The 114,707-nt window shown below is 42.5% G+C and overlaps 4 protein-coding genes across 6 annotated transcripts; 1 reads left to right on the top strand and 3 right to left on the bottom strand.

Annotated features, from left to right (window-relative positions):
* Positions 1-361: 361 nt before the first annotated feature.
* On the bottom strand, positions 362-64,742 carry VMP1 (vacuole membrane protein 1). Of its 2 annotated transcripts, none has more exons than XM_032200684.1 (12): positions 64,607-64,742; positions 58,259-58,361; positions 55,907-56,042; positions 53,399-53,489; positions 51,246-51,356; positions 38,974-39,141; positions 34,111-34,242; positions 20,085-20,165; positions 16,287-16,403; positions 13,742-13,803; positions 2,500-2,602; positions 362-1,163 (listed from the first exon to the last, which is right to left on the bottom strand). In XM_032200684.1, exons 2-12 carry the CDS (start codon positions 58,332-58,334, stop codon positions 1,020-1,022), a joined length of 1,221 nt encoding a protein of 406 aa, XP_032056575.1. In that variant the 5' UTR covers positions 58,335-58,361; positions 64,607-64,742; the 3' UTR covers positions 362-1,019. The 2 variants fall into 2 exon arrangements, with proteins under 2 accessions (XP_032056575.1, XP_032056576.1); XM_032200685.1 differs by lacking the exon at positions 64,607-64,742 and adding an exon at positions 59,937-59,987.
* Positions 64,743-64,792: 50 nt separating this feature from the next.
* On the top strand, positions 64,793-65,637 carry PTRH2 (peptidyl-tRNA hydrolase 2). The gene is made up of 2 exons (XM_032200686.1): positions 64,793-64,835; positions 64,913-65,637. The coding sequence occupies exon 2, from the start codon at positions 64,972-64,974 to the stop codon at positions 65,497-65,499; it is 528 nt and encodes a 175-aa protein (XP_032056577.1). The 5' UTR covers positions 64,793-64,835; positions 64,913-64,971; the 3' UTR covers positions 65,500-65,637.
* Positions 65,638-66,893: 1,256 nt separating this feature from the next.
* On the bottom strand, positions 66,894-96,792 carry CLTC (clathrin heavy chain). Of its 2 annotated transcripts, XM_032200681.1 has the most exons (33): positions 96,525-96,792; positions 89,724-89,931; positions 87,304-87,572; positions 86,840-87,001; positions 86,010-86,123; positions 85,410-85,583; positions 84,737-84,934; positions 83,840-84,040; positions 83,288-83,440; positions 82,878-83,000; positions 82,488-82,625; positions 81,971-82,135; positions 81,673-81,853; positions 80,846-81,009; positions 79,439-79,564; positions 78,704-78,846; positions 78,095-78,329; positions 77,630-77,752; positions 77,388-77,533; positions 77,037-77,220; positions 76,600-76,792; positions 75,996-76,153; positions 75,618-75,782; positions 75,418-75,525; positions 75,124-75,291; positions 74,818-74,967; positions 74,416-74,547; positions 74,142-74,252; positions 73,276-73,446; positions 72,745-72,966; positions 71,623-71,643; positions 68,586-68,661; positions 66,894-68,298 (listed from the first exon to the last, which is right to left on the bottom strand). In XM_032200681.1, the coding sequence occupies exons 1-33, from the start codon at positions 96,564-96,566 to the stop codon at positions 68,174-68,176; spliced, it is 5,049 nt and encodes a 1,682-aa protein (XP_032056572.1). In that variant the 5' UTR covers positions 96,567-96,792; the 3' UTR covers positions 66,894-68,173. The 2 variants fall into 2 exon arrangements, with proteins under 2 accessions (XP_032056572.1, XP_032056573.1); XM_032200682.1 differs by lacking the exon at positions 71,623-71,643.
* A 1,096-nt stretch (positions 96,793-97,888) lies between these two features.
* On the bottom strand, positions 97,889-112,973 carry DHX40 (DEAH-box helicase 40). Its single transcript, XM_032201013.1, has 17 exons — positions 112,816-112,973; positions 112,241-112,386; positions 111,664-111,783; positions 109,924-110,154; positions 109,659-109,725; positions 108,944-109,075; positions 107,405-107,504; positions 106,867-106,953; positions 106,158-106,340; positions 105,534-105,614; positions 104,691-104,848; positions 102,770-102,884; positions 102,372-102,480; positions 101,948-102,042; positions 101,339-101,408; positions 100,499-100,727; positions 97,889-98,825 (listed from the first exon to the last, which is right to left on the bottom strand). Exons 1-17 carry the CDS (start codon positions 112,952-112,954, stop codon positions 98,686-98,688), a joined length of 2,202 nt encoding a protein of 733 aa, XP_032056904.1. The 5' UTR covers positions 112,955-112,973; the 3' UTR covers positions 97,889-98,685.
* Positions 112,974-114,707: the final 1,734 nt, after the last annotated feature.

Here is a 114,707-nt window from a genome sequence, read left to right as displayed (position 1 = left end):
AATTCTGTTCTCAGATGGAATCTTTGCTCTTCATTACTCGTGGTGCTGTGATCAGTGGCAAATGTCTACAAAGGCTTTGTGCTAACAAACACAGCTAACTAGCTAATTTGCCTGCGTGAGACATACTTCAAGTTATTACCAGTGAGCCATACATCAAGTTATTTGCTTTCTATTTTCTTCTGCTAAGTAAGAAGTTCTTAAAGAAAAAAAACAACCAAGAATAAAGGGCAGTTTCAGCACCATTTGTGCAGGAAGGATGAGTAAAGCATGCACTTCATGGGATTAAGGCTTAATAAAGAAACTGAGTATACAAAAGTGGAGAGGAAAAGGAACAGTTTAAAAAGACTGACACAAGAAATTCTGGAATGATCAAAGATGACTTTATAAAGTTTTATCTTAACTTCATTCTAAATATACAGAATAAAAAATGCCAGCTTCAGCATTTTGACATCAATCATCTGTTAACATCATGAAGATTAAAGGGTGGCTTTTCCAACCGAGAGCACGTGCAATGCAATGGGACACTGGAGAACTGAGATGGAATAACCTTACCATGAGGGACATGCAACAGTTTTTACCCAATCTGTATTCATTTATATACATTTTGATGGTCTTGAAAGTTAAGGAAAAAGCAAAACAGCCACCCATCAAAATAAAAAGTTACCCTCAGGTCAGTCTGAAGTTAAATCAGGAAATATTAAATTGATTTTCGAAGTAGTTTGGATGGACAACATCTGTGTTAAACATTTCACATCACATTGTCCATTCCATGTGTCCATAACACAACCCAGACATGTAAAGCATTTATACCTTACCTTAATATCTTTAAGTTTGTCAATGAAACGTCTGCTCTAATAGTCAAATTACTTTCAAAATAAAATAAAAACCTGTTATAGTTGAAAATTGATGTTAAAAAGTTTTTCCCCATTTTGAATAATGCTGATTTTTAAATATATGGAAAGATGTGTCATTTTTCATGTCTGTTAAAACCCAGCCCAGGTTTTTTTTTTTTTCCAAGCTCATTTGGTTTTTTCTTCAGAGTACATCTTCTGTTGCAGTCGTTTGGCATAGCTTTGGGCCATGGAGTTGATTATAGATAAGATAAAATAACAAACCATAACAATCACCAATTTTTCAAACATCCACGATAGCCAGTTTTCCCCCTGAAGAGACAAAGACAAAACAGAAAAAGGAGGAAAATGAAGATTAGTGGACAGCACAAAGGCAAATTCTCCATTTTATGGGTGAAAGGGAAAAGCCCAAACATTTTTTTGGATTATGTAATTTATCAAATTAAAAACAGGAACCAAGTGCAAGCTGACAGGATTCCTGCAGGTCCCTCTCTAGAGCTGACTTTAGTCCCTTGAAAGACAATGCAGGAGGGGTTGCCAAATACACCGCAGGGCAGACGATGAATCCTTGATCATTACTCGTGTGCTAATGAAGTGATTTATTATTCCTAGCATTGTTTGGACTTCGCTAACAATTCATAGAGTTTAGAATTAGTAACCCCTGACTGTCATTCCCTGTCATGTTCAGTGCAAGGAAAACAATAAGGTCATTGGTTAACAATGTTTTTTTTCCTAAACTGCACACACTGTGCTATCTTCCAATTCGGAGCCAATTCTTCTTCCAGGAGTTACCGCGATGACCTCTGCAGTCCCACTTTGAGCGTTTCCACAGCTACTCGGAACTGTGGGCTTTTGTCAAAGGAGGGCAGCACCGCACCGCACAAAAGTCACTTCAATGCTCATATAAGGCGGCTGAGTATTTAGTTCTTCCTGACTGAGCCTCCCTAATTTCATCTTTCTATTAAGAAACAGGCAAAGAAACATTTACAAGGACAGCTACGGGTATTAAATGTGAAGTGTGAGATTAATGGACGCTACCTCACTCTGCCTTCGCACCCTAAGGGAACTCTCGTTGAAGTTACAACATTCCTCTGTCCCCACTGAAAATTATGGGGGGAATTGGACTTAGAAATTGAATTGAAATTTTACTTTTTAAGTACTTTGTGTAAAAGGAGACTTCTGCCCCTTTGTACCAACTCAAAGTACCGTATTTTCCTTTTCCTTTTGAACACTACCACTTGGGGATTTTGTTCCTTTACTTGGCCCTTAAAGCTGCAGAAGCCACCGGCTCCTGGAGCATTGCTGCTGCCGCATTTCACTATCACTTCACACGTAAATGAGACTTTTTTTTTTTTTTTTTTTTTTACTTAAGTTTCTCTTCCAAAATAGGCACACTAATACAGAGGCACAACGAGCCCCTGATGTTGTTTTAATGCTTTTTGTATTCTCTAAGAGGTTTCAATTCAGTTACATAAAGTTACGGTATTGTTTTTAATTCCCAGGTTCCTTTTAAAATTAAAATTTACTAATCCCCTGGGCCACTGCAAATCTTTGAAAGCAGAATAAAGAGTTACATCAGTAAAACTGACCAGCCAAAGACAGAGCTAAACGAAAAGTTAACTGGGGAGGGAGGCAGAGAGGCTCTTACCTGTGGCACGCCACTGTCAGATTTGTGGTGAAGTTTTATCCTCTGAGCTTCCAAATATTCTTGAAATGGCTTCTGAAGAGAAGGACCTATACTTGGAATAGCACTGATGCAAAGTTCATCCCAGAGAACAAGACAAAATAGGGGAAGAAAAAAAAAAAAAAAAAAAAAGAAAAAAGAGATATATGTATATATATATTTTTTTATAACTTACCACTTGACCCAAACAGAACAAAGTTCAGACTGAGCTACAGCTCGGAAGGGTACTGCTACTTGGGAAATCATAACCACAAAAATAAAGTGAATTTTATCTTTTAGCTGGTATTTCAGAAAGGGACGTATTTCCCCAGATCCTCAAAAAGCGTTTAAAAAGAAAAATATTTCAGAGCAAATCAGCGGTAATACACTGTTGGTAAGACAGAAAGAAGCCGTGAGCTAGAGCATTTCCTTAAAGCCCGGGAGAAGCCAGCTGAGGCTGTGCACTGATGCAGTGCTGAGAATAAAATGAATGACTTCTCAGAAGTCCCACATTTATCACCAGCAGTTCCTGTAAGAACTGGTTTGAACCGATTAATAAGGAAATGACTTGTGCTTGTGTCATCCCTCAGTTAAAAAAGAAACTGCTCGCCCTATGACTTGCCCCTATCTTCTCAAAGAAGACGGCCCCTTTCTCAAACTAAGTCCTTATTAGGACAATCTGTGCGTCATCCTTACCCAAAAAGAATGCATTAGCAAATTCTGCAGGCACCTCCCACAAGTCAGTGATTAACAAAGGAACAAAGAAAGAACTATGAACCCTGTTCTGAATCATTTCATGGTTTATGGCAGATGACTTGCACAAAAGCTACAATACGTTACCAAACACCTTGTTCTTACACTAACGTATAAAGATCACCGATAGGCTTGTGGCACTAGGAGCACTCCCGGACCTCCAAAGCAAAGGTGTTAACGCGGGACAGGCAGAGCAGCCACCACGTTCCAGCCTGTGAACACTGCAGCCGATCCAGACCCCAACCAAAACCAACGCAGGTGATTTTTCTTTTGATCTTCACACCACACTATTTAGCAGGAGGCGCAAGGAGCTTTAGAAATTGCCCCAGCACACAAAAAAGCTGAGGTACTACATAGAAGAAATTAAATTACCCCCAGCAGCAACGGGTGGTGTTGATGCAAGCGCTATCTGAGAGCACAGTCCCAAAGTTTAATCCACATTTATACACCCAGCGCTCCTAACAAGAACTAGGGGAGATTCCCCATCGTTGACAAACACCATCTGATTTTCCAAGAGAACTGGTTTGTTGTTTTTTTTTTTTTTTTTTTTTTTTTTTTTTTTTTTAATATTATTTTAAAGAAATTAGTATGATATTCTACATTTAAAAGTCTCCTTCAATTTCATTGCTACAGTTCTCATTCTATTATTTCAGGGAGGATTTAGGATTCAGTCACCAAGACATACACAGACAGGATTACAAACCCATCGCCTCCTCTCTGAATGGCTGCTATTGCTACGTGGGGCTACATCTCAAATTATTTTCCTCAGACTCCTGTTCTGACATGATCTTAGCTGTTCCATCCTATAGCCCAATTCAAAAGTAATGGCTTCCTAATCTTAAAAACTTATGAAAACGCACAGATTCAAGAAACAAAACAGCTCACTCTGAAATTTATTTCCTTTACTACAGTCGGGGCAAATAATTTTTTGAAAATATTTACTAGAAAAAGAGCGTGTCCCTCATGATTCACCAGAGCGATGATACAAATGGGTGAGTAAATTTTGTGCCCGGAGTGGTAGATTTTCAGCCAAAAGAAGTGTTGAGACTAAAGCACGTCTAGTACACATTTTACATAAAAACACGTCAACTTTTTACAAACAATTTCCAGTTTTGCAAAACCCACCCTTAAGAATCCCACCTTTTTTGTGGTAAAACACTCTCCTGGTGACTCGCTGATCAGAACGAGTCACGGCGTTAAAGAATTCTGGTCTGGGCTTTCTGTTCTTTTTTCAAATGGCACTTGGAAGCAGGAAAAGCTACTGGAGGTAATACTTCACTTCTAAAATTTTACATGGGTACAAAGTGAGGAATATTTAAATTATGAGAATAGTGATTAACAGAATACTTATTCAAAATCCTCCTTTTTTTCTCTTTCTTTTTCTGAAAACTGAACCAAGTCAGTGCCCAGTGAGCATTAAACAACAGAACAAAAACAAGAAAACCAAGTTCAGATGGCTTGAAAGGATTTGGGTGTATCAATGCTCTACTTCATTTTTTTCCCCACTAAAAGCATTCAGCATCTTCTCTTTGTGAGCATGATTAAAATTAAGTGTATGACATCCATTTTATTATAGCTGTTTTGAAGAACTGTAAAATCCTGAACGTAAGGACCTTCATTTCTAAAAATCTGCATCACTTTGCACATTCACAGACATCTAATACTGAAAAAAAATGCAGAGGTTTAACTAAGTAAAATTAAGCACAGCAGCGTCTAGAAAATAATCTCCTCTGTGCACCCACAGTATTAGATATAAAATTCTCAAACTCCCAGCTCAGTGGGTTAGTTCTGGTTACTTGTACCCTTTCAACAACATTCTGTGATTTACTGAACCAGCCAACCTATTTGTCACCTAATATCGAAGCATAAAAATGATTTTATGATTTGCAAATTAAAAAATAAATCCCCCAGTTTTCATTTAGTTAGTTAGAACTGAGTGAGAGGTTCCCCTCAGAAATACGAAGTTCAGCTCAGCAAGGCATCAAAGGGGAAAGGGGGAGGCTTCAGCCTGGATCTTTAGGTGCTACACTTCAGCCCAGAGGCAGGTAAAATGCAAAAATGCAAAAGGAAGAGATTTGCATCACAATTCTGCGCCACTTAGCACTGACTTTAAGATCAGACTTTAAAAAAAAAAGTCTTCAAAAGGCTACCGCAGTTTCAGGAGCCTCGATGCAAACCACAGGCACCTTTACACATCCGACTTGAAGGAAGATGCTGGAAGATAACCCCGTTGTAGGACAGCCTGAAACTAATTCCTGGCATTTTCCTTTGAAAATAAAGCCTCTTGTCTTTCAAATAAGGAGTAGGAGAGGATGACAAAAGAAAAGAAACTTGACACACCACAGAACTGAGCTCAGCCACGCTTTGTAGTCTCTATCTGCCAAAACACAACACCCCCAAAAAAAGACCCGCACCATCCCTGTAAAAACGTAGGTCATAGCGAGCTGCTGGGGGACTTCACCTTGAAGCAAAAAAAGTCATTCACTAGAAGAAGTTATTCAGCCAGAGGTTGTCTGTCAAGCAATGAACACGTTTCCCGAGCTGCTCTCTGGTTGTCACGCAATTTGCAGTTAGCAGCGAGGTGGCTGCACTGCTGCTGTGCTCCAGCCCCTCAGCACAATTCAGCTGCAGAACAAAGGCTGGCGACAGCTTTACCAAAAGATTCTGATTTTTTTTTTTTTTTTTTTTTTTGAGAAAAAACTTTGCAGATATTTGGATTCATTAGTAACTTTAGAAAAAGTTAAGCACTCAGCTCACAATTTGTTTTAACTCACGTTCATTTTCTGCTAAAATTAAATGCTTCACAAGGAATTGGAAGTTCAAACAGACTTCAAAAATTGCACTAGTCTTTGTTAGAGCTTAAATATATGAAAAACACAACATTTTAGTAAAAAAGATTATTTGCAATGTAATACACACAAGCACCCATCAAGAATTTTGTTTTCACTGCTGAAGCCTGTTTTCAGATGCATTACCTGGTGCTTGCAACTGAACGGATGCATCTGCTCCTCCTCTCCCCTTGTTATTGTTAATTAAGAGCCGTGATTTCTATCTAAATGAGAATGTCATAATAGTTTTCCACAGATAGAACAAAATTTCACAACTATCTGAAGCACCACACTACACAGCCAGCAGAGAAGTTCCAGGATTTGTTTAAAAACACACCAAGGGTGTACATATTCTGACAGTATTAGCCCTAAAACTTATCCCACTAACAGTGAAGCTGTTTTCTATAGCACTCTGTGCAATTCAGTAATTTGCTTTCAGATTTAAAAGAATGACTGACAATATTTGAACCGCAAAGGCATGAAGTGGCAGGAAAGATTTTTAGGAAACTGCTTTTTGTAACAGTCTTTTGAAGCACAGGAAGGAATTTTCTCAAACACGTGGACTAAGCACCAAGTCCAGAGGAAAAAAATATTTTTCCTATGCTAAATTAACAAAAATTATCAAGTTCTTCAGTACTCCAGTCAACTCTGCTTTGCTAATATGAAAACTAAACCAATTTGATCATTGTATTTGCACTTTTGAAAGGCAAATCTATCATCTTAATAGATCATAAAGGCTAGAGGTTATCCCCAACTAACAAATTTCACAACCCATACCTTCAGTCTGCGAAGGTACAAGTAATTGCAAGCTGCACTAAATACTGAAGCACAGGTCTGTATCTAAACGCCCCATTTGTGAATCACTAACCACTGCTAACATTTCACAAAATAATCAATTTACAGTTGAGGATACACAGTTTCCATCTCCAAAAACCCCCGCACATGTGCGTGTTTGCCCACTTTTCCAGAGACAAATGTTAGAATTAGCAAGTGTTTTAAGAAAACTACCAAGTTGCCATGGGTGACCCCCATTTTTAGAAGATGAATATGGTGGCTTGTGCTGCTTTTTTAAAATGTTATTAAAAGTTTCATTTGTAAGAGACAGCAAGTGCTGTCTCTTAAAAATTAAGCAGCTGATTAATTTTAAGCAGTTCTTAAACTCCATTTCCTTTGATTGAAATTAAAGATGTCAATAAGACCTCCAGTGGCATCCAGTTCTCAAATTTTTACTCTGTTCAGCAGCTCACGGGAGCAACTGGGATCAGTCCCTCAGTTGTGATGACCAAGACACGTTAAGCTCTGCTCTGTGAAATCCTGGAAATCCCTTTTTATCATGGCAATGACCTGAAGGGAAATCGGAACCGTAAGCAGTGAATCAATGGCACACACACGAGCCATCAGGCTCCCAGGCCGAAGCACATCGCCGCCCTGCTTGGGAAGGTGATGTGGCATTGAATCACAGCCCCAGCCCCGTCTCGTAGACGATCTCCCTAATATCCACAGCTTAATTTGGAAAAAATGTTTAACTTCACACGGGGATTGATTTTGTCAGGCTCTCTGGCTGTCAAGTGTGGCCCAGACTGCCAGGGTCTGGGGGACACGATGTCACTCCCCTTTTGCTAAAGTTTGGCTATTTGGGCTCGGCCAGCTACAGCAAAACATCCTCTTAGGAAATGCCGGCACTCCAATTCAGAATGAAGACAACAGGGAAGAATTTTTAAATAACAGCAAACCAAACAAAGAGGAAAATTTCATTGTGTGTTTTGTCAGCACAGCCCCGCGCACATTCACCATCTCATCCTGCTGTCCGGGAGCGAGCATGGCCTGAGGCCAGAGATTATCTCCTGCTACAAAAAGGGAGTTCAGTGGCGCTGAAGAATGTGATGAACTGAAGGAGGGAGTGTGCTGGGATGAAGTCGTCCTTTCCAGAACCTCCAACTTTGTTTTTTTAAGAAGTATTTCAATTTAAATTGGAGCAGCTATTGACAGCCAGGCCAGGGGACCAAGCACAGGCTCTCACCTTTGAGCAGCTAACAACAGCTGCATGCAAAACAGCAACAACCATCGCACCCAGCACCCATTCCTCCCACACTTTGGGGTCTGCGTTTGATTCACATTTCTGTGTTCTCCGTAAGAACACGGCTAAACTCCATCCTGCAAGCATCATGGCATTAGTATGAGGCCTTGTGTTTGGTTATCTCAACTCTCCGTCCCCCAAGAGAAACTCAAAGCTTTGCTCCAGCACCACCAACTTCTTAAAAGTTTTATAAAGCCTTGAAAAAGAGATTCCAGTGGAAACGTTTCTGTGCCACCAGACAAGTACAAAGCTGTTTAGTTTGCATACTGCTCGCTCTCTGAATAGAGCACCTTTCTTCCTGCAAGTTATCTGAACCTGCAATGGTTAATTTTTTTCCAGACAGTGATCTAAACAGGCTTAACGGTTAGTATTTTAATGAGCTGTCATTTCCTGTGCTGATAAAGATTCTCACAGTATTTAAACCATCCATTTCCCTGAGGCTCAGCCAATACCAGGACCCTGCTGCCGTGACTCAGAACGGACCTCAGCCTCCCGGCCTGACTCAGCCGTGACAGATTACGCTGCAGCGAGTCTGGCTGGGCTCCCAAGGTGCCCGTGGCTCAAAGAGAGCATTCACAGCAAACCTGTGCTCCAAAACCAGAGGGAGTAAGCACAGCTCCGGCATCCCCCACTGCTGCTTCGGCTTCAGAGCATTTGGCGACAGCTCGGTGCGAGCTGCGTGCAGCACCCTGCAGCCGCAGCAAGTCCATCGCCTTTATGGCCAGGATCAGCAGAGACACTGAGGGTTAAGCCTGGCAGATTCACTTGGTTTTACGAGATGAGGAAAGAAAATATCTGACTTGGAGATTACTAAGCTAAAATTGTTGCCCGTTTGACGTCATTCCTACCTGGCGCTGTGCTCCAATACCCACGTTAACCAAGCCGCCTGCAAAGCATTTTCCTTGGGACATTCTGTTACGCTAAGGCCAATGCTCTCAGAAGTAGGAATTGCAACATCTCTGACCTGCTGGTTCTTAACTCTGCTCCACATTGCTCTTTGTAAGGAAACTTCTCTGCATTTTAAAGATATAGCACGATTTTGGGACACACAATTTATATATATATAAAAAAAGCTTGCTTGTTTAAACCCTACAAGCCTTTTGCAAATAAACTTTTTATAATTCTGCTGTGATCCACTGGAAGGTTTTCAACACCAAAGCTACTCAAATTTCATTCACATCTGTGTCCCTTTCAAGACGCTGACGCCTTTGTTGTGCAGAGCTGATCTATTGTGCAGGGGGTGTAGTACCAGGGCACGGTCCCACAGGTTTCCGATATACCTGTGGGAGGGGAGCCAGTGATTTATGGTACCGAAGTGTCAGGTGTGTTGCAATAAACTTCCAAAAGCACTTATCTCAGGAGATTTTAAAGTCACTGCTCGCTTATCCACATGCTCAGCCATTTCAGGGTATTTTCAATTGATTTCTGCTACAGAGGTCTTAGTTCAAATGCTGATTGGAAACTCTATTTCAAAATACCCTGTAACAAAAACAGGATACGGCCACCGGATACGGACTTTAGGGCACATATGCAAAACAAAGGTCCCCGAAGCAGAAGGTGTGGCTGGCAGAGCAGGCCTGGCCCCTGTGCTGCTGGTGGAAAGCAGAGGGGTGTGAGGCCGTGGAGGTCACCTGGCGGGGCCGTGCTCTGCGGTCATCCCCTGCTGAAGGCCCCCAGAAGGCAGAGGAATTGCAGGGCACGCTCTGAATCAGGAACAGGACTTGTTCCACTCGAGGACATTTTATTTCTGGTGCAGCCCTTTATGACTGTAGCTTCTTGACTTGCTTATATTCTAAAGAAATAACCTAAACTGATATTTTTTTTTTTCCTTCAAGAATTGTGTACATCTTGAAGCAAAGTTTCCAGTTACGTCAGTCGCCATAATTCCACTTGTACTCCTTTCCTACAGGGAACATCGTGCTCCTTGCAAGAATCAGCTGAGATTAAGCCGTGAAGCAAAGAACTACGGCACACCAAATAGCAGCAAACTGTTTTGTAAAGGCAAGGGTTCAAGTGCCTGTTACCAAAAAACTGTTTTGCTTTAAGACATGCAATTATTCAAACTGGCAGGCGTAACTGGTAAGCATTAAAATTTGTTCCAGAAAAACACCAGATTAAGAAGCCTTTCAGTACCTCTGATATTCTGGGCAGCTTTTCAGGTGCGAGCTTGTTGAATGCGAGCTCCCAGCGTTAACAGGGCTTACATGTCTCACACCTACAGCACGGCACTAAAATTAACTTTTAAATCCGTGGAAGTTCACAATTTTATTATTTTTTTTTTTTACATGCGTTTCACTGCCTTGTGCTAAACTTCAAATTACTGTGACGACTCAGTTCATTAACTCATTGACTAAATTAATTTCTACTTCTCTTAAAATTAGCAGAACATCATTTGTTACGGGCAGCAGCTCCCTTCTTTTGCTCCAAGACTTGCCTGCTGCAGCCCAGGATCACTTATCACACCTGAGGAGCTGCTCCAGGCACTATCAGGGTGCTCAGCAGGGACGCTGTGCCCGCAGGGTGTGACTGTCCCGAGGAGATGCACCCACACCACTTGCCACTGAAGTTCAGCTGCTTCTGAGGTGGAGGCCACTGGGTGCCTACTGCTATATAAAACACATTTCTGAATTTTTTAGATTTTTTTTCCCAAGTTCCAAAATGATGAGCTCGTTTCCACCAAATACAAACAGACCACGTTGAATTTAAAAGATTAAATTTTTCTCATTCTAACATTTACCCCAAATTGATGGCAGACGGCGGTGTGGATGGTATGCGTGGTGTGAGCTTTGAGTACTGCTTCTTTAGGGAGAGTACTGCTTCTTTTCTGGGAATTCTTCATGTGCATTTGAAACTACCACTTCAAAGAAAATATGTTCGTGCTTAAAAGCAACGTGCTTGGTGTGCCTTCATAAACAACCCCGCAGTTGTAGGTAAAGAACAAATTAAGTGAAAAGCTTTAAGAGACAGAAGAAAACCCACAACACATATGATAATTAAACATTTTAAATGAGCTCAGCATCCAAGTATTTTACACGGATGATCAATAAGTGACGAGAATGCAAGGCAGAGCTCTTACATGCCACCCTTCCTCACAAAGAGCTCATGAAAGTAATACCACTTGGGAGAAAACACGATCCTCTTTGAGCATTTTTGACAGCAATAACACAACTTTAAACTATTAACTGGTAGAACAGGTTGATAATTACCGGCCTCGGGTAGACAACCAGGATCTTTGGCTCAGCTTTGATTGCAGGACTCCTGCAAGCTTCGGTTTCTGAACCCCTTCCATGCCCCCTTCCCCTCAGCTAGCACTGACCCCGCTCTATACCATGGCTTGCTGCAGCACAGCTGCTGCTTGCCTTGCTGCTGCCACCACCCATCCTTCCTATCTCTTTTTTATACTGGATAATGCCAATATTTTCTTTTTTTTTTTTTTTTTTTTTAAACAGCTTCTCAAATTCACACCCCTTTATTTCCCTTTTCTCTCTACATTTAATTAATAGAAAGAATATTTTGTGATCCTTTTGTATGAAGGCCTAGAGAGACGTAAAATCAAATCACCCTGAATTAAAGCACAGCATCCAGTAACAAACGCAGACAACTACTGAGCTACAGGCAAGCTCTACAGGTAAATCATTTTTGCTTTTTGACTAGGAATCACATAGTTAGAGACATTCCCACTGGCTTATAAAATCAGATATTCTCAGAATCCACCTCATATCTCAGCTTAATCTCCTGTCTAGATGCTAGCTGTCCCACACATGAATATAGTTGTTATTTTGAAGTATCATGCTCAGACATTTCCTATTGTGTAAAAGCAATATCTCAGACAAAGGTCTTAAGGCATATTGTTGGATAGAATTTGATTAAAATTAAGTTACTAACCATTAAATAGATCTATATTTTAATTAAGTTTAATGCAAGCTATTGTTTAACATATTCTATACTTCACTCTAGAAAGAAATTGATGAGGTAATGCTAGCAGACAGATTGGGAGAAGTCAAGGATACCGGGACATTCCAAAAATCTTACTGTCTCTCGAGAACATTTTTTAACTCTGACATCAACCATCTAATAAAATCTGAATCCAGCAGAGGTCTTGTGAATGCATTCTATGTAATTGGAGGCAAAATTATCTCCAAGACAGATGAAGTAGGAAAAAACTACTAGTTTTGGCTCAAAGATCTGCAGGATAAGAGATCTTTGGAAATATACCTAGCTTAGTAGCAGTGTTGATTAAAAACTAGTAGTAAATTGTCTGGTGTGATTAATACTACAAAAATCTAACTAATGATTGTTGAAATTAGCCACATTTCTCATTTTCTTCTTTAAAATATTGAAAGCAACAAATTGATTTGGATGTTGGTTACAAAGCAGACGCCCAGTCAGAAGATCAGGAAGTAATAAGGTCAGGATTTGTTTCATTAGTAAACAACCCTAGAACGTTTCTTTTAACGATCCTTTTTCTTTGTATAGCATTACTACTTCAAGTCTACATATTTTAAAAGCAATTATTTCCAGACACTCCTCTCCTGAAAGTGTTCTTGAGGAGTATGGCTTTATTATTATTATTATTATTTTTAATTTGAACTCAGCTATTAAAGTTTGGGTAGCAAAATATCAATCAGTTTGCCCCACATGACAAGTGAAAGACCTTGGAAAAGGAAAAACTCCTTTAGGATTTATTTGTGATACCCATATTAGGTTAAAAAATATTATTGAGATCTAATTTGTTGGATTACCAGGCTTTCACTGTTAACATCAACACTGGATTTGTAAGAAGTGCACAGAATGTGATGACTGAACAGGTAGGTGAGGCAGAAGTCTGGCACTTCAGTCTTCAATAATCAGTCAAGCCCATGAAGGCAACATCTCATATATTGTTTTTATATATATATAAGCAAAAACGCAGCTAATATCAGCTTAATCTTGTTTTAAACCAAGATTTTCACTTAAAAAATAAAAAACAGTAATCAATTACTAAAGAACTCCAGGGAAAAAAAAGACAAGCTTTCTCAAAATTGGCACAGTTTACCCATGAAAATGCTCATTTCTCCTACAAAAAATGAAGTTTAACAGACTGGAGATATAATATTACATAAAAAAAACTTTTCAGCCTGACATTTTATGACAAATTTAGTATTTTATATAAGGCAACTCTCATTATGTAAGATGTTTATCATCATTTTGAGACACTACAAACATCACAACAGTCCTTTCAGTTTTTGTCATAGGATCCCAACACAACACTGAAAAAAGTCAACAAAAACCAGTGCATTTGCACTCAGCAAGTGTAGCAAGCTATAATTAATTGCTGTATCGTATTTTGGGGTGAAAGTTAAATGTAGATATCAGATATTCAGGCCATCTGACCTTCAATGCTATTATGTTTCTCGAAGCACTTGAAGCCTTTCAGGTGAGGAATGAAGTTGCAAAGAAGACCTGAGCTAGCAGTTTGCCAAAGGTGGCACTTACAAGCAAAGCACAGTTTTCAGCACATCTGATTTAGCTCCTCCAGTATTTTTCCACTTAATGAGTGAAGGTATTAGTGTGTTAAAGAATTACTCACCCAATTAGGGACACCATCTGCTCCACTATATGTTTGCTGAATGTTATAATAACGAAAAGTTTCTGTAGGAAGGAAAACGTCAGTTAGAGAAATGTTTGATCAAAGGGGAAGCAAAGACAATGGTGTACAACAAATTATGTTCCTTTCCAATCCAACTGCTTCTCCAGCACTTAGTTTTCCCTTCACTTTTCTGTTTTTCAGTACTCTTTTCAAAACTAGGCAGAAGAGAGCAAAGCTATTTACTTTATTATTCTATTTCCTCATAGATCTCGTTTCTTGCAATGTTTTTGTAGCCTGTGTTACTAACCATTCGCATCCTCCCCAAACTTAAATTCCCAGAAGCTCAAGGTCATTTTACTCCGTCAACAATGTTTTAATGGAAAAACAGTCAGCACTGTGCAGAAAAATTCACATCCCATTACACAAACAGACGGACTTACAGATCACAGAGATGAAAAAATGATAGCCCCCTTGTTCACGTGCTTCAGAGAGAAGCAAAACAAAGAAACACCTAGTGAAGAACAAGTAAGAGCCATTGGGTACCTTCAGAGAAGACCAACTTCAGGGAAGATAGATAATCCATTGCATTAGAGAATGATAATTTGAAACAGAATAATTTCAGTAGAAGACAATTCTATAACACATGGCTTATTTTCCACAAAAAACAAGTGTCTGTAATTTTACCTCTCCCTTCTCTTCTGTCATGTTAATTTTTTTAAAAATAGCTTTTGCTAATTCCTTGTGTCACATTCAATAGCTTGTTTGTTTGCAAAGAGTGAGCAAGACTACGTCTAGATGTACCTATACACACAAACAGTTCCCACGGTCTCCTTAAATGAATTTAAACATGATCTAATGAGAAGCGCATTCACTAGTATGGAAATAAGGGATGTGATAACAACTACACAAAATGATTTTGTGGTCTAGAGGAAGAGACCAGTTAAAAGCAGCTCCAGGATGGTCACTGCAGAGTCTGTTACTTCCTGTCTAGAGAGAGGTTTCATTAAAAACTTGTTCTGTGACTGTTACATTTCCTAAATTCCAAATTGCAGCAAGATCACTGAAAAAAAAATAATCAAGGCTATTGCACAAGAGTACACTTGAAATACAACATCACAGAAAACAGAATTCTAATAGCTAAACATATTACAAAATACGATGATTTACCAACAGTGCAAGAGACCGGATTTTTTTTTTTTTTAATCTTAAATTTTATCTGGGTGTAGAACATTACGTTCCATAGCAAACAGTCTCCTATCTATACAAGGCAAATAAAATTAAAGGAATATTATACAAATACTAGTTCACTTTTTCTATGTTGCCAGAACAAATGCTAACAGCACACAAGTTTTAAAGCAGAAAAAATCAGGGAACACTAAACTAAGCATAGAGGAAGTGCTGCTTTCATAGTAAGTGAAAGAATATTCAGATTTATTTGTTACCTTCTGTTTGAAGACTACACAAATAAAACAACCATTTACCAAAAAAATGGGAACAAAGAAAGGGTGGGGATTGAAGTCTTGTTCAGGGCAAAAGAAAGATTTTTAAGCAGCTTGATGAGGGTAGTAAGCAAATAATTTTATACTACTAAGCTTCTGCTTTTTTAAAAAGAGTGACAGCAAAGATTTCCAAGCAACAAACCTACAGGCACTGCAGAGTCCTATGGAGATATTTTAAGCTGAAAAGCTCAGCCTCTAACCATTAGACACATCTAGCATCTCTAACCTACAGCTGAAAGCTCAGTCTCTAACCATAACTGTATCATCAATTATATCACTCTACTTGTACTAACCACGCTGCCAGCAATTAACAATTGTCAGGGAATCAATACTTCATTTTTTATTTGACAAAATGGTGACACATCTTAAAATCAAGACTCAACAGTTTTTAAAGCTACTTGAGATTCTGATTGCCAAATTCAGAACATCCGGTAAGACTGAGTTAGCAAGAAAAATCAAACAAGCCTCTCTGAAATCAGGCCCTTTCATAATAACATGCATCGAACAGACCAAAAATCACTAACCACGCCTGAAAATTGCAGATGACACTCCCAAAAACATACCCTTGGAGTGCCTTCTGCAGGGAGCAGGGCCTGGAAGGAGCACTGCTCTCTCTATACATTCAGCTGAGGGAGCATTTAAAAAGTGCCGCTTAACTGGTAAAGGCTAGTTGCAGTGCTCTTTGAAACGAGTATTTGTTACCAAAAAGGCAAGTTCATTATGAGTACGAAGTCCTTTCAGTCTGGTAAAAACCGTAGGTAAATAACTTGGCTAACCACCAATTTCCTGAGTGGTGTAGGCAGCGAGCTCATTAGTTTGTAGCTATAAATTATTCAGTTGCCTCAGTTTTAAGTGAAGGAGCCTAGCAGATTCTTTATTGTAAATCCTCCGCACCAAATTAATTTCCATTACTTCAGGTCAGGAAAGGAGACTCCAGAATTCATTACGGAGTTACACAGTGTAACAGGCAAAAAAAAAAAAAAAAAAAGAAAAAAAAAGAGAAGTCTTCAGCCCAGAGCCCTAAGGGACCTGTAGCATCTACTTGCCTGGATGTGCATTTTAATTACTGCTTTCCCAATCAGGGTGGCACCAAAGAAGGTCCAGAAGGGAACCAGAAAGTGTCCACATGTTATCCCGGCCAGGTCAAACAGAGGGTTTGGAATCTGTAAAGTACAAGGGAAAAAAGCTCATGAATTGCAGTATTTAACTTAGAAGAACAGGAATACTACAGACTCTGAAAAATGTACATTTTCCCCTTCTTCAACTTAATTCAAAACTCTTGTGTTTTAATACTTACAGAAGTATTAAAGTTACACCACATAACTTAAGTCTCGGAGACTTAATGAGACAATGTCCCAGACAACTCCACTGACAGTCCCTCCTCGCCCCTTGACTTTAAAAGAGCTAGCAAAGTTTTCCATGTGAAACGGACAGAAACCACAGTAAAGCCATTTTGAGTGATTTATCAAATTTTCTCACTGACAAGCACATCACTCCTGGAAGCCAGTGTTCAAAATTATCTCCAGTGATTTCCATCTGAGAAAGTACATTAAAAACTGGCATTTATGGTCATATGTATCCAGTTTAAAAGCACTGATTAAATTTTATTAAGCATATGCATTTCATTTAAAATTAGAAGTTGTTTTTTTTATTGTTAAATCCTTGGCTTGACATTGGGTATTGTGATACTATCTGTAAAATATTTTTGAAGTTAAACCAAGAAAGAATCCAAATTCCAACCTTTCGCACTCAGCACGAGGGCTCTCGGTCTGAATAAAGGGAACATACCCCGTGTGTTTACAGTAGCAGTGCATCACTAATATCCTGCAGCACTTGGGTTGTTTTGTTACACAAACAAACAGGGAGTGTAGATATTTAAGCCTATAAAGAATAATAACTTTGACTGACTGAAATCTGTGAGAAAGCTTACGAGGGTTATACTCAGCTGTTATAGACTAGCAATTCAAATTTATGAGCACCCACAACACCACCTGCATAGGAAGAAATCTGAAACGGTCTCTAACCATGCCCCGAAACGGTCTCTAACCATGCCCCACTGCAGCTAAAGTGATCCTGTACCTCTGACAGCTGTCTTCAGCATAGGAGGAGGCTGGTAAATTATTTACTTATGCCAGAGCCAGATAATTTTGCTCTCCTGAGCCAAGTCTGGTCTAGGTCTCCAGTAAGTTCTTTGTTGGTCGGTTTAGTTTTTTTTTTTTCCTCTGGTAAGTTCACAGCACATTTTAATGACTGCATTACTCTCACCGCAGAGGGAGCAGCATGCTTTAGGTACAGGTAACTGTGGGTATCACCAACACATTAAACAGCGCAATAAAAAAAGTTACTCGAGTCCACATTGGGGTGTATCAGCAGGTCAGTGAGGTTTTCTCTTTGTTTGCTTTAAAAAAAACACAAGAACACCACACGTGTGCAGCACTGAGAGCTGCCCGAAATGCCCAGAGATGGGAGGGCAAAGTCTCCCAAAACACAGCAAGGATCTCAATCTCTGCCTCGCTCTGCTCCTTCCCCACAGCTGCCTTTACACAGGAATTAGGCTCAAGACAATAACACAGTTTTCTTATTGCCACTAAACATTACATTCAGGTGATTTCACTGGATAAATTCACAAAGCTTTAAGTTCAATCTGAGTTTTCATGTAGCATTTAGAAGCCATCCCTTGACATGCAGCTAGGGCAGCCATTACATTGCCACTTCACAAGCAAGTTCTCTTCCCTTTCACTAGTCACAGAAATACTTTCAGCTAAGATACTGTTTAAAATCCAGAAGTAAGAGGGCAACAATAATGTGGGCAGGAAAGGAGACACCTTCTAGCACGAGGAGAAGCAGCAATGAGCAAGAAGAGCCCTGAAAAAGTCCAGAAGCTGGTGGGGAAATGCACAAGGGCAAGCAGCACACATGGGGGGTGCCTTCCTCCTCTACAGGTACAACAGAAAGGGACAGCTTCGAATCCCTCTGCTTGTTTCAGAGCCTCTCCCACACTTCACCTCACCCTTTTTGCTGCTACTCTGCATTTATTCTGTAACCACATTTACAAATCCTCAGGTGCGCTGCAGTGGATCTGTGATTCCCCATCCCTCCCAACCCATGGCAACCTGTGTAAGCAAAAGGAAGCTGGAGCTCAGAGCTCACTGAAGAACAGGGCACCAGAAGTAGGGAAGAAGTTAAGCAAATACTTAAATATTACTAAGCAGGAACTCTGAAGAGCTTACACATCTCCTCTCACATCTAGCAACTCCTTTCTCACGTTCCCTACTAGCCCACATGTCACCTTGTCCAGCTACCCCAGTAACTCATCCCTGCCGTCCCGGAGCTGTTCTCATTACACAAGACAGACCAAACAGCCCGTGCCGCGAGCGATGTCTCACAAGATGGTGACTAGAGAACAGTGAGTCAGAGCCAGCCAAGGAGCAGTCTCAGAGCTTACTGGACGGAAAGATTTAAAGAACAGCTTGTAACCTACGTGCCCACTCTAAACAATAAGACAGTTCAAAAGATTCGTAAACAGAGGTTGTGTGCCAGCAACTGCAATCAGCTTAATTCTTTCCAGCTAACACAGGTTACTTGCATTTGAGCAAATAGTTAACATTGTAATCTCTACAATTTAGGAAACTAAGAGGGACTCTAGACAAGTGTGGAATTAATACCTCATCAGCTGAGCAGCTGGCTAATGGTTGTGGTTATTCCAGAAGAATGGGATCATAGAGGACCTGCAATCCCCCCTTTACTGTAATCACATCTCTGCATTTGTGTGTGGGAGGGAAGAGCAAGGCACGTCATTCCTACCGGTTTTCATCAAGCTTCCAGGGAGAGGTTTAAACCTCAAACAGTTCGGTATTTTCACACTCCAAAAGAACAGTACTAGCCTACTTAAAACACTAAAATAGCATCAGTGGAGATGCTCACACATCTGTCTTAGAAAAAAAAAAACACTATAAGTAGTCTGCAGTTCAGATAGCCACAACTGAAATGCTCTCCTGCATTCTGCTCTCCCTAGTTCTTAGTAACCCAAAGTCACCTCCTAAACAGATTTAGGACTACTATGGACAAATATCCTGGTCAGGCTTTGTACAGGAAGTTTTTCCACTCTTTTAATCCATGTGTATCTTTGAATCTGAACATGTCAAGCACTGTAAGATACAGGACACATGCATCTAAAGAAGTAATACAGCTCCAGCAGAAACTAGAGGTTAACAGCCTAGCTCTTGCTGTACCCTGCCAGGTAACAATCGGGGCTGGGAAAGTCACAAGAGGATAGCTGACAGGGGAGCTAGGGCATACAAGCTGATCTGCCAAACACCCACTAACAGAGCAGTGAGCATTTGCCTCTGTTAGAGAAGACATGGCCTCAAACTAACGGCAGGAGCATGCCTTGTCTGAAGCAGAAACATTAGAAACTTCTTCAGTTTTAGGAATTGCTTTATCTTTCAAAAAAAAAAAAAAAAAAAAAAGCCACCCAAGAACTCAAGGGATCCCTCTTGCACAGTAGCACAAGTAGTACTATTCTAAATTCACTGTTTGTCAAGGAGAATGAGTGTCAAGAAGCCCAACGGTAAAGCTGATGAAAGGGATAACAACTGTTAGCTGTGCATTTATGCAGAATTCCCTAGGTTTTGTACTAATCTAGGACTGGAGTTTCTCCATGCTATTGTACTCGCCAGTACCACAACCATCCCACATCCCTAAGCACCACAGAAAACACAGAAATAACAAACAAGATGTGAAGATTCATATGGACTCAAATAAAGCAACCCACAGTTCACAGCATTAACTTTGCTGCAGTACCATCTGTGACTACAAACCCCCTGTTAGTGAAATGAACTTACTGAAGCGCAGGCCAAAATGCCGAAGAACCCAACTTTCTGCACCAGGTTCTGGACAGCCAGTTTAGCCCGGGAAGCAAAATCCTGCCAACAAGAAAACAAAGGCATTAATGAGGCAAAACCCCAAATGAACGCACCTCAGAGTGTATGTGCTTGCAACATCCTCCATGCTTTGGGATTTTCTGCTTTGCAGTTGGATGAATTTTTGCAACAAAAACAAAGTCAGTTTGAAGTTCTGGGCTTAGAGGGAAGAAAGAGAAATTGACGATGCTTGGTGTGAAAATCTGACCACCCACATGTAGCGAGTTTTTAGTTTTCCTTACAGATTTGGTTCGTCAAAACTCTGCAAGTGGCACTAAGTTCACTTTACTATGGAAACAGGTTTCTAGTACTTCTTCCCACCTATCTCTGAATTGCCAGTGCCACTATTCCACTATTACCTTATTCCTTAACCAAAGAGAGGGAATTAATTCCTTCAATACCATCTACAATGATAAAAAGGTACTTTCTCAAAACACAAAGACAGAATACAATATCCCATTATCTGTTTGCAAACCCAGGTTCTTTTTCAGAACAGCTAACTCTAGGTTCTCTCTAAAGCAGGTCTGTAAAGTTCATTAAATCTGTGGAGTTAAACCTAGAGTACTCGAAAAGAAACAAAGGTGGCTGACCATGTAACATCTGAGCTATTCTTTATGAAGTCAGACTATGAACATGTTGCCTACTTTAATTTTGTGATCACAAATTTCAAGCATATTCATGGCAAACTCAAGAGTCTCAAAGTTTACCACAAATAGTAAACATTTTTGAAAAGCAAAAATAAGGATTTCTCACAAGCAGCTTAAATTAATTTGAATGTGAGAAGTGATTTCAGGAGAATAAAATTCTTGCAAAGTAAAACTGTCCAAGAAGTTAAAAACAGGGTCAATGTTATCTGCTCAGGCTTGGCAACAATAGTTACACAAGGCTGAATATCTTTGGAAACAGCTAGCTTTAAAAAGAAATTATTAAAAAAGATTAAAAATCTACCAATATGTAATGAATATCTAATATGTAATGATTTTCCAGGAACAATATTCAATGATTTGCATGTTGTACAAAACTGTTAAGATAAATTTAACAAGGAAGTACCACATCAGTAATTAATGCAAGATAACTACAAGATAATCCAGAAGAATTCAATTTATGCAATTTTAACTTTGTTACAATTCTGTTGAAACCATCATTACTCCATACCAGTGCAAGTAAATTACAATTACTTCACATTCCTATTAAATTCTGATCTACAGAACTGACATAACTTTTAATGCCAGATTTAAAAAATCTGTGATAAGGCCATTTGGTATGATTTTACACTGTTTTCAAGTGATAACTGTTCACCATTTCAAAGCTTTAAAAATAGGTAAATTCTTAAATTAAAAACAATTATTATTAATATCAGAATAATTATTTATAGCTCATACTTAAACAAAAAAATAAATACTGTAGCTTAAAGAAAAAAGCCAAATAAACGAGACTTCCTACATCTTCCACTGGGACATTTTTAACCTCAGGAGAATACAAAAGGCTTTTGGAATATCCTCCAAAGGGCAAATTTGCTATCTTCAACCCGGAGTAACAATTCAGGATTACATGATCCAGCCCATGAATGTCTTATTGCAAAATGGAACACAATGAAATATTTACACTGTGTCAAAAAGCAGTTCCTGATGTTATTCTTTTAACTTCTAGGATACGTGCAGTATGCACGAATAACCAAAACCTGCTCCTGGGGGGGCTGATACCAACCTCTTGAGCTTATGTTAGTACAAACAGGTCTAGGGGACGCCTGCCTGAGACAGAAAGTACAGTTTTAATGCTTTTCAGTTAAGAGTGCATTTTTCCAAAAATTGTCATTTGTAACAAAAAATGATAGCTTAGCAGTGAACTACATCCAGAGATCTTGCAACATCAAGGGCAGTTCCTACCCAAACTAAAATTCCCTCATCATTATTTTCTAGTTAGTAAATAAAACCACAGCAAGCTAACATATGAGCACAGATAACGGGTCAGCAGCAATGTCCTAAATCCCACTGAGGATTTAGGACATGAACCGAAAAGGATGCGAGACTCTCGAGTGTGATCACAGAGCTCTCAATAAAGGCAATTAAACGTGGCAGACGAAGGGGATAACAGGGATTCTAACTCCTGACCAAGTGCAAAAGCAGAAATACATTTTTAGTTTCTCTATTATTTAGTTTAAAAAGTTATGCTTCAGTGTACTTCTTCAGTACCACTGTCCTTTCAATGGCAGATTTTTTTTTATTTTTTGCAAAGATGAACTGAAAAAGCAGTGCCATCTCTGTAGGGATTTCATAAGATGTCTCCTCCGTACTAACAGGGCTGAATGTGACCATGAGAGTTTCAGTTCCTACTTTTTTCACCATTTCACAATGCTCATGGGGTTACAACAACATTTGCACTTCGATAAGCCAATCTAAAAGTTTTCACAGCTCTATAAATCTAATAAAGTATATTTAAAACAATACATTATTAATACAAATTATTCAGATACACCCATGATATACTTCAAGGCAATAGTTTCTAGTCTAATTTTAACATATTTACCCATTATCCTAAGGACTGTATTGCTAGGACACTGTTGTATTAATGCTCACAGGCTGGAACTGGAAAGAAACTCTTACAAGTTAACACTGGCTGTGCAGATGGTTTAATAAACTATTTATTATTACAATTACAAATAGATTGTATTAACCTAGTGTAAGCACAACACATTTTTCATCACATTTCTTAAAAATAAACAGCTTCCCTCATGAGATGTCTAGACTAGTGCAAAATGAAGGCTGCCTTAAAACTTTATCTCCAGCAAGACATTTTTTGCTTTGAAAACACTAATGAAAGTGCTGAAAAAATTTGTCTCAAACACTACAAACATTTTTCTTACCTTATTAATAATTTTTTTTTTATTATTTAAGTTTTTACCCAGATTGTTTCTTCAAGTTCTTATTATTTTATTTTACATTCATTATCTATTATGAAGTACTCCATGGAAAGCACAGCTACTGCACTTAAAATTTCAGTGAGGAACTTGCAATTTGCCTTCCTTTTTCAAACTTTCCAAATAAGCCAAGAGAGATAACCTTAGGATTTTTTTTCTTATTTCCCATGATCTAATGTAATCACAGATACAAATAATTTGCATGGCAACATACACATCAGGGTTACAACAGATATATATTTGCAGTCTTTACCCTTACTTTAATGTAAACGAGTTAAGAAATAGTTCTGTTTGGTTGCTTCCTTAAATTTCATTTGTCAAATCTTTGCAACATCTGCAATAATAAAAACCCTTAAAAGTTTCATTTCTCAGAGAATACAATCATCAGTTTCACAACTTTTACCTATTTCACAATATATTTTTTTCTGTTTTAAATCCTGCATAGGGAATAATCTTTAATTTTTTTTAGAAATTAAAGCAAAGCAACTTTCATAACTTACTGCTTTAAAAAAAAATATTAAAAAGACATAAAAGTTCAGCTACTTACAGGCAAAACATATTCCCCCAAAATTAAAGTATCTAGACTGGACTCGACTCTCAGCTAATATGATTCATTCGCTACAACATTTCAGGATACTTTTGCTCACTATGTTCCTTTCAAAGATGATTTGTTCTTTTTTTTTTTTTGGTTTGGAAATAGATTTCCTGTGACTGCTGCAATACAGGCAGAGGAAGGTTAAATGATTAAACATTACTTCATTGGGTTAATCATCAGATCTCAAGAACTGGAATGGAAATAAGAGGCATAAAAAGGTCAGTGCTGAAATACTGATTCACAAGTCTCAGCTGGCGGCTTGAGGAAGCTTGCTTCATATCTGCCTTTAGTAAAATGGCACATTTTATTGATAACAGCATTTCATTACTGTGTTCAAGAAGCAAAAAAAAAAACTCTCCTAAACCTCCAAACCTAAAGGGATCTAGTAAAGAGAAATTACATGGTTTGCTGCTAAGTAAGGCATACCACAATGTTCCTCCTCTAAATATGCATTGTGATACAGCTTCAAGTAGAGCCATAGTCCTCAAGTATGGACCATTTACCCCCAGAAAACAGTCCTGCTTCTGGAAAGAGTGAATGGACACACTCATCTTAGCTACAAGGCTTCACCTTGTTCTTCTACTTTATCTTGCTTCCATTTATAATTTAAATCTCTAGTTCTTCTTTCTGCATTCATTGTAAAATAAAATGCACAAGCTTTTCTGCATTTGATGATTGTAAATAATCAAATTAATTTCTGTAAATGATGATTGTTTCACTGGATTTAGTTAACAAGCTCTAGCAGAAAAAAATAATATTGATCCTTTTCCTTTCATAACACTGATACAGTATCAGAACACAGAATGGTCACAATTTGCTGTTCACAGAAGTTACTCCCTTGAAAGACTGCGCAGAGGGGTGTAGAACAATTGTGCAATATAACAGCTTATTTTCTAACAAAGTTGCAATCAGTTGTTAGGAGCATCAAGAAAGCTGTGAGTCCAACCAACCTTCCTTGATGACAGCTGTCAGCCTCTGAAAGAGGCAATCCAGAGAGAGTTTGATTTGTGGTCCACAAGAACATTTCTCTACCCATTTTTTTCCTGCTATAAATACATTAAATACTTTACAAATACATTGTAAACATGCTATAGCCACCAATATACCAATAAGGAGGAGGCCAGTAAGGATGGGGAGGTAGTATTGTAAGAACGACACTAAAATCAATCACAATTTCATAGTGCATGTATTCTCTACTAATAAGAGCAATGCCATAACACAGGACTGGGGAAAATCAGTGATGCCAGTGTGAATGCAGTTACTGAAGTAGGATATTAATTACCTTGCCTTAAATGGCAGCCTTTAGAAGTCCAAAACAGATTTCTGGAAGGCTTGGGATGGGTTATGCCAGATTTGCTACTCTAACAAAAAAATAAAATCATGAATTAACATCAAAATGATACCATGACAGAGAAACAGGGATCTGAAGTGAATGTGTTGCACCTCGATGGAACAGGTCCACTACAAACAATAAGAACAGCAAAGCTGCTGTAAAGAAGGGCATTTATCCTGGTGCCAGCAGGCTCCCTTGATGCAAAAGCACAACTTGCACATGAGGAAGAAGCAGATAATCCCCCAGCATTTGAGCCTAATACATGTTATGGATACAGTATTTTTCTTAGCAGAAACGAAGTTTAATTATACAAATAATAATCTTCAGAGGAGAACATTTTTCTCCGAAGACAGAAGACAACATGTGCAGCTACCGTCTCAGATTATTAAAATTATAAATTCCTTAACATTTAAAAAGCTGCCTACAAAGACAGTGCTCCTTTTCATGTAAAAATCTGAGTTATGTTAAAAATGAGCTGCACAATATTTTGTTTCTTCTGGCTTTCTATTACAACACAATGGAATCAAACACAACTTATGGGAGAATGACCATTTGTGGTTAGGCAATGAATTCTAGAATTTCAGAGGACTGGGAAGAATTATTAACTCATTGAAATAACATATTAACTGCAGAAGAGCAGTTTTCAAGAAGGCAGATAGCTACCTATGGGCTGAGAGGTTACACCACACATCCCTGCTAAGAAAGCAGCAGCTCAGCAGCTATGTTTAATGATCAACGCAGGAACCTGGAGTTAAGACGAAGGGAACAGAGACCAAGATACAGTTGATAGCCAGTGCCTATCGCTGCAAATAGCTCATTACTCAGCGACCAGAGAACCCATTCCATACGTCTCCTGCAAGACATCAAAGGTGACAGGTCTGAGTAAGGCTCCAGTAAGCTGCCAAGAGGAATATTCTGACAGCGGTGCGCGGCGGTACTGATCTCCCGCTCCCTCAGCTGCAGTGACTCTCAGTGTCTGAATGTGTCTGGGAATGGCTGTGGTCCTGAGCCTCTGCTCTAGCTTTCCCCAAAAATACTTCCAGGTTAATGCAAGTAAGGGGCAAACTGAAAAGGGGCTATTTCCATCTCGATACCTGGAGAGAAGAGGGTGTGAGAGGTAAGGTTTAAACTTACTTATCGCTAGAAACTCTGGGGAAGAAAGGACCTATACATTGGAAAATGAGCTGCCAAAACACAAAGTTAAAAAAGGTTTTCAAGAATTATGGAAAGCAGCAAAGGGAAGGTGGCAGAGCAAGCACTGAAGTTTGACAAAAGGTATTTGTATGTGACAAGCACAGGACAGACATCCTGTGGTAGGAGGAAGGGCTTGAATTCTAAGCCTGAGAAAATAAATAAAAATAAACTGTACTTCACAAGAGGACTTCTTTTTTCTGAGACACTGAATCTGGACAAGGAATAGTGTAATCATACGGGTAAATTACAAGAGAAATACATGTCCAAGTTGAAGATGAAAACACCGTTTCAGATATTACAATATGAAGTAGGATGAACAGCAATGAAATGGGGACCTCGCCTTTGTAGGCTTTACTGAAGCACTATGGAAAGACAAAGAGAGCAGTACCTACAAAACTTCTTCAAATCTTTGACAGAGGCACTTTAATGACGTGAAGTTAATGAGATTTCAAAGCATTATTCAGAATATTTGTACGCAAGGATGAGTAGGTGCTATATACAAATCGCAAGGGAAACAAACACACAGGTGAATTCCTCTACTAGCCTTTGCTAGGACAAGGACACTGAACACACACTGTTGAGGGAAATACAGATCTACTTCCACATGTTTGTATTCAAATTCTTGAGGATGTTTGGATGTTAAGAAGGTGATGTTGCCATCAGTGGCAGTTTGAAGGAAGAGGAAGAAAGTTGTTCCTGTCTTATCATGTGTCCCATAGAGCAGTACCTTTTACCACATCCACTGCCACCTCTCTGCTCCAATCCTCATGCCAGGTCTGTGCAGTGGCATGAAGCTACACATGCCCTGGGACACTTCAGTTTTGTAGTGGTGCATGAAGGCATGAAATAAAAATCTGCCAGGGAGGCGGCAAAGCCATTAGGACAGTCCAGCTTCAGAACACAACACCCAGACAGGTGATGCCATCTCCAGCCATGGAGGTTTTCAAGACCAGACTTGGTAATACCCGAGGAACCTGACCTTATCTCATAGCTGACCCTGCTTGGAGCAAAATTTGGACAAAGACTGCCTAAGGTCCCTTTCAGGATGAATTCTTCCGTGATTCCAGAACAAGATAGGAGCAGCCACCTCCAGAGAGAAGAATGAAGCAGCAGAACATCCTATCACTCCGGTTCCCACACATCACACGTTGACCTCTGCAGCCTTTGCTTCTACAGTTGAAAGTGTGTGCTGGCAGTGCCTCCACCAACGTACTGGCTGCCTAAAATACCACTGCAGCTGCACAGCGAGTGCTCGTTTATCTCAGGGCTGCAACTGCAATTAGCTATTATGGCCACAGGTCTGCCAAGCTAGTTACAGTGACATGATGTGTACAGCGCCATGCCAGGATGTTGTCAACTTTTTTTTTTTTATTATTTATTTAAGTTATAAAGTCCTAGTTTGGGGGGTTTAAAATTCAGGCATTGCAAAAAAAAAAAAAAAAAAAAAAAAAAAAAAAAAAAAAAAGAGGATACAAGATGGCTAGAATTAAGCAAGTCACTTTACTTCAGCCATCACCATCAGGAAAGGAAGCAACTTTTGATAACCAGACAAACAGATTGACCTTTCCAATCCCTTACAAAGCAAAGCTGAAGTCACCAAAGACACTCAAAAAGAACACTATATTCTTGCCCCATAGGGAATTTAGAAATAAGTTAAGGAAGAAAGCCCATATACAGAAAAAACACTTGTGTAATAAAAGTGAGCACTTCTAGACACAGTTGACAAATCCTTTTGCACTTGCAAGTCTTCCTACTCAGCAGATGTGCAGCGCTAAGCATACCTCTCGCTCGTTCACCCTGGGAAGTAGCTGAGGTTCCCAGACAGCTCAGAGAAGTGGTCTGCATACCAGACTCTTGTACAACACAGATATTTAAACAGTGTCTGAAGCAGGAAAAAAAAACTTGCTGTTTTCTTATGATACCATAATTAATTTGTATCAGTTATTGAAGGCTCTCTCGGAAAAAATATTTTTGAAGCAGCTCATCTGACCCCAACTTCTGATTGAAAATCAGAAAATTAAGAACCCGATCTTTAACTTCTTCTTTGAAATATTTCTGGGTCAACTGCATTTTAGAAGCTACTTTTCCAGCACTGTAATGCAGCCACTTATCTGTCCATATAAAGTTTTTTTTTTTTTTTTTTTTTTTTTTTAAAAACAAACTATATATAACCATGAAATTGAGACTAACTTGAATGTTTCAGAAGAGCCCTATGCAGCGATGTGACAGGAACACCCCAACTTTACTCCCTAGAAAACATGTAGACAACTAATTTTATTTTTCCCCCCTCAGATCCAAATCTCCCATAAAGCCTCACTGAAGCTGTAGAGGTTTATTGAGTAGCTGCTGCTTCTTTTGTACAGATCACAAAGCTGAGAAAAGCCCATATGACTCTGAAAGAGTGAAACAATTGTCCAGGACCAGTTTGTTCCCTTAGAAAGTTGTATCAACCATTGCCAACCCGGGTGAACAGGGCATGCAAACCCAATGGCAGATCCCTTCTCCATACTCCGCAGCTGCAGTACAAAAGCAGCATGCAAGACTTCCAATAAACTTGGTGATAATCTTTATTAAAATGTTAATTTCTACTGCAAAGTGAGGTATTTGTTGCTGTAGAAATTCCTCTGAGCTAACAGCCTCAAACCAAGTGAAAATACTACAAAGTAATCCAGATTTCTTCAGTGGTTTGACTGTTACTGATTTATGTACTTTCACACTAATTATTAAGAAGACAGAGGGCCCTGTAAATGAGTTTTAGCTAACGGAGGTATCACAAAGAACAGCTCAAAGAAGAACATGGAAAAAAATCATCTCTAGATTACCATTAGCAAACCCTCGTTGCTGTTTTTTCCTTATCTGTAAGCAGGTGTGCAAATGAATAGAACAATGCAGGCACAAGACTGCCCTATTTTCTTGCCAGTGTCCAAAGAAATCCAGCAAGGAGGTGGCTTACACATTTGTTACTCATAGCTCCTATTGTCTACCCTGTGCCTATCTTAACTCTTTGCTACCCCTTTTCTGAGGAAGTTCCTGGTAACAACAGTTCCCTTACTTAAAGCTTTCACTGACCCATTCCAAAGGTTATCTCAACTCACTAATTTTGGTGAACTATTTAAAATAAAGCTAATGCTTGATATGCTCACAGTTTATTACATTTTCTGTGAAAAACATCACATTATGCTATTAGCTTACTACTACCAGTCTGCTGTCTCACTCTCAAGCTATAGCATTTGTACGAAGTTTCTGGAGAGAAGCTTCAAGCTTGGATTAGTTTTGAGTTTACATTTAATTACAGGCCAAGATAAAAGCGGGGAGAGACCTCCCGTACGTGCATTAACAAAAGCACCCAGCGAACAGCAGGAACGCCCGGTGTGCAGACAAGCCTCCTGGTGGCCACCCATCAGGCAGCCTAGACCAAACACCAACCTCATCCTTGTACGGCACAATTAATAAAGAGAGGAAGCTGATGAGGAAAGGGGGCGACTGGAAGAATTAGCAAGGAAAATTATGAACGGAATTTGATGTTGGGTTTAAACAAGTTATTTCTGGGAAAGAAAAAAAAGAAGTCAATGTTTTCCAGTTATTGTACGCGACTTTACCACTTCCATTTTTATCATAACTACTTTATAAAAGCCTGCTTGTGGTCTGCTCGAACTTCTTTTTTCTTCTAAAGAATACCCTTAAAGCCTTTTGATTAAACCAGCCAGCAGCCAGGGAATCCTTTACAGGCAGGAACTTATCAGATACTAATTGTTAGTTTAATCGTGGGAGAGATCCATTTTTAATTTGGCGATCTCACTTTACGCTGCTAATTAAGTAACATTTTGCTTATTAGACGAACCTAATCATTCCATTTCAGTGAAGTCACAGTGTCGTGTCAGAACACAGTGCTGGGTTCTCCCAGTAACCATGGCTGGGTGTGGTAGCCTACTTTGTTCTGCTTCTGCAAAGAGAAACCCCGCATTAGGACGTGGAAAAGCAATCCAGCTCAAGGCACAAGACCTTTCAGAAATGCTGGAAAGATGGGTTTAGCATGTGTCTAACTGTCACTATCGCAAAGTTCATCAGTTTAACTCCTTGCAGACAAGAAGCCGGCTCTCCGAGCAGGAAGTTGTTCGGTGGAACTCCTGACGCAATGCAAACCGAAGCAGTTGCAGCTTAGTTTAATACAAACCCTCTTGAGTCCACGTTGACAAATTCTTTAACAAGCCCTGTGGTTACAGGGAAGCTGGTTTCAGTCTGAGTCACTCCTGTTCAAACAGTTTACTGGAAATGGAGGGGAGGGGGAATTTTCAGAGAAGTCATGTGATGGCCAGACAAACCACAACCAGTAAAGGTTCAGTGGAGTCAAAAACAGGTCCCAGCAACAACCGGCATTCAGTGTGCAGATGGCACTCAATCATTTACAACGAGCCCTGCTGCATCCCAGCAATTCTATGGATTTAACCCTTTTTCACATTTGTATTCCTTCAAGGGCAAGATGCAGTTTGGGAAGTAAACAAACAGCAGCGACTGATAGTAACACAGGCAACTAGAAAATATTTTTACATGGAGATTTGGCTGCAGGGATACTGCACAGAAGCAAAGCCTAATGTGCAAATCATTAGTTCTTCAAAATATGCTACTTAATGAACCCAAACACTTACAGTCATTAAGGCTTAGATTTACAGCAGAGATAGTGGCGCATTTCTCCTCTTAGCAAAGCACACCGTGACACTGCACGGGCACATGCATTACGCATTACCGCTAAGTACCTCGAGGGAAGCTGGCATCAAGCTTCATTTTCACCAGAAACCTCCGTCAGCTTTAAGTGCTTCAGCATGACAGAGAAAAGAGGAGAGCACTTCACAAGCAGCAACTCTTAAACGGTCAAAAAGCAAAAGCCCTGCACGTGTGTGTGGAGACATGGAGCTGTGCTAGCACTGTGTTATTACCAATGTGCTGCCCCAGCACTAAGGAGCAGATTCACTTCCCCTAATTGCGAGGTTGGTTTGAACAGCTGCGCTGGAGATACTCCTCCTGCTCCAAGGGCAGCTTTGATGCAAGTCACCATTGCTCTGGAGTTTGACTGGAAGAGAATTAAGAGCAAGCAAATGCCATTTTAAACATGTATAATTCATAAATACTGTTTCAAGTATTAACAAACTGGGCCAAGTTGTTCTGTGTCTATAGCATGCTGGGCTCTGCATTGTGTGCAGCTTGGAGAAAAAAAAAAAAAAAGAGCCCTGCTTGTAAACCGCACTCCTTCTCCAGGGCAAAGTCACCCGATTTTAAAAAGAGCAGCCACAAGGCAAGAGCAGCTCTGGAGCTCACTTTATGTAACCAGGATGGGTTGGTCAGCATGCACAGAGACACACAGAAAGGAGAAGTGAGTGTTCCTTTAAAATGAGGGGCTTTCTCTGAAGTATGCTAATGGAAAGTCCGAGGCAGCCTTACACATCATCTGCAGGCTAATGAGTTTTCTCCAAACCTCGCTCAAGGAGACAGGTCACTTAGATTTGCAATTTATGACACAAAATCCATCACTAGACTCTTTAAAGTAAATAATATTTTACTCTGTGCAATTTTGAATGGCGCACTAAAACTTTAAACTGTTTAATACTTTTAAGTTCCTTTTCTTCCCTATTGTTTTTTAAACTGCCAAGCTAGCAAGCGCATTCCCCCCTGTCAGATCATTCAGGCTGGATGTTAAATTCATAGTCTATTCTCACCATGGAAGATTCTCATCTGTTTCTCAAAATTACCATTGTTTTTGAGAAACAGCAGCAACAAGCTTTCTAAACAAAACACACGCACGCAAAAACGTCAAGCCATTTGGCTTTGCCTTGTAGGCATAGAGCAGCTCAGCAGAAGTAGAAGGGGAAGCTATTCTTTAAAATCTAACACACCCGATTTCATGCCTTTCAAAAAAGGCTGGATGAAGGGAGACCTTTCTACTGAAAGAAGGCTTCTGTCATTTGATGTCAAGCATTTGCGGTAGTCTCCATGGCATGAGACACTTGTCACATCCCCCATTTTCCTAAGCATAAGGCTTAAACTTGGGGAATGGGAGAGGCTGATGTAGGTAGTAACAACTGGTATTAAGCGATTTAAAAGCAGACTTCGTAACAGTTCATGAAGTTGCAATTACAGGACAAACAGCGATAAACTATGCTTAAAATTGGGATTTACTCAAGGTCATAGGAAAAGGCAGGCCTGTCTCCCACAGACATCTAGCAAAAACACGATTTAAGCCAAAAGCAGAAAGGAAGTCATATTAGCAAGTGGAAAAAACAGAGCTGTCAGTTTTATGAGTGCAATACAATTTAATCAGATTGTCAAAGCCTCATGTTAAGAGAATTTTATAGAAACCAAACCACAAGTGTAGTTTTAAAAGAATTTTTTTCTGGCTATTCATCCACAAAACAACATATTTCGATCCAAATTCATTTGCCAAGAAAATAAAATCAAAAGTACTGGTAAATAACACCATCATTTTCCTTAACTCATTACACAATGCCATTCATTTACTAAGGGCAGTCAATGCAGCTAGCTATATTTTGGCCTGTCCTGACAAAATGCTCTCTAGCAAAAAATTTTCTTTTTCTGCCCAAGAATCTTAATCTTACTGCGCGTTCTGGAAAGCAGCTCTGGCTGCTCTCAGAACTTTACATGCATATAATTTGCTGGGAGAGTTTCAGTAAACAGAGATAGCATTTCAGCTCTTGAGCCATGTGTTTGACTTTTTTTTTTTTTTTTGCAGCCAGGGATTACTTTGCAAAGCAAAGACTGACAGTCGGGTAAAGACTAAAGCAGTTTCTTTTTTTTTGCCACTGAATCTTTAAAGAAAAAGAAGCATTTACTACTTAGAATAACAGAAAAAAAAAACACTTTGGCTTTTTAGCAGAGGGAGGCTCTCGTAAAATACAGGGATTCCTGTTTGTATTACTAACTCGGCATTTCCAAAAGCTTCACCCATGATTTGAGGGAGCATGGGGGTAGCAGGAAGTATTTGTTTGTATCAAGGAAGTACCCCAGCAGAACAGTTAAAAGACAACCGTGAGTAGTAAATAGCTTCTGCTGTTTGTGTAACAACAGGCTCATGACCCGTTTCTACCTAGTGCTTTTGATTGACAAAATACCAGGATAAGGAGGAATAATACAGCAAAGAAAATTAGTGGCAAGAAGCTTGAAAAACAAACAAACAAAAAAAAACAACAACAACAACAACAAAAAACAATACATTAGATTTCATTTAAGTCATTATGAGTAGCTTCTGGAGAAGATGCAAACTCCTTACCTGAATGAAAAATTATCACCTGTAACATCTGACTCAGGTACAGCATCAGTTGCAAACTATGCTGTAACACAAGCAGTATTTAATCTATCAAGAAAGTAAGTCACAAGAGTAACAAAAAGGGATTCAGAGCAGTTTGGCTGCATTTTCACACCAGTAAAAATATGCTCCCTTAGGCTGATGAATGGGTCATGCACTGGCCCCTGAGGCTGTTACTGGCAAGGCAGACAAGTATCATCCTGGGGGGATAAACTGACTGAAAATCATCTGGCCCAGGGAGGTTTTAAATGCAGCCATTCCACAATCATAGTTGTTATAGCACCCACTCTGTCACTGATCTGTTAGCATACTTTTTCCCTACCTTTATTGTGCTGTTTTAGAAACTCTAAATAGAAATAGTATTTGCAGCAAATACTTTGACTGCACCACTGAATGTGCTTCAACAAGCTCCGTTCTCATCCTCCTGCTGCCAGAGGTATCTCTACCTGGTGGAGAATCTTCTTCCACCCTGGGAAGTCCCTTGTGAACTTGCACCAACGGATTTTTGGCCCATTCCCATTTAATTGGAATGGTTATTTACTCCATCTAGTTGTTCTGTGTTTTATTAATTCTGTTGTTTTGCAGTGTTCTTACTTGTGCAGTCTCTGCATGTTCCAGCATCTCCTCAAATTCCTGGTACTCTTCATCATCAGGTTCAGCACCAGAGAGTCGGGCCGCCCTCGCCATAAAATATGGAGGTAGCTCTCCGATTGCTGTGCCAGCACCCTGGGAAAAGAATAATCCCGATTTATTTTTTTGTTTGCTCTTAAATAGGAAACATGTGATACACACAGGCCCTTAGACATTTCAAAAGATTAAAAGCCAGAGATATCTGCTGTGTTATTCCAGAAGAATTGCAGAGACCAGCTGCCTTGAGATGGTTGTTTTTATCCACCAAGACAGATTCCTTCTGATTTCACATACAAAGGCATTGCTTTGAGACCCCACTCTCCTCCTTCTCTAGCTTAGGGAAATTCAGCTTCTCCCAAAGCAGACTACCACGCGGCAGGCCAGCGGTTCCCAAGCTGTGGCCTCCAAGGTCAAACTACGAGCTCTGTGCATCCCTGGGGCCCCGTGAAGTGGCGTGCTGCCCAGCGGCAGCGCAGCTCTGCAGCCTGGGCCGTGCAGCGGGGAGGCTGCAGCCCCGTCACCGTGCTGCAGCCAGAGCCAGGCAGGCCACAGCCTGCTGCCTGCCCCGGTCCCTGACTCAGCACAGCGCTGCCATCTCACCCCGCCGCACGATGCCAGACACATTTGCCGGCATGTGACAGCCCTTGCTCCTGCAATGGCCCTTGGAATAATCTGGGAGCTCCTCCCCTGTGCCGTCATGCAGTTTACTTACAGTTTACAAAGTCATGAGACTTTGGGCGAATGTTTATTAGAAAACAGGCTCGAGTTTTACTGCCGCTACGAGCAAGGAAAATAAGGTTAAGCAAAGCTTGAGCTCGAGTTTCCTCTCTCCTTAAGATGGAATAAAGAAAGCCAAGAGAAGCGGAGATGAAAGCATGGCTCCTTTCTCACCACATGAGAATTATATTTGTTTTCTCAGGACATCAAATGACTCATTTCAGTCTTGTGGGTCAATGCATCATTAACCAAAGAAAAAAAGAATAGGAAAGAGACAACTAAGATTGAACATATGGATAAACATAGGCTGATGAAACAGGAACTTGGATTAAAGTCAGAATAGTTTAAATATAGGACAGGTAACAGCACAATAGTTGGGCAGCTCATTGGAAAAGTGCTAAAACTTAGCAGCATGCAGATGGCTTTTCTTTCTTAGGGTCAGTAGTAACAAATGCTTTTCTATTCCTTTGAAGCTATGTAAAACCTTTTCAATTTCCTTTGTTCTCGCTCTAGATGCAGCTGCATGCAAGGGAGAATTCCAGCTGCTGTGGATATTCCAAGTCAACAGGTTGTGGTTTTAAATACCGCTGTTCTCTGCAGTTACCCAAACTGTTAAAGTCGCAGTTTGAGCATATAAAGTACACAGCCTCACATGTTTACGCCTTGTTTTCCACTGAAGAAAAAAATCTAAACGAGCGCAACAAGCTGAACTTCATTAATCTGCCGGTTTCTGGCACGAGGGAAGATAAGCCTGCAAACAGTAGCAACAGCGTTTCAGAAAAATTAACTTGAGGTTATGTTCTCAGGGTGATGCAAGAACAAAAAGTCACATTGCTTCTCCAGGCTCTGCCAATTTGCCTTGGCTTCATTTTGTTAACCGAGGAAGAGGTTCGCATGCGTGTACTGGACATGAACTTTCTTTAAATTGGTTAAGTCACATGCTCATTACAAAACATTTCAGAAGTGCAACAAAATCATATGATTTCATGTCTGCCTGAGACAGGTTCCTTAAGTGCATTTAAAAAAAAAAAAAAAAGCAAGCAATTAAGGGATACAAACCAGTAACTATTTCACTTCTTTTTGTAACATTACTTCTCTATTTTCACAATTTAACATTGAATGCAGTTTTACTAACATACCAAAAAGGTAAACGCTCATCAAAATTCTTTTATACAAGTATATTCAGAAAAGGAAACCGGGAAATTACTCCAGTAGAAAGAGTCTTTTAAACAGATTTTTATCCTGGCCAGGACACAGACTGCCTGTTCTGCTAATCCTGAGCAATTAAACAATTTTATTCTTCCCCCTCATTTCTTGTAAAAAAAAAAGAAAAAGAAAGAAAAAAAGCTGCAACACATTAAAAATGTAGGGCGCTATTGAATTCCTTGTCCCTGTGGGATGGAAGGCTGTGAAAACTGGCATACACCTAGCAGATTGTTTTTGAGAGTCCTTCTGCAGGCCAGGACTTGTGGAGCCAATTTTTATAGCGATTTAAAAAAGCATCATTTTCATTTCACCTAATAATTCCTTAGATACGGTGATATTTAATCCCAGTAACACTTATTATCAGCAGAAATGGCTATCACTGACATGCAGGGGACTAGTAATGATTTTAATCTCTGGAAAAAGCTGTACCTGGTTTAAGTTGGCTGAAACAGCTGCTGATGTTTTTGTGATCTGAATCAAATCCCTTGTGCAGATAAATCCCTGCACTCAGGCCTTGCAGGATATCTAGCCTGGACAGCTTTATAGTCAGAGGCCTGCAGAGTCCCCAGTGGGACCGTCCTGCTTTCAACATTTTACATGAAAACTTGTATTCCTACCACCCTCCTGTCTCCCTCCAAACAATCAAGCAGATTGGCCAGGTTTTACTTTGGAGCCTTTCAACATCATTTCACTTTACAAGTCTAAAAGAAACAGGCTCTTGGTGCAAGCACATCTGTACACATCCAGTAATTCCTTTTCTTTCCAATTACCCAGCATTTATCAGAAGTTGAGATTTTAGATCCTACTAGAAGCTGCAGTTTTCATTAAAAAAACGTTGCGAGTTCATTCAATCATACCCAGATCTGGAGTTATACTTACTATTCCTGATTTCACATTAAAAGGTGAAAAGCTATTCAATTCAAAAATTTTTAGTAAGGTTCTGAGTTGCAAAAAAAAATTAGCTTGCTTTGTTTTCTGGAAGTCACTGTTACTTTCCAGTTAAGTAGAATTTGTTTTTAAAAGAGACAGAATTGAGAGTAATTTTCTTCAACAGCTTCCATAAAATGTGAACTGGAATTAGGACAAAAGAAACATATTGGAAGAAGCAGCAGCAGTTGCCAACTTGATTTGGCTTACAGGAAATTAGCAAGCAATGTTTATGTACTCATGAAACATTCCAAGAAAGCATAACATTACACTAGACACCACTGGTAGACAGAGGATGCTCCCAAGGGAAAATCTCATGGAGACAGAGTTCAGTGGAAAGGTAGCTGACAGTGAATTTGAAGGCGAGAAGAAAGAAAGGCAGGGAAGAGGGGGATACAAAACGTTCTGGCATGGTCCTATTTCCTTGTCCTTTCCCTAGCCTGAATCAAGAAATGCTGCTCACATGAGACTGAAGATACCATTTGTTCTCCAGCCTGGCTGCTCAGAAGGACACAAGATTTCAGTGTTTGCAGCTCTATTCACCCATTTCTAAACTAGTTAATTCTCCTCGTAGTTCAGTTATTTTAAATGCTGAAGATTAAGCAATGCATGTTTACCCCAAGTTACATTTTTATTTTGCAACCCTAGAAACGTAATTGTAAATGCCATTTTTATTACTCTAGTCTTCATTAAACAAACTTAAGCAGAGGGGAACCAGCAGCAAAATAAAAAAGGAAAAAAAACTTGTATTTATGGTCTTATAAGTACTTGTACTTCCAGCCACTTATCAAGCATTCAGGCAAATCTGTCCTCTCATTCGAGAGACTGAAATTTAAAACATACTTTGCTTCTTGAGAGGGCTGTAAGTCCACTTTCCCCGTTATTTTGACATTGGTACTGTTGTATGCTACTTTAGTCTATAATGTGTACAACCTAAATGTAACTTTTTTAGGTAGCAAAACTGCTGATAATTTTAAAAGTTGTTAATGACTGAAGTTGCCTTAAGATATCTTTTTGTATCATTGGAAGGTATCTGGGAATACCAGGGCAGACATCAGATACTGTGTATTTTCAGAGTTTCCTCTCTGTACATGTGAACTGGAAAACCAAATATTTAATAATTAAATCAGTCAGAACAGGAAGCCAGTAGTAAAATAGAGTTAATTTGGCTTGCAGTTCACAGCAGATACATCTGTATAAACTACAATTCCAAATCACCTAGCCATAATGAAAAAAACTGACCAAAATCCTCCAAAAATCAAACTATTAAAAAAAAAAAAAGCTGCAAAAGGAATGAAAGGAAAACAGAAAGGAAGTTCTGATGACAGCATTTCCTAAGACCTTGATTCAGTTAAAAACTAACCTGCTTTTCCTGTTTGAAGCAAAGAGTTTGCCATGATGGGAACAGGCAGAGAAACAAAAATAATATACAAAATTTTACAACATAGCACTATATTTAATCTATTTTATTGATTCAACCCAAAAAAAGTCTCAACTATAAGATTAGGGTCTGAGTCCTTCATAGAAGTAACTGCAAATTCACTCAAGTTATAGGCTCAAAATTAGTGAAATTTATTGCTTAACTGCATTCAGTGTATGACCTGACAGCTGTAAGACCACTTCTAATGCAGATACCCTCTCTAAAACTTACCTTTTGCATCAACAGCTTTGAAGCACACAAATATTTTCTGCTATACTGTAGAAAAATAGTCAACACCACAGTTGACAAAAGACAATCCTGTAATAACCTACTACTTTGTTTTAATAGGAGATTAATACTACAGGGGATTAATACCATACAGCTAGCACAGAGAAGGCAGGTCAGAAGGAAAGTAACTATTTATATTGCAGATATGTTATTGTTGGCAGTACACTGCCATCATTATTTTGCTCCATTCAGCCATTTTTGCGTATTGCTGAACACAGAAATTAAGTGCATAAATTAAAATTCCTTAAGTTTTATAAAGCAAAGCTTACCCACATGCAGGCCTCCAGCCTGACTTTTGAGATGATAGCCCAGAGAGAGATGGATCCGTCAGTTGCCTCCTCATCGGGGCAGATAATTTGATCCGGGTAAGGAGGCTCAGGAAAATTAACTGAGTTACATTCATATGCAGCAAGAGTAACCGATGCTATGTGTGGACCCTGAAAAAAAAACAAAGGTAATTTCAAATGCAATTTCTGTGTGTTTATTTTAATTTTTATTACTACTAACTTGTCCCTGACATAAAGAAACAAGGCTAAAACTTACTGTTTCTCACTTTAGCCGTTAATGATATTATATGCATAAACTAGTTTTTCGAGACCACCTGAAGTGTAATTTTAGTTATTAATACTCTTTTTAAAAATTCCCTCTTTTCAACAGTTAACATTAAGAAGTCTTTCAGTTCTTGCCATGCAATTGTGCACTAGTGTGACGTTGCTAAGACAAAATAAGAATTCTTACTTCTTAAAACTGGAAAATTTTCAAAACTTCAAAATGGTCTCTTCAAGGTATTCATGGCCTGCAACTTTATTAGAGCAGGTGTTTTGCCTACTGTTGGTTTTAGAGGATGATTTAAATTCCATGTTAATTTTTTTTTTTTTTTTTTGGAACACCTGGACCTTATCACATCTTTGGCCTGAGCAATAGATGTTGTAGCTAAAAGAAATCACTTAGCAAACACTTAGCAAAAGGTTGGGGACAGAGTGTTGGGGGGAGGAGGGGGGAAGAAAGATAAAAGAAGCTCTTTGCATAAAATCAGAGATATAAATCTAAAGTTTTCTTTACATGCTGAATGTATTACACAAACTAACTTCTGCTATTAACTGATGGCTTTTGACATCGTTTTAGGGACAAAAAACGTCAAAAATTTTCTTCTACATTTCTTCCTTTAAATGAGTCGTGTGCATTTGATTAGATCAATAAGGAAGCCTGATAACTCTCCCCCACGCTAGATTTATTACAGAATAACGAAGGAAAGAGAAAGTACGATTGACCTAAACACTGCCTAAAATCCTGCAAACGGCTCCCAAAGCTCACTTTGAAATGCAGGAGCAAGAGAGATTCAGAGGATCCTGCAGGCTTCATTTGCACATTAAAGGGTGAAATTCTACAGCGCCATGCCTCACACAAAAAGTGAAGCAGCTTCATTGCCTTCCCTAGACTTACTTGGAAGAAGGTTTCTGTTGCCTTCATTCATGCCAACATTTCAGGTCTCACTGTACAGACCAGAGCACAAGACTTCGATAATTACATTAACGCTACAGTTTATTTAAGGGCAGTGAAGAATGGTGAAAAAAAATACCAGTTATCTATTTCTGTATGACAGCTCTGACTACTGTTGTCACATGTACACAATTCAAAATAAAACCAGTCATCTGGCATGCAATTAGTAAAAGACATGCTGCTCTAATACCAAGCACATTCTTTTATTTATTCCTTGTTGCTGTACAGGATACTAATTCAAGAAGTGCTTTTAGGCCTACTTTGGGTTCTGGGAATGATCACTATCTATCGAGCTGAAAACTGAGGCACAGTCTATCCCAAGTAAAAATAATCAAAGGTTCATTAAAGTAAAATTGAAAAAGAAAAGACCCAGAACTTGATACACAAAAAGCGATGTTGATATAGAAGGAGGAATGAACAATGAGAGGTAACACGTGCTACAGCCATTTCGCTAGGCCGCAACGGCAATGGCCTCCTTTTTGGTAACAGCTGCAAGGCACTCCCTGTTCCCCCCCAGTTTCAGATCTAAAAAGATAATGTATCTCTGTCTTACTCATGGAGGACAGAGGCAAACAGAGAATTGAAACTTCCCTGAAATTACAAAGTACGTTTCTAGTGAGCCTGGGAACCTTTCTCCACCGCACAAACTCAGGGAATTCCATTCCATCCCATTCCCCTCCCCGATCTGACAGCTAACTTGGGACAAAAAGGTCTCTCAAGCCTTCTTCCCTAAGTCATGGTTTTCACCTGCATAAATTTGCAATAAAAACCTCTTGAATATGAAATTTGCATGGAGGAAATCCCCATGTACTTGACTTGTAAATGACCATTTCCTACGTTCCCTTGTGAGTAAGGGTAAGCTTGCTGCCAAGGCAGTGAGGTACGACGTGTGAATCAAGAAGTACAATTTTCAGTTCTACAAAATTTGGAAGATCAACCACACTACAGCGTAACTACAGCCAGCTGTGATGGGAGACTGTTAGTTTCAGTTTTATAATAGTAAGATACAAATATAATCAGTACTGTCGCGAGGCCTCCACCCTCTCTGCCAGGTTTCACTGACAGAGTTACGAGCTCTTCTCAAACTGCACACAGGCAGTGCAGGGAAGCCACTGCACTCCCAGGAGACTGCAAAGACAAAATGCCTACTAGGAGACTGCTGCTGCATGACCAGCATGCTTTTGCAGGAGCTCCTTGCCATGAGCAGCTCCCCCCAATAGCGTTGCCAGCCCTGGATGGCTTCAGAGCCTCCAAGTGTCACCTCCTGTTAGGAGAGCTCTCCCAGTCCTCAACGAACATCTGCAAAAGGAAAAACTGTACAAGGAGCAGCCAACGGGAAAAAAAAGGCATTTCACAAAGCTGCTGTAAATGGCCAGCGAGCCACCTGAAGACTACGCCAACTGAACATAATTCTTCCACTGCAATGTAAACAGTTCTATAATGGAAAAAAGTTGGAGTTATGGAACCCACAGAAGCCACATTTTAACTGGAATAAGAAATAAAGCATAAACAGTTCATTGAGAGTGATGAAGTGTGGAGTATTAGAATTCAGAGAGAGCCAAAGGAGAGCAGAACAATCCCGTGTCCTCCTCACAGCGGAGCCCAGCTGTCCTGCTAGTCGAACGGACAGCATCGTGCAGCTTGGCAGGCTGCATGCAACATCTCTGACATCTGCTTTTGTTCTAGCTCTGCTCTGAAAGCTCACATCGAGCATCATGCTTTCACAAAGCTGGTTACCAAGCACCTCACAAAACAATGGCTGGCTAAACAGGACCATGGGTGCAGGGAGGGGGGAAGAGTGGGAGGGTCACTGGGTGTTTCATAAGAGAGGTGCCATTTTGCTTTATATTTAGCAATAGCTATGGTTTAAACTCTGAAAGAAACAGGGAACCAACTTCAAGCAGGATCCAGGTGCCATCTTTGCAAAAATCCCACTCAAAATTCACTCAGAAGTTTTCTTTATACTCCTCCCTGGGCTGGAAGGATTCATTCTCATAAAATTTTTTGACCCTCTTCAAACAATACCTCCCCACCCTCTCTGCTTCCTCCTCCACGTGGAGGTGCAGGCAACGGTCTGTGTGTTACCTCTTTGCAATAACTCAGTTTATTTCAAAACTTCAGGGAAACCTTTAAGATATCTCCTCTTGGACTCCAACTCCACCTCTACCATTAAAAATAGCTTTGTGAAACTACTTCAAACCCTCTCATACCAGACAACAAATATAAAACCAGCCGATTTAGTAGACATGCTGCTTGCCAAACCAGGAAGAGTCGCTGAAATTCAAGGCATGTAAGATCCTTGAACACCAACTGTCTTTTCGTCACCCTCTTCCAATGATTTTTTTTTTTAATTGCAGGAGGCACCACCAAGGGCTAACACAGAAGAAATTGAGAAACATTCTGCTGACTCGGGCGAGAAACATTTGCTTGCCACTACTGACGACCAGAAGGAGCCTGTGGTTAGGCTGGAATGCGATTTGTTAGAAATGGCTGTACAATTTACAAATCAAACGAGACAAGAGTTGGTCATCGAGATCAACTCAACATAAATCTATATTTTAACAATAGTAATTTAGGGGAGTTTGGAAATCCCTATCTACACAACTGTAATGTCTTCGAGAAGGCAACCTCGAACTCTTGAACTCAAAGGCCTTCAGAGAATTTTCAGTTTCGTGATTGAAGTCACCCAAGTTAGAACAGACACTGCTAATCCTTAGAAACAAGTTACTTTAAATGCCATGTTATGACATGTCTAGAAAGCATAATCTTTTATTTATAAATCACACTTGGAAATTCATCACTGCAAGCTGAAGTTAAAATCCTTACAAACATGTTGATGTGCATTATATTTATAGCACTGAAGTCCTCACCATAAGGAAAAACGACTGAATATCCAATTAGAAGTGAATCACATTTCACATTATTAATCATTCTGTGCATCTAGACTGTGAACAAAACCATAGCTTCAAACTCCTTATCAAATTTTCTTCTCTCACGTGCCCTTCACAGAACAGCCATCCTGCCCAAGTGATATGAGCACAACAACAACGACATCTAATTTTAACCTTTTTTTATTTGGGGAAAGGTAATTTTAGGCTGCTTCTAATTTAGAAATATTTCACAAAGAAAAGTGATACGTCTGCCAGCAAGAAAAACACTACTCTGAACTCATTGCTGAACTTAATGTACTAAAAATCTGTTTTCCTCCATGGATACAGAGCTTTTCATACCAGGCTCAAGACTCAGCCCTTCCACAGGGGGGAAAACATGTCATTCAATATTTGATTAAGATAAATTAGAAAAGCAAAAGCTTGCTTCTCATGGGAAACATCCTGCAAGCGTTGCCCCAGTCTGCGACTCATCTCATACTTATCCACGAAGTCATTACACCTCTCTAGAAAGTAACACCAAGTTACAGCATCTTTTCATCTCCAGGAGCAGTGGACAACTACCCACCAAGAAAACCGCCCTGCAATTACAAAAGACTGGACCTAGAGGCGGCTAGAAAATACATCAATCTAGTCTGTCTGCCTGTGTTACAAGATTAAAGTGTCTCGTGATTTTATATATTGCCTGGTACACAGTACAGGATGTCAAAAGGGTCTCAGAACGAAGAAGGATCCCAGAACTAGAGCATCCTCAAGTGACATAACCATCCTCAGGCGGTCAGGGCTAGCTTTAGCACACCGCCACAGTATTTCAAGCAACGTATTCATTTTACAGTCATGTGTCCATTCGCAAGTTTCCATTCCCACTTCAGTCGAGCCTTGCCCCGGTGCAGAGCTGATGGAAATTCCAAATGATGAGCCACAGGCTCCAAATACAAGTGAAGAAGAACCACCAGGGGAGCAGGCATGTGGTACCACTGAACGCATAACAGGGCCACGTTGCTGCTTTGAGGAGTAACATGAAAAGCAGATGCTTCATAAGGCTATGGTCATGCTACTTTCTATAGGAGCCATCAAACGGAGTGATGTCAGGAAGAGGCACAGTTGGAAGAACCCAAGTTCATACTCTGGTGCTGACAGAAGACAAAAATAATCTGTCAGCATTTTCTTCTCGCCCTTCCCTAGCCACCCACTCGTTATTACTGAAGAATAAATCACAGAACCTATTCAAATTGACACTAGGAGCGATGATTGGCTTTAACGGCTCCAATTAGAGATCGCCTTGCACTGTTATCATTTTTTCCACCCTGGCTCAAGGAAGCAGAGACAAGAAAAGCACAAAGTTCAGGCCGTGGATTAAAACACAACAAAAAAAACCAGCAGCGACTCCAAGAGAGAGAGTGAGAGGAAAGCAGAACGTGACCTCCCAGCAGAGTTATCAGGCGGGATCGGTGACAAGGAAATCAAGAGCAAATAATGAAAATAAGGTGTCAGCAGCCGAAAGGTGAAGTCCATCAGCCTTCGAAAGGAAGAGCAGGGCACACAATCACCTCACTAACCCCTTGGTGCAAGTTCAGCTTGCTCGATACAGCTTAAACGTTAATATGACATCAGTGGTGTGCAGACTTCTGAAAAGCCACAGTAAGGTAGCTAATCCTGCACAGATGGAGGAGCTTCACATTAGCTGTTTATTACCACAGTTCCAGCTTTAGATAAACTGTCCAAATCCTGACGTGCACCGCTTCCAGCAGCGCTGGGGGCCATATAAGGAACTTGCAGCCCCACCGCTTCGGGTTCTGACTCACACGGCCGGCAGCTCACGGTGGGGCAGTGCGGGAGGTTATTGCTTCCAGCTGCTCCACCGGCCCCTGCCACCCTCAGAGATGAGCAGGGGACAGGCAGGGGCTGCTCCTGAGTCACCAGGAAAATGCCATTTTTCATCTCAGATGTTTTAAACGCGGGGAAGCCACCAGATTTAAGAAACTCCCACGTTGCTCAACTAATCTGGAGCAGCGTCCTGGTTAACACCTTGGGCTCTTCCAGTTCATCAGTGCATCATTAATGTAAGCGCAGTGCGAGCAGAACAGAGCCCGTGTGAACTGAAAGCAGGAGCTCCCATCAAGGGATGGTGAGCAAAAGTGATTTTTAAGTGGTGTTGATGCAAGTAGTCCAGGATGTTTCAGCTCATTGTAAAAAGCTTGGGGCAGCTGGAGGAAGTTGGTTTAAAGAGATGGAGGAAACAAATGAACGAGTAAGAGTCACATGCGATCCTCACACCAACAGGCTCCGTTTCAGCTTCACAACAAATTCCTGTCTTCTGCACCCACCACGTATTTTGCTTTCAACTGCCTTAACTCAATAGCAGTAATCTGATCACAGATTTTAAACAAAACCATTTTTTTATTTCATTTGCTATAGGCTTGCAGGTTGACATGTGAATCGAAGAACAGCACGGACTGGAAATGAACACCTCACTTAGCAAAAATAATTCAACACTGGCAAGGGGAGTGCTGCTGCGCCTGCCCACCTGGCTGGGGCAGCTCAGCTTTTGTTTCTCCCTTTTTCCTTTACATGCAGACCCCATAATTTTATGAATTATTCACAGTTGTTTTGAATGATCCACATGAAAAGAGCAAAATTTCTCCTGAGGTTGACAATCACTAAGAAAACACTCCTGTATTAAAGTAGCAAATAAATGGGGGATGGGAGTGAATGAGAGCAATTTCTGTAGATTTTGAAATTACATCTACATCACAGAACTGAGTAAGCCCTGTTTTGTGAGTTTTCCTTTTTAGAACTGCTTTTACAGTTTTATCAGGAGTCTCCTTACGAGCTTAGCTCCTGGAACTGGATAGCTAAAAAAATCAAGTTTAATTTTAAAAAGCTTTCAGTAGTCCTGGCAAGAAAGAAAGGGGGTGTATTTTTTTGTTTGTTTGCATTTAAGAAAAACAATTATCACCAACAACAGGTTGGTTGTTTTTTTTTTGGAAAAGCTAATGAGCTCATTATTGCACGAGCTGTCTGGATTTTAAATGCTCAGTTTGGGTTAGAAACTCAGTTCGGACACGGCCAAAATGCGACTCATTTCAGCTACAAACTACCGTGCTTTTGGGAGGCCAGAATGTGACCTCTCACCAAAGCCAAACCCTGGAACCAATTCAGGACAAAAGCAAGACATTGAACCCTCAAGCCCAGATAAACCCAAACTGGCTCTCTAAAGCCAGGCCCGTCAATGAAGGCACTGTCTTTGCAATTCCCTTCTTTTTAAGGGCAGTTTTCTGTTCTTTTTTTGGCCTGAAATCATTGTCGTGCTCTTTCACTCCGCTACAGGACACCCCAGGAGGAATTAAGTGACAAAGCCACACATTGCAGTGTTGAAAAAATCCCAACTCTTTTCCGACCTCCACGCAGAAAGCATTCCTATTGTACCTCACATTTCCTGTTTGTGCTAGTCCGCAATCCGGCTACCAACGAAAGCCTCCCCAGCAGTTGCTCCACTTGGCTCTACCAGCAAGCAAGCAGAGATTCACGCTTAAAAAACAAAAACACAAACAACTGCAGACAGCCAAAACCCGCTCTGCACTTTTGACCTGTAAGGAATTTGCTTCCATTCATCCCCCGCCACTCTGGGTTTTAACAGACCGTATGCAGAAAGGCCGTTTATCGGCCAGTTTTCACACGAGGCGTTTTGATAGGCATTAATTCTAAGCTGATTTTCTGCGCCTCGGTCGCATCTTTTGCAATCCGTTTGGTGAAGCGAAAGCAGATCACACGGAGATGGCAAGGGCAGCGTGGCTCCAGCCGAGCGCTCCACCTAGTGTCGCTGCTGCCAGCTCGTTCACGTCGCTCTGCAGCAGCAGATGGACCTCTCCAAGATGCACAAACAAGAAATTCCTGACAAGTTACCCGCAGTCATCTTCTTCTGGCAGTTGGGTGATTCGTGCCATTTGTATTTTAACGTAGGAACAGCATTAAAGAAAACATAAGGCTAAAAAAAACCCAACCATGTGCTGCTAAAACCAGTATCTGGGGTCGTTAATCATAATAGTTTTATTTCCTACAGAACCACATGGTGATTACTATTTTTAAAGTGGTGTTTTTAAAGAATTGTGAAAAACCTTTAATGGACTTTGGGAAAAAAAGCCAGCAGACTTGTTTTGAAAGTGTCAGAATAAAAAGGATTCTTGGAAGAGTGGCCTGCTTCCACATTTCTGTGCTGGAGACCTGCTCTGTGCCAGCCCTTAGCTCACTGCCAATTTGCAGACAGAGGATTGTTTCCCAAAAAGCCATGTCAAGTCTTACATTTACTGCTTGCGACATCCAAGGGGACAGAATTAAACTAAGAGCCAATGCAGCAGATAACGTTAGCTCCTTTATAATCTATATAGGAAGTTCTCGAATCACAGAAATAGCAATAAAAACCTACGAGCAAACTAACAAAATTGACCTTTTCCTCCTAGACCACAATGTTTTCAGCGGGAATGTTCTGACAATGAACATTCTGGTGACCCACAAAATCCAAATCAGATGTGAACGGATATAAAGCAGGGGCAGTAATGTGCCCCCAAAGGCAGACTGCTTTGGATTGTAACCTCCGCTTCAAACACAACTGCTAGTTCCAACTCCTGTCTTCTCAGCTAACCCCAAGATCTCTCCTGGAACTTGAATCCACCTCACTCCACATTGTGGCTGGCGTGAGATGCTCTGAAGAATCCAGACAAATGACAGTTTTCAACCCTGGAAAAACAGCCACCCAGGCCAGAGTCATTCCTATCCTGCAGCTATTGCATAACTATTTCTGCGAGCGATTTGCCCAGCTAACAGGCTGCACTTATGAGCAGCTTGATACGAAATAGCTGTGTGCAATATGCAGAGGGCTATATTTAAGAAAGATGCACCTGTGTCACAGCTGAAGCAGTTCAGGCACTGCGTGAACAGGTGCCTACATGCCATCAATTCCTGCCCGTTGGCCCTTGATGGCAGAGACAATGCTGCAAGCATCAACAAGAGCTCCGCAGCACATGGGTGGGCCTGGGAGCATTGTTCTCTAAGCATGTAATTGCATTCCCAGCAATCTCACTGTACATACACATTTAAAACAAGCAATTAATTACGAACAATTTTAAAATACTTACTGAGTCTACTTTCTACTGCCTGCAAATCCAGGCACTAAAGCAGAAGAGGATTTTTTTTGTTTTTTTAAAACTTTTAATTTCTTTGAATCAACATAATCAAGAGATGTAATTAAAGTGCACAGAACATGTAAAGTAGGTATACATTACTGTAAAATTCAATAGTGATTTTACCACCTGAACTATATTTTACTTTTAGAGGAAGATGCTGCACAATTAAAATAGCAAATTATTTAAAACTTCTCCTTCTGAAAGCCAGAGCTCCTAATTGCTTTGTTTCCAAACGGATTAAATACAGAACACTATTCTGAACCAATTTACCTTAAAGTTACACCATCTTAAGTTTGCAACCCCTGTTCCCTTTCACACCACATGCAGCCCTAAAATCAGCAGATATTAAAGACTGTAGTACACCGTTGATAGTATGTCCCGTATTCATATTGCTGGCAGAGCTGTATTGACAAGAAAATTAACACTTCTGCTGCTTAAAATGGCAACACGGCCTCAGGGCAATAAGCTTGTGTTCTTACACTCCCACTGCCATCTAGTGGCACAAATCCCGTACGTTCCACCAAGTTATGAACTGTTCAATGTTCGGGCACATTTAGTGCCAAGGAAGTGTATTTTTTCTGAATTTACAGTCCTTGCTAGTCACTAAATCTTGCACAGGAGAAAAAAATAAAATGCGTCCTTGCTTCTCTTCCTGCACTCACCGCCTTTATGCAATTCCCTCAACAGAAAAATGCTCATCTCTATTACATATTTAAAGCAAACAAACAAGTATTTCTCCTGTATTGATACACATTAGAAGTTGATGGTATGACTACATCTTACTCTATAACCACCTTATAATTGAGTGCAGTCTGTTTTTCCCCCCAAAATTGTGAAATCTTACCTCTTACATTCCAAATAAATAACTTCACTACACCTGCAATAAATACCTCTGCTAACAATATTAAACTGATTTGTTTTTCTAGGTGATACTTCTTACTGGAATCTCTAAAAGGCTGCTCACTTACGTCTACTACAGACATAACGAAAATTATACTGACTATTAAGCCAGAGAAGTAATATTTTGTCTACGTGACTTAAATGTCAGGCCAGGTCATGACCTAAATGTACTGACTAAGTTCACACACCCCACAGGAAAAGTTCAGTGATATGCTATGAAATTTGTTTTTTATTAAAGTAACTTAGAACCAATAAAAAATAATAAAATAGAGTAAAAGACAGGTTATTTCATTCCACCTTCTATAAGACGGCACTGCAGTTCTGAAAAAGACTTTTCTTTATAGGACAAAATTATCTTGGATACAAAGATGATTTGTCCTGGATACAAGATGACAGCACTTGCTATTCTGCACCAGATCAATGTACAACAAAGAAATAACCCACTTCCAAATGCGGTTTACAAATAGTGGAAAATATTTCTTATTTACTAGATTTCTGTCAACACGTGTAAAAATTAAGAATAGAACTGTACAGAAAGCACGCTAAACTGCTTCAAAGACTGGCTAGATAACACAACATCTTTGGTTTGAAGAAATCAGACTATCAACCAGTGAGAGTCAACTTAAGAAAAAAAAAAAGCAAAAAAAAAAAAAAAAAAAAAAAGACAAATCTATCATTTAAAAGTCTTACTTGCTGATTTAAATCATGATCTACTGATTTTCACAGCAAACTTGGAATTTGCTTTCTCTTCCTTTCTCTGGCCTGATGAGTAGCCAATGATCCTTCCTGCTAAATTTTCACTCCCACCCGAGGCTGGTGGAGCACCCAGGCTGAGCTGAATTTGGGAGCTTTAGTCCACCTCAGGCACCACTCAGTGCTGAGTTGCCTCTCCAGCGAGGTGGGCACCTTGGTTCATGACTGATGATTTTGATTGATTCTCCATCTGCAGAGCCCATGTGTTTTGGTGTCCCTAAGCTATTGTCATCACCTCTGCCAGTCAGGAGGATTCCTACACTGTCAAGTCACCGCTGTCCAAGCACTCTCCAGCATTGCATGCAAAACATTCAGATTCTGTTCATCGGCTCTACCGAGTTTCTATTTCCAATCGTTTAGGTTGACAGCAATATTTTTGCCTAAAAGGCTGTGTATGCAGAAACTTGTTTCTGTTTAACAATAGTTCTCTTTCTCCCATGCCTTCTACCTCCAGAATCTTTAGGAGAGAAGCTCCACCAACAGATTGACACGACTGCGAACGATGCCTACACAGATGTCACTAGACCTAACACGCATTGCTTTGCTGTGTGGAAAAACACGAGTTTCTTGTTTCCTGTAGTGCTTTCTGTGTTAATGATTAAAGCAGTTCTGAAAGTAAACATCTGTAATTGTCCCAAATACAAGATGACATTTGTTGCATAAACTGGTTTTAATTATTTTGTGGCCATGAATCCTTTTCTTAAATCCAGGACAGTGGTTTCATAAACAAGGAACTAATCCAATGGCCAAAAGCAAAACACACCCAAACATTTCCCTAACTTTCCTAGCTAAGTCGAGATAAACAACATCATACAAATTTTCAGAACAACAGAGACTATTTTATTATTGTAGCCAAACATTTTTCTTGCTGTTATTTTCAAAGCAAAATTAATACAGACTGAACTACAAAACAGTTGCCTATTTCAGCGGTTTCAGCTAAAAGAATGATCATTTTAAGCTACTGAGAGCACGCAGAAATTTTTAAAATGGAAACATTTGAGCTGCACACACTAGAAAATGTTTTTATTTAAATTAGTAAATGAGAGCATAGCGCACTGCAGATTTTGACTCATTGTTTCGAAATGAAGGATAACAGTAGACTAATATCTACAGTTCACCATGAGCAAACAGCATAAGCTATACAATATAGAGTAACAACATTCAACACAGCTTTGTAGCATTACACTAAGTATTTTTTTTCCTTCAGAAGTACTTAAGATTTAGGACTTAGGGAAGATTCTTTATTCACAGATCTTAAAAATATGCAAAAATTAAAATAAATGATTCAGAAAGAATGTGGAATAAAAATATCCTTACCAAATAGAGCAGAAAGGTGTGAAGACCTGTTCCAAGTCCAACAGAGGACAGAATGCCTAATCCTACCCAATAGGCACACCAGAAGAACTTTTTCTCCATATACCGCACATACTGAAAGAGAAAAGTCACAAAACAAACATGGTGATGTCCCTTGGAGGAGAAAGTTAAAGCTACAGACAACTATTTGGATTAGTTTGTATTAGAACAATGGAAACAGAGTCCTAAATTCCTCTATTTGCAACTTACTACAATTACAGCACAGGTATATGTACAGAGAACAACGCGTTTTCAAAACAAAAGCCCCCACACCTTATAATCAGCAAGGTTCTGAGGATACAGATGAAAAATTCAGTTTCAATAGTGAGGACCTGAAAATCCAGAATAGACAAACAAAGTTCACACAGGTAAGCAATAAGCACCAGACAACATCTACTGGAAGCCAAGCAGCAAGCAGACAGATTGGGGAATTTCCTCAACGGGTAAGTGTACAGCCAGGTACACTGCAGGGACGGGAGGCTGTATCTCACTCTCACTGCCATGAGAGCAGTAACATAAAAGGACGAGCAAGGTCATTAACTTGGCTATACCACAGCCCTGAGAAGAGGTGCCCTTTAATACCATGCATGGATCAACAGCACGGATGTGAAGTTTACCGACCTTAACCAGGCTCCAGCCTGCCAGAGTGTAAAAAAAGTCCTGAAAACGACCACTGGAACTGCAAGTATACTTAGCTATTTTGAATTAAATGTTTTGGAAGAAAGTGGCATACATATTCAATTATATGTTGATGGTACACAGAGATGGGTAGAGAGAGGGTTTAGCAGGACAAGAAGCTCTGGAGGAAGGTAAGAAGCTCTGGAGGAAGGGGGGTGGACAGATAGCTGCTGGAGCACACCACTGAGACAACACAGAAGAGAGCTCCAAGCACTACTGGACACTGCAGGCACGCTCCCCTTGCCCATCCCAGAGGTACAGGCTTCTTCCCACCAGGCTCAAGGAAAGCTCTGGAGGCACTGCCAAGCCTCACTGCACTGCAGCCCCAGCCAGCTCAGGGGGCACGTGCCTCAACACCAGTTTGTAAGAGCCATCTAGTGGCAAATGTTGAGTGCATCAAGCTCTGGCCTCGATGCTGACAAAGCCACCAACCAGGGCAGTTTTTAAATGAAGGAGGTATTTGTCCATCAGGAACAGGAATGGACCACTGATCTACCAGCTGCCAACCTGTCTGGTGTGTAACTGCTTAGGTCTCAGGCATGGGACTGAGCAAGCAAGGATGCAGTGAGCTGAAGAATCTCATTTCACTGCATTAAGTGACCCAGCCCTGGGAAGCCAGGACTCGTGTTCCAGACCTGCATGTTCCTCAAGCAGACAGTGACAGAGCTCAGCAGTGTAGATGTAAACAAGTTCTCTGAGACTGGGAATCTGGTGATTTGCAGAGTGGTAAGGTGAGTCAGCTGCACAAGGAAATGCTCTGCTGGGTTAAAAAGGGCTGCCCCAGAGAAAACCTGAAACTCAGGGAGAAATGGCAAGGGGAAAAGCGTAGACAACACCATCATGTTACGCTTAGAGCAAGCACCTACACTTCAAGTGATGTAAAAGCATCAGTCTTCACATAACCCAAGACAACTACGTTTTTAAAACAGCCATTGTAAGACAATGGGAGTATAAGAAGCATCACAGAACCAGATTTGAGCCATGAAACCATTTTATGCCTACATGTATGCCTGAGTGGGTCAGGATACCCTTCCATAGCAATAGAAACGTTTCTTGGAAACCAATCAAGTTCTCTCATGACTCAGTTTAACATTTTCTCAAGAGTTCCTACTACTATTTAAAGCTTGTTAACAACAGATGTGAAAGAATGCTGCAGCATCAGAGGTGTGCTTATTTAGGAGCAGATGAGAAGTAGAACACCTACATATGCAACAAAATAGATGAAATGATACAGCTGATCTTCTCCCATCCTTAAAACGCAACTCATCCACACATGACTCAAGGGAAGTCACGACATGATAAACAGATAACCTTAGCAAGTAGGGGTTCAAAAGATGTGCTACAATCTCATTAAGACCCTATTCAATTTCCCAGGATGTCTATTTTAGCACAGAGACAGGAAGTATTAACCCCAGGAAAGTAACCTGAAAGCCTCATACCTGTTGATGTCTTCCTTCAACATAATACGTAGCTGTAAGCACTGCAAGCATCAGTAAAAAAGCCACCAGGATACTTCGTCGATGCCACAATCTTAAAAGACAAATGGTGATTAGTGTTTTTCATAATTTAGCATGCATTTCAAAGTAACTTAAGTTATCCCTGTAGAGTGGGTGTGTGGATGTAGTCAGTAGGCAAAATGACAGCTGAGAAGTTCACTGTTATAAAAATGTAAACCTCCCAAGAAATAGCTGGGGAGCCTTTAATCTTTACAGAAAAATCTCTAGTTCACTGTCAGATGAGAACCAAGTTCAAGAAAAAAAGGCAAGTAAAAGGTAGTAACTTGCTGAAAGCAAACAATCTAAAAGCCAACATTCAGCTTCTGCAGCTAAGAGAGTTCCAAATACAGGACCACCAAGAACATTCGTGGTTAAGCCAAGTGCAAAGCAGGCACCGGCCCTGTGCAGGGGATGATCTGTGGGTGGGTAACAGAAGTGCTGATTCCAAACTGTGCTGGTGGGTAGAGCCACAGTGACAGTAAAATGAGCAAACCTCAACATTATTTTGGTTCTCTTAATCTGCTGAAGTTAGTACCTCTTGTTACAGCTCAAACTTGAATACATACATTTTTACTAATTATGAAGCATTAGGAGGCTACTACGGGTAAACAGAAAAAAAGCATTTTTATGATATCCAGTTACTCTTGCACCTGCCTAATTCTGTAAGGTTACAATAATACTGCTTCACACATACGTGGCCACACACAGCTGATTAAAGAATATATTTATTATTTTCTGGGAAACACTATTACACTGTCATCTAATGCTATAAAGAAAAGGAAGTGCTAGCATCACTTAAAAATCACTGACATGAAATAGTGAAATAAGTGTAATTTATCTATTTAAATAAGCAGAAGGAAAGATTGAAATACGGGAAGTGTAATAGAGCAAAACAGTAGCAAATGTTTCATATTAAGCAGGCTGAAAAAAAGTTCCTTTAATCTTCTTGTAATTGTAAAACATTTGTGCTGCTGCTTGTATCAGTACAAGAATTGGATTTCCAAGCAACTGTCATTTAAATCCCAGTTTACTCAAGTGGAACACAGGAAACCATTAAGTGTCAACCTGAGGTCATCTTCATCGCTTAGAATCTAGTCATTATTTTCTATAAAGACATTGTCAATTTACACAGCTGTGGTGGTTTTACCATAGCTGTGGCTGTGAAGTTCTGTGTTGTACAGTGGCACACAACATAGACGTGCTGCTGATGCACAACTGAAGATGCAAATGCTATCTGTAACAAACTTTTGTATCTAAGAAGCCAAGCAGTAGATTAAAATAACACCTCAAATGTTATTTCTGCTGTGCTTAAGTAAGTAGTTGTTTCTGACAATCTCCAAGCAATGTTAAAATCTGAAAAGGCAGTTCTCAAAGAATATTTCCAATGATAGCTGAAAGCATGTACATAAAACAACTAAACTTTGGGGTTAGATTATTTTGGGTGAGAGAAGCACAGAGGGATTAAGACTACACTATCTAAATCTGCTACTACTCATTCCAGAACGTCAAAAAGGAAAACAGAAGCTTGTCTCAACATATCTTGTGTGTCAGCACCTCAAACCTAGCCCAGAAGAGTCAGTGGACATAGCCCGTTATCACCAATCTCAGCTCACTCCCGAAAGGAGCAGCCCAACAGCTAGAACCAGTGAAGGTGCTATTAGATCCTGTCTTCTGACTGGGAAGTGATTGTAAAAACAATCTCAAACATAAAGATTCCAGTTACCAGCACAAGCACTAGGTGGTTCCTACTCCTGGCTTTTTTGGTTGCCAATTTTATTCATGTTTGCCTTTTGATACTCCAGACCCTCCCAAGGCTAGAGCATTAATAGCTATGCGTTTCAGCATTAGTAGATGTTAGGCAATTGCAAGTAGCAGTCCTAACTAGAATAAAAGCCCATTTTATCCAGGGTGTAAATGATGCTTAGGGCAAGTGCTTCAATAAATAATTTCCTGCTGTGAAAGGGACCACTATCTTAGAAGCAGTTCTCTAATAGGGTGTCATAAACATCACTGTAAATCCCACGTAACCCTGAACCCTGCCCTAGCTGAGTTATTTGAAGATCATTAAGTGATACTAACACATATATTAAAAGATCAGTACTTAACACTGCAGTCTTAAGTACAATATCTCTTGCCTTCAGGATCCCTAAACACTGTCCCATTCTTTCAAATTGGCATATTCAACTCTTCAGGAAGGAAGTTCGCAATTCTCTTCCATCGAGACCTTACTGTATTTACACTTATGCAATTTAGGCAGAAGGTCTGGGTACACAGCTGGAAGCGTGGTATGTTCCAGTAGCCACCTTTAAGGGACAAAAATAAATATGTTTTCTAGAAGAAGAATTTTAAAGTAGTGAATCATCAGGAAAAGTGAGATGTCAGAATGACCTACTGAATCAGAGCATGGGTTTCCCCAGAATGCTTAGTAGAAGTTAAAGAAAGTATCTTTACTTTATGGTCCATTCCTTCAAGTTTATTAGTGTTTCCAGGAAAAAATACTGCAAGGTAACAAGCGGTTGTCTCCATAGGACAATATTCAACCTCTCTTCTCGGTCCCTTCGCTTCCGTTCACCCAACAAAGAGGAGTCTGCAAAGGAAAAGCAACAGAAATATAAAACCACAGGCTGACGGTTCAAATCCCATCCCACCCAAAAATACACTGATTATTTTTTGTTGGGAAGTTAACATGGGCTCCCAGTCATCTTTTCCACTTATCACAAAGCATTTGCTCCAAGGGCGTTGGAAATCTGGTGACCTCCAGCAAAGGAAACACGGTGGCTTTTTTCCTCCACATAGCTGACAGCCATTCAAGAACTGGCTCAAGGGTGCAAAGTCTGTTAAATATATTAGCATTTATGCAAAGTACTGCACTATTAGCTACAAATCAGCGAATCCAACAGGTCAAATGTGTCTCTATTGCCCAGTACAGAGACCACATTTCACTCTGAACTTCTGAATTTGGTTCTCTTCCAAAGCTATTCTCAGACGTCTCCAATCGAACTAGATTGGATTACGTGTGCTTTCCACAAACTTCAATCCCCGTGTAACTGGATAACGGTATCTCTCCTCCCAGTCAGAGGGCTCAGGCTACGTTAAGCCATGCCACCCTGCTCAGCTTCTCCAAAATGAGTCCACGAGACAGGAAGTGCTCCCATGAGAAGGGCCTGCCTGGAGACCACAGCCCTTCGCTAGGCTGACACTACACTTTTGGTTGCTTTTAACCGCAATAATTCGGTTATATTGCAGTGCCTGACACTACGACTACAACAGCAGTTACTGTGCACTGATGTACGAGTATAGAAAAAAGGATCTTCTAATAAACATGTGTTATTTTGTGCTCACAATATAGTCAGGATTAATAAAAATCCTTAGCTATTTTTGGATGAGGATGCTTTGTTCAAAGGCTGTCAGGCTACGGAGTGGCAGTAATTTTAACACTTTTAAAGAAAATGAATTCTGAAATAAGAGAAAAAAGCATGAAACACTGGGAAAATATAGAAAACTAACTTTTATCCAAATACTATTCAAATTTTAAATTAGGATAAAACTGTTACATATAGAAAGTGAATCTAATCTGAATCCCTATCACATTGTAACCCAAGATTTTTATTTCAGTAATTCAAACATGCTGCCTTATCAGATGTTGGTATCTACATCAAAATCACATACCTCATTAGTCACATTGCCCGTTTTATTTTCTTTAGCTGTATTCTTTACCTCTGAAAGCATCAGTTGTTTTAAATGAACTAATAGAAAGCCTGCAATTGCAAGTACTGGATAACATCTACATTCCCTCAGAGTGAAGTCCCAGTGAAGTAAAAGGCTTAGATTTGTTCCATGCATACAGGCATACACTTCTGTAAATCCTGCCACATTCCTTGCTTCAAGAATTTTTGTTCTCCACTTTTTCCACTTCATATGCCTAATAAAAATCCTTCAACCTTGTTGTTTGTTTGTTTGGTTTTTATTACTTTGTATGTTCTTAGTAAAGGTCATCAAAGACGATGGCGTAAGACTGTGTACAACTTGAGAAATCACTTGGTTACAAAACTTAATTAAATATGGAACTGGCACATTCAAGGCTGACAGGAAGCAAACTAAGATGATAATTATACCATACAGCACAGATAATTCGGTAACACAAAGATCTTCATGAAACATTCTCAGAATTTTATTTTTTTTTTGCATGAATTCTAAACATGAGCCTACTTTGGACATACCTGAAGGAAAAACAAAGGCAAGACAGGAGACGAAGTAGTTAACTGTCTTTCCAGCAATTTATCATTGAAAAATGATAAGCTACGGTGAAGCTAAGTGTCAATAGAAACACTAGAAATTGGGAGACGAAAAAAAACACACTGGATTTCTCCCAAAGCAGAACTCTCCTGGAGATTATAATCAAGTACTAACTCTTCAGAGCCAAAGGGTGGGGCTGTGTAGCCTGACTTCCACAGCCACATGTTTGTCAGCATAGTTCAGCTTTTCAGCTCCCAGCTCCTATTAGAACCCGAGTCAGCTTTACAGGGCTCGTATGTGTGTAAGCTACAGAATAGGAATGCAGAAGGAAAGAGATTGAGAGAAGCTGAATGGAAATACACAGCATAAAACTATTCCCTGGCTTTACATTACACAGGTTCTTTTGATTTCAGATTTAGAGGTGATTAAGTTTCCAATATCGATTCAGGCTTCTCTCCTTGCATTATCTGGGCATGAAGTGCACCAACAAATTCCTTCTGAGCATTGTGTTGGCCATTTTACACACCAGGTTGACCAGCTGAGAACATGAAGTCATTTTCCACCTACCTGCGAAGTTTCCATTGTGCTGTTCTTTGATCATTCCTGTGCGTCTCTGGTCACAGTCTGTTCCATTCTCTGCCATTTCATAGATCAATCACGTACGGGGGATCTAAGAGCAAAACAAAACCAAAAAACACAATGTCTCTATTTCTGGTTACGAAGATTCCATTTACTCTGTAGTCAGAAGATGCACACAACCACCCAGGAGTTCTCCAAATCACATTTACCTTGCATCACACCGTTAAAAAAGGAGAAAGTGTTTCCATTCCCACAATGACAAAGTTTAAAACATTTCCACCCACAGAAATCAGATTTTTTTTCGTTTTAATGACACAACTCCCTCGCTTCTCCAACTGAAGAAAAGCTCGTTAAACAATCCCTTCCATTAATCAGCCCACTGCCTTGGCTCCACAAGGAGCAGAACTTCGCACAAGCTTCAGTTCAACCCCAAAAGAGAGGCTTAAGATTTGATTCCCATATCAAAAAGCATCTATCCTGGCAGCAAGCTCCCACGTTGTATGCAACTAGACCTCAAAACCTTCCCATTCTAAGAAAGTTCCCCTCAGTATGGTAAGAAACAGAATTCCATCTCTTGGCGTACAGTGTAATAACTAAAACAGGAAAGGAAAGCTCTGCAACTGTCGAAAGGAAAGCTTTTTGAAAAGTGTATGCTCTCTCTGCTAGTTCAGCCTCTCTTTGTTGAGATCAGCCTCAAAAACCCAAAGAGCTGCTGTGGTTTTCCTTGTCCAGGAGAGTAAATAGTGCGGCAACTGGAAGCCAGCACGGAGCAGAATGTTGCAAGACTTTCCCTCCCAAAAAGAAAAAAAAGAAAAAGACCTGACCAGCTGACAATTCTTATGCAATCAAACATAAGAAGCAGCCAGTCAACCCTTTGCTTTAAAAACCCCTTGAATCTTAAAACAGTTTCTGGAATTTTATTTTCGAAAAAAGAGTCCCGCAAAGCTAAAGCATGCCGTTGGCGTTGTATTTCTCCCCGTAAGCAAACCTGATTTACAGTTTTTGATATGCTGCTTTTGCTGGGAAGTAGTACAATATCCAAATGACAGGTTATATAAAACTGTCTACTGCAGGAAATTAAAATTTGATGGCAAAAATAGTTCCCCTTTGATTTATGTCAGGCTTAAGAGCCAAGCCGCAATTCAGGTTTGGTAAACAGGAGCGAGATCTTCGCTTTGATTCACACTGCAATCATTTTGTCTTTTTTTTTTTTTTTAAATGAAATGTTAGAAGATTTAAGATACTGTTTGTTTCGTAGTTCCAGGGTTTCACAAATTAGTTTTATACCTGTTTAGTAGAACACGTCTGATCCTCAGGCTTAATACAATAAAACAGATTACAGATAAAATTGCTAGCTGTGGTTATTAAAGAGGTTTTACTTAAAACCCAATGGTCAAAAAGCATCGAGGTCTGAGGAAGCAGTACTTCCTCCACCAGCTTCTTTCTGAAATGAAATGAGCACAAATATAAATGCGGCTAGTTCAGCAAACTAGTAGGAATTAACCACAAACTAGTAGGAACTAACCTCTTGGCACGTTACAGTTTTTATTCATTGAAACCTGGGCCCCAGAATACCCAAACCACCAGGGGAATTAAGGGCACAGCCTTGCAGAGGTTTGCTTCTGAAGAACGCTGAAGGGCTCAGCCAAGGACAACGAGGACTGACCTGCTACAGCGAGAGCTCCACAGCATCCTTCTGCAGTCACTTGCAGCTGAAGCTTTGCTCTGCACTGCTACTAAAGCACCACAGAAACACAAAGCTCTCTCCTCAGGCCAGGCTTACAGCAGCAGCCTGATGCTGGAAGGCAGAGGAGTTCCAGCAGCACCCAGCTGAGGACACCAGGCCAGTCGCTCCAGTGACACAAGGATCAAACATTTTACCACCTCCCAGTTTCCGCAGGACAGTAAGGCCCTGAAAACAGTGGAGCATCTTCTTTCTGGTGACTGCACTTGAAAATTGAATTTGGACGCCCGCAGTTGCAAGTTTTCCTAGGAAGCCATTCTACACCAAGCCACACACACACACACACAAAAAAAACCTTCTGGTTCAGGAAACGTTGGTCTCATTTTGTTGATGTATACATAAACACCCATTAAAAAATTTCAGTGGAAGTCACGTGCTCCTCATTTTGAAATTCATCTTTTTTTCCTTTCTTCCTTTTTTCCCCTTCGATTTAGCCTTCAAAACTGAAGCGCCAATCGGTTTGTTCTCTGCACTTCGCTTAACTACATTTCAAGGAAGTTAATTTGGGGTGACACAAAGCGCTGCCCATGTCCGATGCTCAAGTCTCGGCTGTGCACAACACTTCATCCCCACGAGCTGCATCCACCCCAGCCTGTTAAACGCCTTACTGGCACTCAGAGCCAGCGGTCTCTGGGGTTCCCGATGCATTCATGCACACGTATCGACACGCGTATCACAGCTTTCCCAACCTCAGCTAACAGAGCCAGTTCTACCCTGTCTGCTCGGAAAGGCATCAACCTGGGATTACCTTTGCCTGGCACTACCTCAAGTGCACAAACCAGTATTTACAACAAAGATAAATAACCCCCCTGCACACTGGTGTAGGGTGTATACTCGTTAAGATGGCCCCAAAGTTCAGGCACCCTGCAGGAGTGCTCTGAGGACTCAGATGGAAGAACAGAGTTGGCTGGGAGATCTGGGACCTACCACAGGGCAAGTCTGGCAGGGCTGTGATTCAGAAACCAACCGCCTGCTGGGTTCAGAAAGAACTTCTCAGTTTGCCAAAGCCTAAAGAGCATCCTAGTGTAAGGAACAGGAGGGTGTGCATCCGGGACGTTAGCTCCCTGATCCGTTTGGCACCTATCAGAACCACCAGTCCTGCACCAATGTCTCCATGTGGAGATCAACTGGAGCAGGAAAGCGAGCCAAAACAGAGTTACCCTTCAGTGACCATGTCCACATCCTCAGGTCTATGCCAAATCTGCGAGAGCCCAAAGAAAATGAAATCCCAGCTGTTAAACAGCCCCCGCTTCTTATGAACCCTAACAGCCACACAGCCTGGATCCAAAAAGAAATTCCCAAGTCCACTGAGTAGTTAGCAGCAAACATACAAATGAACTATTAAAGGAGCGAGGAAAACAACTTTGAACAGTTTTGATATCAGAGTCGCTTAGATCATCTGCTAGAGCTGTGCTCAGACAAGAACTTCTTTGTGGGGCTGAACAAACAGCCCACAAGCCATTATTCAGCTGCAGTGCAATCCATAACATTAAGTACAAAAAGACAATTATTGCCAGTCAAAACGTAAATGGACCAACAAAAAGGGCTCCTCACGACTGTGACTGGCACTTCGCAGCCAAAGCGAACAAAGCGTAACGAGCTTGGAACATGGGAACATTACACACTGCTGCTTCTGCATGCTGTGACCACAGGAAAGGACAAAAGTCTCTTCTTTCCGAAGTCCTGGGGAGGCTGCTGGAGCTCCCTGCGTTGTGTCGCTGCTCTTCAGTCACAATAAAGAGAACAAAAGGTGGACCTTCAGAGGTGTAACTAACTGCACTAAGCCACACAGCTTTACACATCTGCAGCACGGTTTTGTTTCAGAGATCGGATGCTCAACAATTTACACAGGGAGTAAGCTCACTGCTCCTCAGCGAGTAAAGGTTTTGAGAGCACTCTCCTTCAGAACTGACCTCCTTCAGACCTCAACGACTGCCTGCACAAGAACACGTTCAGACAAAGGACGAGACCAGTCCCGAAGCGAAGCGTTACGTACCCCTGCAGCTCCGTGACACTGAGCCACTCTTCACCACGTCTTCGGGATTCAAAGCCAGCAGAACAGACAACGTCGTCCTTAGCTTTGCAGGCACTCAAGACCAAAGTGAGTGCTCTTCCAAACCTTCTGTCCCTACATAGTAAGGTAACGCTGCTCACCATGTGATACAGGGCTGCCAGGGTCCCTGACTTGAAGGTTAATAACTTTCCTAAAGCCACAGAAAATATAAGAAGTACCTGCTTTATTTTTCCAGTCCTCTAGCACTCAGGGGAAGCATTCAATTAAAATAAATTAGGACACATCTGAAAGATGGTCAAAATCTCTACAGACGTAGCTATTACGGGCTACTTTCCTATGAGTGCATTTATTCCCATTCTAAAAATGTTTTTCTAACTAAAGTAGTTTAAGCCCTCAAAGGCAAGGACAACCAATTCAGTTAAAGACCACAGGTTTGCATTTTGTGGGTTATGCCCCTGTGCACCAGACCTATTTTCCAACTCCTAACAAGATGAAGGTTTCAAAAACAAAGTCATTTTACAATTTAGAGTTAAAATTTCTGTTTTTCCAAAAAGACTTTGGAGCATCTCTTAGGAAAGCACGGATTAATGTTGTCACAGGAGCTTCAGGGATGCCACGCTTTTTCTTTTGGGGCTAAATGAAGTTGTGATTCTGCTGGTACAGCTGAATTTATCAAACTGCTCTCCAGTGAACCACGAACACTGACGGCTGCCTGTGTAGATCCAGCACTAGAATCAGCGAGTATAATAAAGTCATGACACAGTGCATAGGTGGAAAGGCACAAAGATGGTAGGAAAGCCAAAAGTCAGGTTGTCCAGGTCTTCACAGCAAGCTCTTGCGGAAAGTTCAAAGAAACTCCTTAAATAAGAAAGGAAACTACAGAACTGGGAACGTGAGCACTGTCAGCACAGCACGCCGTGCCCCAGGGGAGGGCACAGGCTGGGTCTGAGCTCCTTACTCCTTGAGCAGGTGGGCAGCAGCGGGCCTGGGGGGCAGATGGCAGCTTAGGGAATGGGGCGGCTCCCCTAACAGGGACAGAACAAGACTTAATATTCAGGTGACTAAGCTGACACGGTGTCTTTCACATCCTCGGTTTGAGGGCTATAGGGAAATCCGTGCACGTTAATGCCTTGGCAGAGGGTGGACGCAGCCCTCAGCCCGGGTGCTGTGCTCTGAAGGTGAGAACATTTTTTCAACAAATTCATAGTACACGAGGCTGCCTGCCTCACATCTTACTGTCCCCTGGGTCTGTCAGGTCAGCGTGACACCAAACCCAGCCAGGTGCTGTCCCGTGTCCCCTGCTCGGTGTCGCAACAGCCTCAAGGCTGTGCCCTTCATCCCCCTGAGATGGCAAAGTCCAGCCAGCTCACACGTCTCCGCATGGCACTGAAGGTAAAGGTCTAACCGAAGGTGATGGCTTCTCGTCACAACTCTGCCGGAAAAAAACCTGCTCTGCTCTAACTATTGCTCCTGAAGCGTAGTAGGTTTGGGTTTGTTTTAGAAACAGAAGTTATTAAGAAATAAAAGGAAGTCCCAAAGCATGCATTAACATTCTAACAATGGGTATTCACAGGACGCAGTCAGACAGTTATGACAGATTCCAAGGCTATTCAAAGACAACCCCAGGAAAAGACTCTTTGAAGTGGAAACAGCGCAGACTTCCCAGCCGAAGGCTGGCACCGCTTCCAGCACCCTCCCCTTTCTCAGTGCCACTTCCCTCTTCAAAGCTCCCAAGCCCCCTCCTCCGCCTTCCCCCAGAAATCCCCAGCATCACTGATTTCACCTGCTAAGTAGGGCACGGTGCTCAACTCAACAAGCAGTGCTACCCTCCCGTTGCACAACTGTAAATGTGCTATTTCAAACACTCATCAGAAAGCACGGGGTGAAGCAATCAGTGCAACTATCACCTATTAACAACGAGAAATAATAACAATAAAGAGTCCATCCCGTGCTGCAGAAATAAGGGCAGGCTGATGTTATCAAGCCCCTTTGATACGCTCCAAGGAATAAAGAAGCAACCTCACAGCTCCCCACCTCAGGGGTACCAACGCCAGGGCACCCGCTCCTTGGTGGGCACCAGCACTCACAGCACAGAAAAAAAGGGCAGGAGCGAACCGGTACCGAAGCTGAGGCGCTTCTCGGGGACTGTGAGGGGATAACCCGGCTTTGTGGCACTGCAGCGAGCAGCCCCCCCCCCGCCTCACCCTCGCGGCTCCCCGAAACACCCCCAAACCCCCGAGGCTGCAAAAGCGGCGCCGGCTGCCCCGGGGCGTTGTGGAGGTGCCCGGCAGCACCGCGCAGAGCCCGGGCACCGGCCCCGTTCAGCCGCTTCGCTCCCCTCAGGAGAGGCCGCGGGGCCTCCCCGGTGCCTTGGGGCAGCTCCCCCCCCTCCCCCACAGCCCCTCAGCGGCCGGGCCCGGGGCTGTTGCCATGGCAACCGCGGGGCCCGGGGCCGGCCTGAGGGGGGAGCCGCGGCCGGTAGCGGGCTGGGGGCGGCTCCTCCGCGGCCTGAGGTGCTCCGGGTGCCCCGAGCGGCCCCACGGTGCCCCCCTCCCCCTCCGTCCCCTCCCGCACTCACCGCGCTGCGCCCCGGCTGCTCCCGCTGGGCCCGGGCCAACCCGGAAGTGGGAGGCGGAGCCCTCCCGCCCCGCTGACGTCACTTCCTCCGCACCGCACCGCACCGCGCCGCCCGCTCTCCCCACTGCTCTCGGGCGCTCTCCGCGGCCGGCGGAGCCCCGCCCCCTTTGGCGTGCTGGCGTCACTTCCTGGCGACGGCGGCGCGGCCTGGTGGCAGCGTGGAGGCGGCGGTGAGGAGTGGGGGGAGCGCTCGGCCCTAACGGTTGTAACGGTTTTAACGGCTCTAACGGCTCCGGTCTCGTTGCAGGCGCCCCCCGGAGCCGCAGCACGGCCCAGCAGCAGCAGCAGCCGCCGCCCGGTGCCGCCATGGAGCAGCTGAGCAAGGCGGGGCTGCTGGGGCTGGTGGCGGGCGTGGCGTGCGGCCTCTGCCTGGGCTGGGGCCTCCGCGGGCGGCTCCTGAGGCAGCCCCGGGCCCGGGCGGCGGCGGCGGCGGCGCCCCTCGGAGGAGCGGGACCTGAGGCGACGGTGCCCGGGGAGGACGGGGAGTTCAAGCTGGTGCTGGTGGTGCGGAACGACCTGAAGATGGGCAAGGGGAAGGTGGCGGCGCAGTGCTGCCACGCCGCCGTGGCGGCCTACAAGCAGGCGCAGAGGAGGACGCCCGAGGTGCTGCAGCAGTGGGAGTACAGCGGGCAGCCCAAGGTGGTGCTCAGGGCGCCCGACGAGGAGACGCTGCTGCAGCTGCTGGCCGAGGCCAGGCGCCTGGGCCTCACCGTCAGCTTGGTGCGGGATGCCGGCCGCACGCAGATCGCCCCCGGCTCGCAGACGGTGCTGGGCATCGGGCCGGGTCCAGCCGATGTGGTGGATAAAGTGTCTGGGCACCTAAAGCTCTTCTGAGCCGGGGCCCAAAGAAGTGCCAGTGCGTTGGTACTGAGGAGTGATATCCAAAATTTGGGATTGTTTCACATGCTCTCAGTAAAAATATATTTTTTTTTGTAAAAAAATTAAACTTGCAAAATGTAATGCTGTTCATGAGTTTCTCTAGCTTCTGCATTGCATTCTGAAGTGGGAAGGAAAAATGCTAGGCTGGGTAGAGTTACAAGAAGCAGAGCTGAATTTTACTACCCTAACTAGGAGGAATCAAGCATTTGTAAGACTTGTGCAGTTGATGAATTAACACTTTGTCTGCTTTATTGACTGAATACAAGCATTAGAGAAGGTTGTCTTGTGCCAAAAATAGAAGGTTCCCCTCTGCCTTTGCCTCGCATGAGGATTTTTTTTAGATTGATTTTGTAATTCACAACAGGTGGGCTGCTAGAGCAGTTAGGGATTGCCCCATACAGCAGGAGATGGCTGCAGCGAACTTAGTGTAGGGTTTCTGAGCCCATGACTGATGCAACACCTTGTAACTGGTATGAAATGTATGAGACAGAACAAGTTAAACAGGGCTTACAGCTCAGTACTTATAAAGGGAAGATGTAAGTAAGCCGTGCTCCTTTCTGGAGAGGTCTGTGGAGCTGCTGCCTTCACAAGAATTTAAGCACATCCGAATTTCCCATCTGGCTAACACAGGGAGTTACCCACACGTATAAACAGCTTGTCACGCAAGAAGAAATTTAATTCCTATTTTACTGAGGATTAATGGGTCCTTATAGGTTTAAGAAAGCACTCAATTACAGAAGTTACTGGGCAGAGGTCAGATCACAACTCGCATTCTACCCAAATCATGGAGATTCTACCCCTGGAGCTCCCTTTTAACTCTAATAACATAAAAGGCAGGTTACCTGCACTTCTAATTAGGTGGATTTTCTATTACTTTTAGTTTTGTAACAAAGCTGTGGGTTTTTTGTTTGGTTGGTTGTTTTTTTGAGAGAGTTCTATTGAGCACCAAGTCAGGAGTTCTGTGCAGCAGCCTTGCTCAGGATCCCATTGGGATCTTACCTGGGCCAGTTGCTCATCAGCCCAGGGAAGGTCTAAGCCCAAAGGCAGGTGAGAGGCAGGGCCTGAGAGAACTCTTCTTACTCCAGCACAGTTCATCAAGGAATAAACAATCCCAGCTCTAGCCTGCAGCTGCCCAGGCCCCCCAGCTTCACACCCACTACCCTGCTGTAACGCTCACCTGCCAGAACCCCTCAGTTCAAGCTGATCAAGGAGAGGGGGATTCAGCCTCAGGGCTGGAACCTGACACTGAGGACAGCTGGAGAAGCTTCCATCTCTTTGCCAGGAGCTACCACAGCTAGGGCCAGGGCTGTACCATTCAGTGCACTCAAATATGACAGTATTCATTGAGAAACATTTAAGTCAATTTTATTTGAAGCTAAATATATTTAAGGCAACTTACATACCTAGAACATAATCTCAATTTAACTGACACACCCTACTACGATCCTAACGTATCATCTGGGCAAAGATGCTGTAGTTGACCACAGTGCAGCCAACTCTTGAAAAAAGTGCTATTTTCTTCCATCTGGCATAATCTTTCTATAGAAAAAGCATTACATATTTTCTTGTATCGTCCCCTCAGTGCAAGACACCACTACTGGTCTCTATTGCTTCTGTTCTAATGGCCCCTTCTACCCTTGAGGTGTATACACTCGTATGCCCCCAACGACTAGCACTGTAATACTTGGTTCGAGGTTGAAGGTCCTTTTGAAGACAGTAAAGTGAAGCTACCACTATGCAGCATGTCCACAGTCCAGTAATTTATTTTTAAATTGAGTAATTTCAAATTGCACAAACAAAACTGAACAGCAATATGCTTGAATTCTCTCTTCTGTACACTCAAAACAGTGATCTAAAACACCACAATATCCAACATACACAAACCTCAGGGCAGGGTTAGTAAATACACAGATTGGAATCATGGTGCTCTGTTCCTGAATGGAATGTCCCACAAAAGCACAGGATACAGCACAACATAAGGTCATCTGTTACATATGGAGTGAGCAAAAAGACACTAGCATTTTCTATATGCATAACTGGAAAAACCTGCATAGGTTAAGGAAAAAAACTTTTACTCATTTTAAGTCAGGCAAGGTTGTCTGTACGCATTTTAAATTCTTTTAGAGCTATGCAATCCAACCAGGGTAGGATATGCTGATTAGTGTTGTCTCTTGTCAGCGGTCTTGCAAGGTCAAATACAAGTATCTTCACTTTAGCTTTCTCCGAATATACAGTGAGACTTAAATGCATTTAGAATAGACAGTACATACTGTAAGCTGCTCACATACAATGAACTTAAGATTCAGTATTAGAGTTTAACACTATAGAGTGCAAATCAGAATCTTCACAATAGACTTAATGGTAATAAGCAGTCCTGCAAAAGCCCACTTGAACAAACTTGTTTAAACTATTCCCCTTTTAAAGTAAAGTCTAAATGACATGGAATGTGAAAAAGATTTAACATAAGTGATTCAAAGTTTGCGCTAGAAAAAACAGTCCTTCATGAAATAAAGGTTACAAGAACACGAGGCAGAACTCTTGCTTTTTCCCTGGTATGAGTTAAAGCGGGGAGGGACGGTGGAGTTTCAGTAAGAAAATATGCTAGCTCCAAACTGACTTGTGCTGCACCTTACATGCTGTACCCAAAGCCAGGCTGCGGTTGCCCGTACGGAGGCGCAGTGTAGCCATAGCCAAAAGGTGCTTGTGGAGGAACTGCAACGCTGGGTCCTGCTGTCAACATTAGCTGGGGCTGACCTGGAAGACAGAACAGTTATATATATTATGAATAATATATTCTGTGTATTATGAATAATACAATTCTGTTTTGTATGTTACAGAACAGAAACACCCAAGATAAAAATAAAGCATACTGGGCAAGATCCAAGTAATACAGTTCTAGTACAGCTCCTGCACTATTTTCTCTAGTATTGATTTCATATGGAGAACATTTCAGGGTGGGGAAGGACCACCAAAACACGTCTAGAGAGGTATTGATTTAAAAGATAAATGTGTTACTGACAACATATGAACTAAAATATTACCATAAACAATAGGTTGTGTTTCTGTAGCTTGCTCCTCTTCCTTTCTCAAAGACTCTGATGCATCCAGTTTATCCACCTGGAATTGAAACCAACAGTTAAAACAACTCCTCCAGAAGAGGTACTTATTCATGGCAGAGAAGTGGAAAAGCCTTAGTGGTATGTTAACACCCATCAAGAAAAGGAGACCATTTACAAGTTAAGATCAATTCAAGTAGCAATGTTGGTACTGGTGCAGTCAAGATTGTTCATTTCCTGAAAAAAACCCTTAATTGAGGGATTTGTGGAACTTCATTGAAAGCTCGCTCCAGGCCAAAGCTTTGTATGAAAGGTCCCATATTGGACTAGAGCTACTTTGGCATCAGTAAGCTCCTTGACTGTTGCTCCAACTGCTTCAAACCAGCAGCCTTAGGTCATAAACTCGGATTTTAGCAGTGTCAGTTGGCAACCTTTGGTGTTGGAGCAACTAAGATAATGTCCAGACCTGGAGAAGTTTCCCTGAATATAAAACACTGATGTAAAGTGATCTCAAGTTGGTATTTGTGTAACAGACTGCAATAGCATCCGACATGTCACTTGAGCCTCAAGATTTCACTTTCCAAACCCATTCACTCATGCAATTTCAGTTCAAATGCAGAGAATGCATGTGTATAAGACTTGCTTTTTTCCACTCTAGAACTGCGTGGCAGTCAGCCTAAACCCACAAATACTCGGCTTGTTCAAGCTTAATACACGGTAACAGGACGAGACTAGCCAGCTTCACTCTGCTGCACAGCAAGTGGAAATGTGCTGTTAGCCCAGCCCTTCAAAAGGCAAGAGAAGAAACTTGTTCTGTATTGAAGCATCACTTGCTACTAAAATGGATCCAAGGAAACTCAGCATTACTACAGGCTAAGGCAGGCCCTGAAACTAGAACCACAAAAATTAGGTACTGCTATTTTACCTGGGAGATAAGATTTAGAAAAGTCAGAGACAACCATGCCAATTACTTTGTAAAACAGTAAGACAACTCACAAACCAGATTAGTCTTTAATTTCATGTGTCCTTAATAAAGGAGCTCGAAGGTAGGTTTCCTGTACTTACACAGGGTCAGCATCACTGAACAGCTACATCAACATCCATGAGTTGAAGAGTTTTCAGATTAACTGTGCTATGTTAGCAGTTACCTGCAAGCAGCACTACCAGCTTTCTTCTTTCTTAGTTGCACATTACACGTTCCATAAACCTCTTAGTTTGTAACCTCAATTAGAGGCATTAATCCATGAAGTGACTTAAGTCCTGAGCTTTATGAGTTCATTCATTGATTGGGCTTCCATGGCAAGCATTTTTGTTGTCTCACACCAGTATCTGGCTTGCTGTTGTCAAAGCGCACCGGAGCGTATGCCAATGCTTTACGACTCATTTCCAGACACTGGGCTGAAAACTATACTGGTTTTGACTCAAATAGCAACACACTGAACACAAAAGCACAAGTTTAGAGATGCAGATCCAAGAAGAATGTGCGAGTTTGGTACTAAGCAGAGGCATTTGGTTTACACACGCTTGGAAAGCCTCCAGCCCAGGACGTTTAATGCATTTTTGACCCAGTTTTGATGCATCTCCTCAGAATTAAACAAATATTTTCAATAACAAGAGCAAGTCTGTAACCAGCCTGCAGGATGGTTCTCACACCACTTGCTTAGGCGTCATCAGGTTCGGTACCCTAACACACTTGTTACAAGATTGTTTTAAAGGCTTTTCCACAGGGACTGCAATAAGCTGTAGAAGAAAAGTAACATGCATTCAATGTTATCGTGTTATGTGTGCATGAAAAAGAGGCAAAAGTACTGAAGCAGGAGTGAGGTCTGAAGATGACTGCCATACAGGCTCCCCCCAAAAAACCACACGCAGCCCACAGCAATGCCTTGTAGCATAAGGAGTAGTGGGATGTAATTGCAATGACTGCTACACATGCGTAGTTTATGCAAACACTGCAGTTCAATTACCTTTTTTCACACACACGCTTTCTTACTGCCTCACTTACTAGCTGCTGAAGGACCTTACACTACACATTTTAGTCAGGTTAGCCTTGAGTTCCAGTGGTGTATTTACAGACATCTTGTCACCAAAAAGCAGTTTGCACTTAGTCCATCCTGAAGCCATTTGTCGGTTTGCCCTTTGCCCAACCATATTAATGGAAAACTCACACTAGGGCTGATTTCTGTTCTAAGGAGAATTGGAATGGCATTTGTACAGGAACAAATGGACAGAAGCCTTAGAATTGCTCTTAGGAAGGGCAACATTGCATAGCAAAAGGCAAGACCCAGAGTAGCCTCAGAGGAGCTTTTTTTTTCTTTTAAGAGGTAGCAAGAGAAATTTAATGAAGCTGAGGAGCTTGGAAGGCAGTCTTTTTTTTTTTTTTTTGCACAACTACAACAAACTTACTACAGGAAAGGGAACCACAGACTTGGTCTAATAGCTGAGGTTTTAAGTTATCGTGTGGACTAGGACACCATGTGGATTAGACTAGCACCATAAGAACTGGACACCTGAGAGAGAAAGAGTCTCTTCTGAAGCAGCTAGTATCTCTTCTGTCTACTGTCAGCACACATTAGTAACGGTCAAGAGATCAGAAACTGGATCACAGTCCTGTATTTGTATATTCGCTAATATATTAGCAAATGCCATATTGGTTTATAGTTCAGAGAGAGCCAGCAGTCCAAGACTTAATTATTCGTTACTCTAGGTCATTCCTCCAGTCAGTTTGGCAGTCCAATAGTAGCACTTCACCCCTTTGACACCAGGTTGACTGTGATCCAACTGATCACCCGTACGCCCTTCCTGAGGATCTACTAGCATATTAGTAGCAAATGAAACTACTTTTGTCCTACTGCACTAACTACTTGTAGAGTTAAACAATTTGCATATGCTTTAGTGATATTTTGTTTGGGGGAAAAGCAGTAGCAGCAGTGTAATAAACGTAGGAAAGAAAAAAACTCATGCAGAATCCTTAGACTTAGTCCTCCAGACTTAAAGATGGAAAACAAGAATCAACTTTCACCTTTTCCTTTATTGCATCAACCTGCAAAGGAATTCAGAAGGTGCAGCTTAGAAAAATCAAATTCCATATTTAGCATATAAGAGGTAGAAACAAAAGTGTCAGGGAAGAAATAATTAAGGTACAGGAGAGCAAAAACAAAGATACACCAGAAGTATCTGCTTTAGAAAGGCAGCTCTGCTCATTACTAGCTTGTACTGCGTTGATTTCATTAGCTACCCTATAGTTATATCCTAACTCTTCAGCAAATCATGATGTTTTAATCTCTAAGAATCCTACTCCAGGACTACTAGTCCCAGGAGAGGCCTAGTATTAGCTTGGTACATCAGGCATGTCTGACGAGCAATGCTATTGCTTAGATAGCTCCCCACCTCCCACAAAGTTCAGCATTTAAGGATAGCAGCTTCCTGAAGGAAGCAACAGCCAGGCAAGTCTCCTGGACAAACGGGCACTATGGTGGTCTTCATCGACTCAAGCACTGAATTCAACTTTTACTTCTCATACAAAGAGTTCTGATCATTAAGGAATTTACACCATTTAATTTTAAGATACTCTAGCAGCTTCAGCAGGGCAAATCTTGCTAGTGACAGCTGGTATTTAGCTGTGACAAACCTGGTTCAAGTCTGTCAGAGCAGTACCAAGTATTTTCCCCATCCTAAAGTGACCTCACGCAAGAGTTGAGTCAAACAAATAGTTAGTGTCATTAGCATCAGAGCCATGGTTTAAAGTTAAGTGCACAGCAGACAAAGTTAAATCAAGTTCTGGCTATAAGGGTTTTTTAGTAAACATTTTAGAATCTAGTTAGAGCTTGTTCTCTGCTGGGATTCCTGACTGACATGGCATATAAAAAGCCTGAATCTTGGAACTACCTAAGACACTGCCCACAGTCAGACAAATACTACTGATGCAGGTTCTGCAACTGGTAGATAAGAGTGGAGTCTGCAAGTGTTTCAGCCTCTTAGAGGGCGAAGTCTCTCCCCAGATGGACTGAAAAACAAGTGTGGACATGGACAGACAGACATTTGACGAAGCCCATATCAATGTTAGTAGCAAGCAGACAGTCTCAAGGCATACACACCACAGTGACTAACAAGCTTTCACTGTTGGAGAAGCGCCTGCTCTTACCTTGGTCAAGTATTCCTTCATGACCTGAATGAAGTATGGCATGGCAAAGTCCATGATGTTGTGCCTCCATGCTGTTTCCAAGACAACGTCCGGCCTTAGAAGATCATAGCAGGTGAACAGACAAGCACCAAAGCATTCTTTCTTGTTCTCCTGCAAGAACCACTGCAACAATTCTTCCGCCAGCTCAGTATCTTTGGATTCTGAAGCATATTGCATTGCATCCTACAACAGGAGAGTCTGGTTAGCTTCACGTGCCATAGTATATTCACTGATGTGGGTGGGGTTCATAACTAAGCTGCAATTTATTAGTAACATTAGCAGAGAGGAGGCATTCTACAACTTGTTTCCAAGAAATCTTGGAAATACAGTGCTACTCTGCAGCAAGATGTGCCAGATTAGCAACAGGCACCACCTAGCGGCCTCCAAAAAGATGCAGCTTGACTGGAAAGTCGAGATTCCAAATTCTAGGAGTCAGTTAAAAGACTAGAAACAAGTAAAGTATGCTAAACCAGATCTGCGCACAAGTCTTACCTTATACAGTCTGTCTTTCTTGCAGAGTTCTACACTCTGTTTCCAGCGATTGTTTCCTTTGAAGAGATACGCAGCAATTCTTCGGAACTCTATCAGCTCATGTTTCTCCAAACGTTGAGCAAGAGAGATATTGTCAAAGTTGTCATATGCATCTATAGAAGTCCTAAGGGCCTGAGGCAAGAACAACAAAGTTATTCACATTTCACCCAAACAATTGCATCCTCAAAGATGTCAACACCTTCCATACATCTTCTGTATTCCTACTTCTAGTAAAATAAAAGTATACTAGTCAGACCTGCAGTGAGAGCTGCTTTTTTTTTTTTTTTTTTTTTGGAGAAGCTGGCATTTGACGCACATGGAGTTGAGAGTATTCTGGTTCATATTTTTCAGTAGCAATTGCTGTGGTCAAGAGACTGAATACCTACTGTACATGTTATGCAAATAGTAGAATAGTTAGATGTTTGCATTCTTTCCTTCGCATCCCCATTTGCTTTAAATAAAAGCTGGATCTGTCACACTCAAAGCAGTTGGTCAATTCCTAGAAGGAATAACCAAAAATGCCCCCAAAAAGCCACTGACAGTTCTTGACTTAATCCTTCCCTAGTCACTACTAGTTCAGTTTGAAGCAGCGAAGAACATACGCTTAAGGAATGTTAGTTAACAGTAAGCAGGCAGAATCTATTGAAAACAAGGGAGAAACCTGTTTCCAGATGTGAAAAGCAGACCTAGAGTGTTAAGTTAATACTGCCACAGGAGCCAGCTTGAACAGAACTTGTCTGAAGTTCAGGAGTAGATCTTTTACAAAGCACATACAACATGCGAGTCCCTGTCTGTTCCAGATACTGCTGTTACGAGACAAGACATACCTGGTAGTCTTCTTCAATAATGAAAAGGTTGTTCAGGGACTCGTTCACTGATTTGTTGTTGTGATTTTGAACAGAACGCAAGTAAGGCTTAACCAGTGGTAACTGTTTAACCTTCAAGGAAGCAGACAGATAAACTTAAGTCAAGGCAACTTGCTGTAGATTTCAGCATCCTCCCTGTGAGGCAGTGAAGTAGCTGAGCATTTTAAAATGCTTCTACAGCTAAATGCTTTTGCAATTTTAACTTCTCCTTTGATCTGAATAGTAGGGAAATTACCTTGGTGAAGAAAGTAACAGCACGAGTATGGTCAAGCCGAGGGGACAACACCATCAGCAGATCATTAAGCAACAGAGGTTTAAATTCCAAATAGAATTGAACGGCCTTGTAATACAGCTCCACATTAGCCACCTAGAAATGAGCAAGGACATACGTTCAGAGCAGAAACCTGATTGCAAAGGAATCCAAATGAAAGATGAACATAAACTTAGACATTCCAGCACAACCAAGCCTCCCTCCCCCCATTAATTTCTAGGGGTCCTTTTAGTTACTGTAGTTGATTTGTTTTAAAATTAAACAGCAATATCAAGAACTCCGGATTTTAAACAGACTACTAGTGAATGAAAAGAATGGAAGTACACACATCAAGAATTTTAATTCCTTTCACTAGTAAAGTTATACCTTAGTAATGATATCTTTGAACTGTCCTTCTTTCCAAGCATCTGTTGGGTGATTCATCATTGTGATTATGGCATTATCGTATTCTTCATACTTATCATACAAGAACACCAATTCAGCCCAGAGATGGGCCTGTTCTGCAGCTCTCAGAACCTAAGCAAAAGGCACATTAGAAATTCTAATTATTATATATATAATTATATTGCTATCAGTGCTTCTCATAACCTTGATGAGCTGCTACTGCAAAAGCTAGGGCACACACAATCCTGAGAGATGTGTTTTAAGTGTCATGTTTAATGGGTCTTTCACCTTGGGGATGTTGACTCTGGACCAGAACAGTTCCAAGTGCTCCCTCATCTTCTGTGGTTTGAACTTGGAGTAAAGAATTGCTAGCTCCGTAAACATTCCCATGTGTGCTCGCTCAAGCCCAAGTGCTGCTTCCAACATAGTTATCAGCTCTTCAAAGTAGCCGCGATCCTAAAAGATACAGTTAAGAAATGTTTCAACATTAGGAACCAAACAGACTCCAGATTTCCAGTTTTAAGCTACATTCTCTACTGGCAACTCTGCCCGTGACTGTAAAATAGCAGTCAACTTAGTTACCTGGTAATAATTGATTAGCTCTTCCAACTCATCTGCATGCACTACAATATGAAGTCCACACATCTGGGCCAGACGGAACTCTTTTCCATCAACACAAGCAAAGCAGACCTGGAATTGACAATTTTAGTATAGATTATTACAAAAGTTTCTGAAGAGACTACAGCTCTGTAGTTCTTAAGTTATTCAAGCAGTAAGTTTACCTCTTTCCACGTGCGAGTACTGTTTGCTTTCCGAGCTCCATCCACAGCCGCCTGGTATTCACCTAGGTGAACTAAAGTTGAGGCTAAACGGCCAAAGTTGGACACGTTGTTATACAACAGCTTAGCTGCTTCATACATCTTTTCATCGTAACAGCGATCGCCAACCTACAGCAGAACATAACCAGGTTATTCTTGCAGCTTTTCAGACAGACTTAAATAAAATGTGTAGCATTTAAGCCATTATCAAAAATGGAAATGCCTGCAAGGTTCAAAACCTACATATCTAAAGAGATAGAAGTCCCAACACCTCACTGATCAGTGAGGCATACAGAGCTTGCTGCTAACACTGGAAAAAAAAATCAAAAAAAAATCACTCACTTGCTGAATATGTGCGTTGTTGGGTCCATTGATAAACTCCTCTAGCTCTGCTAGACGGTTTGTTTTAGCAAGAGCAAAGATTAGTTCTGTTTCCACATACGACTCCCGGGCCTTCTTGCGTGCCATCTGAAGGTATTTCACCAGTTCTTCCCAGTTTCCTGTGAAATGGAGTTCAGAATGCTTAATCCCCATCACTGAGATCCTTTATGCTTAGGTTATACTACCAGCTCAACCTAGTTTGACGTATTTCAAAATATGATGATCCCCAACAATCACGGCTAGCTTTTATACCGTGTGTGTGCTACATTCATTAAGCCCATCGTAGTGACCTTAGATAAGTCAACTCTGCTGTTTAACTACATGTAAAGACCACCTTATAAGCAACTGCTCTGACAGAAGTCTCCAGCTGGGTAAAGAAGGTAGTCATAAGACAACTGATGATTCGCAAATAGAATATAACTTTTCCCATTCTTTAGGGCAGTCTTTAAGGGTCAGATGACTGCTTGAATCAAGAGACAGGTTTGACAGAACTGCTTTTGGAGCAGATCACGCAAAAGAGCTCGGCAACATCAACAGCAAAGACTTAAATAAAATGTAATCATACCACTGGCATTGGCAGCTTGAACAACTTCCATGTACGAGGAAGGATCATCTGCTTTAATATACGAGTCAATTGCTTCTTTTACCATTCCTTTCTGAAGCTGTGCTTTAGCCAGCTGACTCCACACAGCAGGCTCATTGCAGCGTTCAGCAAATTCATACGCACGATCCAGGTTTCCAATGTGCTCTATTAATACCTACAGAAAGGGTTGCCATGATCAGTCACTACCTATGAAGGTCAATTTTACCATACACGAAGCTGCGTTTCACATTGCAATTCCTCAGTGACTCCACACTGAATGTTGGTTTTACTTCATAGGACAAAGACACCAAGCAGCTTTTGGTGCCAACTGGTGTTAAGTACCAAAGTCACAAATTAACAGCAAAGTCCTTGTGTGAGGATGCACATCGCAAATTTACTGCAGACAAACTTTAAGATACCTGTACAGCTGACGTGTTGACATCAAATTTCCTGAAGATGGCAAACGCCTCCTCAAAGAGCTCGTTACTGATAGCTATATTGGCTATGTCTGGGGCATCATAGTTATCCAGGCGATTGATGTATTCCATGACACGGGTGCGATCAGCCTTAATAGCTGTAAGAATTAGAAGGTTCTGCAGATTCCTAAATGAAGAAAGAAAATAGTAGTACATAAATCAAGTAATGTTCAAGACATTCACCCTCCCCTCTGGAGAAGTTACTAGTTAATTTGCTGTTCCACCTTAGGGCAGCTCAACACCTACATCAGGTATAAATTCAAGTTTCTTAAACTCAAGGTTGACATTACATACCTGTGCTCACTGAACACAGAGTTATCAAGAACTATTTTCTCCAACAGTTCAATAAGCTCGTTAGGAAGATCTGCAGTCATGAAGGCCTTCACAGTGACAGACACTTCCTCAGGATCCTGGGTCTCTGACAACGCAGTCTGTACAACCTGTAGGCAGAGTCAAGCCATTGACACGTCAGGTAAGGCAGGTGCAAGCCAGTCAAGGTAATACATCACAGACTGTTAATATTTTATCAGCTATACCTGGTCAATCAGTGGTCTTCTGTAAGGGTTGCTTTCCAATAGCACACTGGCCCACAGTTCAGGGTCTTTACGGCGAACCAAGTAACGAGAAAGGCTTTTGAAGAGGGAGTTCTCATTGCACACCTAGTGAAAAAGCAAAGCCTTTTCAGATTGGAGTCACAACTACTGGAGTCTACCTGTGGACACACTAATTGTAAGCAACATCAAATAAGCCCCCTGAGATGGGAGCTAGAAATCCAGGGCTTTGATACTTCCATTAGCCTCCCATTCTAGGATTTCCAGAGCAATCTCCCATTTCTCGTTCATCTACAGAGGACACTCAAACAGCTACTTATTTGACTACAAGTGAGCACTTCCTAGCTTAGTATTTTTCAGGAAGTAAATGTTGTCAGCAATTATCCTGAAGTACCTATCCCATATTAGGTTAGAACTTAAACCATGAGTCAGCAGCCTTGGCATACATACATTGATGAGTTCCAAATCGCACTGTCCACGCTCATAAGCAACACAGGCCAGGTGAGGGTCCCTCTTCTCACAGTACTTGCCAACAACGCGGCTATCATAGTAAGGATTCTCACGCAGGAATCTCTCCGGGTTGTTGTTGCTATCAATGTATATTTTGGCCAACGCGTTGTGAGTTGCAGGCTCCTCACAACCCTCGTGAATTCTTGCTTCCAGCCAGGGCAGAAGCAATTTCAGCCTAGAAAGAAGGTAGTTTTGGATTAGAGGTTGAATAGGTATCCCCTCGCACATTTTCTTCATTATGGACTCTAGTGTAGAAGAGTCAGTAAATAAACCAGAATTACAGAGTACTCCATTCTGGCCTGAATTCTGGTTCACTATTACAATGGGATAACTTCTTGACATTTAAGAATCACATACTAAAGCAGCTCATTATCTCAAGACTACTTAATGGGGGTCCTCACATCAGCCAAGAATTACAGCAGACTTCTACTGCTTTCTCGCCCAAAGGCACCTTCTGGTTATCTGTCAGTACCAGGGTTAGTTACATACTGAGGATGCACACAGATAGATGAGCGTATAAGTATCAAGAGACTTGCAGACGTTCAGTACCTGTTTCTCTTCTCAACCTCTGCAACAAGTTCATCAGTTGAAAATTGGCCTCTCACAACAAGGATAAGGTTCTTGATCACATCTTCAGAGCAATCCACATCAAGCAGTCCCCCGATAACAACAGGCAGGCGGCTTGGGTTCACCTAAACAAGATAATTTTAAGAAATCAGCGTGTTGTCATGCAGCAGAGTCAGAACTTATCCCTAGAAATACACATGAAGGCTGCTTGCTCAGAGTGACCTCATCTTCCTGCCCTATCTCCTGAGGATCCGTACAGGCTTGAAAAAAAAATAATAAAAAAAAAAAATCAATTCTCCAGTCAGCAGGGGTTCGTAACACAGTTAAGCGGCTCACTAGCGCTCAGCCCCCATAGGAAGAGCTCCTAAGCAAGCCAACTTGTCCCTGCAATAAACAGTAGAGGAGAATCTCCCACCCTCCCTGCCCCAAAGCTGGAAGTTAAAATTATGCTAAGAAACCTCTAGTTCCTCTATCAAGAGTTCCTCCTTCATGAGGCACATTACTGGGGGGGTTACACTCTGACTGAAGAATAAATAAGAACTCTGACTCACATAAGGGCTAACTTGCCAAAGGCCACTAACAGATACTTAGATGTCAGTCTCAAGTATGAGGCTTTTTGCTGAATACTTATAAAAACATTGTGCTTATAGCTGCACACAATACTAGAAAGGTTGATCAGTTTGGCCCATTAAAGCTAAGTGAAAAATTGTAACTTACCTTCTGTACATAAATCTCGATGTACTTTTGGAGATTATTTCTGTACAGGTACAGCACCAAGTCATGGACAAAGTCAAAGCGATCACACACAATGATGAGCGGTAGCTGGTCAGTGAGTTTAGCTTCCTAGAAGGAGAAGAACTTGTGTAATTTGGTTTTGATCTCAGAGTCAAGCAGAAAGATACAATCAAATTGTTAAAGCAAGCTGAACTTGGAAAGCCCCAAATTCAATGGTCAATCAATTAATGACAGCTTATTATTTGACTTTTTTTTTAAAAAAAAAAACAACACAATATGCAGCAAGTAAGAATACACCCACATCAGGGCCTACAGCAAGAAGCTTTCTGAAGTTTAACTGTGCTGCTTTGCGTGGCAGGGTCTACAAAATGTTACAACACAGTACAACTATTGTGAGTCTAAGCTATAGGCAGCATTTTTAATTGCCACTGGTTATTGGTGTGCAGGATTAGCACTCTGGGATTTCAAAAAAGACATTTAACCAAAACTAAATTAAGTTGTGGACCATAATGGAAAGCTTCCACACAGAACTGACTCCAAACACCAGGTGTCCTGTGATACCTTGTAGCACTGGATTTAGAGAACAGTGAGAATTAAGCTAGTAGTCGTACTGAAATTGTTAATCAGATTAAGTTATCTAGAACTATTCCACTTTGAGCATAAGATTACAATCGTTACAATACAGAAGCTCATCTACATGGTGGACACCAGTCCAGAAACGCATTTCAGAGCACTTATTTGAACATGCACATCCCAGAATATAATCCTACAGATACAAATTGTAGTTAAGGACTTTACACAGGGAGGCCTGTACTGGGAGATTTACCTGGTACATGTCCTGCACATTCCAGACATGGAACAGCACAAAAAACAATAGCTTTCATCAGGAATTTGACAGCTTGGTAACTTATCTTAGGTGGCTTGGTCATTTTACATACCTTACACCTCAGTGACACCAGTTTATTTTACAGAATTCTCATTTGAAGTGTTTTGCCATCTTCAGATGTGATCAGCAAAATCTAGGACTATGCTATATAACTGACAAACATGAAGGCAGGAAATGTTCCCAGATAAAGTTTTCCCCTCCCACATTGTTTCCAAGATATTTCTAGCAACGTTACATTTGTCAACAAGCTCAGCACTAATAATGGGCTACAGAATGGGAACTTCTTCAGAACTATGTTACAGAGGTGCTCTGAATCCCAGCAGGAACAGTCAACGTGCATTTACACAGACTGGCATTATCCTAGCAGAGCTAAACTGCAGTTCACCTGGCTGAAGTTTCAGAAAGTGTATAGAAGTAAAACGAATTGATAGATCAACCTTGAACTCTGAAAGCATTCATGCAATTAACTGACACCAACACAATCCACACTGTCCAAATATTACCTTGAGGAAGTTTTTAACACGTTCTGGATCATAGCAGTTGCTTTCCCTGCAGATTCTTTCTACTTCTTTAATTTGCCCTGTCTTGCATGCAGCTTGAATATACTTGAAGTGCACATCTGGATCCTGGCTGAAGTTTACAATAGAGCCCAGGAAATAAAACAAACCTTGAAGGAAATGGTCAACATGTTATTTTGCTAGTACTTAAGTTGGATGAGTTTTAGCTTGTGGGAAAGCCTACCTAGTTTTGATTACATGGAAATCTGAAATTGGACTAGTGCAGAAGCTTATAAAGAACTTTTAATTCAAGTATTGCAATTATTTTACAAAGACCAGATGCTCTAGCCAAGCTGTACCTGCTGTTCTCCATGTATTACATAGACTAGCATATCATATACAACTTTGATGAATAGTAATGTATTCCCATCAATTGGGAGAGATCAACTTTGTTGAAATAATATCCAGCACGTGCCTTCCTTACACCCCTACACAAGAGCAAGGAAGGGTTCCAAAAATCAGAAGTAGCTGGGTCCAAGCCACACTCGCAACCTTTCACCAAAACAAGCACACAGTAAAAAAGCTGCTTACCACAACTTGCAGCTAAATCACACTTAATCAAGTCCTATGTGCCATCAGCTTTAAGCGACTTGGAAGTCACTTGCCTGAAGTAATCAATGTTGTGTGTATGTTTTTCAGAAAAAGCACACTATGCAAGAAATCCATCCATAATAGCACCACATTCCATTAACCATCCTCCAAATCCTTCATGTATACATGTATGAAAAAGTAAGCACTAGTTCCTTTTGCTAAAGACAGGAGCATGAACTTACCTTCAAAGCTCTTGAAGGACTCAAAGAGTTCAATAAGCGACTGTGTTGACAGTTGTTCGTGGTATTTTGAAGCTACCTGGACACAGATCTGCAGGTTCTGACGAATGTTAGCAGATAACATAGCACGCAGACACTCCAGCGAGTCTTCTACCGATAAGGAGCCAAAATAGTTCACTAACCACTGCAAAAATACATAAGCCATTTTAGACCCAAGTAAAACACTACACTCTGAAGTCAAAGTGGAAAGAAATCGTTAATTTCTTAGCTTTTGATAGATTCAGGAAATTTGATTTTATACCTCAGGATTGAGAAGATGAGTGTGAACTACTGCACGCTTGATGTCGTACAAGTCTGTGAAGTGTTCGAGTGCTCTCTGCAGCAAGCCAGCTTTCTCACACAGCTGAGCTATGTGAGCCCGGTCATAATGAGTAAACATTTGGTTTCCCAGGATAGCATCTGCAACCTAGAAGTAATAACAGAAAGTTTCATTTAGCTCCTACAGCACTGTCACAATTCAATGTGCAGCTCCCCATAAACAAAACTTTCTAGCTTGAGAAACTGTATTTCAATTGTAGCAAAGAAGCCAAGAATTAACAGTAACACTCACAGCAGTTCTATGCAATTGAGCAATTCAGAAATGATCTGAAAAGAAGAGAAACTACCTTACGGCTTTGAAGCATCTAAAAAATATAACAGAATTCTAGCTTTACAGTTGAAGCAGAGATTCTTTCAAGATTTTAAACATTTATCAGTGGCATTTGATATGAACCACAAACTAGAGGCTCGTCTAATTCAGATAAAATTGCAAAGTATACCTGAGGCGCATGCATGAGGTTCATCTCAAGTAAACGTGTTTGCAGGGGACCTTCTGAGGGACGATTATTCTTCAGTGCATCCAGCAAGAAGGCTGTACATTGCTGAATTAAGTTATATTCCATAAAGACATCCACAATCTGCAAAAAAGATTAGGCTTTTGACTTGTAATTGAAAGCACATTTAGACAAAGCAATATTAAGGGCAGCTTCGAACATATCAAGCTGTCACATAGTGTTCTTAAAACTAGGCAAGAAACCGCATTGTCCCAGTAGGGTAAACCCAAACAAACAGTTCAAAGTATTTTCCCTGATGTATGGAAGAGGAGTATGGCTCCTCTTAACAATTTATCACCTCGGGAGTTAACATGTAACAGCAATAAAATTATTTACTTGTGTTATGTCTGCAAGAGGCTCTTCATCTTGAACAAGCATTTGTGCAAACTGCTGTCCTTGATCAGGGCTGATTCTCATTACGTTCCTCAGCAAGAAAATCCAGTCTGGAGTATACCCAACCTGAAGAGAGAGTGAGAAGTAGTAACTCTGCAAGAACACAGAGCTCAGTAAAAGCTACTGTCAGTATCTTACACAAAGCAGTCACAATTTCCTCATTTGGAGGAGGCTACACAGGGAAGGATGCAGGGATACATGTAAGAAGTCTAGGAATAATTAGCAACAAAACTTTGGACCAAGAGAGGCAATACAAACTCTCAGATGCCCCCAAGAATACTTTTAGTAATTGTAGAGCATACATAAATTATTCCTAAATATAGAACAGGCAGAGCAACTTAGTTTCCTCTCACCTTCTTAGCATACAAAACAATCTTCTGGACTTGTCCTGTTTCAGCAAAACACTGAATGACTTTGTTTGGAACATTGGCTCTCAGGTAGACACTAAGTGCTAGTGTAGGATCTACAGATTTCACGAGATCTCCAAGCTCCTCTGAACACTCCAGCTGTTTAAAAGAGATAAATACAGTAAGCCCACCCCAACAGTGTCATGATGAAATGTGTTTCATTTGCATCTCATTTGTCTTCCTTATAGGATTTCCTTAAAAAGAATAATAATAATCTAAGGCCAAGCTTGATAGAGTTATCTGACGCTTTCATCTACAGGAATGTTTCTTAGGTTGGTCTGACAAGAGTCAGAAATGCATTTGTAGGGCTAAAAAGAACTAGGTTATCAGATATCAGCCTGTTTCTTCAGCTAATTACAGAAATCTAAATGCAGCTCAAAGTAATCAATTATTTGATGACACAGTGCATTGAGGAGTTGCCCAGTTGAGCTTTCCTCAAAAAAAGCACTACCAGGCAGTTATCTTCGAGTACCTAAGAGGTATCTATTCCAAATTTACCTTGTCTTCTTTTAACCATTTCTCCAAGAGCTGTTTGCGTCCCTGCTGAAGAACTGGTCTGCAGAGTTCCAGCGACTCATACTTATTCAGCTGCCCTTGGTCAAGCAGAATACCAAAGTACTGGAGTAAAGGAGAAGTCTGTCCTGGCTGAGCTGGAACACTCTGGAACCGACGGATGGTGTCTGGAGTACGCAGGATTCCCTGCCAGAAATAGAGATGCACTTTAGTTTCCTGTTCTGCTATTGTGGCTTGGCAAGATTTCCTCCAGAAAGCTGAAGTTGGAAATGCTTACTGCAGCAACATTATGTTTTGCCAACCCAGAAAACAGTCAGCAGTACCACTGAGCATTGCATTTGAGATGTTTTAATAGAAGATGTGCAATAGTAGCCTATTAAATCTGTATTGCTGCTGGAATTAGTTTAACATCATAGGACTGTCCTACAGAATTAAGTCATTCTTGTTCTTGCAAGCAAGTTCCTCTCATCTGAATTTACTATGCTAAACAATCTCCAGCCTTAGTGAATCTTCAATCTTAGCATCTCTCCATTTTATTCTGTTTACAGATGCAGCCTCAGTTAGAGGTTGTCATTTCAAAGAGACTTTTCCTGTCATTGGAGGGATTAAAATTTATACCAGAAGCATTAAGTCACATAGCCATTGCTTCTTTCAGTTCCTTCCCCCCCTCTATAGACTTCATACAAGCTTTAGAACCTTCCAGCATTTAGAACATTCCAGTACTCTCAGCACACAGCATACTGGATCTTCATGGGAATGTTAACAAGTACTACATTAGGACAGGTCTCTGGTCTTGCCACTCGGATGAATTCAGAGAACTTTCCTGAAGCATGAAGCTTAAGCCAGCAGAGTTCAGTACTATTCAAACTGTTCATCCTTTACCTTTGGAGCATTAGCTGCCACTTTTGCTGCCTCTGAATAGTTCCCTTGTGCAAACAGTGCATTGAATTTTCTAGCAAAAAGTTCCTCAGCTCCAGCCAGGTTGTTGCGGACAGCCATTCGTAAAGCCAGGTCAGGATTCTGGAGCACATTGGTGATGTAGGGAATAATATTCTCTTCTTCCACACATACTGACAGCACCTGAATAAATGATTGAGGAAAACTTTCAGTTAGTCCAAATATAAGAGAAGAGGCAAGTGCTAAGTTAACCTCTAAACGTAAAGCTATAGCATACACTGAAATGTATGGCTCAGAACATGCAGACTTGAGATGTCCTGAACGTGGAATTTCAAGTTAGCATATTTAAGACTTCACTAGCAGGTGCTCTGTAAGAGGGTAACATCTGCCCAAAACAGAAATACATTCTAGTTCTATCCTCAACAGGAAGAGGGTGCTTAGATCCACTGACTGTCATTACAAAAAAAAAAAAAAAAAGGTAAAAAATGCAGACAAGCTGCACTCCTGTTCAGATATTTGATACTATCATGCTCCTCACTCTGATATTCTGCCTTGTTCATTCATGTAGACTTTCAGACATCAATAAGAACACTGTAGCCTATCATTAAAGGCCAGCTGGATTGGCTAAGCAAGTAGTTTCCAAGCCAAGCTTTCTTACTTGTCCCTTTCTGTTTACTCCTATAATTCCGGCTGTTGCTTCATGCTGGGCAGTAACAAATATGGTCTCTCCACTGATTCTGTTCATGTAGATACAGGTGCCAGTTTCCAGGTCATACAAGTGGATATAGCCATACTTTGTTATCAGAAACACCACATCATGCTTGTCACTGATCTGCAAGACAGGAATAGATTAATCAGATTTGGTATTGGATAAAACGAGTAAGTAATTTTTAGAATTGGACAGCTGTGCCATTTCAGGAGGACTAGAAGTGCTTTTTTTTTTTTGTCCCCAGCTGAATACTTGAGTACTCTCATAGCAGAATCAAATTTTAAGAGTTTGGAAAGCAGTTAAATATACATGAGTATTTGTTCCATATATAAGAACAAGCTGTCTTTGAATCTGCTTGTCCCCAAGTAGATTCAAAATACAAGCAGATTCAAGATACTTTAACTCTACTAAAGCAGGAGCAGAAACCACACCAGTTAGTTTAGTCCCAAACCTCAGGTTTATATTGGCCAACTAACTGCCAGTGCCCTGCTTCACAATCATATCCACTGAGGGAAGCTACAGATTTGTTTTTATGTGCAATTATCATACCTGCATTGCAACAGGAAAGTCATTTTGTGCTTCCGGAGGAAAGAAGACATCCACTGCTTTCTTTGGAAACGGCTGATTCCCAGTCGGTGGTGTACCAACTTCAATGATATGCAACTGTGCAATAGGTAAGATTAGTCCATCAGTTCCCAAATGATTCACAGAACAATAGACTTTAACAATAAAGATACAGCAGTTCTACTGCTGATGATCCTTAATCCCAAGATTATGCAAGCAGAGGAGCTAAGCCAGCCTTCCTGAACATTTGCACAGGCATAAGGTGTAACATGCTGTATTCATTCTCAGTTGTTTTCCTCATCTATGGAATGTGATCTTTAGTTATCTCTAGATACTTAGAACTTTAATGATTCTTTTAGATCACTTTTTCTGCACTCTTTTGACTTGCTTAACATATTGACACAGTTCATATATTTCTGACATTTATATTGATTGCTAACTAGCCTGGTAACATTAGCATTTAATTTTTTCATCCAATAACTTGGAAGTTAAGCTTGGTACTGGGGATCAGCAAAGAGATTACAACAGCTTTTCCCTTAAGCTTTGCTTGTGAAGGCACATCCTTCAAGCAGCTAATTAGCTTGCCAGTCATGACACATCACCTCACTTCATGACTGGAACAGACTTCTCTACTTCAGGTAGCCCCTGCTGTGAAGCTGTGTACGCCTCAGTTTTCATGTACACTAGAGGAATAGCATCCAGACTGACACCTTTTTCCTAGAGGCAAATTTGTGCATTAAACCACTTGTTTTCCTGGAGGCAGATGACCAGGATGAGTTATTAAAGATTAAAACATGTTTAAAACCAAGTCTTACCTTACCCCCAGCTTGCCCTCTTACTGCAAAACAGAAGAGAGTGGATTCTTCAGCATTTCCTTCCATCTTGAACTGCGCAAAGCTGGCTGCGTGCCCCTCAATCGGTTGTGACACTTTTCTATCTACAGAATAGAGCTGCATTGCTCCCACAACACGGTTTTGCTAGAAAAGACAGAACAGGAGTCAGAAGTAGCAAGCACGTGGTCAACAAAGTCCTCTAAGTTAGTGTTAGCAAATACGTTGCACTATTAAGCTGAAGCTTAATAGCTTCAGCCATTTCTTCTTAATAGCTATTTCTTCTTAATGCCATGCTTTCTCTTACAAATATATCACAGCAGATTAACTTTTTGTGTGTTTATACCAGTACTGCAAGATTTTCAGTTACACTTAAGATTTTACGATCAAGAGAAGCACTTGCACTTGTGTTCCAAACAATATTTTAATAGTCCTTCACAGTAAAGTACCTGTGCAGATATGCCAGTCAGCAGCAGCCACTTCTGCTTGGCATCAGTACGGTAGTTGATGATCTGGCAGCCAGCAAGACTCGAATGGCGATCAAACATTTTCACGGGCTGGGACTCCCCCTCCATGCTCCAGTGGTAGACTGCATTATCCGTTACAAGGGCAACAGTATTCAGAGAGATCCACTTCCAGAAGGTGACATCATCTGTCATTGTATGAGCCTTCATCTTGCTCTTCATCTCAATGTTGAATATTTGAAGTGTTTTCCCAGCTGAAAAGCACGACATCGTTAGCCAGGTGGCAGTTTTCACCTGTTACTTCAAGCAGTGGTTAAAAGCAGAAGAGCTGCAGTATGATGCTAAACACTCGTGAAGTTTTTAGAAAATGCTATGATATATTGGCAATGTCATTCAGTGATCAGCTACTAATTCTAACCAGACCACATTCCTAATTTCACTACCACGTAATTGTATGCTTTCTGGTCTGAATTTGCCATTACTGACCGACCAAACAGATGTGGAAAACAGCTTGGTAGGAAACAAAAGCTTCAGCGACACAAGTTGTATGATACTTCATACATCAAAGCCAGGTTAAAGTAAAGCTAAGTGTCTTGAAAGTTGCAAGGAAAGCTGTGCCAGTGTCATTAAAAATGATGTCCACATCTGTTTCAAGTATAACAGGGCATAACACAGGAAGGTCAGGCTGGCAGAGCCTTTCCTAATTGAGACTCATTAACCAAAAGCCTTAAGTTGCACCATCGGGATACACAGAGCTACTGGCTGCAAACCAAACGAACACACACTGTGCAAGGAAAGGACTCTAGTGACCAACACAAGCTCTAAGAGGTAAGAGGACAAGTTATTTCAGTTACACACAATGCTGAATACATACATCATGAACAGCCACCTGCAATCACTTCTACCAGAGTTTTTACAGCGCAGTGGTATATAAGATATCATTTCTTCCTGTTGAATAGGCAAGGAGGGTTCTGACCGAGCTCCGCTAGTTTTAGGAGGTAGCTACTTAAGCACACTCTACTGTAGCATAAAAGGAACATTAAAGACATAAAACTAAGTCCAGGTCAGGGTCTCTGTTAAGGTTGCTAGCTGTATCTCAGCTTGATAAAGCCAAAGCCATACGGACAAGTGCCTTCACTCAGCAAGGACTAGTTCAGGTGAAAGCCACCATTACTTCAGCCCACTGAAATATGATGCAGAGCCAGAAGTTTCTCCAGAGCTTGGAGAAGGGTGTCCAGTAGTGTTACTCAAGCTACAGGCTAGCCATTTATTTCCACGTCTAGTGCAGCTGAAGCCTTAGAGTGAAGGGATATTAGATTCAGGTAGCATCTATCCTACATGCTAGAGCAGGGATATTAACAGCCAAAAATTAGATACGAGTCTAAAGGGCCAGTCCTGTTTATAAAAAGCTTAATATCAAGAACACGATAGTCTAAAAGTGCCCTGAGTTTGAATGGATTAAGTTTCTGAATCTTAAGGATTCACTTGTTTGAGAGGGCATGAAAAAAACTCCGAATTTAGGCTTTCAGTTATTTAACACCACTGTTCAGCCACGTCCACCATAAACCTGAGTCATTCGATTCTGCTTTCTCTTTTCATAGAACAGGACAGTAACTGGTACAGTCAGTCGAGATAACTCACCATCTGCACACACAAGAGAGCATTAAAGTTGTGACAAAACAGTAGGACAGTATTAAAATCAAACTTAGGTAATATTGAACACATTTAAATATTTCCATTGGCAATATATTAATTTATAGTGATAGAATATTTGAGGCTTCCTGGGAGGAAGAGGCTGACACTTCTGGAGCCTCCAAAGGAATGATTGTTCTGTGTATTGGCAGAGATAAGGAGCGAGCTGACCTTGTGCTTCGTGCACTACACAAGTCGTCCACGGATAGTTTTACTTTCTCTATCAGGGGCTGATACAATAAATATGCACCAATCAGTGCACCAGCCTTGTGCAGCGTGGCAAAGACTACAGCCTCTGCAAATATTTCCCCTCCTCCCCAGCCTTGGTATTCTACTCTGTACAGAGAGGTTCAGCTGATGGATCCTATACACTCAGGAGATCAGGTCTCACTTCCCCTAAGAGGATTCCAGGCTAGAGACTCCAGAAGTAGCCCAAAGCTTGAACTTTCCTTCCAGCTCTCCGTGCTCTGAAGCCATAAATACTCTCACTGGGCAGCAAAAAACTCATCCTAATGATAAGCGGCAAGCCTTAACTGAAACTTATTACCCAGCTACCTTCAGAGTAACCAAAAAATCACTGAACTTAAGCTCCCATTAAGCTGTGGAAAATTGGTAAGGGATCCTCCCACCTAAGTTGCCTGACAGATTTAAGTCAGTCACAAACCAGTACTACAGAAAGCTCTGCAGTGACTCCACGCATTTCTTTTCCATACCTTTTAATGCAATAACTTTACTGGCAGGGTTCATGATAGCACTGTCGGCTGAAATCGGCCTCCGAATGGGGTTGCTGGGGTCGTTCATGTCGATGATCACCACTTGCGCCTGCTCTCCCACCTTCTCTCTTATACAGATGAATTTGTCAGACTCCATCGTCAGAGTGCTGAACCCGATGTTTGCTGGGTTGATGCCCAGGTTTTGGAGCTGGAAAAGAAGAAGGTTTGGCATTAAATTATTACCTCAACACAGCCACCGACAGCTTTGGGAGAAGCTGCAGGAGAAGCCAGGCCTCCTGTATCCTTCCACCACAACACAAACCGAAAGCACATTACCCACAAGAGCCGTGACACCACGATTCTTGCCCACCTTCAGTTACACCCAGCAGGCTTTTTGGAGACCCACAGCGTTCAGGCACTTGGTACCTTATCTCCAAGGTCTGTTACAGTCTATTTTTTCAAGAGCCCAGCCTCTCAAATGGTTTAAGGCACATGGCAGTTGCCTGCTCCTGGTTGCAGTGCTAGCCACAGCCTCAGTACCCACTTGCATCAGCTTTGCTTCCAGAGCCCTCTGTCACTCCACTTGAACTTGGCAGCTATCACTATTTCAAGCTTAGCGCCACACGTGAGGGGCCTGAGCTTTATCTTTATCCTTGCAGAGTTAAAAAAAGCTACCTGTCTCGCAGTTAGCCCAGCCCTCTCCGGCAGCGAGGCCTTGCAGAGCTAACAGCTACGAAACAGAGCCTGCTGAAAGCAGCAGTGGCTCACCTGCAGCCTTCCTTGGTACGCCGGGCATCTACAAAGCATCTCCTTTCCTGCTGAGCCAGCCTGCTGCTGTGAAGCTTTACATGCCTACCTTTACATGGCACTTCTAGCACAGCTTGCAGCAAAACACAGCTCAGGCAACGCCACTGCACTGTGCTTGCAGACTGATGGATCAGGATGGCAGTACTGAGACAAAGCTGTACTTCTGCTGTTAGAAATGGATAAAATTGGTTACTTCACATCGCAGACACACATCCAGCCTGTGGCAGGCATCCCTTAGAACCATAGGCTCACTTTTCTACCACTAGAGGAGTCAGCCCTCCTCCTAACACCTCAGCCTTTTTAGGAGACCCCCTGAGCTCCAGGCCCCGTCCCGCTGCCCGGAGGGGCTGGTTGCTAGCTCTTCTGAGCCATTTCAGCGTCACTGTGCTAATCTGCAGCACCACACCGAGCTCTTATCAGCTGTGCTCCGAAGGCTTGGAGGTGACCACGCCTCGGCTGCTCTGTTCCAGCGGCTCCTGATAGAGAGGGGGTTTTACTGCACTTCCCCTTTGCCCCAGGGAGCAAGCACCACCTCCCTGTGCCAGGTTAGCAGAACTTCACAAGGGGCATTGCTAACAACGGGCTCTGCCAGCCAGGGCATCAGGGCAACCAGATCTCGGTGCATCTTGAAGTACTGGCTCAAAAGCAAGGTGGTTTTAGCCCTCTGTGTTCACAGAAGAAGAGTATTTCTTGAAAATGGTTCAGCCTTCGGTTCTACAGGCACCCTGCACGCAAGTCCCTTGCCCTAAAGGGCAGCACTTTGTTACAATTATCTTGCCAGATGGTAAGACGGGAAGCAGGACAGATTTAAGCAAGTTACCATGACTGCCCAGTCGAATCCTGCCTTGGAAAAATGGGTACCTACATCCCCTGCAGCTCCACGCACTGAGCTCAGTCCCAAGAGAGCTCCCCTCACACCCAGCCACTTCCAGGTGAAGGAGCCGTGTTTTAGCTGGCTCTCCTAGGGGAGAACTGTCTTGATGCTGGAAATTGAGCCCTGCCTCCTGGACGGGGCAGAGCTCTGCTGCTCAGATCGAGGGGGGCAAGGTCCAGTGCCCCAGAACCTGAGCACAGGTCCTCCAGCAGCACGGATTCACTTGCAAGGTTTCAGATTTCCACGTCACACCTTCACTCAGGTGTTCTCCAGGCTAAGCCTGGTGCCTGTACACCAGCTGAGCACTGCCAATTGCAACTGGTCCCATCCCTGGGGGAAGAGCTTTGGAGTCCTACCAGCTTGGTCTGGAAGAGACCTCCTAGGACGGGGCATTTCCTTCTACTCAGCTGCAAGCTTCACAAGCACTATTTCAGCCAGCAAGCACAGCTTCCTCGTTAGAGGAGGGCCCTCTCAGAGGGCTGAGGACTCCGCCCAGCAGAAACTCGCAGCACTCTGCCCAAATGGACATGAGCAGAACAAACCCAAGCACGTCCCGGCAGCTGGCAGACCTCTTCGGGAGGCCCGGACTTGACCACTGGGTCAGAGTTGCTTGGATGCTGCAGGATGGATTTATCTTAATTGTGCTCAAAGTGCCACCTGCTAGGCGTCACACCTGAGGTAGCCAGCCCTGGCTAGCAGTGGGGATGTGGTCCTTTATGAACCTCATAATATTTTCTGAGGCTAGACAGTTCTTTGAAACAGATTCAGTTGGCAGGGGAGTTCTGAAGCAAGCCTGGAGCAGCTTTCTGATGGAGCTGTGACCTTTTCGAGGTCTTTAAGTACCCAAGTTCCTCCTGCTAAGATCTAATCTTTTAACCTCAACAGATCCCATGAACCAAGTTTGCTTCAAGCCCCGAGCCAGGCAGGTTACCCCCATCGGGACGACCTCAGCAGTGGCTTGCACAAGAGCTTCAGCAGCCAGCAGTGCCACCTGCCTCGTGGTAACTTCTGGCCCTGCTCAGCCCGATGCACAGAGCTCTCCAGAGGCCAGACTTGCCGGCAGTATCAGTCACTCCCTTCCCCAACCAGGCTAAAGTTCAGGTGGCTGAGGCAGAAGCATTTGTGAAGCTAAGCAAACAGAGACTGAGATTATTATTAGGAAACATGACAGGCGTGTTTCTTTGGAGGCTTTTATTATGAAGACTTCACTACTACTCCACATACGAGCTGTAGTGCAGACTCAGGAGTTAGAAGGGCACAGGGTTCTACAGCAGGGTTTTTTTTTTTTTCCCTTAAAGATGAGAAGAAGAAGGAACCAGCCACCACTCTTGCTTTACGCTATGACAATCGCTTCCTTGGCTTTCATAGAAATACAAAAGCAGAACTTGCTGGCCGTGCTTGGGCAACCAATTTTCAGCTCAAGTTATTTTACAGCAACGTGTGCTGGAGCTGAGTGGTGCTGCTGTCCCGAGGCACGCAGAGCAGAAAACATTCGGCCCAGGAGCCGCTCTGCAGAACAGGCTGCTGCAGGGCCACAGCCCCGAGGGGCTCCTCCAGCTGCAGGTCAGGTGGCGAATGGAAGCGTGGTGGCTGTGTTTGTGTGGAGGTTTGCACTGCCACATTCCTCACGGATGTTCCCGGTACCTCACCCAGGGAAGCTGCCGCGCTACACACGCCTGCCACCAACCTGAACGGCAGAACTGCTGACAGGAGCCGCTGCGCCGACCCCTTCCTGGAACATTTGCTTTCTTTCTGACACTTTGCTTAGCTGTCAAATAATTTCTCCTTGCCTACGAGGAAGGGCACAGAAGCGCTGAGCTTGCGTTTCACCTCGGCTCTCACACAACAGGATGTGAGCGCTGCTCTCGGAGCCACGAGCAGCTGCTGAGCCCCTGCCCAGAGCCTCCTTATCTGCCTGCAGCTGGGAAGTGCCAGCCAACAGACACGTTCCCAGCCTTTGAGGAGCACGGAGGGGTTTGTTTGGTTTAAATAAAGCACCTCGCTGCACAGCCAGTCACGGTACTGCGAGCACAAGGCCGTGTTTTCCTGAGCTCTGATAGGGCCAGGCAGGCACCAGGCTGCACTTGTGCTGCTCGTTTCGTTCCAGCCGTGATGCTCAGCTAACTTCTCAGAGATTTATACCCAGATTTATTTGATACCCAGGCTGACCCCTCAGAGCTGCTGACTGCAGTCCCGTAATGCAGAAACCACCATGAGTTAAGCTCTGAGGCACTTGGTGTGTATCAGTGCAAGGTAAGAGCCACAGCGTGCGGCTGGCTAGGAAGTCATGCTTACAGCAGATAAGAGACCTCTGTAATGTTGAGGAACCCTTCTACATCCTTCCTATCCCCTGCCTCACCCCAGCAGGCTGAGGTACTCATCCGGTCCCGGCGCCACGCTGCTTACAGGCCACAGCCGAGCCCCCACCTGCCCAAATCCAGGCACGGCTGCAATCACCAGCACCTGCTGCGAGGGGACGTGCTCATGAAGCACTTAGCTAATTACTCCCATCCAATTAGCTGACACACTCTTTGGGTTGTCTGGATTCTTCCTTCCAGACTCTGCCCTACACCTCTGCAAGAACATCCCAAGCCCATGGGCTTTAGGAAATAACACCCATGAAGCTGGGTGGGAAAAACTCCCCCAAAACAGGGGGACAAGCAGTTGTTTGTATTTTGTTTTTAATTTCACCCCTCCAATTCAGAGGCATCAACTCCCAGACTCACTAGAATGGGATCCGAGCAGCCACATTTGCAGTCGCTCAACACGCCACACGGCCTGCTTCCTCATGGCTACTTCGAATAAAAAGCTCCACTATAAAACTTTATGGCGAGAGCCTGGAAGTTGTAATAGCAAGGAATCAAGGTTTCTTCTTGGAAATTCTCAAGGAAAAGTTTCTCCACCGCGTGTCGTTGCTGTTCTGTGGCAGGGCAGGCATCTACAGTAGACAACACACCGATAACGCCCTGGGTATCTGCAGCTCCTGAGATTCCAAAGCTATGTAATGGCACTCGAGCCTGACAAACAGCCTGAAACCTGACTACACACCTGGATCTTACACTTAAAAAAATACCACGAAAGGTCACTTACACCTAGAGAAAGCCCCCAAGCCACATCTCACTTGGCCAGCCGAGATCTTCAGGGCTGAAGATCAGGAGAGAGCTTTGTACAGTTACCTGACCATTCTCTGACCTGCAGGGGATCCACGGAAAACTGCTGCCAATTAACACCGCCCGTAGCATGATGGTCTTCTAGACTAATTAAGAGCATCTTCTAACCATAGCCTTCCAAAAACCTTCCCATTCACATCTACCACCTGCCAGTTTATGAGTAAGGCCCCACTGGGGTACCTTGCTGTGCCATTAAACATTAGCTACACACTTGCAAGCGTTGCGCAAGGCCCCATGGCAGTTTCCCTCGATGATGGGGGGCAGGCACAGCTCAAGAAATTGCATTATTCGATCCATCAGGACTCCAGAGAACTGATGTAAACATGCTAAAGCTATTCTGGACAGCCAAAACACTGCAAAATCAACACTTCTGCTCTCAGAATCGAGTCCAACAGCAAGTCAGATGTTTCAGCACCCCCCAAAAGGCAAGTTCCTCCCAGTTTTTTCAATGAAACAGAAAGAGGAAGCTCTGTAGTTGCACCAAACCGGAGCATGATGGGCAAGAGCCACGTGCACGCAGGCTCAGAAGGCAGGACAGCAAGTCTTATACAGAGCAGCTCACAGAGGCAGTTGTAGGAGAAACTGCTTAAATCAATGCTCTTTGTGAGATGGGACAGGAGCAGCTAACTCCTTCAGTCCATGCAGGCACATCCCATGACTTGGCCCGAAACCTATCAGCACTCCTGGCGCGCAGCAGATGAGTTTCCTTATGTAATTGTGCTCATGGCACTGGAGACCTGGCACACGCAGGGTTTGTATCTTTAATAATGCATCGCAGATGTGATTCACAGTGCTTTATTAGGAGCTGGGCTACCCCCAGCTCAGTTTCACCTGCGAATAGCAGAACCTTCCCAACACCCAGCTCTAGGCTCTGTGGCTGCCAGCAAATAACATTTTTTTTTTTAGTGTAACATGGCATTATGGCTATGGCAATTCACACAACAAAATGAGTATTTTGCAAGTGTTCTTTTATCAAGGTGCCTAGAAATAAAGCTCTTTCCAATTGGGTTAGAAAGAAGTCACTGCCCCTCATGCGAGCCATCACTACGTTGGTGCCTGCCCCAGCCAGCCACAAACCACACACATGAGCTGACATCCCAGGGCACTGGGGCTACGGGAGGGTTGCCACGAACTGGACATCAGAAGACCCAACCTTAACACATCAACGTAACCTTTATTACACGAGTTCTCCACTAAAATTTCTCCCCAGCAGCGAGGACAAGCTGAGCACCCCCAGAGGTGCAGGAAGCCAGGAGGAGAAGCCCGGCCCGCAGCGCTTCTCCCTGCGCCCGTCAGATGCGAGGCCCCGCATTGCACAACCGGGCCACCGCTTCCAGCCCCCTCCCTGTGCTCCGGCTTCACCCAGAGCCACGGCTGTGCGCCGAGGCGACCTCTCGAATCCAACCAGACCCAGGATTTTGTTATTCAAATTCGGGATCCGTCCCTGGGAGCTGCCCAAAGCCGCCTTGACGAAGCCGAAGGCTCGCTCGGCTGCTATCTCCCAGCACCCGGCGGGCACCGGCTGAGCCCCGCGGCCCGCACAGCCCCAGCCGTACTGCGGGGCCAGCCTGCGGCAGCGCCGCCGCCGCGCTCCGCCTCTCCGGAAAGCGGCGCCAGGAGCGGCGACGGCGACAAAACCGCCCCAGACACCGCAGGACGGGGAGAGGGGGCCTCGCCCACACACAGGGGCTGGCAGCGGTACCCCCGGTGCCCCCCTCCCGCCTCACAGGACGGGCCGCGACCCCCCTCACCCCCCCCTCCCGGGGCTCGATGCCCGCCCCGAGGCCTCCTCAGGGCCCTGCGGGCCGCGAGCCCGCCCTCCCCACACGGAAGGTGCCCTTCGGGGCCGGCCCGTGAGGGAGCGGCCGGGCCAGGCCAGGCCGGGCCTTCCCCTCCCCGCCTCAGGCCCCGCGGGGAAGAAGGGGGGGGGGGGAGCGGCCCCTCGCCCACCTGGAGGTGCTCCTGGAAGCGGATGGGCAGGATCTGAGCCATGGCGGCGGGGCTGCGGCTGCGCTCCGAGGCCGGCCCGGGTTTTGGTAGCGGCTGCGGCGGCGGCTCCTCAGCTGAGGGCGGTGGTGGTGGGGGTGTGGGGGGGAGCCTGGCAATGGCGGAGCGCAGCGGGGCAGCGCGAGCGGCGAGCCGCGGCCGGGCGGAAGCTGCCCCCGCCGGCGGAAGGATCCCGCGGCGGCAGGAAGGGGCCGGCCCTCACCTGCCCGGCGGCACCGGCCTTAAACAGCGCCGGCCCTGGCGGAAGGATACCTGCCCGACTAGAGTGACGCGTCCTCCGCCGGGCCAATGGGAGCGGCGGAAGGATCCGCCGCCGGAAGGGACTATTTGAGCGCTCCCCCCCCCACCACCACCCTCACGGCTTTTTTTTTTTTTTTTTTTTTTTTGCCACATCATGCGACCGAGGGCCGGCTGCGTCACTTCCGGTCCGCGCCTGCCGCCCCGGCGGGTCACGTGCCGGGGGCAAGGTGACACCGGGAGGTGCCGCCGTGTCCCTCCGCGGGGGGGGGGGGAGCGGTTGCTATGGAGACGGGCGGGGCCCCGCCGCCCCCTCACGCCTCAGCCGCCCCCCCCCTCTCAGTGCTCCAAGTGAAAAATAAGCACAAATAAACAATAAAAAAAGCATCCGGGGGGGACGGGAGGTGCTCGGTGCCCAGCGTGAGGGTGCGGAGGGGGTGTAGGTGACGGGATACAAATCTACCCTGAGGGAAAGCAGTGCTAATTTGCGGGTTTGGGGCTTTTTAAATCAAAATTCAGGCTGTGGGTTCAGTGAAGGACAGCCCCTGGCTTCACCCAAGGCCCCCAGCTACCAGGTGTCCTTCAGGCGCTGAGCCCTCACGCTCTCCCTTCTATTAGGTACATTTAATAGGTTCCAGCCCAAAAATGAGGCCCCACACAGAGCTGCTGCTCTCTCTGTGAGGAATAACGCTGCCACAGTGCCCCTGAGGGCAGCCCACGGCTTTTGGGAGCTTATGATGGGGACAAAGCCTGCCCTGAGATCACACAGAGATAAAACACTTAATATTTTACACTCAGGGCCAGCACTTACTTGTAACATCACCTTAGCAGGTAGTTAGTGGCCTGAAATGCAACTGGAGGAGACACAGCTGCACATTACTGAGGCTTGAGAGGTGACAGGAGGGGTTCCTGTACTTTGGAAATTGTCTTACCCAAAAGGTGACTTACTGCAGATGAAGGAGAGCAAGAAAGGCAAGCTTGCCCCTGAAACTTTATGATGACTAAGCAGCACAAGGCTTTAGTTTTTTTTTTTTTCCCCTCAGCACAAATATATAACAAAGTAGCATTTCTTTATATATTCTTTATACACATTAGAAACAGATTTCTCAGACCAAAATCCATACAGCTCAAAAATAACAACCACCAGACTCAGAAAAGCATTCCCCTAGGCAGCAGGCCTGCTGACAGACTGCAGGATGGCACCTGGCTGTTTTCTGCCAAATGGAGAACACCACACAGTGCTAAGTCATCCCTGACAAAAATTAGGCATTGCTGGCAAAAAGGAGAAAACATTTACAAAATACTTTGCATACAAAGACATCTTCGCTCAGAACCAGCACAATACACGGTAGGAACAAGGTCTGTGACAGAATGCACGTAGCAAACGTCCTTTTGATTTTAGATCAAGATGGCTCCATCATTAAAAGAGCACTCCTTACAAATTTTTCCTGAACATCAGATAAGCATTAAGATTGTATAGCCATAGCCATACAAAGTAAAATGAATAAAAAGGGACAGTTCTGCTCCTTTAAAAAAAAAAGCATTAAGAACATTTTATTAATGAAGGCACTGAGCCCTTTCAAAGTCACCTGAATGCCACAGAACTGGCACCAAGTAGGTATCATGTCTTCACCCACAGTTCAAGCCACAAAATTGCCTGCGACACGTGGCAACAAAATTAATTCTGGTAACTTTTCCTCGCAGAATGCAGCAATGAGGATCACGTCTGTATGCCTCGGCAGCCAAACGTACCACAAAGCAGAAGTTCTCCCTCATTCTAGTCACTCATCCTGCATTATGCAAGCATACCCAGAACAACTGTACCACGCTGCCTTTCCTATTCCTGGGAGCAGACCAGCCATGAGCACTAGCCCGTTTCATTCAACGGGCCACTTAAACCCTGTTCTCTTTGCTGCTTTCTCTCAAGATAGCGAGCTCGGGCATCCTGTATTGATTTATCATCATTCCTTTTCTCCAGCTTCTTTGCAGGGTTGTCTTTGACTCCTTCTGGAGGGGGAAAGGAAAGAGAGACATATACTCTTTTGTGTCAAAAAAAAAAAAAAAAGCCAACAGCATTACAATTCCCCTCATCTATAAAATGTCCAGACAGAATTCCAAATGTTTTTCAACTACCAGTCAGTCATTTGAATGAGTTTCAGAGAGGACAGGCTGTACCAGAAGAGAAAAAAAGTAAATAAATCATACTTTAAATCCCATGTCAATATTTGCAGTTGGGCTCATCCCACCCCCAAACGTATATCTTGCTTTTTATTGCCAACAGATGCTATGCATCTTATGTTCTATGCACCCGTTTCTTCTCTAAATTCACATCTCATACTCAGGTTTAGGCAGGAAGAGAACAGTGGTGGGAACAGGAAAAAAGTTTAGAATATCTTCAGAAATTTCTGGAGATAGGAGGAAGAGGGAGAATAACACACAGATAAAGCGGTGGGAAAAGTCAATACACCAGCTCAGACACCCTTAGAAATGCATGTTTTGTCTTGCACCCACTGAGCTGAGACCTTGGAGTTGTTTCTCCCAGAAGCACAGAAAAACTGTCCAAGTATTTCCTGCTATACCAAAATAAATCATAAATAATTAGAAGACTCTCTTAGAGTCTACATATTGTGTGAATGAAGCATCTAGAATTAATCTGTCTTGGAGTCAGGTTAGGAGTTCAGCTCATGCTGCAACCTTTCCTTCGACTGAGCACTAAACTAAGCTTTTGTCAGCTATTCAAATACCTATTTTTATGACACAACATTTGCAAGGACAACCTCAAGCTGACTTACAATTGCCTGATAAATTCAAAAAGTTGAGGGGTCAAAGAAAAATCCTCAGATCCCCAGACTTCAGACAAATAGATGAGGGTCTCTTCTGTTTTCCAGTAATTCAAATATCATTTCCAGCAAATTTATAATCAAATCCAATTCATATTTTCATGATTTAAAATGGCTGTTTCATACAATTACAAAGGAGAGAAACAGACACCGTTCTGAGAACAAGAGTCTACATTTTTTCCATCGTTAAGGAAATTGAAGAGAAACTCTATTACCAGTGCCGGGCTGTATATTACATTAAAATTTTGGAAGAACTAGTTCAGGAGTAGAGAGGCCCTTTGAATACTTGGCTGCTTTATAAAACCTGCTGACAGAAGAATCCAAAGAATGTCAAACAGCCAGATCAGTTAGCATACCCCAGTTTTAATTAAAAGACAATTTATTTAAACCTATGGCATTAAATTGTCAGAAAGACATTAACTAAAGTGCGATTTATTTAATTATTTTTAATAGCCCTTAGGCACTCTCTCTTTTTCAGGTCACTATTACCAACTCATAATTTCTATGGCTCGATACCCTTTGCAAATTTAAAGAACAGACCCAAAATGCTTCTATTCCACTCTTGGTTAAGTTCTGTTTCTGTCAGGTGTAATAACCCAGAACAAAGAGAGAGCACTGCAAGAACCAGTAGGAAAACACCACTGCAAGCAGTGCCAAGGCACAAAAAGGATTACAGAGCTGTAGTAAGAGAAGAAAACAGCTAGAACACCACGTATCAAATGTGCCAAGCACATCCAGATTAACACCTACTCATCCAGAATGTGTACCATGGTACAATACACACAGGCTCAACATATCGAAGAAAACCGCACGTGACAGAAATAGAAGTATTATGCTTACCACACTGCCTTTTAAGGTCCTCCTTATGTTTCCATTTGGTTATTTCCTCTTCAGTTACTTCTTCCCGTGCCACACTGCTCAGTTCATATGCATCAATTTGATGCAATCTAGGCAACAAGTCTTTGACCCACTCATAGCGAACAGGACACACTGTCCGGACATAGATTTTGGATGTCACTGTGACATCATGGAAGATGATCCACTCAAGTCGAGTCTCCTGGTTATAAAGCTTAAAAATACAAAGATTAGTTCATAACTGATAAAAAAAAAATTCTAGAGCACCCTCCACTTGCATCTTCCAAAGCTTCAGATGCAAGAGTGGGGTAAAGCTGACATTACCCTAAATTTTCAGGCAGGTAACCAGCAGCATGACCTTACAAAAATCACAGGATTGTAGAAAGGCTTGGTTTGGAAGGGACTTTACAGATCATCTGGTTCCAACCCTCCTGCCTTCAGCATGGATGCAGGGCCCCAACCAACCTGGCATTAAACAATTCTAGGGATAGGGCACCCACAACTTCACTGAACAACCTGCTCCAGTGCCCTGCCACAGTCTGAGTAAAGAAAATGACTTGCTTAAAATTGCCCAGGAAATCCAAGAACAGCCAAAGAGAAAGCTCAGTCCATATAGCACTCATTTCATAAGCTGAAGGTTTACCAGTTTTGAAGATGTAAGGCTCTTTCCCACCCTTAAAATGAGTACTGTACTCTAGGCAGCACTGCATCAGTGTTCTCCTGGCCATAAGTTAGGACAAGTCAAACCGAAGAGTTTACAAGGAGCTGACTTTTATTCCTTTTACAGATCCTTTGCTACTTTATTAATAGAAGTTGGCAACTTACTGTAGATGAAGGATGGATATAGACTATGCTGCCATGTCCGTCCATTGTGCAGAAGGTCCTGGCTGCAGATCTAAAAGTTTTGTGAAAAAAATCTATACTGAAATATGCTTTGCTGTGATTAGACAGCAACACAAGCTAAACAATTCAGCAGCAGAGCAGAAAATATTCAGATATATAAGCAGGGGAAGATCCTTCCATAATTAAGTGCCAAACATAGGTGACAGATAAAATACGTCTGTCTAATTTACCATAGTGGTACTGCAGACATAACACCACGACGATAAAGAGAGTTTGGGACCGCAGCCTTCTACAGCCATGATAATGTGCCATCTTCAAAGCACTTTAGCTTAGTACCTGGCAGTACTCATCAGCTTGCAAGTTCATTTAATAGACAGAAAAAGTACTGTTCCAAGGATATAAGCAACTTGCTCAGGAACATAATCAGAGTCAGAAGGCAGACTTCTAGCCCTGTGCAGAACCACCACCTCTAGCTGTAACCACTACTTTTTTAACAGCACAATATTGCTATTCTGTTTCAACATACAACTACATCCTTTAAAATATGCGTAATATATTTTCCATTCAATGTATGGAAACTTTATTACTTACCTCCTAGCTACATTGATGAAGTATCCTGCACACAGACATCTCCTTAGTATTTCAGTTCTAGAGCCTTCAAATGTTTCTTTAGGGAAGTCTGGCAGCTAGATTAAAAAAAAAAAAAAAAAAAAAAAAAAAAAAAGAACCAGGGTATTTGCTAAAGAAAAAAAAACTGTACATACCCCCCTTCATCCCATGGATTTTAAACTCCAGATTTCTCACCCTGCAGAAACCATGAGGAAATTAATTAAAACTCTCCTTCCTGCTTGTTACCACCACCATACCTGTTAGTTACACAAGCTATAATAAATATTTAAGCGTATTAGTTTCTACTGGAGAAAGGCCATAGCCATCTGGCAAAGGGTCAGTACTTCAGTACATGTCTTAAACTCAACCTAGCATAACTAGATGATATACAAAAAGTATTTTTCACCTGTTTCAGTTTACTGATTATTTCCCGAAGTTGTTTTTCCACACTAAAAGCAGATTTTACAGCTCTCCAATGGATCCAGTATTTCTGGCACCACGCTGAAGGAGACTTGCTGAGAAGAGAAATACTTGCATTATAAAGAAGCCCTTTGTAAACTGAAGGCAGAAAGTTGCCTCTATTTTTTGTTATAGTCGTACAAAGAAGGCAACCTACACAGGCAGATACTTTGTTAGTTTAAATAATAGTTGTCTTGATAGAAATTACAGATCACAATAAGGAATCAATCTGCAGTTAGGAGTAAGTACAGACATGTACATATATGGAATATATTCAAAAACCATCTGCAGGTGGGAGTTAATGAGCAACACAAAACCACTTACTGTAAAGAAATCAGTTTATACCTTGTTTTGCACTGTTCAAAAATATTTAAGAGGGTTGCAAAGTCATTGCAACCTCCCACTTGTGAGGAAAGTTCCTGGTGTTGAAGTTCTGCCTCCTTTTGCTTCTGAGGATCACCTGAGGAAATAAGTTACACCTCACTTTAACAAAGTCATTTTTATTTATCACTCCTACTTTATCTTTTATTAGCACATCTTTAAAGTCTGTTCAACAGTCTTGTATCTTTATTCATGTTATTTTTAGATTTGTCTCTCCTCCACAGCTGCATTTACAGTTCTTCCCCCCTTTCCACTACTGCTGAACAAGAATACGTAGATGCTATTCAATCTGTAATTAATCCCATCAGTCAGCGGTAGAGATGGAGGCTTCTAGTCTCTAAGAAAAGTTACTACATATTACTCTCACAACCAATTCAGATGCCAACGTGGAATCATAAAGGAACAGCAACCCTAAACAGCTCACAGGGATCAAGTGGAAGTTCTGACTGAGGGAAAAAAGCAAGACTGTTGGAACCACCCCATCACAGCAGCTAATCTGTTTAATTCAGCTTTTGTCCTACGACTCAAGTACATTTGTAATGGAAGTCTTAAAAAAAACAGTCTAGAAAACAATGTCATCCATGAATTTAGGAGAAATTTGCCTTCATTAAATGCTACAAATGTACTAGTAAAAGCAAAAACATTTCTAAAATGTTATTTCAAGTTCCGAGTATTCCCTTAGTAGAGAGGGATAACACTGCTGAGACCAATGTATTGCATTGCTGCTGCACTGCAGATATCAGAAATTTGTGGGTACTACCAGTAACACTGATGAAGGAAGGGGGCCTGTTCATATACATATCACACACAAACAAGTGTCTTCAAAATGGCAGGTCTCTGTGTTTGTGTCCTAATGTGTGCTGGAGAGTAACGAACGTGTGCTCTGGCTAGCTGGACAGATAACGAGTGCATATTGCCAGATGGAGGATGGGAAAACAAAAGCACGTTTGTGGCAGTGGGAAAGACCCCAGAGCAGAACCCAGACTATCAGTACTATCAGCAGTGTCTAGCTGTTGCACTAACAGGCACAGTTAATAGACTACAGAGATAACTGGACAAAAGCCAATGAGTGACTTGAATGGACAAAGGTCTCTCACAAAGATCGTGCTACACAGTCTTTTCTCAGCTGGGGGTGGGAAGGTGTGCTGGGGAATCAGGCTGAAGAGAAAAGGAGATGGGAAGGAGGACGTGGGAGACTGGGTTTAGCTATCAAGAGGTGCTAGCCTGGAACACCAGCAAAATCATGTTTTCCATTAAACCAGAAAAAAATGGAAATGGAGGCAGTGACAAGTTGAACTTCTCACGTTAACTTAAAAGCTTTACCTATTCAGTGTTACTGAAGAGAGAAATCCATCCAGAGGTGACCCCATTCCTTAAAATTTAATTAATCCACTCCTCTGGCTTAAAATTAGACCAACAGCAGACACCACCAATAAAACATCTGGTGTGCTCCCTCCCCTTTTGCCCCAAAGCACAGCTTTCCTCCTATGACCTCTCAGCGCTCCATTAGCTTACCCAGATGTTACTTTACAGCTCCCAGCCCTGGGACAAACACAAACCAATTCAATGCTATCTTGAAGCCTTTGGAATAGCTGTTGTCCAATTCCTAGCGTGCAAAATGTCCTAACTCCAAGACCACAGAGAGCTGTAAGAACATACGGGCACATGTCTATTTGCCCTAATCTTAACATCCTTCCCTACAGATCTTTCTCTGGAGACAACGTGCTGCACACGAGGAATCTTCCTCACGCTGCAATATACGTGTTATTTGAAGTGTTAGTTTAAGGTGAAGCAGTGTGTGCTGCCCAGCCACTGCCTGAGATGTCCCTGTCCAAGCTGAATTCCCCACCTTCCCAAAGCTGCTTTGAGATAAGGGCCTTCCTACCTGGACGAATGAAAACATTTTCCACAGACAACATGGCTGCTATGGGAAGCAGCATATCTTCACAGTCAAGAGAAGCGGCTTTTATGACAGCACAGGTCAGGTTAGGAGGGAGGGGAAACTGCACCAGGAATTCACCCAGTCTTGTCACGTGGCCTCTCCTTATTGCAGGAAAAAACAAACAAAAAAACAACACAGATTCAACAACACTATGCTTAAATGTAAACGGGAACAAGCACGCACCGTGTTAGCCACCATATATGGATAAAGAGCAGGAAATAAATGCTTCCCTCTGAACTGTTCTAATACCACAATCTGCGTGCACCCAGACAGGTGCTAGAGACATACAGCAAGTGTCACTAGCAGAAGAGCCCTTCACCCTTCTCCAGTTTGCCTGTGCCTACTTCATGGCAGGCAAGGCTATTTAAGTGTATCATATGTTTAACATTAAGATTTTTTCTAAGAAGAATTCCTGGAAGCTTTGGATAAGATCTCCCTTCCTGTCTTGAGTTCTCCAATGGGTCTCACAGCCAGTGCATAAGCACCTTCGTCACATCAGTCTAGGATCTGCCATCAGGAACTGCTGCACAGAGAATTGAATCTGTATGTTGTTATTCAGGAACTCTAGGACAACATGAAGAAATTAAACTCTCTCTGAAGTCCTAAGCTATGCTCTAATTCTAAGTTTACAATGAGTATATTAAAACCCAGTAGTTAACTTCCTGGTCAAATGAGGAAACAAGTTATTGCTGGGGAAAGTCCTTTAGCCCAAGTGAACAGCTCATTAACAACAATTGAACCATTAAATTTAAATTCTTGCAGTGACTACACCCCTTTATTTTTTACCTGTCAATAGCATCACACTGGTAAAGTTGCTTGAGAGCTTCTAAAATATGCCTCTCTTCAGGACGGTCCAAATAAGGAAATCTATAGTAAAAAATGAAGTAAAAATCTCACTGTTCAGACTCAGTTTAGCTTTGTTAATTTTCATATTTAGTAAAATACTTTTATAAGCTTCCAGTAGAAGTTACTGACCAAAGAGATGACAAACATCTTCAGTATATGGGTATATTACTAAACACACAGCTTCACGATGTAGAATTACAACAGCAGACCCAGCATGGCCTATGAAAAGATTAGCTATATTTTCTGCATGATTCACCCTAAATTTAAACAATTCCACAGAGAGCTGGCTTTTGCGCTATCAGTATTTCAAAGGATCACTATTCCTTTCAGAGATAAGGAGGTAGTTTTGGCAGAACCTCACACTGAACTTGGGCTCAAGATCCAATCTGGCATTAAAGATTCTGAGAAGAACAGCAGAAAAGCTGACAAGCTGATTGTATTGTCCCGTCACAGTTGGCCAGGGACCTAATCCTGCCTCCTGCCAATAGGCTCTCGGTGCCTGTGCTGCTTTGCCTCTGAGACCTCAGGAAGAAAGTGATAATCCCCCTGCTCCACGGAGGTTACCTTATGACATCATGCACAGAAAGGCACTTCAAGGTCAGGATCACAGATGTCAGACTGGTTCTCTTGATCTCTGGGACCGTGTGATCAGGCATACACTGCTCCCAGAACTCTTTGCTGTATAGCCGGTAGCTTTTTCCAGATGATGTCCTGCCAGCTCGGCCAGCTCGCTGCATTGCTTCACTCCTGCCAACACACAAGGGCAGGGAAAAACACAAAACAATAAAAAAAAAGAAAAAACAACAACCTTGATTCATTCTGTTTTTAACCAAAGCATCACACTGTAACAATAACAAATATCGATTTCTGTGCTTGTAGATGGAAGACTTAATATACTGTGCAGCAACTGAGAAATGCAGCTATACAAGAAACAGCAAAATGAAGAAACAATTCTATTCAAAGGAAGAATCTTTTTTTTATTTAATCTTTTCTGAATCAGACTGTTGTATTGAGCAAACATGTGAGCCACTGTCCAGACTACAGACAATACGCTGTCAACTCCTCCTTAATGCCTGTGATTTCTTATAGGAAGTTACATGTTCTGAACAACTCTCTGCGCAGCAAACAAAATGCTTTTGAATTACGAAGCCTCAAAAGACCCCACTTCCCTTTTGTGCTCCCTCTTTTTTCTTCTTTTGTAAGAGCACCTGAAACACAATTTTGTCAGAGCACCTCCCAGAAACACCAAGCAAATCACCTTTTTCAAACTTACTTTGAAATGGGAACCACCTCCAGTATGTCCAAGCCAACTCGTGGGTTATGATTCAACTGCTTCACAAATCCACTGTCTACTACATACCTGGAAAAGATTCACACTGTCAGAGAAGACAATAACAGAGGCCTCAATAGACAGACAGGCAAATGCCACATACATATAAGCTCAGAGCAAGAACACAATTGCCCTACATTTGCTGCAGAGGTAGTTGCTCTTTGCTGGCCAGCTGCAGCCCTGCAACAATTTGATCTACAGGATGTTACAGATAACACCTCCCCACACCCAGCAACATTATGCTGATTTACTGGAGCTGATCTGATTTCAAATTAGGTTCCAACAACATTAGTCATTTGTAAGACTACACAATAGCAGCTAAGGTATTTCATTTACCCACTACACAGACAAAAAGAAGGCAGCAGGTAATTTACCAGATGGGTAGAGAAGCAGAACGAAGTCAATGAGCTTTTCCAAATCTAGTACAACTTTCTGAATTATTCCCTCTATTACAGCTTTTATAAAGAATAGGAAACGATACCTGACTCCTTCAATTGTCAGAGATGTTGCAGCGATGTTTGTGGATACCACACATTTTCTAATGCCTGTGGGAGCTGGCAAAAATATTCTTTTCTGTTGATCTGAAATGACAGGCAGTCAGTAAAACAGTGCTCTGATATCAAATCATCTCTAACACTAGACAAACATACTCAAATATTTAGTGAAATTGATTTGAATGAAATTAGAAAAGGAATCACAAAACATTTCAAAATATCGATTAGATCTTATTTTAGCATACGTCAGGGAACAGAGAATATACTCTTTATTGTTTGCATACTCAAGAAGATTTTGAGATCAAGAAAGACCAACTCTCCTGGATATTTCCTAACATAAAGCTAGGAAAAAAGAAATGCCACCTGGTCTTAACGGAATCTTCAAGAATGATTTGAAGGGTTTCAACATATCAGAGCAAGTGAAGGTGAACATGAAAAGATTCAGATAAACCCCTCATGCTTCCAGCAAGTATTCTTCTAACATGTAAAAAAGTAACAAACGCAGTTTCCTTTAATTCACTTACATTTCCAAAAAACAACAGAAGGAGGTAGAAATTCAGCCTTCTCCTGAAATTTATTTTTTAAGACATGAAACTTCAAAGTATCAAAATCTCCTTAAAATTCTTTCCTGTGTATTTAAAAGGCTGAAATACAATGGCATCTGAGAAACCACCAAAAAAGGAATTAAAAAAATCTGTCAGAATCTATCACCTAGCAAGGATGGAGAAAGGAAGAAGCTACATCTTTCATTTATGCAACTTCTCATTTCGCTCTTTGAAGAAGATGAAAACTTTCTGCAGATCTTTCCCAGATAATTTCTCTCAGCAACACTTCCAGATGAAAATTATTGCTGTCCTGCTCTTCTGAGCGCTTATTCAGCCTCTTGGCATTCTACACACCACACCCACACGTTTAAACATCACACTTGAGATCATCTGAAAATACAGCGCCTGTGTTCAACAGAGGTCAAAGTGCCTTTGCTTTTTTAACTCTTCAAAATTAAATGTGATATTGCTGCCAAATAAAACAGAGTGACTCACTCTGATAACCTATTCTTTCTATATTGCGTAATGCTGTATTCTTTCAATCTTCTTTTACAGGTCTACTCTCATCTTTGAAAATATACTGGCAGTATCTTTTCCATATAAAATAAAATGAAAGTAAAATGTGAGGTCCCTAAATACAATAACTGAACTTCCAGTGTTGCAATATCCCCTTCCTAAGCCGGAGAAATTGATGCTATGTGAAGCAATTCCTGCTATTTCCACCATTTCCAGTGGATACAAATTTTAGCTGGAGGCTTCTGTGCCAGTGCAGAGAAAGATTAAGTGTCATTAGTTTATGAACACCACAAAAACAAACAAAAAACCTACACACACAATAGTGCTACAACATTGTAACAAATAGGTTAATGAATCTCATTTCCCCAGTCACAATAAAAATACCTGTGTAGGATGTTGTTTATAACAAGTCTTGCAGTTAACATCTGCATTAATTAAATTCCGTAAGACATTATTTGCTCTTACCTGTTGACATCGACCCATACAACGGTAAGATAAGCAGGCCTTCAATGGATCGATCGTGTACTTCATATCGGTAATCAATAGACTCTGCTTTCTTGAAAAGGAGGTCGCAAGCTTTTTCTATTTCGTTTTGACCTGAAAAAACATACAAGAGCATTTACGTGACCTGTTCAGCCACCACTCTGCCTTCCTCGTCTGCAACATCTCTGCACAAGGCTTCTGCCAACGTTGCGGTCACCCATCCCACTGCGAGAAGGAAGTGGTATTTATGAGTTAGCCTCGGCAGTGACAATCCCGTCTTCCCACAGGACCTCTCACCAAGGCTTTTCCCTAAAAGATGACTGTGCAAGAGCTTCATATGTCACTTTCAGTGCCTGGCGCACACTCTGATGTAGGTTTTTGGAGTTAAATAAATTCTTCCTTCCCAAGTTAACAACTAAACAGAGCAATACAAATATTGAGCTAATTTGACACAGAAAGAAAAGAACATGTACAAGTCTTGTACATACTTTTCATAGCTGATCTCATAGCCCTGAATATACCTTAACGTGCTGTGAAAGCAACCACTTCACAAGATTGTCTGTCAGTCTGCAGCTTTCCTTTCTCTACTTACCGCTCTGGAACAAACTGTAAAGTCATGGGAAGGTTGTACTGGTTTTGCTGACAACGAAATACTTTCCCTGGAATGCCCACTAGTTGTTGAAATAAAGATTCTCACCTGTCAGGAAAACCAAGATGTCACCTTCTGGTTCATTTAAGTGGATATCCAATGTCACCTTCACAGCCTGAAAGAAGCAACAAACAAGCCAATATCAGCTGGAAACAGAACCTCACTCTTTCAGAGACCTTATGGTACTAATTATTTCCTGCACCATGCAGAGATGGTGAGAACACAGCAATCCAGCAGCTGAGTCTTGTGGTCTTTAACAGATGACAATCCTACCAAGAACAGAGAATGCAACACAGAGTAAAACAGGTCAGACCTCCGTAACATATGCGGAGCTTCCTGTGTCCCGTGGGCTGAGCAGGTTGCAGAATATCTCCTTTACTGGGTAACTTCTTCCTGGAATGTGCAGCACTGAGCAGTGTCCAAAGAACTCCGAGAGCTTGTCTACCTCCAGGGTAGCAGACATCACCACCACTTTCATGTCCGTTTTCCTGCCCGCTGGTTTCTTCTGCAGAAATAATTTCTTCAGCAAACCAAATAAAATATCCTAACAAAACAAATAAAAAAGGCAATTTATGTTAGTTCCTCATTCTTCTTAGAAGTGCCTGATGAACAAAGAAGGGACTGAGTTTATGTCATGGATATAGAGAAGACAAAAAAATACATGTTCAGGGCCTAAGCACTCAGAAGAACACACACACTTAGCCTGGTCATCTCATAAGAAAGCAAATTAGTTTCTAGAATTTAATTAATGTCTCATCAGTTCTTCTCACAGCCTATAAATGGAATTATTTGCTTTTCATTTTTATACTGTCACGGTCAAGTCAACTAAAAGAAAAAAAAACTCAGATCAATTAAAAAAAAAGTTATCTTCATCCAGTATATATGTTACCTGACTGAGTGGACATCCTCCTTTGTTGTACTACTTATTATTTGGACTTCAGCAAATTTATTTTACTCTGCATTGCAGTGGATTAAAAATCTGCTCTTTTTAGTTAGTTACAGGTGATGGAGCAGTAACTTCTTACATCACTCTAGCTCAATTACTTGCAATACTCTCAGATGCTCGAGGACAGAAGTGGGATGCAGAAAGCATTGTGTCTTTTCCCCAGGCTGACTAGTAGGTTGTTTTCCCTGTTCCCACGGCTCACTACTTAGGACTGTCTGGACATCGATTCCCTGCTATTGCCAGCTCTTTGGCTTCCCCACGTTCTCTCTCTCCCACCCAATGTCTGTGACACAAAACAGCCTCTTGAGGACTGAGTGACTCGAGTCTCACTGCTCACCACAGCAGGGTCAGACTGACATTTGACAGCTTTCAGCACTTAGGTCAGTCTGGATACCTCCATGACCCCCAAACCATAATCTCTTTGCACAGTCATATACACACCCTGCGAAACGTTAGGCCTTAGAGTGAGAGAGATGTTTCAGGCTGGTTTCTGTTTGTGGGTGGGTTTTTTTTGTTTGTTTGTTTTTTATTTGGTTGGTTGTTGCCTTTTTTTTTTTTTTTTTTTTGAGGGGACGAACAGGGGGGACACTGCTGTCCAGTGCCAGCCAATATTTAAGTGCTGTCAAACACAACAGCTACCACAATTTCAACTAGATTACAGGCAGCATCTTATTTTCAGGATACACAGCATGCAACAAATCAAGCAGTGATCCTATGGTCTTAGGGCACCAAAAGGATAAAGCACATCTGTAGAAAGTCAGCCAAAAACCTTGAGAACCATGCTCATTACCTTTTTGAGCAATAAGAGAGACAACATTTCTAGAGGTCCATACAGACACAGTGTCAGGACTCCTGAGATCTTGTCTTACTGCAGGAACTGACCCACTGTGAAAGATTTTTAGAGAGTCACTTAGCCTGTTCCTTGCTTTGGTAAAACTCTTCTGTCATTAAGTACAGAGGTAATTTCAAGATGCAAACCTCTTAGAGAACCTTCAGTTGAAAATAGACCAGAAGGAAAGAGTACCACATCTGTATTATTTTTACCAATGAGTTCAAATTTCCCCTTTACCAATACCAAACAACACTCGTGTTTAAGGCGACACTCACAGTGCTAAGGCTCCGCTCGTGGGCTTCATCCAGAATGATGACGCTGTACTTGCTGAGAAGGGGGTCGGCCAAAATATGCCTCAACAAGCAGCCATCCGTCATGTACTTGATGGCAGTATCCTGAAAGGTTCAATTAGACCTTCAGCTGTCACCCTGATTGTTTACATCGATACAGGTCAGATACTCACCCAGCAGACACACACATACATGCTGGGATTATAACACACAACTTTACCCACAGCATCACAAGTGTCTGGCAGCGTTCATCGTGGTGGGGCATGGGAACAGGCTGCTAAGAGAGGCTGTGGATGCCCCATACCTGGAGGTCCTCAAGGCCAGGCTGGATGGGGCTTTGGCCAACCTGATCTTGTGGGTATTATCCCTGACTGCAGCAGGGGGATGGAACTGGGTGATCCTTCAGGCCCCCTCCAACCCAAGCCATTCCATAACTCTACGATAAGAAGTGAGCCCTGTGACAACCCAACCGCAGCTCCACCCCGCCGGGACAGCTTCCCAGGCTCTCACACTTCCACCCCGCATCCCCCGAGCACCCCCTGCTCCCTGCCCAGCACCCTACCTGCGAGGAGCAGTCGTCGAAGCGCACCTGGTAGCCCACCACGGTGCCCAGCGTGCAGCCCAGCTCCTCGGCCACCCGCTGCGCCACCGACACGGTTGCCACGCGCCGGGGCTGGGTGACACCGATGGCCCCGTGCTCGGCCAGGCCTGCGGGGAGAGAAACAGGGGCGTCAGGGGGCTAGGAGGGGCTGGGGGGGGCTGAGGGGGTCTGAGAGGGGCTGAAGGGGGCCTGGGGGTCTAGAGGAGACTGGGGGAGGATGAGGGGAAGCTGAGAGGAGACTGGGGAGGGTCTAAAGGGGGCTAAATGGGGCCGAAGGGGGCCTGGGGGTCTAGGGGAAGCTGAGGGGGGGCTAGGGGAGACTGGGGGGGCTATGGGGGACTAAGGGGGACTGGGGAGGACTAAGGGGGTCTGAGAGGATCCTGGGGGGGGCTAGGGAAGACTGGGGAGGGTCTAAAGGGGGCTGGGGACGACTGAGGGGGACTGAGGGGGGCTGAGGGGCCGACCCCCCCCTCGCCCCCCTACAGGCTCCCGAGGAGCTCCGGGAGGGGCGGGGGGGGTCTCCCCCCGGCCGTTACCTGCCTCGAAGAGGTACCGGGGCAGCTGCGTGCTCTTGCCGCTGCCCGTCTCGCCGGTGACGATGAGGAAGGGCTGCCGGCTCACCGCCTCCACCAGCGCCCGGCGGTAGCGGCGGATGGGCAGGCGGCCGCCCTCCATGGCGGCGGGGGGACCCCCGCCCGCCCCCTGCCCCCCGCCCGCCGCCCGCCTCCCCTCACGCGAGCCCCGCCCCCTCGGTGATGTCACCCCCCGCGCGGGAGCGGCGCCGCCGCGCGCACAAAGGTGACGCGGCGCGGCTCGTCGCCCCGCCCACCCTCCCTAAACCACGCCCACCATAAGCTCCGCCCTTCTCCGTACAGGCCCCGCCTCTCCCCGTGTAGGTCACGCCCCTCTCCTGTACAGGCCCCGCCCCTCATAGCCCACCTCCTCCCCTCAGGCAGCCCCACACAGCGCCTCACCCCCCCCCCCCAGCTCCTGTAACCAAAATGGTTGTTTTTTACCCCAAATCGCCTAGGGGTCTGGCAGGGGTGAATTACAGTGTAAAATCAGAGGGACTGCAGCGGTTCCCTCGCAGTGCCTGAAATACCCCCTCGCCTTCCCTGGGGTGTAAGGAGGAGATGTAAGGGAAAATGGCTCAAAATCCCCAAATGTCTCTCAGAAGCACCATTCGGCCACACCAGGCCTGGCATTTCCCCGTAACGACCGAATTCAGGCATGGCCTGAAGGTGGCAAGCGATGAACGCCTAACAGATGAGGCCAGGCTGCAATCCCAGTCCCCAGACTGAGCGTGGCTGCGACAAATTCCTGCCAACGCACAATTTCTGCACCGTGCTTTGTCTACGCCATGACGTCCTTTCCCATATGGGCCCTGAGGGTGTTAATGTTTCACCCTCCACTGGGGTGAGACCCGCACAGATGTTAATGGTTCACCCTCCGTTGGGGTGAGAGCCGCGCCGTGCGTTTGTCGTGGTGTCAGCCCGAATTAGGCCACCTACTGACTCCATTTACTGCCAGCTGCCTCCCTTCGTGCCTCTGACACAATGGGAGAAATATTCACCTGCTGGCTCAGGCCTCAGCGCGAGGGCTGACCAGGAAATGCTTGCGAAGCACTCTAGACCTGGGAAAATATTACCTCAGTCCCCACGGTTGCCAGATTCAGATATTTCTAAAGCCTATAAATATTTGTTTAGCCTGTCTCGAAACCAGCATGGTAAAGTCGTGGCAGATAAGATGTTTTCTGCCCTTCCTTATTAATACAGCCAGAGAGAAGAGGTCAGTGCAGGAAGCGTTTCATTACAGTACTACAGCTACAAAAGATACCTGGTATTGTGTCCCTGGGTTTATTACTTTGCAACCATCTTTGCCCCCCACAAAATAAATAAATAACAGCAAGACAAATCCCTTCTCCCAAAGCTACAAAAACTGTCCACCAGCTGCTGACAAACAATCGGCACATACATGAAGAGTCATACTTTGGACAGCATTTAGGCATTCTGCTGGTACAGATCTTCCATTTCTGTCTGAGGCTGACCTGTAGCAATTACCTACAGTAACTTAGATGCTGTTCTGTAAGCACAAGAAGCACATCAGCCTGGCAATAAGATGGCTCTAACCATTCTATAGCTCTGATCACTTAGGTACATAATGGAACATGTCAATCTGCTGTATGCTGTTGCATCCCTTTGTGAAAGCATATCATATTTATTTCCTCACAATGTACTAATGCCGTGTTGCCGCTAGTAACTTACTCAGTTAATGGTGATCATATACACTGCTTTACTATTTCCTACTGGAAACTTCAAACACACTTTTTGGTAGTCTTTTACTGATAATTTTTATTACATTATTATATGGTTTTCATAGATACACATGTATATACGAATGCATGCAGACATGCACATTCTACTTGATT

This window comes from Aythya fuligula, chromosome 20 (genome assembly GCF_009819795.1).
Source record: "Aythya fuligula isolate bAytFul2 chromosome 20, bAytFul2.pri, whole genome shotgun sequence".
NCBI classification, from domain to species: Eukaryota; Metazoa; Chordata; class Aves; order Anseriformes; family Anatidae; genus Aythya; species Aythya fuligula.
This window is presented reverse-complemented; position numbering and strand designations above follow the sequence as displayed.

What these genes read in the sequence shown, in the direction of transcription:
- DHX40 (XM_032201013.1), bottom strand. Translation starts at nt 112,954, where the DNA reads ATGGAGGGCGGCCGCCTGCCCATCCGCCGCTACCGCCGGGCGCTGGTG. An exon ending in CATCTTGGTTTTCCTGACAG is followed by an intron (nt 109,076 to 109,658) that starts GTGAGAATCTTT and finishes ATGTTTTTTCAG; the next exon opens with GTCAAAACGAAATAGAAAAA. An exon ending in TTTGAACAGTGCAAAACAAG is followed by an intron (nt 102,481 to 102,769) that starts GTATAAACTGAT and finishes TTCTCTTCTCAG; the next exon opens with CAAGTCTCCTTCAGCGTGGT.
- PTRH2 (XM_032200686.1), top strand. Translation starts at nt 64,972, where the DNA reads ATGGAGCAGCTGAGCAAGGCGGGGCTGCTGGGGCTGGTGGCGGGCGTG.
- CLTC (XM_032200681.1), bottom strand. Translation starts at nt 96,566, where the DNA reads ATGGCTCAGATCCTGCCCATCCGCTTCCAGGAGCACCTCCAG. An exon ending in TCTGTGTTCAGTGAGCACAG is followed by an intron (nt 77,221 to 77,387) that starts GTATGTAATGTC and finishes TTCTTCATTTAG; the next exon opens with GAATCTGCAGAACCTTCTAA. An exon ending in TTGATGCAATAAAGGAAAAG is followed by an intron (nt 68,662 to 71,622) that starts GTGAAAGTTGAT and finishes TTTCAATTCCAG; the next exon opens with GTGGATAAACTGGATGCATC.
- VMP1 (XM_032200684.1), bottom strand. Translation starts at nt 58,334, where the DNA reads ATGGCAGAGAATGGAACAGACTGTGACCAGAGACGCACAGGAATGATC. An exon ending in TAATTAAAATGCACATCCAG is followed by an intron (nt 13,804 to 16,286) that starts GCAAGTAGATGC and finishes TCCTTCCTACAG; the next exon opens with AAACTTTTCGTTATTATAAC. An exon ending in CAGATGGTGTCCCTAATTGG is followed by an intron (nt 2,603 to 13,741) that starts GTGAGTAATTCT and finishes ACTTTGCATCAG; the next exon opens with TGCTATTCCAAGTATAGGTC.